General features: G+C 36.5%; 1 protein-coding gene across 1 annotated transcript; it reads right to left on the bottom strand.

The window, feature by feature from the left end:
- Positions 1 to 26,268: 26,268 nt before the first annotated feature.
- Positions 26,269 to 103,568, bottom strand: RSPO3 (R-spondin 3). The gene is made up of 5 exons (XM_010385229.2): positions 102,954 to 103,568; positions 73,694 to 73,885; positions 71,908 to 72,054; positions 66,992 to 67,189; positions 26,269 to 27,490 (listed from the first exon to the last, which is right to left on the bottom strand). Exons 1-5 carry the CDS (start codon positions 103,048 to 103,050, stop codon positions 27,303 to 27,305), a joined length of 822 nt encoding a protein of 273 aa, XP_010383531.1. The 5' UTR covers positions 103,051 to 103,568; the 3' UTR covers positions 26,269 to 27,302.
- Between the last annotated feature and the right edge of the window lie 40,611 nt (positions 103,569 to 144,179).

Here is a 144,179-nt window from a genome sequence, read left to right on the forward strand (position 1 = left end):
GACATACTGGAGTCCGGGTAATTTATAAAGGAAAGGGGTTTAATTGACTCACAGATCATGATGGCTGGGGAGGTCTCAGCAAAGTCACCATTATGGCAGAAGGGGAACTAAGCATGTTCTTCCTCATGTGATGGCAAGAAGGAGAAGTATCGATCGAAAGGGGAAAAGCCCCTTATAAAACCATCAGATCTCGTAAGAACTCGCTATTATGAGAACAGCGTGGAAGTAACAACTCCCATGATTCAATTACCTCCCACCAAGTCCTTCCCATGACATGTGGGGATTATGAGAACTACAATTCAAGATGATATGGTTTGGACACAGCCAAACCATATCAGGGTCTTGTGCGATTTCTGACAGAACATCTCTAAGTTTTTCATTTCTCTTCTATTCAAGACAATATATTGCCTTAGGTAAATTTTCTTAGAAGCATATGAACCCTGAGACAAGAATGTGTGTGTGTACAAGTAATTTGTAAAGAAAGTACTTGCAGGAGATTCCAGGAAGAAAATAGTGTCAGCAGGACAATAATACAGGAGAAGTCAGGTAAGAGCCTCAACCTGATTTTGTGGAAACATGAAATTCTCTGAAATGTAAAATTCACCATAGCATTTACCTGATTGAAGAAGGAAAATACCAAGCTTTCATATTTTTGCATCAGTAAGTAATCAGCCAAGGACTGGGGATGTGGGAGGTACATAAGCTCCCAGGAACTTTCAGCTCCTTTGCTCTTAGTCTGTAGTCGAAATAGCTTTAGCTGTCTTCAGGCAGTTTTTGTAAGAGTCTGAGGTATAGGCCAGAAACTGGAGGAGGGCTGCTCAGAAATAGTAAGGGCAATCCAAAGAGATCTAGACAGAACACTGAGACTGTCCTGGCCCTACATATGTCAAAATGCAAGAATGGGAGTAATAACAATTTAAGAATAAAATGTGAATCTGTTCGAGTTTACTTTCTAAAAACAAGTCACTCACAAGTGTTGGTACTTTAACATCTAGCAGGTGGCATCCTCCCTATCTGGTGGCTACCTTTTGTGTCACAACATGGTTATATCTAACTAGCTAGAACTTAATTTCTCTTTCTTTTTAGATTAGTAACATATTTGTGCCTTAATTCAAATTCAGTTTTTCTGTGATTGTATTTGCAGGTTGGCACAAGTACCAATGACATAAGAGAATAAGAGTCATTTCAAAGTGAATACAATCACAGTTTAATTAACCTTTTCAGGTCAACACAACTTCTAAATTAGGTGTGAAGAGCTGACTTCTTCTGATACTATTGGGCTATTCGAGGTGACCCAGGCCATCCTGAAAAAAATCAAGAGAGAGACAATTTCTTATGGATTTCCTGATTTCATAGGTGCCAAATGGACCCTTAAGTCCTCTCCTAAGCCCTGCAAAGCCTATCCCTGAAGGGTGTCTAAAGCACAGAAAAGGCCAACTGAGGGCAAGGCATGAGGCACAGAAGTAGGAAAGCTTGTATTTGGCAGCCACGGTCTCTCTTTTGTCTGAGTCTCTTTTTGCCCCCTCTGGGTGTCTTGTAAATGTTTGCCTCACCTCTGTGCTTATTCTCTACCAAAAGAAAAGAAAACTAATACGGAGTTTTAACTACGTCCACCATAAACTCTACGGTGCTATGTGTAAAATGGTTAAATAGATACACACTCAACTGCTGTAGTCAGTGTTGGCATAGGATGTGTCATACATGATATTCATACTTTAGTCAATGTAAAAGTTGTTATTACCCTATCCAGAGACAACTGCTCTTGCCCAAATTTGTGCAACATAATACCAATGCTCTCTTGAGAAGTTTCTTCTCTTCCTCCCTGCTTCCTTCCCTTCCTTCCTTTCTTCCACCAGTCCATCCATCTTAGAAAGAAACAGATAAACAGGGGAAGGGAGGTGGGAGAGAGAGAGAGAGGGAGAGAGAGAGAGAGAGAGAGAGAGAGAGAGAGAGAGAGAGAGAGATCATGCACACACAAGCACACACGAACATTTCAAGGTTAAGAAATAAGGCAGGCTGAAATTATTTTGTGGCACAAATTAGAAGAGTCAACTCTCTATAGAAATCGGATGATTAGTGAAATTTAAGCATTTGTAGATACAAAAATGAAAGCTAGTCTGAAAATAGTAATGAGGGCTTTTAAATAAGAAAGACACAAATCCCAGGGTAGGTGGCCTGATAAAAACTATCAGGGCAATAAAAGTGAATATAAGAGGATTCCAGACAGGAGCAGTACAGATACCAGCTATCCTCATTTAAACTGGCTAAGGAAGTCTCATAAGCTCCTTAGTAAAATATAGCTAAAAGTCTATTTTAGAGCCCTGCTGTATTAGTTCATCAACTTCCATATGTATATATTTGTATTTAGTTATGACAAAATAGATGAATGTCCGATTATGTGTACATATATACATGTAAACTGCAGGTGATTTTATGGAAAGAGATATGGCTATGACTAGCCAGGATAGGGCACCTCAATCACCTTAATTTGATTCTTAACAGGTACAATACCCACAAATCCAGGAAAAAAATATATATAGAAAACAAAACCAAATAAAATAATATTTTATTACTATCTGGGGTTGGCTCCACACTCCCATGGAGATCTCGGGTGGGATGAGCTTAGATTAACCATTCACTGATTATTTTGGCTTGGTTGATTGGACCTCTGTAGTGTAGGATAAAAGTTGAGTGGAAGACCTACTTGCTTTCTTTGCTTCTACTTCAAAGTTTAAATCTGAATTCTCAATGGCAACACTCATCGAGTCAAGGAAAGCACACCTCTAACAACAAGCAGTGGAGGAAAGCACTGAAGACTAAGATAGTATTTGGCTCAAAGAGTAGGGCAGAGCTGGTTGGATTCCCATCCCCTGTGTTTTTTGGGTTGGCTGTGAGGGGACCTCAAGGGAGCTTCTTTGGCTCTTCTTATGCAGCTGGGTGGAAAAACTAGCCAGGGTTCTACAACATGCACCAGACACAGCTTAGCTCAGTTATATAAGGTCAGAGATATAAAGTACATAAAGTTGTTTTTTTTCTCTAAAACTGAACAAAATGAACCCCTCCTTTTAATCAAGAACATCCTCTGTTCCCACAAAAGAAGTCCCTTAAATGGATTTTACCCTCAAATTATTCCTGACTAAATATTAAAATTCTATAATAGTATAGGAACATAGATTTTCTTTTTGCCTCTTTTCCTGCTGTTGGAACTGTTGTTCAGGACTTCCAAAGTGTTAGTATGTCAGCTCCAGATTTAGAAGAGCTCTGATGAATTTATTTGTTCAGTAGCTTTCCCCCTTCTTCATGTGCAGCTCCCATTCATTTGTATTTTCATCCACCTGGTTCGGATGGGAGCTGACAGTCATTTGCCCATGGATGGGAATATTCCCCAAACTGAGCAAACCAGAGTTTCTTTCCAGGAAGTGAATCTCTTTCTATTTCTTCTCTAATCAGGAACCATGGAATGTTCCCCTTGATTAGTTAGTTAGGAGGCATTCCACATATTTACTGTATTGCAAAATTTAGGAAAATAAAGCTGTCACCAACCAGTTCCCCAAAGTAATAGAAATGATGAGAGGTAGGGGGAATGTCCCAAGAATATTACCATATTTAGAAGATCCTTTCAATATCTGTTTTATCCCTGAGGCTAGTTCAATACTTGTTCTCCCAGAGTTTTAGTTGTTTGGTAATTTTCTAAGTTCTGAAAATGAGACAAACATCTTCGAAAAAAAAAAAATCTTCCTTTTTTCTTAAGCTAGTTCAAGGTGGGTTTCTGTCACATATACCAGATACCAAGACTTTCATTTGTTTTATTTTATCCCATGAATACATTGCTACACCATTTCTAACTGGGGCTTCAGCTGCAAACCTTATATTGGGAATTCTAGTGGATGAGACTGGGCCTTTAGATTGGGTTAGAATGAGTGACCTATTTACAAAACTTGCCAAAAGTTGTGGACTTTTCTTACTCCACCAAAATCTACCTCGGGGTTTTTATTTCACGGCAGGGACTGCTAGTGGTTTGCCATAGTTTGCATTCTAATTTTCTTTCTTGTAATTAAAACCCTGGATTTTAGCTGGACATTTGGTTCCTTGGAAATAAGGCTTTCTTTTCTAATATTCCTTGTGGCTAGGTATGGCCATATGACTAAGTTCTGGTCAATAAGACATATGCATAAGTTTTGGATTTTTGTTTATAGCTTCACAAAACCCTCTGTAATGGTCATCTGACATATGCCTTTTGCTTCCTTGCTTTTTCAGCTGGCTGTAATGCAGTCCGGATGGAACTTGACCAGTTTTCTTAGGTCATAAGGTGGAAGTCATGAGCTAAGGTTGATGTAGCTGGGTCTACTCTTCTTTGCCTCATCAATCAAAATGCTGTATGCATACTATCAACTCCTAAATATATATCTCTAGCCCAGACCTCTCTCGACGGATGGACTTTAATATCTGAATGTCATCAACATCTCCACTTGAATGTCTAAAATGTCTCAAGCTGAACTCCTGATTCTTGCCCCAAATCTCTCTGTACTCATAGTTTTCTCCATCTTAGTGGATGACTACTCCCATTTTCTGGCTAGTTAGACCAAACACCTTAGAGTCACATTTCCACATTCACTCTATCAGGAAATCTTGTTGTCCCTACCCTTCAAAATAAACCTCAGTCTAACCACTTCTCACTGATCCTGCAGCCACCATTTTAGTCTTAGCTGCAATGTCTCTTGCCTCAGTTACATGGTAGCCTTTTGAAATCTACATCAGGGCATGCCATGGCTCTATTCAAAACCCTCCAATGGTAGCCCATTGTCCTCAAAGGGAGAGCCTCACATAAGCTGGCTCCACTGTGACCTCTATGACCTCATTATCCTATTCCTCTACCCCAGCTCAGTCCTGAAGCATAGCTCAGTCCCATACAGGCCCTGTAGTGCATATCTTTAGGTTTTTTTTTTTTTTTTTTACAAAAATCATGAGACAGAAATAAACTTCATTCTAGTTTAAGTCACTGTTACTTTGTTTGTAGCCAAACTAACCATAAGTGATAAAATATTCTGGTTGGAAAAAATTCCACTTGAGGTCACATCCAATAGCAAGAAGACCCAGAGAATAATTTAAGGGTCTTCAGTGACTAGAAAGCCCTACAATGACTGAAAGCTCTTAGCACAATTAGCAAATATTGTGCCTATTTGTTTCTTTAGTTGTTTGGGGTTTTTTGTTTAGTCATTTTATTCTTCCTACTGAATTATATGCTCTGCAAAGGCTAAGACCATGACTATCTTGTCATCAGTGTCTACCACTGTGCCTGGCACAGAGTAGAGAGTCAACACATATTTGTTAAGTGAATGAGAAGGAGATGAGTGAATTTAGGAAAAAAAATCAAGAATTTGAGAAATCCTTGAGGTAATACTATTTCATAATGGTTCCTAGACTGAATTGATTATTATAGTCAAGATTCTGGTGGTCAAAAAAAGATTACACCAAGTAGTACTTCTTATAAAATCTTGTTTTAATTGTTCTATTTATAGAGCGTGGGTGGCATGGTATGCTACACACAATGAGCAGAATTCTAGGATGACTCTCAAAGATCTATTTCTTTGTATTACTCCCAACCATTGAGTGTGGGTAAAACTGTGAATATGATATCACTTGCATGATTAGATCACTAATTTGTTGACTGATTAATCTCATAATGGAAGTTATCCTCAATGAGCTTGACCTAATTAGATAAGCTCTTAAATAAGAAGTATCAGCAGCTACATTCCTGCTGGCCTGGAAGAAAGCAAAGAGCTAGATTGTGCACTGTCTGTGGAAGACACACGATAAGGAACTGCGGGTGGTCTCTAGAAACTCAGAATGGTCACTAGCCAATAGTTGGAAAGAAAATTGGGGCCCCAGTTTTACAACTGCAAGGGACCAAACTCTTTCCAGCACCTCAGTAATCCTGGAAGAGAACACCAAGCTTTGAAGAAGAACGACAGTATGGCCAACACCTTGATTGCAGGTTTGTGAGACCCTGAACAGAGGATCCAGCTAAGCCGTGACCAGACTGCTGACCCACAGAGATGATTTAGCCTCTAAGTTTATGGTAGTATTGTTAAGTAACAATAGAAAATGAATATGAACACTTTCACATACACTATATTATTTATTCTTATTATAATATAAGACTTACATTTGAGTTTAGGAAGGTTAAACAACTTGCTAAAATTTATCCACCTAGTAAGTTACATAGAAGACTAGGGAGGCCAGGCATGGTCACTCATGTCTGTAACCCCATAAATTTGGAAGGCCAAGGTGGGAGGATCACTGGAGCACAGAAGTTTAAGACAAGCCTGGGTAACACAGTGAGACACTCACCTCTAAAAAAAAAAATAAATATTAGCCAAGGTGGCATGTGCCTGTAGTCTCAGCTGCTCAGGAGGCTGAAGCAGGAGGAATTGCTTGAGCCTAGGAATTTGAGGCTGCAGTAAGTTGTGATTGTGCCACTGCACTGCAGCAGCCTGGGAGACAGAACAAGATCTTTCTACTAAAAATATTTAAAAAAATGAAAGAAAAAGGAGAGTAGAGAGACTTTTATGAAGACCATATTACAGGTGGTATAACTGTGTTCTCATGTGGTCAAAGGATGGAATAGACCAAGAAGTGAGGCTGCAAACACTTCCATAATGTGGTGCCATTGCTTTCTATTCAGCTAACAGTGGTGATTGGATACTTTAATTCTAACAAAAATATGATAACCTAGGCTGAAATTTTCAACTTTTAATTGCCTAGAAATCTCCGTAGGTGCTTTTAAGCCTATGTCTTTCTACTCTTGGCTTTCTACATCTACTTTTCAGGTTCTTATTATTTTATTGGATATATTCTTATTGAACTCTCTCTCAAATACTATGTGGCATAAGGTATAATGGAAGGAAGGGAGGAAGAAAAGAAGAAAAGGAGAGGGAAGAGGAGATGGAGGGAGGGAAAGTAGGAGAGAATGAAAGTAAGATGAAAGGAAAGAAAATAAGATAAACAGGAAGAAAAGAAAGGCAAACACTACACAATGATGCCTTAGAAGTGAGGGAGCTATGATTCAGAGAGGTTATGTGACTTGCCCGAAATCACTCAGTTTGCAAGCTATAAAGCATAGTTTTCAAGTCTTCTGACTTTAAAATTTATGCAGTTTTTCAGGCTGACATAAATTTTTGATTATCTTTATCCTGAGGCTTTCTATTTTTAAAGCAATGTGTGTATTTCGTTCAGGCAAATCACGAGGCAAGCACCTACTCCACCTACGCACAATGAGAGATGCACCAGTGCCCTTCTGTTACCAATTAGGCTTCATAGTAGATTTGGGTCTTTTTGCAATGCTAATAGGAAGAGGCTGATTGAAATAAAACATGATGGATTTAGATGAGCTCTACTCCACACATGCTCCAGAAATCACACTTTAACTTCAGGAAAAAACTGATGTCTTAAAAATTTAATGGCCCACGGAGCAACTAAGAAAAAAAAATGCATTTTAGAAAGAAGAAAAAAAGAACAAGCAGAAGGTAATAGAAAAAGAAGGAGGAGGAAAAGGAAAAGGAGGGTTATAAAACAAAAACTAAAGAAAAATAGAGTTTTCAAAAATAAACCTTAAAATCCACTCTGTTATTTTTATTGTATTTTTTCAAGTCTTAAACAGTCCATGTTTGGGACTCATTTATTATGGATGCAGTCTGAATTGTACTATTCTTTAGACCATATGGAATATCAGAGTATCTAGAATACACTGATCCATCCAACTTGTCATCACTATATTTCATAGTACAATTTGATTGTTGGATTCAGATTACTCTTTTCTCCAGGAATCATTTTTTTTTTTGAAGTGTTGATGTACACTAACAATTTCTGTTCATTGAGGAGAAAGGTTAAGCTTAAACAAAAATAATAAACTCTAAGACCTCACCAAAAGCCTTTCTATCACAGTTAATGGCCACTCCACCCTTTTAGTTGTTCAGACCAAAAAACATTGAAGTCATCCCTCATCCTTCTCTTTTGTTCACATCCTACTCACAACCTATGAGCAAATCTGGTAGCTTTATTTTCAAAATAGTTCCAGAATCTGACCTTCTATTATCAGTTCTACTGCATCCACTCTATTCTGTAATACCACCTTTCTTCAACTGCTTCCTTTGCTCTTTGTCCCCTAAAGTTGGTTTTCAACCTGGAGGCTAGAGTGATTCGGTTAAATATTAGTCCGATCATAGAATTCCTCTGCTCAAATTCTCTAATGGCTCCCCATCTACCTCAGAGCAAAATCTCAAACTCACTCAAGTGGCACCTCCCTAAAGTCTTCTCTGTCCACTCTATTTAAAATTGCCACAACATTTTGGGGTCTTACAACCACAAGCCTCTATCTTATTAATGACCAGCAGATGTAGGATGAGGTTTCAAACAGTGTGCAAAGTAAGAGGGCGCTAAGTGGCTAAAAATCTGGGTGTTTGGGCTATTCAAAAATAATTGGATATATACACATTTGAGTTTGTTGCTGGTGGACTTTTGATTTAATGGGTTTCAGCCTGCAGTGATGAAATAAACAACTTAGAAACCAAGATACAGAGGCTGTCTTTGGCTCAGTTATATAATAGCCATTATGAGCATACTTTTGCCAGTCAGAAAGTCTCTTGGTCAAATTCTGGGTTTGCTACTTCTATTCGTTATTTAGTCTTGGGTATCAAATTATTCTGACCCCATTTATTTTTACTTTAAGGATTATTTTTAGGATTAATGTAAATGGCATATAAAAAGTTACTATACAGGGTAAGTACTGGACAATTTTGTTTAAAGTAATGGCAAACAATGGGGAAAATTTTTGATTGGGTGGATACCTGGCAGCAGTGGGGATGATGAGTATTGCTCCAGCGGCTTTTAGCAGATACAAGGAGGAGGCTTTTGTAGAAAACTACACAGAGAGCCAAGCTTGAAACAGTAATCATAGAATAATAATAACAAAAGAATGGATTTAAGGATTATTGAGGGAAAAACATAATAGGACTTAGTCAATAGATTGAATGCAATTTTTGGCTTGAGAAAATGGCTGGGAAGTAGTACTGTTTGCCAACATAGGAAAAACAGGAGATGAGCAAATTTCAAGGTACGAAAGAGTAGGTGAGTTCAATTTAGGATATAATATGTTTGAAATGTGATACGACATTCAAGTCAAGAAGTAAGTTAGATGTTGGACTATTAAGGTTACTGGTAGTTAAAATCCTATAAATGAATGAGATTTTCTCTATGAAAGACAGAAGAGGCCTGACACAGTGGTTCATGCCTGTAATCCCAGCACTTTGGGAGGCTGAGGTGGGCAGATCACCTGAGGCTAGGAGTTCAAGACCAGCCTGGCCAACATGGCAAAACCCATCTCTACTAAAAATACAAAAAATTAGCTGGGTATAGTGGCGGGCACCTGTAGTCCCAGCTACTCAGGAGGTTGAGGCAAGAGAATTGCTTGAACCCAGAAGGCAGAGGCTGCAGTGAGCTGAGATCATGTCATTGCACTCCAGCTTGGCCAACAAGAGGGAAATTCCATCCTCCACGCTCCCTTGCCCCCCCAGAAAAAGAAAGAAGAGGAAAATCAAGAGTAGATGATGGCTTAACAGTCATAGGAGGAAAGAATTTCAATAAAGATGACAAGCAACATCATGAAGAGAAGAAAGCTCATGTAAGGTAAGGACTGAAACATGCTTGTTGTTTTTAGTAATTACAAAGACAATTGCAAGATTGAATTTACTGTAGTAGAGATAGAAAAACACAGATATGGTGGTTTACACAGTCCAAGGAAATGGAGTCATGGAGGTAAGTATATTCTGCTCTTTGGAGAAACATGGTTCTAAGGTGAATGAAAAGCTAAGGTGTTCACTAGAAGGAAACAGAGCGACAAAATAGGATATGCTGAAAGAAAAAGAGAAGTTGAAATACAGAAGAGAAGAGATACACGCAATGTAAGGTTCCCAAAGAAATAAGAAGATGTGATTCAAAGAACAGATGGTAGATGTAACATTTGAAATGTAGGACAACAATTTAGCTAAAATAGAAAGGGAAGAGGTAAGGCTGACTCTGACTATATTTACACTTGTTTGTGTTGTGGGGAGAGAAAAGAAGTGGAGAACGTTCTTGCAAGATGATCTGTATTTTCTCTCTAAAGCAGAGTTCGTTTGCTGAGAATGACGGAGAAAATCAGGTTAGCGAAAGTTTGAAAATATTATTGTGGTGAATGGGAGAGGAAGTGGATTAGGGCTAGTTAGAAGTTTTACTGTGTAGTGTTAATAGCCCAGCTGATGTGGGAGACCATAAATTTGTAGCGGCATCAATCCATGTGGTTGTGGAATTTGTTTTCAGCAGTGCTTGGCAGCCGGATATGTGACTGGAAAGGGAGTGACTGGTTGATCCAGGGTTTGAGTTTTGCTAATTAGGTGCAGAAGAAGGACAAAAGGCAAGGGAACTGATGGTAATGGCAAGAGAGATTTCTAAGTAAAATGTCATGAGCTTTATGGGGATTAAGGTTGGTAGCCATCACTTAATGCCTACTTTTAGCATGGAACAACGTTATGTTTTACAGAATTTATCTCTAATTCTCACATCAAATATGTAACGTGGGTATTGCTACTCCCATTTACAAGTGAGGAAAATGAAGCCCAGCTGAAAAATTTAGTGAAGCCAGGTGGAGGATGAGAGATTAAGTAAAATGGAAGGGCCAAGACGTCCTTAAACAGATTGAAGGATATTATCAGTATTATCAGTGGACCAAAAAGTTGAGGAAGCAGAAAACACATGAGATTGTGGACAGAGTGTGGTAATCAAGAAGTTAGAAATCTGGAGCTAGATGAATTGGGATATGATATGGACTAGGGTGTCCAGGCAGTGATATATAAACAGTAAGGTTGGAGTGTTGGATATACTGTCCACACAGAAGTGGCAGTTGTCCAAGATTAGTAGAAATAGGAGTGAAAGTGGATTGATCTGTTCAACTAATTGATGAGTCTATCAGGAGTGGTAGAAGTAAAAAAGTGGTAATGGTACAGTAAGTGTAAGGCATGATTTTGCCAGATGTTCTGACCTTTAAGAGAAGTTGAGGTTTAGAAACAGTAACATGAAGTCCCATTCTTTTTTTTTTTTTTTTTTTGTCACGGAGTCTCACTCTGCAGCCAGGCTGGAGTGCAGTGCCACGATCTCAGCTCACTACAATCTCTGCCTCCTGGGTTCAAGCGATTCCCCTGCCTCAGCGTCCCAAGTAGCTGAGAATACAGGTGTGCATCACCATGTCTGGCTAATTTTTTTGTGTGTTTTAGTAGAGACGAGGTTTTCCCATGTTGGCCAGGAAGGTCTCAATCTCCTGACCTAGTGATCCGCCTGCCTCGGCCTCCCAAACCGTTGGGATTACAGGCATGAGCAGCTGCGCCCGGCCAAAGTCCCATTCTTTTGGCTCTTCTTCCTTCATGTACATCTCTCTCATTCTTGGTCATCCTCCCCACCCCAAATTCTATGCTTTTCCTATTTATTTTGTGCTGCCTCAAGTCTGATTTAGTCATTTCTTACATCCATTTCTCTATCCATACCTAGAATCCAACATATAACTCTTCTAAATTGAGTTGTCCATTTTTTTCATTTAGTGGACATTTGAATAATTCCCTTAAAAACAGGAGTGACTTTGAAAAATCCCACCTCATGTGTTGGAATTCCCTGGACCTACACTTCCTGATAGAGCTCATGGGTAAATTTGAACAGGCTGTGGTTTGAGGACATGAATGAACGTCCATTTTCAAGGCCCCAGTGGAGATTTTATTATGGTGCCTTTGAAGAAATTCTAGCCCAAGAATGCAGACACTTAGATTAGCTTGTTCCCAGGACCTGACTTTGGGGGGTGGGGGCCGGAGTAGCAGCAGTTCCTGGGAATGGCGGATTGTCCACAGCACCATTGCTTGCTTAGCTCCTTTGGGCACCATTATCAGCTTCTTAGCTCTTGGTAAGCTTGTGGTCCAATAAAACCTCTGGGGGTTGACTTTTTCCATGCCAACTGCCATTAATTTCCTTGTACCATGTTTTTTGTTGTATTATAATGTAGGCCTATTCTTTCTTTTCTTACTGATTTTATCATTTTAGCCCAGACTATCATCACACCTGCTATTTTACAGTTTTGAATTTCTCCTCCAAAGTATCAGTTATTTCCGACAGCATTGTCCTATTTTTTTTTTTTTTCCAAATTCAAGTAGGAATGATTTCTTTAGCTTAATCTAAGCTATTGAGATGAGGCTAACAGGGCAAGATGAAGGACAAAGAGATTGACATGATAACTTTATCAATGCTTCTTACATAGGGTTGTTCAATCAGATATGGAGCCATCTAATTGTAGCTGCTTCTCTAAATCTTATATATAAATATATACAGAGAAGTTCCATCAAATCTCTTATTTAATTAAATGCATATTTTGTAAAACTTCCATAATCTATTACTTTAAAAACTCTAAAAACAAACAAACTAAACCACAATAGAAAAATGGGATTAGTAAGGCAGAGAGCATGATGGAGAGGGGTTGTGATTCCATGTGTCCTGTCATTTTCTCTGACGGTAAAGGCTGGTATTCTAGCTTCTTATCAATAGTTTAACATTATTTTTAGAATTTTATCAGATATCAACACACAACTTTAATGTAGTCTTCAAAATCCACAATTGTTTCTCAGGGCAAGCCCTGTTATTTAGGCAAAAAGGAAATATGTTTTAAAAATAAACAAATTTTTAAAAATGAGCAGTTTTGGAGGGGTGCTGAAACATAATTGATTTTTTCCAAAAGGATTTGCAATAGACGTAAGATAATTTCCTTTATTTTCTGGTCTTATATAATAAATTTTATGATTTAGACTCTAACTTGAAAGCAAACATTTCTCTTTTATTGGCTTGGGAGAAGTTGTGAAGATGTGTGATTTTTTTTACAGATCATCTGAGTTTCTATAGGGCAGAAACTAGAATTCTATATTTAGTATTGGATCTATGCTATAACCATTACGTTAGGTTTCTATTTTTAAGGATTAAATAATAAGTTAATGGAAACAATATAGCTCTATTTTTGCTGAATATGCTAGGCACAAGATGTGTTATATCAGCAACTGAATACATTAATAAAACAATCTCATTTTTAATTGAATAACTGAAATGATGTCAATATGTGAAAGAGTTATAAACTGTTACAAAAAATAACTGGTTGCATTAAACAGGATTGCATATAGTAGACTGCTGCTGCATGTATTTGAAAAAGGAAATGCAAATATGCATTTAATACATATATATGTATTTAATTAAACAAAATATAAGTAACAGGTTTAAATTTTTTAAGGGAAATTTTTCTACTAGGCAGTGATGTCAACCTGAGCTATTTTTTTCTTGTCGATGATTTATATTCATGATTCAAATATTGGCTTACAACTTCATCAAGGGGGAGATAAGGCATCCTTAAATTGATATTAATATTATCAGACTTCATATTTTACAGCATTTTACATTTTAAAAATATTCTGACATCTAGTTGTATTTGTAATTTATTTACAAAATAATGTACAAAAAGTAAAAAGTAATATAGTATACATGAGTTTGGGACACACAGTTGAATAGGCAATATTGCCTAAAAGTTGAGAAATTTGACTTAGGTGTTAAGGAGGGCAGCAACCAAGATTGATTTTACATGAAAAAAAATCAGTTAAGATGAAGTAGCATTACCAAATGCATTTATATAGAAAAGGAGAAAGAAATAAAGGAGAAGGCAAAAAAATTATCTTACTAAGAATTATGAAGTGACAGGGGAATCAAAAGAGAAAGTTGGAAAGATGTATTGGAGAAAACAAGTGTGAATGGAAATGCTTTTAAAATTGACATTTATCCCTCATACTTAATATTTATAGTTGGACTTTTAGTTTTATCACAGGTTTGGATAATTCTACTCTTTGTTAAGCTAGAACATTTACTTCTTTTTCTCCTTTGCCTCAATAAGTTAATGGCTGTAGTCTAATTTCTTCATAAAGCAGACCCAAATAAAATATATGTTGACTCTCTGTAGACTCTACCTTGAGTTTCCTTCTTACCCACAGATAGAAGAGCTTCTCTATTGAGTTGCCTACATTCCGCATCTTCAGTTCCCTACCTCTCATTCTTTCGTGACACACTGAGACCTGGATTCTGTCCTCAGAACTTTGTTGAAATAAGTTCTAAAAGAACACCATATTGGCAAGTCCTGGGGACACCTGCAAGTCTTCAGATTGATTGATTTTGTTGCAATATTTGATGTGATCATGCCCCATAATGTTTCTGTAACACTGCTTTCTTTATTCTTGACCTGTTTACCTCTGAGTCCATCTTTCTCAGTTTCCTTCATAACTCCCTGTTCCTCTACTCATGCTTTAAATATTGCTAATTGTATTCAATCTTTTATTCTTCTCTTTCACTGAATTCTCCTTAGGCTCACTCACATATGCCCTCTGATTTATTTATTAGACAATTACTTCTAAATCAATATCTCTACCTTTCATACAGTTTAGCCCAGGGACAGACCTATAATATTCCAGACTCCTAGGAGATTATCTCCATTGAATGTCTGTCACACACCTCAATCTCAACAAAGCAAATAAGCAATCCCACTCTCAGCTGTGGATGATTCTCTGATTAATGACACTGCTTGCTGAGGGAGACATGGGACTCACTTTGCTCCCTGCTTCTTGCTATTGGTTACATGTTTCATGGCTTCTACCTTCAAATGATCTCTGATGTCTATTCCCTCCTCCCCTTCATCTTTTTCTGCATTAATTCAGGCTCTTTTTATTTTGAAGTTGACTATGCAATTTTATACTCCTATACTTAAAACTGTTACTCATCTGAGTGTTCTTCATTCTTAAAAATCCATCTTTTCATTGCCACCAAAGGCAACTTTTAAGGCAAATAGAATTATCTCATTGTTCCTCATAAAACCCTTAATAGACTCATCACTGTTTTCCAGATAAAGTATAGACTGTTTCCCATAACATATAAGGCCATTTATCATCTGTCTCCTACTCACACCTCCCAAATCTCTTGCCAGACAACACAGAACTACTTGTAATTCCTGAAACTGCATATTCTCATTTATGCCAGGCTTTTCTCATGGCCTATGATAACCAACCTGACATGCATTTCCTATTTTGTTTCACTGCCAAAGAAGTACTCATGATTGAGGAATTAGCTCACGTTACTAAACACTCATCCTCTCCTGCTCCTGCATCCAAGCCTGAGTTAGGGCTCATTCCTCTTGACCTCCACACCAGGAGGCACAGACTTAGGTAAAATAGACTCATAGCATTTGGGTATCTTATGTGTTTCTTCTAGTAGGAAGGTTCAAAGACAAGAATTTTGTTTTGTGGATTTGTATTAGCAGTATCCAGCATGTTACCTGGTAAACAGTAGATATACTGTAAATACCTATTGATTAAATTAAATATTATAGAAAGATGGGTTACTGAAGGAAATATATGTGTGTTTTCATGAGTGTATTTATATATATTTACAGATAACAGAAATATCTATATTTCTGTTTCAGAGTGACTCGGAAATTCTATTTTAAGTTAAGCACATACATTTTAGTTAGTAGCAGTTTACTGGGAACCCACTATGTACTTGGCATGCCACAGTTTCCTTTAATCTTCACAACTCCATACAGTCCGTAAAAAATATTATATTTGTTTTATATATGAATATATGGAGAATCAAATAACTTAAATTATTTTTCTAAGAGTGCACAGTCAATAATAAAGAGATTTAAATGCGAGTCTTTCTATCTGCAAAGCCTAAAATAGACAGAACTTTTAAAATTTTTCTTTGTTGAATTATTGTTGAAAGAGAGGACATACTAATCATGGAAGCCAAAGATGATTCTTTCATATTTATTACAACTTGTAGGTTGGGTAAATTTGATCTTACTTTCAACCTTTGCAGTATCTGATGAAAGAGGGTCTGGAATTTAGAATATCCTTTATGCAGCCTGCCTACAACTGGCATTTTGGCTAATCAAAATGAGAAAAAAAGGAATGTTTAGTAAAATGCCTGTTCTTTTCAAAAGGACATTTTTTTAAAAGGAAAGCTGAATTCCTCATTTTGCTGGTATAGTTTAGGCCATGAGAGAAACACAATAAATATGTGCTATCAGGAGCAGACTGTGAGCAGATGAAACTATCTCAGACGTAGCTCAGCAGTTTTCCTCTGCCAGACATTACTTCCTATGGAAAGAGAGATAAGTATACTTTTAGAAAACACTTATATGAGATTAAATATTCTTACATATTTATTTGACTAAATGGAAGGCATTTACTATTCCACTGATAGTTAACAGGCTTATTTCATCTTATAAAAAATAAAGATTTACACATGAGGAACAAGAAATAAGTTAGGGTATACATATTTGGAATAATTTATTTTGCTATTATTAGTAGTAGTTATTGTAAATTAGGTATAATGATTTTTAGGAATTATTATAATTTACTCATAAGTTACATATATTTCTTTCCTTTTATTGTTTTGAGATGGAGTTTCGCTCTTGTTGCCCAGGCTGGAGAGCAATGGTGCGATCTCGACTCACTTCAACCTCCACCTCCTCGGTTCAAGCGATTCTCCTGCCTCGGCCTCCCGAGTAGCTGGGGTTACAGGCATGAGCCACCACGCTCAGCTAATTTTTTGTATTTTTGGTAGAGACGGGGTTTCAACACATTGGCCAGGCTGGTCTGGAACTCCTGTCCTCAGGTGATCCACTCACCTCAGCCTCCCAAAGTGCTGGGATTACAGGCATGAGCCACGGCACCTGGCTGTAAGCTACATATATTTCTAAGGGTTTTTTTTTTCTTGGCATTGGAATACAATGCTTACTATGTCATCTCCAAAAATCTTATCAGAGCATTACACAAGATAAGAGAAGTAATTGCTAGCGCAATTATCTACATAATAACATTACAGTAAAATTTACTAGGAGCAACTAAAGCATTTGAGGTAATGATTGTGTACAGGTAGAGAGCTGCACCAGTTGCTGTTGGCCTATGGTAAATGTTAATTGAATGGGATAACTACACATAAGTTGGATGCCGATAGAAAGTGCATGAAACATGGTCTCTACCGTTGCAATGAGAAACAGTGGTTGAATGCCATAATCATTATAATACACTCTTACAATGGAAGCATTATGTTTTTCTGGTATATTATATTGGAGAAATTGGTTTCCCAAGACAGAAAGAAAGAAGATTTTTATCTAACAGGACAATAATAATTAGACCTAAATATAAACCATTTTCATATCTAAATTAACTGCTTGGCTAGTTTCATATAATAGAAAACAAGGGAATTAAAATATAAGAAGATTAGCCCAACTTGCAAAAAGACATTATGGACAGGCAGTATTACATTCTTTGGATTTTAAAGTAAAATCAGCAAGTCTTTGATTTGTTTTTGGTTAATAATGGAAAGTATTTTCCAAACTAAAAGAAAATAAAATTAATACTTTATTAATGGTGCTAAGAAAAGCTAGCACTCCCTCTCATCCCACTCCAAGCAAATCTTTGCCTCCAGATGTTATTTTGTATTTATTTTGCAATGTTTATTATGGCAGTCCAAGATGTTTATGTCTTAAAGATACATTGGTCAGTTTATTTACAGAGAGACAGCTTCTTGAAGTGAAGGCAGTTTACTCTGGGTTTGGGTTAAGCTACATAGCACTAGAGAGAATGAGTGTGGCTGGTTTCCTCTTGTGTGCTCTCTTATTATTTCTTTTCATTACAAGCACTTTCTCTCTCTCTCTCTTTTTTAATCCTGTAAGGTTTCATATGATTTGTCCTGTGAGAAATAGTTGAGGTTTTCTGAGCAGTTACCCTCTACAGGAAATGAAAGAAGCAAAAGGCAGAATGGGTGGCAGGGCCTTGGCCCCTTGCTTACCACCTTTGCCTCCTGTCAAAGGTGACACCGAAATAGCTGGAGAACTTCTCAAGGCACTCAGGATAGCGAGCAGTCTGTTGTATTTGACAGAATCACTGATACTTCTCAAAGAAGGCTTAGGATTGACTAACGAGAGAGAAGGGAGGCAGTAGTTGCTTGTGTTTGTGCAGTAGGGCTGGACCAAGGATTTTGAAAGATTCTGTCGTTCCTTTTTTTAAATGTATTGCAAACTAACACAGAATTAAACTGTAAAACCAGCATAAGAAAGTTCAACCAAGTTCTCACTTTTCTCATTATGACTATTTCAATGCCATTTCAGTAATATTGAATAACATTTATTTGAAATATTGCTTCATAATATAAAAACAACATTTTTAAAGTTGTTTTTTCTTACCTCTGCTTTGTTGAGTTCATCAGAGTGTACTAATACTCTGATGGGAAATCCAGTTTGCGGAAGTGCAAGAACATGACAAAAGAGAAGCTGGCAATGTAATATCTGGTGAAGGCTGGAGAATGGCTGAGGAGATGTTTTGGTTAGGACTGGTGTGGCGTCTTCATATTCGCAATGTAGTATTTTGCAGAAAGAGTGAAGCTTCATCTTGCAAATTAGAATGTATAGGGCATTCCACTTTTAATTATTTTCCTCCACTTTAGTATTATTTTTCTTCCCATGCTTTAAGGAGTGATTTGGGCATAGATTTGTTTTCTGAAGTATTCTCAATACGCTTTTAACTTAATATTCAAGTCTTGTATGTTTCAAGTGATACAAGGGAAAACCAGGACCATCTGCCGCTTTTTCTTTGTGGCTCTGAAATAATCTTACACCTCTTAAAGAGACTTTTTGTAAACACTGCCTGTGGCTAGCCCTTGTAATTGGCTACTTCTCCAGTTAAAATGATCCTCAAAGGTACAGTTTAATTTATTCAATTTGAGTCATTTGAAAATAATGACTAAATACTACTTGAGTGGCAGACCAAGACATTAATTTTGCTAGCCAGTTCAGTAGTTCAGTTATGATTGTTATTACAGATAAAGAGGTTTTCTTTCAAATTGATAATTAAATCACTCAATCTCTGTGAAGCTATACTTAGAAAACCATCTGTATTTCACATTTTCTGGAACATTTTTGGTATCAAAATATACAAAGTTACATAACCATAAAAGCACTACTATGTTTTCATATCATTTTTACAGAATGGAAAACATCAACATTTATTGTGGATGCCAGGCTTGGTATATCAGTTATTACAAAATAACACAAGGCCTTTAACCTCCATCTAGAAACCTGATAGAAAATTTTAGGAGAATGTTTTGTTACCTATACTTATGAAGGTTCTCTAATCTGGTAGCTCTAGTGGTATAGCAAAACACTGTTGCTGATTTCCTAATGGCAGAATCTATAGGTTGATTGATTATTTATTTATTTAAAAGATACTTTATTAATGGATGGAAAGGGCATCTGCTATTTTCATGTTCCATGTTTTATATTCCTGTCCCAAAGTGACTACATTAAACCTGAAACAAGTGATTTTTTTTACACAGTCATTTCTCTTTAAGCTTATTAATTTCTAATTATACTTTGCTTGTCAATATAGTGTTAATTTATCCATTATCTAATTGACTGGTTTCTTCTGGGGGTGAAAGGGGTAGAGGCAAGTAAACTGATATAGGCTCTGAATTTCAAATTGCTTAGGCCTGCAAGGATGTTTATGGCCAAACAATCTATTTTGACAATTGTGGAAAGGATAATTCTCATAATAAATTTGAGAATTCTAGAGATACTAGAACAGCACATTCTAATGATCTCTTCTGTTCTATAAATAATACCATTTTGGATTTAATTGGATCATCTGGATATTCAAATAAAACTCTATTCTCTTGACCCTTTCACATGTACATATTAAACTATCCTTTAAATATTCCACAGTTAACAAGTGGAAATACTGGTTTACCACAATAATTCATTTCCCCCGCCCCCCTCCTACCCTGAAACTCCAACATTAAAAGGAGACTGGTAATCAGGAAAGCTAGAACTTATTTGCATGAAACTGACTCACTTTCCTAAATTGACTCTGCATGTCTATGTCTTTTTTGGAATCATAAATTATTCTCACTGCTGGTTTGGATAAAACTAAAATCTATTTTCCTGTAACATTTGGTGTGTTCATAATGTGAGTCATAATCATTTTTTTTACTATGGGAAAAAGATCAGTAAGGGTGAACTTAGAGATAAATAGGACCTTTTTCTAAATAGTTACCACATGAGGAAAATCCTTTGTATGTGAAACACAAAGTGTTTTTATTTTTGTTTTCTAGTCTAGTTTATTTTTATTTTTATTAAACTTCTTTTAAGAAGTATAAATGGGGCCGGGCGCGGTGGCTCACGCCTGTAATTCCAGCACTTTGGGAGGCCGAGGTGGGTGGATCACGAGGTCAGGAGATTGAGACCATCCTGCATAACACGGTGATACCCTGTCTCTACTAAAAATACAAAAAACTAGCCGGGCGTGGTGGCGGGCACCTGTAGTCCCAGCTACTCGGAGGCTGAGGCAGGAGAATGGCGTGAACCCGGGAGGCGGAGCTTGCAGTGAGCCAGGATCGCGCCACTGCACTCCAGCCTGGGCGACAGAGCGAGATTCCATCTCAAAAAAAAAAAAAAAAAAAAAAAAATTAAAAAAAGAAGTATAAATAATAATATTTCCATAGCTCTATATTTAGAGGAATTTATTAAATTATGTCTTTTCCAGTTTATTCCTAGGTTAAATTTTACATAATTAGGTAGGGTTTATTTTCCTTCCCAAACTAGTCAATCAAAAAACATAAATAAGCAAAGCGTAGAACGGAAGTAGGGAAGAAAGTCAAAAGGATGGAACCACTGCTGTCAGGGACAGCACAGTGCCTCGGGACATGGCACTCATTTTTGGCATGTGGAGGGGCAGTATATGTCACGAGTAGCTGTAAAGATGAAAATAAGGGTCCCTTTCTTTTCGGGATCAGAATTCTTTTTACTTTTTTTCAAATCTTGAGATCATCATAGCCAGATAGTTGACTGAGTTTTCACTAAATTTTCTACCTTTTGGGAGATTGGGACCAACCTGGAATGTGCATGTTCTGGGGAGACTGTATGTGGTAGCATTAACTGACTCAGAAATGTCTCCAGTTCAAGATTCAACATTTAGTGATAGTTTATTTTATTGTATTTGGGTATCACACAGTGTACAAAGTAAAGTTGCACCTCTAGTTCTGTGTTTGATGTAGCTCCATTGCCAGCAGCTACAGAAAAAAAAAAAAAAATGCAGATATACTAGAAGGAAGTAAAGTATATCCTCACTCCCTTCTAGTAAGGAAGGGCTACATTGTTACATTCTCAAATATGTCGTCTCATCACATACTTCTATTGACTCCTTTTGGGGAAGAATATAGATAATTTCCTCTAAGACCGAAATCTCCAGTGTGGGCAGCAGTGTGAGCCATGGGGAAAGGAATGTCAAACTGTTGGTGTAGCTAGGGACTGGCTAGCAACAGTCATAGCTTATATATTTATTGTGCTTTACAATTTCAAAGCACTTAAAATGCATTTGATTATTTTAGGTTTTAGTATAAAGGTAGATTCCTCTTTAAAATGTTTAAGAAGTTGTTACATTTGTTGAAAAAATCTGGCTCTTGCTTGAAATTCATTTGTGATAGAAATTCAGAGCAGCAGCTAAAATAGTAACTGATGCTAATGGTACAAAAGTGAATACTTCAATTAAACCTCAGTTAGCCAGAACGCTTTGGTAAAGTTATTATTTAACCTTGTTTAAAAACTTTTCTAATATGTATCTGCCAGTTTTCTTTTTAAAAATGAAACTTAATCTTTTGTAGGTGATTCAATATATTGGATTGCTTTGACATCATACTGAACAACAATTTTAATTGCACATAGCTATAGATATAGAAGTGTAACTGTAACAGTTTGCAAACTTTTTATATGTCAGATTATTTTGTGGTCATGTAATTTTGTCTTTTGAAATTATTATGCAGCCAATTTTCCAATTAATGAAATATTTCCACTAGTTGGAGTTGTGTTACCACTGTATTTTAAGGACTATGAATAAAAATAACTATTTTTGCTTTCTTGCCTCCCCCCTCCCTCCGTCTCTCCTATGTTTCTTCCTCCCTTTCTTTGTTTCTTCTTTCATTTTCTGTGCCTGTGTATATCATGGATATGTTAGCCTCAGAATTACTTGAGAGCCAGTATGGGCAAGAAAAGGTGTGTGACAATTAAAATCCTGATGTTGAATGTCTGAAAGTAGCTGGGAGAAAATGAAGTATCCTCTGAAGAAAGTTGTTTTGGTAGTTCCAACAGTGAAGATCTGTTGATGTTTCTTCCTGGATCATTGCAATTCTGAACAAGGACTGAGGGGAAAGATGATCGTGCTGGTAAATACCCTGCTTATACCAGAAAAGAACTGAATTGAGGGCTGCTCCACGCACATAAAGGGCTGTAACGATCAAAGGCTTTCCCAGGAGCCAGACTTGCTGTTCTGTTTCTGAACTTTGGTCCTTTTCTTATAGTACGTATTTCCCATTTCTCCTTTTTATTCCTCTTGCCTACCAATGCTCTTACCTCCCCCAATACACTGTTCCCCGCAAACACCACATCCAGCCAGCCCATAGGCTTCTTGCAGCTCTCTCTCTCTCTCTCTCACCATCGCACCCCGCCCACTACCCCGCGACCGCCCACCACACACACACACAGTCACATTTCGAGTTCAGATTCAGAGTTAAGTCTTATCCCGGGTTGAGGCCTCTAGAACTTGACTTCTCAGGCTTCTTAATGGGGGATAATAGTTTTAGATCATGAGGAAATACTTCACTATTGCACATGGGCAATCTTGGAACTAATAATACATATGACATTAGAGGTTATGATGAAGGAGAAGGAAAGTGGGTTTTGGAGTCAGCCAGAGCTGAGTGTCACTTCCAAACTCACATGTTGCTAGCTGTGTGACTTTAGACACTTCTCTGTGCCTCAATTTCCTCTTTTGTAAAACAAGGACATCAGTGACTCCCTCACAGGGCTTTTGGGATAATTACATAATATAATATAGTCAAAGGGTAAGTGGCTAACATAAAGGAGGTACAGTCATTTGTTTTGTTTTGCTTTTCTTTTTCTAAGAACATTTAAAATAAAGTTACAATAATCTACTATGTTAGTAAGATGAAATGTTATTGCTTAAATTTGGAAAAAATCTCAATTGATTTGACCACGATACTTGTTTAATCTTATTTTTTCAGTGGAGGATGAATTCCAGACAAATTGTCTTTGCATACAAGAAGTTACACCCTGTTTGTAACAGATCAACCACAAAACAGGCCTTTTCCCCATAATTTGACCAGAAATAGTTGCAGTTGTATTGAGAAAGAATCTAGTTAGTTCCTCTGCTATGAAAATATATCCATGGAAAATATGTACTGTCTTTATTTATGTCCATTTATAAAAAATGTACTTTAAGTAGTTTCCTAATTTTAAGAAAACTCAAGACAAAATTACATTTTAATTACTAGTTAATAGTACTCATTTCATTTCTATGATTCTCACATATATACTTATTCCTTGAAATTATCATGCACGTACATTTTTATGGAGATTATCACATATCATGAATGAAGAAATAAAATTTATTTATGTGTCTGACTTGTAGAATTAGTCAAAAACTTTTAACTGATATTTATTAATATACAAAATATTTATTATTATATTGAGTGAAGAACATTTTAATTCTCATAACTACCTTGCAAAAGAGATGATGCCACTTCTATTTTGCAGATGTGGGATGGAGGCTCTGAGAGATCAAACAATGTGCCCGAGGTCACACAAGCTGCAACTAGTTAGTAGGGGAATTGAGACATTAACACAAGCTGTCTAATGCTAGCACCAGCGCACTTTCCATTTTCTTTACTGTCTCTTTTTGTGAGGATGAATATCATATCCTTGTTATTAGCTGTATATATATATATATTCTTTTTCTTCCCAGTGTTATTTATTTCAATATTTTAATAACCACTAATGTGAACAGCTTTTAATTCAATAACATTAGAGAGGCAGAGTTAAATCTGTCTCCTCTGAGAGCTTATACATTTTCACTTTTGAGAAAAACAGGGTTGGGATAACTTCCAAAGGACACGGTCACTAATGAGGACTCAGGGACATCACCCTGCAGTAAACAAAGTGTGAAATCTTCCCTTGTCTGGAACTACGATGATCATCTCTAGTCCTCCTCTTTCTTGTTGCACATGAGAAATGGGGACCCAGAGAAGTTAAGTGACTCACCAGTGGTTACACAACCGCTACTAGAACCTAAATCTGAGGATAGAAATGAGGCCTTCACTTAATTATGAAGCCGAACTTGGAGAATAAGGCAGGAGCTTGGATCAGACATTAACAGATTTATGTTGCTGCACTCTCTCGATTCTTCAAATCAATAATTTACCGACCATCTGTTGATGAGGTAAACTATCAACAGTTTACCCATTACGGAGACAGAATCAGAGTAGAAAGTTAACACCTTCTGTGACTAGTGTAGGAACTTTACCATAGGTTGATAAAGACTTTTTGCTCAAATTTGAGAAGGCTGCTGGTTTGAATACTATATGATTCTGTAGTCTTAAGGCTCTGTTACCGGTGGGTGGAGAATTACAGTTAAAATTGATGTTATTTTTCTTCATTTATATTTCATCCAATGTATGAAGATGAATGTTAGTTTTTATTTCTTTTTCCTTTGTAATATTTCTACTTTTATTTAAGTTTTGCATCAAGGATTTAGACCTTCTGCCATTGTTGGAAGGACCACAGGGTAATAACTTTGAGTCAAACACATGGGAAGACCAGATAGTAATTTGCCACTATTGTCATGTCCTGGTTTACTTAACCCTTTTTCCAGCATTGCCTATGCAGGTGTAGACCTTCCCAGTAAGTGCTTGTTGAATAAATGAAAACATGAGAAACATAGAAAGATGTGCAAAAATAATTTGGCTACTTATACTTGACGGGTAACACTCAGAAGAAAGATGGTATATGAAATCATCCGAAAGGTCTCAAACCTGGGGACATATTTCTACCTAACATCATTCTGTAGGATAAAGTTTGTTTCTTCTTGGTAATATATGTTTTAGCTGAAAATGGAATTAGAATTATTTTATACATTGGGAATAGATCTAGTGAGTTGAAACACTTATCTCATAGGGACAAGAAAGAAACACCAGAATAAGAAACAGGAATAAATCATTTAAAAGGTTTATATCTTGGAAGAGAAAGAGAGAAGTGAAAAATCAATTAAGCCAAGCAGACTACATGAACAGTACAATTGGTAGAGAAAGGGTGCCCGGAAATAGGCAGCCAGCAGCCAGAGCCATTGCAAATTCTTCAGAAAGCAGTGATCTTGAGAGGGCTAGGAATCACAGTGGGCAGAGCAGCCGTGCATCCTTCCATGAAAACAGGAAGGTTAAGGTGGGTCATGAGATTCTGTGCTGCACGCTCAGAGGTACCTCCTCCTGCAAGGGGTGGGCTGTATCCTCTGTGAAACACTGGTGAGGCCTTCAGCTAGGGTGACTTCAATCCCCTAAAGAGATCCACAGACAGAAAATATAGACAAGAAAAGACTAAATGTTGAAGATTCAGGGGGATCTGACATACAAGAAATGATGCTCATTTCTTTCTTTCTTTTTTTTTTTTTTTTTTTTTTTGAGACGGAGTCTCGCTCTGTCGCCCAGGCTGGAGTGCAGTGGCCGGATCTCAGCTCACTGCAAGCTCCGCCTCCTGGGTTCATGCCATTCTCCTGCCTCAGCCTCCCACATAGCTGGGACTACAGGCGCCCGCCACATTGCCCGGCTAGTTTTTTGTATTTTTTAGTAGAGACGGGGGTTTCACCGTGTTAGCCAGGATGGACTCGATCTCCTGACCTCGTGATCCGCCCGTCTCGGCCTCCCAAAGTGCTGGGATTACAGGCTTGAGCCACCGCACCCGGCCATGATGCTCATTTCTAAGCAATGAAGGGGGAGCAGTGAAATCAGTTAGTGAGGCCCATGTGTCTATAATTAGAATGTTGATTAAAATAAGAAAGCAGAATAAATATCTCCTAGTACCCTATAAGTAAATCTCCATAGGCTCAGATAAAGGTGGATTCAAAAAACAAATATTACTGAGAAATGTAATATATTCTGAATTGAATAGGAACCAGGTTCTCTGAGTTAGCAGAATTCTCTTTCTTAATTCATGAGTCTCTAAGAATAAGAATTTCTCAATAAAACAAACAATAAAACAAAGTGAACAAAACTTTTAAAACTATTAACAAATATATTTATTGTTGTGGTTTTCTCCCCTACTAGATATACCTTATTAGAAAGTAGTATCCCTTTTAGTTCCAGGTGGACAATTAAGCAGGTAATAAAATTGTTTTTCCCTCATTCAGAAAGAAAACACATGACTTTGCAAACATGTTATTTCTCCTTGCTCTATTTTTTGTTCTCTATAAAATCAGAATTTTCTTCTAATAAGCATGATTTTGTTTTTGGAAGTAAGTTACAGGCACATGTTTACAGGTTGATATTATATAATCCAAGGGGTAACAGAGGCTGAACCACATAGTGCTAACACAGATTGGAGACCTGTTCCAGGTGACCACAATCCTTCACAGTTTTGTAAAGCACAAAAGTAGTCTCCAGCTCTATGATTTCTTCCACATTTTGTCTTTCTCCAATCTCATATGGTATATTCAATTCTGGTATGCACTCTTGTGTTTCTCACAAAAATACATGATGAGGGTGATGGAACTAATCTTAAAACAGTTGTTTCTGTGATGATAAATCCTATGATTCCAAATGCCAGGCCCTAATTCTGAGCATTCTCTAGATCTCCTGGTCAAAACAACACTGTCCTTTGAAGGATGTTTCTCTTCCCTGATCTCCTATTTGTTTTGAAGGGATAGTGTATCTTTGAATTTGCAGAATTATCTTTTGCTTCTTAAAACAACAGCTTGAAAACACATTTTTATAAGGAAAAGATGTTTCTTCTCCAGATGTCATCATTACGCTGTTACATCTTATAGCCTATTGATAATATGTACAAAAATTTCTTATTTTCTAAAAATGCAGAGAAGCACATAAGACAACCATCTGAAAGTATCCCTTCTTTGAACTTTTGGCTCTTTGTTGTTAGCTATGCTTGTATGAAGAATATAGCAACTACTGGGAATGTTGTTTAGACAGAGCAATAACTGACATGTCCATTTGTGGTCCTAATGGCTAGAGCACCTGTCCTGGGCATCTGGTTGAGATAGCAGCATCATGAGTCTACAATAATCTCATGGAACCCTCTAGTGTACAGTGCTGACTGATACCGATTTCTGTTGTTTATCTTGGACTTTTCGCTTCTTCTGCTGCTGTTTGTTTTCTCGTTGCTCTGGGGTTTCTTTGCTGGATTCCAGACCTTTGCTGTCAGGTATTGCTTCTTTACTTTCTCCTTTATTAGGTTTTTTTCTTTTCCTCTCCCTTCCTTTTTTTCCTGAAATAAAAGGATACTCTTTCAAAAATTACATTCAATTGTGTTCTATTTTTTAAAAAATTAAATTAAAAAAGACTTAAATTTCTCTTAGATTATATATCATAATGATAGATGTTAAATATCTACTATTTAAATAATTCATTCAACCATTATTAAGTCCGTGGTGTATTCCAAACAATGTAAATGTGAAGCACATATATGATATAACAAGGCAACTAACATATGACAGTTTGAAATCCAAATAGTTTTGTTCTTCTAAGTTTGGAACTTATTTTACATGATAGTTATTTATGCATGTTTCATGGAAAGTTTTAGGTAGATTTCTTGCTGTTGAAAACATTTACTAAAATGTATATTTTGGTCGGGCATGGTGGCTTACCCCTGTAATCCCAGGTCTTTGGGAGACTGAGGTGGGAGGATTGCTTGAGCCCAAGAGTTCAAGACCAGTCTGGGAAACATGGTGAGACCTTGTCTTTACAAAAAATTTAAAAAATCAATGAGGCATGGTGGTGCATGCCCCTGTCCCAGCTATGGAGAAGGCTGAGGTAGGAGAATCGCTTGAGCCTGGGAAGTCAAGGCCACAGTGAGCCCTGATAGTGCCACTGCACTCCAGCCTGAGCAAGAGAGGGAGATTCTATCTCAAAAAAAAAAAAAAAAAAAGAGTTTTTTTATCTGACTCCTTTTTTTTTTTTTTTTTTTTTTTGGAGACGGAGTTTCGCTCTGTCGCCCAGGCTGGAGTACAGTGGCCGGATCTCAGCTCACTGCAAGCTCCGCCTCCCGGGTTTATGCCATTCTCCTGCCTCAGCCTCCCGAGTAGCTGGGACTACAGGCGCCCGCCACCTCGCCCGGCTAGTTTTTTGTATTTTTTAGTAGAGACGGGGTTTCACCATGTTAGCCAGGATGGTCTCGATCTCCTGACCTCGTGATCCGCCCGTCTCGGCCTCCCAAAGTGCTGGGATTACAGACTTGAGCCACTGCGCCCGGCCTGGCTTCTATTTTTAAGGCACCATTTTGTATTTAATTTTTTTCCAAGTAGCAGTTACATAATTATAATTTGTCAAGATATTTGCCTGCTATCTAAGAGAAGAGAACTTATTTGCATAAAAAATGCAGAAATAATAATTCAGGATGAATAACAAGATAATTGTATTTTAACACAAATATTTGTATGTTGAAATTAATTTGGATTGTAATTTCTCTACTTGCAGGGTGATGATGATTATAACTGATCAATAACCCTCTTGTACAAGCTACCAGGGCAGGTTGAGTCTCTATCCAGCAAATGAGTAGATATTTATCGCATGTATACTGGATTTCATGCAGGCCCCTGACCTGGAGCTGGGTTTGAAGCATAGATTTAACTGAGACTCATATTATGAGAGGAGAAATTTTTAAAAGTGGAATCAACATGACTTTAAAGGTTTGGATGTGAAAAGGTATTATTGTAGCCAACAGGGAGCCACTTGAAGAACTGGATTTTATTCTGTCGGCATTGGAGAACTGCTGGGAGTTTTAAAAGAAGAGAATAATTTGATCAAAGTAGATAAACCTGGCACCAAATTGGATGATTATTTTTATTTATTTCTAAATAGTGAATTAATTGGATGTTTTGTTATCATGTACACCTTTTACATATGCAGTCTACAGTGTAGTCTGAGGGCGTGGTTTTAGTAACATCCATGAACAAATATATCCCAATGAGAAGTTACTTAGATTCAAATCAATATTATAGTAAACAAAAACTAGGAATCAACCATTCCCTGAGGTATGACAAATTCTGAATATGGATCCCACATACTGGGCCATTTAAAATTTGAAATTAGACTTTCTAAAATAAGTCACTTTTGACAAAAATATTTTGAAGAAATTGTTTGCAAGAGAGAACCAAAATATTTTCATGTCCCAAAGCAGGCTGCAAATATTGAATTCAGTGGTTTGGCTTTCCTTTTCTTGGGCTCTGGTTACAGAATCCTAGGGAGTGGTATTATTAATACTGCATAGGTATACAACGCCAATACGGTCTCCTTGGATTAATGATTTTATGCCACATCTAGCTTTGTCATGAGATTGTATTTATAAAACCTTCCAGTTACATTATGAAAGCTTTCCTTGTTGGGTTTAGCACAATATACCTTCAAATTCTGGAATCTAAAAGGACAATTAACAAAAATCAGAATTCATCCAAGGGTGAAGCAAATTGTTTCAGACATACAGAGAGGAACAAACATTAGAGTCAACTATTATGCCTAAGCTGAACTACTTATATTCTGATTACTCGATTCCATTATTCTTTTCACTTAAAATAATTTTGCTGGGTTGATAAGATTTCTACAGAAGGGATCAGGGCCTTCTTTCCATGCTGGATTTAATGAGTACACATTTGATGTGCTGACTTGAATATAATAACCAAACAGGGAAAACTGAAGAGTAAGTTTACCTTTCTGAACATGTAGCATAATTTAAATTTTATAAAACTGTACAAATAGAAAGGGAAAAATACTAGTTTTCATGCTATGTGCTTAGTTTTCAGAAGGAGATGGCTGCAAAGGTTGGATTACATAATATTTCCATATTGAGGAGCATTTTGGAGGTGTTTGAGTTCAACTTGAAAAAATTGTCAGCGAAAACCATTCCAAAGTTCCATAAAAACTACTGACCCCAAGCAAAATGTTATTTTTATGGAAATCATCCAGAAGTTCAGTGTTTGACATTATTCTCTTGATGACGGTCCAACATCTTACAGCTGTGATCCCAACCATAATGTTTTGGACACATAAGAAATGTATTGTTTCTTCCTTGGTCACAGATTGATTTATATGTTTTTTAGTCACTTGTGACAACATCCTCAACTGGCAGTGCATTTCTGCTTATTAGCAAACTGCTATGATTATTTCTTAAGACAGGCCTAAACATTTTTGGAAGTAGATTGAAACTCGGTATTATAACTTTATATCCAAGGAATAACTAGTCTGGGCAGTGAGTGAAAGGGAAGGCTCTAGTAAAGTAACAGGAAACTAACACATTGTACATTATTGCTGCTCAACAGAGGGCTGTTGCGCAACAGAAAAATGGTTTTTTTTTTTTACAGGCCATGTGTTAGTGGTTGGAAACGCTAACTACCCTTTGCATAAATATATTTTCTTCTTGTCTAAGAAATAAAATAGAAATACAGAAGAGTGGCTGTAGTCCATTAAAAATCACGTGTAATTTGGGATAATTTTGTAAGGTTTTCATTAAAGGGGACGTCCTTTTTTATTCTGGTGACTTTTCATTGATGTGGTTAATATTTTTTTCAACCTTTTTTTGGCAATTTTGCAAACTAAGCATTCCAGTTATGACAATCTGACATATATATACGTATGTGTGTATATATACACACAAACATATATATGTGTGCATATATGTGTATATATACATGCATACATATATGTATATATACATATAAATGTATATATATACACACATGTGTATGTGTATATATACACATGTATACATGTATATATATACGTGTGTGTATATATACACATATACACATGTGCTTTGCCATTCATTCAATATTCATGTATGTGTGCACGTGTACATGCACATACATGCCTGAACTGGGTTTTGGAACATTCTAGTGATTAAAACAGCATTCATCTCCCCTTGATGTTCTAGCTATGTGGGTGTTTGGGTAGAAAACATCAAAGAGAATTTGCTATTAGCAGTCAATTACAATCTGAGCCCTTGCAGAGAGGCACTATGGTGTCACATTTAAGAACACTGTCCTTAGGGTCAGAAAAATGCTGTTTTCAAATTCTAGGTCTGCCACCAACTAGTTGTGTGACCTCTGGCAAGTTGTTAATATTTCTTAGGATTAACTCTCTGATATATCTAAAATGGTTACTTCTTACTAAACTTCATAAGGATTAAATGAGGTGCTGGTAGAACACTTAGCATGGTGTCTGGCATATGTTACACATGGGACAAATGACAACTAATATTATTAACCCCTTAATTATTTATAATTAATTTTTATTATAATAATTAATAACAATTAATATTATTAAATGTGTGATAAAACCTGGGCATGTAAGTGAGATGTGGAGACTGCCAATAATCATAGTCACATGCCAATGCTAAAATAGAGGTGTGTACAAGGTCCTGTTGGGGGTACAGTGGGAAAGCATTGAACTCCATGAAGAGAGACTGAAAATGATTTCAGAGACTGAAAATAACTCCCCTGATGTAATGATGTTTGAGGTGAGCCTAAAAGAATGACTGAGAGTTTACTAGGCTGATGAGGGAAGAAGTGCATGCCAGGCAGTGAACATGCACTAGGCATGCAAGGACATGGTAAATCTGGGGCATTGAAAGTCGACTTCCTTGGTTTGATCAGAGTCTATATATAGACTATTACCCACAGAAGCTGGAAAGATATACGGGCTTCAATTGCCATGTTGGGAGTTTGTCCTGAGGACCAGCGTACTGAAAACTAGAGAAGGGCAAGTATCAAATTCAGATAGCAGGCCAGAGTTTGGATGTTTTTGTGATGAGTTTAGAAAAGGCCAATAGGCTATTCTGACATGTGACCTTATTTCCTATTTCAGAAAATTGCTGTAAGTAATAAGATGCCATAGAGGGAATGTAGTCAGTGGTTGGTATTTGTTTTTGAGTCTTAATTTTTGAAAGAGTAGCTAAAATCTCCATGTAGACCAAAAAATCATATTTATTTAAGATTTTGTTGCATACTAGTATCACATAATTGAATATATAATTGATATTTTTAAGATTCTGAAATTATTTTCTGTTAGTATAAACACATACAGTCTTTTACATAAACATTTCCTATGGCCTTCTCCAGACAATGTTTCCAAACATATTTTTTTAAAATACAGATTCCTAGATCCCACCCCTGGAGATTATGATTCAGTGGTTCTTATGAGGGGCTCAAGAACCTGTAATCAATAACAAGTTCACCTCCCCCTGCCAGTTTATTTTGATGTGCAACCACATATAAAGGCCAAAGCTGCAGAGCAATAGAAGACCCAATTTCTTTTAATATATACTCTCAAAACTTACTTCAAATCACATGGTTGCTCCTTTGTTTCTTTCATTTTTCCTAATGAATATCAAATAAGGTTTTGACTTGCTGTAGCTACTAATTTTAAGGCAAGTTTTCTTACTAGATACATTTGGAATAGGCACCCAGATATAAATTAAATTAGTTGCAGGTTATCGTTTTAAAATCTGTTCAAGTGCATATATGAACTAGAAAAAATAAACATGTAAAAAATGACAAAGAGAATGATCCTGAATTATTCTTGCTAACTTATATAGTATATATTTAAATTCCAAGTGAAAATGCAAACCATAGAGCACGTTCAATATCCTTTAAACATAATGAGGTTATGAATAAAAGAGTTTCTCTCCCTAGAATCACAACTGTAATTCATTTATTGAGAACCACTTAAAGTGTGAATATAAGCTATTTTCTTGATGTTTGGATAAAATCTGTCTATAGGTCTTCATAAAAGCTGCTGCTTTGTGAATTTCTTGCAAAGTGTCACTAAGGGGAGCCATTGAGCTGTAAGTACTTCACTTCCCAAGACAAACTAGGTTATAATTTTTACCCAAATGCTAAAAATTTATTCCACATTACAGACTGAGGACTAAATATCATGAATTCTATGACTGAAACCAATTAAGTAAGTATTCCATTTTTCTTTTTATTTGGTGTGGAATGAAATTCAACCGGAAACCCATGGCTTTATGCCTTCCATAAAGCACTCACAGTGTTAAAGGGTTGATCTTATTATTTTTGAATCTAGAGTTGGACCTGATTTTGATGTATGGAGAATGAAAATTCCAGCTTGTGTTTTTTGTTTTTTTTTTTCTTTTGAGACAGAGTTTTGCTCTTCTTGCCCAGGCTGGAGTGCAATGGCACAGTCTTGGCTCACTGCAATCTCCACCTCCCCGGTTCAAGTAATTCTCCTGCCTCAGTCTCCCAAGTAGCTGGGATTACAGGCGCGTGCCACCATGCCTGGCTAATTTTGTATGTTTAGTAGAGATGGGGTTTGGTTTTACCATATTGGTCAGGCTGGTCTTGAACTCCTGACATCAGGTGATCCACTCGCCTCGGCCTCCCAAAGTGCTGGGATTACAGGAGTGAGTCACTGCGCCTGGTCTGTTATTTTAAATTAAGATATCACTGGGAAAATTTGCAAGGAAGAGGAATTGCTATAGTATGGCTTTTTTCTTTTTTGGGGGCAATTATAATGTATTGTGTAGATACATATTTATAGGCCTATATTATTACCAAGTAAATTGAGAAATTCATCGAAACTTTTTGTCTTTTGTTTGTTTTAATAAAATAGAAAACTTATTCTTCTTGCTATAAATTTAACCTAGGAATTTACAACAAATATAGTAAAAATATCAAAGAATGAATGTCTTTTGCTTTTTGATAAATAGGCAGACACTTAATTTCTCCAAATTGAAATTTAAAGCTACCTGATTTACCTATGCTGTAGGTTACACATGAGTTCTATTGCCTTTTCTATTTAATTTTCAAGATGCTTCTGATTAATTATTCAAAGAAAAATAATTTGATACATCATTACATACTTTACTAAATGCTATTAATTTGGGTATTACCTTGAGCCCACTGTTACAAAGATAGCTCTGATCATTAAAATATATTGAGATTGGAATAACATGTTATCATCAATTTCAAAGGACCAGTTTAAGAGATGCAATCTATTTGTATCATGTTGTTTTGGGAATTCAGAAACAAGAACATAATGATTGGAAGGCATTGAATATAAACTTTAGGAGGTGAAAGGAGATAAACCCAAGCTTCTTAACATGACCCTCAGGGTCCTCGTCTGCTGTGATATCTACTTATTTATCTACTTTTATCTGCTTATTTATCTACTTTGCTGGCCTCACACTTGTCTTTTTAGTCACCCCTGCACTTGTCCCACCATAATGTTTCCTGATCCCATATATTGGATACATTTATCTAAAATGCAGTTTCTAGATCCCTTGCCCTAACTCAGACTTACTGTTGAATTCTCTGGCCTTCAGGGAAACCTTCCTCACTCTCCTAACCTCTTCCTAGGCTAGACTATTTACATTTCTCCTCTCTGTGTTCTCAGCTCCCAATTAGGACCCTGCTGCAGATCAAGATGAAGATGACCTGGATAGTTTGTTTTTTAAAATAGTAAAAATAATTATAACTAAAATTCAACATACACTTTTATTAGGTTGGTGCAAAATAATTGTGGTTTGTGCCATTACTTTTAATATGTACCAGACCAACTTCTAAGTAAGAGTACGGTGCCTAGAAGCTCTATTCAACCCCTGTTCTACAGATTAGGACAAGGAGGGTTCCTAACCACAGCACCCTTCTGCCTCCACATTATTTCTCAGTCCAGCACAATGTGACATGCCATCCTAACTTATGTCGCTTCAGCTACTGAGGCAAGGAAAGAATGCAGCTGTGGACTAACTTTTTAAAAGAGAGGAGTTTTATAAAAATCAAGATTTGGAGTGTACTTTCTTAATCTCTTGAAATTTGAATTTGCTAGGCAAGAAAGAGCTACTTATCAGAAATTAACTCAGAACTTAACAGCATTTGGAATAAACTTTTTGAGTCAGCACCATTCAGTACCATCTCATTCTCTATTCTCTTTTTATTTTTGCTATAAGCCTATATTTTAGTATTTCCACTCCCCCAACATATAGAGGTATAATATGTATATGTAACTTGAAAATTATATATCATTTATATCTAATTTGGAAAAAATTTTCCATTAGACTACTACCATTAGATTTTTGAAACTTTAATGAAATTATCACATATTTTCATATTTTGTTATGCTTAATACTAAAAGAGAGAAAGAAAAACTATATAGCTTTAAAATTTTAAAATCCTACTGAGGTTTGAATACAGTCCTATTATAAATCATTTCACCTTATAACAAACATCATAAATATCAATAATCACAATTTTTTAGAATACGTATTTTCATAGTCTGCTTTTAAGCATAATAAACTGTCTTTTGCCAAATTAAATACCTTCCTTACAAATGGATCATTGCCAATAGGCCTTTACAGATTTTTTTCTCCATTGTTTAAATAATTTTATTATCCACTAAAGATTCAGAATCTGAAATTTTGAATTTTGACTCAATGTCCTGATAGAAGTTTCCATGACCCTTTCATTCAGGCTAACTCCATTCCACCTCATTGCTTCTGCTGCCTGGAACCCCAGCCTGGAATCCTTGCTTCCATTTAAAAGGCCCATTAGCTGGAGTCCAAAAGAAACTATTAAACGTATTGGATACTGCATACTAGGATGTCTTCCTGCTCTATATTAAAAGAAAAGTTAAAAGTGATCAGGGGAGAAAGTACCCAAAGATTTTTTAAAATATTGGCAATGTTTACAAATTTTACTCATTATAAAAGTAAAGGATATTCTGCATTTTATTGTATAGTATTTTAAAAGCTAGCAGACTATTATAATTTATATTAAGTATTTTAAATTTTGCATTCTTTTATATGCATTTTTTTCTCTTGAATCAACTACTTTTTGGTTAAAAGTTCATTTGCAATAAGTAATTTTTTTCTTCAGTGCAGAAGTTCTTAACTTAACTTTGAAATCCTATCTATCATCTTAGGTTAGATCTTACGTATTCCTTTCATGACTGAGCATAGTGAAAGTTAGTTTTTATGTAGAGTTTAAAATAAAACTTGTATTTGAATTTTCCCTATTTTTCTTTAGTTAAATGTGTAGGCTCACAGCTCATTCATTTGTGCTTAAGATACATGTTCTGGAATCAGTTTATGATAAATATTCACCAAATGCCTTTTATTTTTTCTAAGAATCACTAAGCCAAAAGCATTGTCTTCATCTTTGATGGAATATAACTTTCCAATTAACAGAAAAGTCCTTCATTTCAAAAGGCTGAGCAGAATGCTACTTGAAAATTTATTCCAGCTGGTTAAATTAACGAATTGAAAGAATTCCAAAGAAAGAATATTCTCTGGGCATTTATCATTTGATTTTCATTTGGATAAATTTCTATTTATTCTAAGAGTTTGTCTTAGAATTTTGTTCTTTTGAGACAGAAAAAGAAGAAGTGTTGATAGCCATGTTTGGCACTGCTATACTCACTCCCTTACTCAAATTGTCTACTGGGTTGTATGGACAGGAGCGGATGGCCTCATACTTGCTGACATGTTTGCTGTGATTGATTACACAAGAAATCTTGATATTATTCTGCTTTTTCATCATGTTATGCACTAGTTGACTATGCTATCTAATTCTCATTCTAACACAGCCCACTATGTCTTTCTCTGAAGCTTTTTATTGGTCTATAGGGAAAAATGTACCTTTAATCTGGAATTGCATCATGTGGGGAAAAATGACTACCCGGTTTCTTATTTGTACTACTCCATGTATCATGTGTCCCACTCCATGCAATTATAGCCACAGATAATACACATGTTTATAGTGATGGTTTAATATTTTCAGCTATTTATTAATTACATATGTAAAGATGATTTTCATGCATCTTCAAACATGTTCTTGAATAGTTTCACTATGCTTCAGGATTTTACTCATTCTTCTTTTGTTGCAGATTTTGCTTCAAACTAATGGTTTCTTAACTAGTTTGAAAAACATAGAAAACCCCACTCAACCTCTACTACATTAAAATCTGTGATAAATTTTACCCACAATATATGATAAGAGAAGTATTTCACCTATAGCAGGTAATGCAGATTGTTCTAAGTACTTTTTCTCCCATTCTATTTGTTGAAGCAAATGTCTGTTAATCAGAAATACTTTCAACATCCATTTCCACAATCATCAAGGTAGCTCCTTATAATTACTTCATCAATAGTGGTTACATATGGTACTTGGAGGGGAATACAACTGATTTAATCATCTTTAACATTTGTTTGGAGGTTAAGTGTTAACTAATCTAGAAATATCCACCCTGTAATTTAGCAAGGTTAGTAAGATTTTACTGTATCTATTTTACAGCTTTTCTCTGTGCTTTCTCTATCATGATTGATGAGGGTAGGTTTGGAAGTATAGACATGGGCAACAAAAGTGTATGTATGTTTGTGTGTGTATATATTTTCATATATAAATGTATATGCACATATTTATCTATAGGTCCCTTTCCACCACTGACAGAAAAGTTCTATTTTTTTTGGGTGAATTTTAAGTATCGATTCCAAGACAGCCTGTTTTCCAAAGTAATTTTTAATGATTCTGAAAAGAGTGTCATCCTTTTACAAGAGCTCTTTAGAAGTTTGAATCTTTCAATTTAGTGATTTCTGTAAGTTATATGACTTTTAACTTTTCCTTTTCAACCATATTTTCCATGTAGCATATTAAGACTTGTACCCTATCTACTTTTTCTCTTCACAAACTCTCAGAATGTCCTGAGGAAAATAGAATATGGTTTTCTAATAAGCATCTGATTAATACATAAAAGATAAAAGGATTACTTTCATTCTTTGGATAGTCAACCTCCTATGCCTAGACTTTCCCTCCCAACATTAACATTATCATTAGTAGATTTCACTCCTCTTTCTTTGCTACTAACTAGTGTGTTTCCTTCTCTTGTTTGATTGGGTCCCTATGTGCAACCCAATATATTATCTAATAATTTTAATTGATATTTCTAGGCCCTTTTGCAATTTGTCAAGGTGATATTGAATTTTGTTTCCAGTTTTCATAGTATTAGGAAGAACAATTAATGTAGTAACAACTGCAAATATAAAGAACTTTCTCTTTATAGAAATTCAACCTTAATTTTGATTTACCTATTATTGAAAAGGAAATGCAATTCACAGGACTGGTTATTTTGGAGTAGGGTAGTTATATGATTTGGCTGCTTCCCTACCCAAATCTCACCTTGAGTTATAGTTCCTATAATCCCCATGTTTCGTGGGATGCACCCAGTGGGAGGTAATTGAATCCCGGGCGTGGTTACCCTCATGCTGTTCTCATAATAGTTAGTGAATTCTCATGAGATCTGATGGTTTTATAAGGGGCTTTTCCCCCTTTTGCTCGGCACTTCTCTTCCTGCCACCATATGAAGAAGGATGCATTTGCTTCCCTTTCCATCATGATTGTAAGTTTCTTGAGGCCATGCTGAACTGTGAGTCAATTAAACCTGTTTCCTTTATAAATTACCCAGTCTCAGTTATGTCTTTATTAGCAGTGTGAGAATGCACTAATACAGGTGGGATGGATAGTATTGGGAGATTCCAGCAGTGATTCCCTGATCTATTAGCATAATTTTGTGCACAAGGGGAGACATATTAGGCCCATATTCCTGGCACATTAATAAGCACTGCTACTATTGCTCTAAAGACTGTGGTAGCTCCTCCTTTCTCTTTGGCAAGAGCCTGAGAACAGTAGTGAGTCTATAAATATTCGTTGAATGAATTAAAGGAACAAGATAAATATTGTTCCCTTTTCTTGATTTCTTGGCCATGACTTAATTTGAGTTAGAGTTGGAGAAGGACAAGCATAGGCAGAGATGCTTTGGTGTTACTCTGTCATATGCAGGCATGCTGTGATTACCCAGTGTCCCAAACAACCTGTCTTAATAAGTCCCACTTATTGGGGAGTACTCGGCCAGTTAGCTACTTCTGTTCCAATATCAGCTTCAAGAGATTACAGTGAACTCCAGAGAGCTATATCATGTTTTCAGAAATATCATTTTGATTTGTCCTGTTTGGTCCTTTGGGACCAAGTCAATGATGAATAACTAGAGTATCCCTAAAGCTGTTTCAAGAAATGGCATTAGGAAGTCCAGGTTGGAACAGATAAGTTAGGAAGAATTCCTTTCTCTTCTCTTGTTTCCAGGAAGCATTTGAGTTCTAGGACAGTTTTAGTGGTTTGAAGACTTCAAAGTTTCCCTGAGGTTGGGAATGTGGACCAGAGTCCATCTCTTAGACCAAAGCTGGAAACAGTGGCCTACCAAAAAGTTTTTGACATTGTTTGGAGAAAAAGAGGTGGTCAGGAAGAGGAACAAATAAAATAGAAATAGAGGAAGAGAGGAAAGGACTTGGGATGGTTGTCAAAAGTTGAAAGATGACAAAACAGCCTTGTTTTCCTTAATTATCTTCTATAGCAAGCATAAATGATGCTTTATTTGGTGGAGTTGAGAATGTAGTCTTCCTTTAAAGTCATGAAATATGATTCTAGCCCATCTCGCCTGATCTTGGGGCTTTTGTATCCTCTTTTGAAGTGGTACTACACAGTCTCAAAAGCCTGACTTCCCCTTGAGTTTCGAATAACTGTGGCTTTTGTTGTAATCCATTGAATTTTGCTTTCAGTGGAATGCCACCAAAATGAAGGACCATTGGGTAGTATGATGAAACTTTCCATTTAAGAGGGTGTAGCAAGGACAGCAGATGTTATGTGCAATGCAATTAATGGGAAGAGAAAGTCTTAGGAAAGGCTTAAGCAAATGAGCTGAAAATTAAAGGAAATGTGACAATTCCTGAAAGAATGAACATGGTCTTACTCAATCTCTAAGAACACTGTCTTAATCTCTAAAATAAATATTTCTCATTTAATTGAAGTATTTAAGAATCAAATAAAGTGACCCTGGAAATAAGAAGGCCAGACGAAATAGATAGAGAAAAAGTTTTAAAGGGGTAAAGAGCTTGAAATATCCCACAAGTTTGGTTTTTATTTTGTGAGTAAAGTAAACTTCCTATGTACCATAAGACCTAGTTAAGGTAGTGCTATAGTTTAGATATTTGACCCTGCAAACCTTATGTTAAAATTTGATCCCAAATGTTTGGGGTGGGGCCAAATGGGAGGTGTTTGGGAGTCATGGGAGTGGGTCCCTCATGAATGACTTGGTACCATTCTCATGGTAATGAGTGAGTTCTCACTCTATATTAGTTCCTACGAGAGAGTTTCCCAGAGAGCTGCTTCTTAAAAAGAGCCTGGTGCCTTCTCTCTGTCTCTCTCTGTTCTCTCACACACTCTCTCTTTTCTTCTCTAGTCATATGATCTGCACATGCCAGTTCCCTCTTTTCTTCTGTCATGAGTGGAAGCATCCTGAGGCCCTCACCAGAGTCAGATACTAGTGCTATGCTTCTTGTACAGCCTGCAGAACTGTTAGCCAAATAAACCTCTTTTTTTGAATGCATTACTCAGCCTTAGGTATTCTGTTATAGCAACACAAAAATGGACTGAGATAGGTAGAAACGGGGATACGTGATCAATGACTGTATATAAGCCATTCCCTTATCTCCAGAGAATGTTTAAAAGAAAGAGTAGTAGTAAGGGAGTGACTACAAATAATGGGGAGTGAAAATACTGAAGGAAAGCAGAAGTAAGATTGGCTTACTTGTTTATCTGTTATGCCAGAATTTGGGGAGAGGAAGGTGAATCCCTTTTTTATCCATTACATCTTGCCCACCCTTAATCAAGCACGCTTTTGGATCCTACAAACTCTGCTGGAACTTTTAAACTGCAGAGGATTTAAGGAGTTAAGCATAAAATGTCTCTGAGGAAGCCTTCCCTGAGTATGAATGGGTCTGGCTGTGGGTGTGTGAATCAACCCTAACAAACCGAAAACAATACCAGGTGATTTCTAAAAATCAGCAACTCTTTTCAGGCATCACTGAATAACCTCACAAACGATTTGCACTGCTGCTAACAACACCTGGTAAGCAGTTGTATTATCTATGTATGATAATATATTTAACACATTTATATATGGGCTACTATATTTATGTATTTTACTGTAGTAGTTGTTAAGTATCTTGAAGTTCCCCCCTTACCTACATACGTCCTTCAAGATACATTTTAAAGGCTACTTCTCTATTAATTCTTCCCTGATCTTCTCCAGCAGGTGAGGAGGGATGCAGTAATGTATAGCTGCTATGACCTTGGGCTTTGAAGTTAGAAAGATACGAGTTTGATTTTCTGCCAAGCTATTTAGTCATTGTCTATCCTTGGGGGATATTACTTAAACTCTCAGGACCTCATCTTTTAAAATGTGTGCTTAAAAAAAGTGGGGCATTAAATTTTAAATATCTGAAATAGGTATCAGGAAATGTGCATTTTAAACTTGGCTATATTACTCATCAGCAATGTGACCTTAAGTATAGCACTTTCTGTGCTTTGTTTGCCTCATTTATAAAATAGAATCAATAATTCCTACTATTCTCACTATCTGGGGTAGGTATGAGAAACAAATGATATATAAGTAGTTGAAAATGAAAAGAATTCTAAAATTATAATCCCTAAAATAAAAATCGTTAGTAATGATAATAAATGGTCTCTATGAAACTATAAAACAGCTGAGTGAGTCAAGTCACCTTTAAAACTAGAACAGCTTTAATCTGGCTTGGGTAAAATCTGAGGAGCACTTAATTACTTTAAGATGTTTGATGAAAGTCGTTAACCCACTTACGTCTTGCATATCTCTCAAATGTGTCATTCCTTGTTGATCCTCATTCAGTTCAAACCTCTGTCATCTCTACAACCTCTAGAATGATTTTTGCAAAGATCAGGTTTTTGTTTGCTTGTTTGTTTGTTTGTTTTCTTCCAGATATTTTCCATTTTGCTGTTAGGTTACCTTCTTATAATGTAGAGGGCTGGTCTTTTATTCCTGTTTGTTTTTTGTTTGTTTTTAAATCTGCCCGGTGCCTGTACTCCCAAAGTTCTCAGCATGGCTCAGAAGGCCCTTCTGAATCTGACTCTTGGTTATGTTATTGAACAGCACCTCCTTCCCTAATTTGCCTTTGCTCAGTCGCACTACATAGCTCACTATAATTTGATCACATCATGCTCTTTCTTGTTTTTGTGATTTTATTGATGCTATTTCTCAATGGAAAGTTCCTCTCTCTCTCTTTAGCTGGAAAATTCTACTCGGCCTTTAAAAGCCAATAATAATTTATCTCCTCTATTTCCAGAGGACATATCTGTCAATTTTGCATTTATTTGTTTACAACCAACTCTCCTATGAAATTATGAACTTCCAAAGGAGTTTCATACATATTTGCATATCTTTGTAACTAATCTGTTGACCTTGAGATGCAGAGATTATCTGAAATTATCCAGATTGGTCCATTTAATTACATGAGTCCTTAAAAGTGGAAAGTGGAAGAAGAGGTAGAAGAGTGTCAGAGAGATGCTATGTGAAAAGGACTCAACCTGCCACTTGAGGTTTTGAGGCTGGAGAAAGGGGCCATGAACCATTTGTGAGTTGCCTGTAAAACCTGGAAAAGACAAGTAAGTGGATTCTACCCTAGAGTCTCCAAAAAGGAACACAGCCTTGCTGATGCCTTGATTTTAGCATGGTAAAACTTGTGTCAGCCTTCTCACCTACAGAATTGTAAGATAATAAATTTGTGTCATTTAGGACATTAAGTTTTTGGTAATTTGTGATGACAGCAACAGAAAACTAATACAAACCTAACTTTGTAATGGTTTTCTTATATTTCAGATCACATATGTCCAAAACAGTTTTAAAGACCCTCATCCCACTATTCAAATATTCTAGGGTAACCTAAATGCCATCATTTTGGTTATGAGCAGCATCTAATTTGTCTACACAGAATATTAGCACATAAAAGCTTTAATATCCTTTCTGAAAACTTTGTTCCACCAAATTTGGATAAATTGAATTTATTGATAAGATGCAAACTAATAAATCAAAGGAAGCGGAGCAGCAGAAAGAAACCACATTATAATTTTTATTACAAGTTTATACCTCTACTCTCAATCTAATTCTCTACTCTCAATCTAATTCTTACAAGAAGCAAAAATTTCCTTTTCCTAAACATGATCTGATAGATTATTAGCTGAATTATGAGAAAGGTATTATGTTATGCTTGGGTATTCTCCACTTTATTTTTACATATATGGTTGGCATATTTTTCTGTCAATTTGTGAACAAGAATTCCTATTAAGCAGAAATTCATCTGGACTATATCATCTGCAAAATCAACTTAAAGACAAATGAAAGAATGTGAAAACAGGGACATTCTTTAAGAATGAAATTATGTCTTCCTCCATGCACCCACATCACTGTGGTTACAGAACTTTGGGGAATTTATTCCCATGTTTTCTCTCCTCTGGGTGTTCACTGCTTCAGTTCTTCCTATCAGAACCTCCTGAGGTCAGAAAGTTTTGCCCTTTTCAGAGACTTCTTTTGGCGGGGAAAGCCTTCTGAGCTAACCAGAAATCAAAATGGGATGCTGTATTATGTCAGAACTGTATGTTTAGTCTGCTTTCCTAGAAATAATCAAGAAAAGTTATATGTGAGAAGACACAGATGGTCCTTTCTCAGCAATATTTTCATATTTTTGAAGTATAATATAAAAGCATAGTTGATATCTAGAACAATATTTTTTATATACACATATTTTTATTGATTCCATTTATAAAAGTTCACAAAACGTGTGTGTGTGTGTGTGTGTGTGTAATGTAACACAAGGCAATAAATGTTATATCATGTTGGCCCTTAACCCAGCATGTTTTTCTCTGAAAATTCACAGAAGTTGATATTCTACTTCTGATTTATTACTGAGCATATTTATAGCATGGAGAATATTTTTATTTGCCAGATTACAAATCATTTTAGGAAAATCTTTGAAGGGATACCTAAAACCATTTTGCGCCAATATTAATCATTTTTATCCTGTCTTTTATTTTTATAATTATATAAAAAAATAGGAATCATGTTAAAGCTGCTTCAAGACACATATTCTGTTATGAGTTTAGTAATTAAGAAGCTTATGTGTAGAACTTAGAGAATCTCAAGGAGTTGTCTGTGATATCATTAGCTGTTGTCCAGCCAAATAATACAATGTTTCCCCTTGCCAACTGTAATATATAATCTACTATTTAAAAATCTATAGAGTGAAATATAATTAGTTAACATTTCAATATTTAAATTCAAGATGACTAGTAAAGGATTTCTCATATACTGCACAGTCCTAGACATGCAGCTAAATATATCTATTAATATTCAATGAATACCAGGCTCATTCCATGCTCATTTCTATTTCAGGAATGACCCAAAAAAGGACTGTGTTCCATTGATTATGAGACTAATACTAATGTGACAAAAGTTATTTCACCATTCTCTTTTTGCAAAAACAACAAGAAAACTATAATAACACAAACAAAACTCTAAGACCACTATTTGGCTCTCTCTGACTCCCTTCCCTGAAGAGCATTTACAACTGACTTTTGAGGAAAAACAAACACATTCATAAAAAAAAATTGGCTTCTTGCAAGTCCTTTTCTCCTTTGTCTTCCAACTCTTTTACTCAAGCTATAAAAATAAAGTAAACAAATATTTTCAATTTACCTATTTTAAAACTTCTGTTCTTGTTTTGCCATTTCAGTTTTTCACTCTGCTCTTATTCATTCCTATAGTTTGGGACATACTATGCTCATACCTTATCATTAATTCTAATAGCATATGAAATTAAGTCTTATGATCAGTGCTTATTACTGGCATGGAGCATCTGGTGCTAATCTCAAATTGATTCCAGATTACACTGCATCCCTGTTGTCTTCCTGACAGGGCAATACCCTCTGCTGTCTCAGGGTCAAACATGTTACTCCTGCCTGCTTGTATGGCCAGCTGGGTTCAAGAAGGAAGGAACCTCATTGTTGACAGTTACCAGATGAATGTGCCCCTTCTGTGCAACTAAGAAATGGAATAGACGTTGGTGAGTGTTGGATACAGTTTACAAGCTTGAAATGCTGGGAATTCACATTTGTGATACTTAAGCAGATTTTAGTCTCATTGGCTTATGCCCAAGAATTGGGTAACATGTTATAGTTTTTGATGATTTGTTGGTTATTTGTTATTCTTTGAAATTCCCAAGGAATGAGCAAAATATCCAGCGGGAATATTGATGTGAGCAATAGACTTAGCAGTCTCTTTCATGGGCCATCAGCTGTGGCACTTCACATCATAAACTCCAAAGGCAGGCTAATCATGGGTCAAAATTCACCCTCGTTGGAGGAAGTCCTCGCAGTAAGCAACGATCAAGTTCAAAATTATTCTTGGTTTAAAATACAAGGTATAGGAATCTCAATAAGGTGAAGGAAAAAACAAGTTGTGTTTACTAGAAATAAAAATTTGCTGCCACAGGGAATTGTAGAGATTATCAAGCAAGGGTCCAAAGATTCAGCTTCACGGAATGACAGCCAAACATTTTCCTCAATATTTTGCAGCAGGTGTCACCTGAGTTAAATGAAGATAACTTTGACTTTTATTTGAATTTAAATAATTATAAAACTCTGGAGTATCATATGTCTTCCTTAAAGTGTATCTTGAGCTTTTTCATTGTCCAAACACTGGATTATTATACATTCATCCTAAATTACCTTCTGTTGGCAATAAAATGAAGTGTCATGTTTCCCTAGACATGAAAACTCATTGTAGTGTTTTTAAAACTTATTCTTTGTATTTGTTTGACCGTATCAAAAATAGTCATGGAAAATAGCTGACTCAACCAAGCAGAATTTTAGGACCCAAAGAAACCAGTAGTAAGGAGTGAGTGTTTTAAGTCTATTCAAAAATAAATAAATAAATAAAATAAAAAGGAAATAACAAGTTCCTTGATGTTGGAGCCCCAGCTCCTTTTGTTACAAACTTGTATTCGGCTTCCTTTTCTGCTTAGTCATTGCTCTAACTCCCACTCTGAGATTAATTGCGTGACCTCTGGAGATGAATGATCTTTCACTTAATCTTAGTCAATGCAATCTGGACAACCTCAGGTTTGGTGAGGTTCCTCTTGGGTGGTTTTCATTTGTTTTAGAACATTAAAGTATCTCATAAATCTATATTTATTATATTGGTGAGTAATCTACTGTAATTAAATATGAAATGCTGAAGACAATGTTACGGTAACATTAGGGTCAAAAACCCCTTTTTATAGTGATTCCACAGCTACAAAAATACTCTGGAATTTACTTTTGTCTTTATGTCTGGGTCTGTTTAACATTACAGAGCATCCAAAGACATATCATTTTCAGATAGTCACTTTCTAAGTGTTTTAAAATAATAGTGATTTTTAAAATGATAAATACACAATTCTTATAAGAAAACAATTTGAGATGAATCTTAGAGAGAATTTGGCTAACAATACCCTTATTCAACATAATGTGTCCACATTTACTGGTATTAGAAAATTTGGTGAACCAGTCCTAAAGAATCCAGGCTTTAAGAATATCCAAGTTTGATATTAGATCTCTTCTTACTAGTTTTCAGACTGAGACCAGTCTTAAGACGCAGAAATGAGACTGAGTAATAACAAAATCAGTTTAAGCCCATCAATTTGTAATTTATGAGTTGGAAGGAACTGCCACAACTGTGCTAAAATTGGCCATTGCAATATTGACAGGGAGAAAAAGGATTTCTTAAGCAAATTAATATTGAAACAAACTATGATTTTTAGATGTACTTAAATGATCCAAAAGTATAAAGTTTTCCAGTAATTTATGCTCATATATAAACAAAATCGATATGGCCAGGTAGTATTATTTGATAACTGATGTAGTCACCTATCCAATTTCCACTTGGTGGTGGTAGATTAACCATATGCCACTACTAAAGAAGGTAACACAACTGCATGTTTTTCAAACATGTTATGTAATTGAAACTAGCAAAGCTCTTACTTACTAGTTTTCAATATTCAGCAAGATGCCGAATATTGAAACACAAAAACTAAATAATATGCTTTGGGACTTTGTATTCAATAAGGAAATTCTATTTTCTAAGTTAGACAAATAACCAAAATAAAACAAATGGGCAAACTTAAGACAGACAAAAGAGCAAATATAAGAAAAAATATAAATGAATAAATTACTTTTAATTTGGGAAAATATATACATTAGGAGACACATGAATTATTGAATGTAAAGAGAATAAGCATTGAAAGCTTTTGATAAGCTGGGGAAAATCACCTTTTTGCACTGAAGTAACGTTGAAAACCTATTCACTAAGAAGTCTTAAAATCAAATAGATTTTCATGCATCTATGTTTAAAGTCAGGGATATAAATGAAAGAATTCTAAGAGTTCCTCACTCATATGATTCCATGGTTAGCTTAAAGTTTAAGAGAAAGCTGCCCAAGGGTAGAAAGCTTCTCTATCAACCTAAACACTGTTTCTGTTAGACTTCCCTTTGAACTGCCCTAAGAAAACTTTCTTGGGTACTTCAAATGTAAATCTCTTATATTACTGTAAAGAAACACAAATAGATCATAAAATACTTAAAAAAAAAATGTGTTGGTGACTATGTTCAATTCTATGACTTCATACAATTACTTTCAATTATTTTATTATTGAAGTGATAAATAACTGTGTATCATACACATACTTAAATCTTTGAGGAAACAGAGGAAGACTAGTTCCATTCTAGTGGCTCTAGAGAATACGGTAGCAAGGAGATCAACTCGAAAAGTTATAGTCCTCATCTTCCCATAGGACAATGGTAACAAAAGCTAGCACAGAAACAGTTTCTTAACAGATCTATTATCCTGATTTTTTAAACATGTTTCTTTTGCTCTCTTCATACTTCTTAGTCCTCTGATAAGAACATATCCACCATTTCAAAATTATGCTAAATGAAGTGTTTGTAAAAATACTCAGGCAATGCTAAAATGCAAACACAAATTTGCTCTTTTTCCTATTAGGCCAAACTTGAATTTGCAAAGCTCTAGTTCTGTTGCAAGTGCCTTAGAAGGCTTAATAGACTGCTAGTAGGTTTTACCACATCTTAATTCTGAAAATCTGTATACAATTTAAACGAAACATATCCATGTGTTCCTGACTAATTTGCCATCGAGCTTATTTTGTGAGCTCAATTTCATGCCTAAAATGTATTTAAAAGCCTCTTTGAATTTTTAAGCTTTTGCCACCAGCAAGGTATCACAAATACACATCCTATTAGAAGTGGATTGATGTTTGACAACCCAACTAAACTGTAAATAGATATCAAACAATACTGCTAAAGGAAATCAATGCTCCCATGCTTTTATAAAGAAATAGCTTAACGCCCACTGTGTGTCCACATGAATGAGCATGCTGTGCAATTTTCATGTCATAATGAAACTCTCATTCTGTTAACAGCCAGTTCCCCTTGCTTCCAAAGTTAAACTACAATACTCTAGGAGAAATTCTGCACCATTCCCTAGTCTCAATCTCACGTGCCATCAGCAGATGTCTACAGCAATTGGGAGCAGCATGTATTTTTCCATATAGTTGTGTGTTCCCAAAGAACAAACCCAAAGTCATGCTGCATCTGCTTTCCTCGCACATGCATGTTGTATTCCCTCTTGGAACTCTACTCGCTTACAGCTTGCTTCGGGCTGAGAAGCCTCCTGGGGTGGGGAGTTTGCTTCGTGTCTGACATGTCCAATGATTCACACAGCATTTAGGAGACCATATATGCTTCATAAATTGAGTAGAAAATGCAAACCTTTGAAATACATTTTTTAGTAAATTTTATTTTGTGTCTTCAATATTATTTTATAGAAATTGGATTAGGTATTAATTTTCACAACCTTTTAAAAGGCTAAATGAGATTCTTTATTAGGATTTATATTTAAACATAATCCTGTGAAAATTGCACAAACCACTTAACAACCTGAAGGTCACTGACTCTACTGACTGATAGCGCCTTTGTTTAGACAACATGATAGCACTAACATAACCATTTAGTGCATTTGAATACGATGTTGGCAGTTTGGGAAAACTATTTGGCTTTAAAACATCTGTATGATTTGAAGCAAAAGGGGAAATCACTGGCCAATTTGCTAGTTAAGTTTGTTCTTTGAATAACAAAATGGTTGTAAACAAAAAGATGAAGCAGATTTGGTGGCAAAAAGAGGTTCTCAATTTTTTCAACAATGATAGTATCATTAACAAGAAATAATGGTTGATGCAAAGCCTCATGTGTGATAAGTATAGTTAGAAAAGAGCAGACGATTAGAAATAAATGACCATCTTGAACATGGGGCAAAAGTGTTGAAAAAGACAGAATGGAAAGATCAGATTGACAAAAGATTTAGGTTCTAGTACTGACTAACTTACTTATTAACTGGCATTCTTCAGGTAGTTATATACTCTTTTCATCAGCCTCAAATACTTGAAATATCAGTGGACTCAGAATTAGGTCTGAGTGTGAGTCCTGGTTTTTGAGTGTGAAATTCACTACTCACACTCAAAGTCTCAATTTCCTCATCTTTAAAATGCAGTCGATAGCAATAATGCATACATGCCTGGAATATTTAAAGAATTAAGCAAGATAATTATGTAAAATTGCCAACAATTAAACAAATAATATTATTAAATCACAGTCCAATCAGAAAGAATTTATGTTAATATGGTTATGGTAATGGATATGGTTGAATAAGGACATATAACCCAAGTGAATGAATTTTTCTGTCTTTTGGCTGCTTGTAAGGTGATTTTGAGTCCAAGTGTAATTCCCCTGGAAAACCATTTTACCTTCATTGCAATAACTGGAGGTCTCATTTCCATTTTAATCATCATATGGGTTCCCAGAATTATATAACCAGGTAACTGAACTATTGTGCCCTAACTCCTTAGTGTCTAGAGATGAATAAATCCCTGCCAGCTGTTATATTATTTAGTGGGGCTCTATGGAACAATAGGATTTAAAGCAACTCAGCATTTGGATATTATTTTTTTCTTTCTGATTATAAAAACCATATATATTAAACAATTTGGTTTTAGACTAGGAGATTAACAGTTAGGTCTGTGTATGTGTGAATGTGTGTGTGCATATATATATTTATATCTGTATGTCTATAATCATTCATTATCGTATTGTCCAGATTAATATAGGCTTGTGAAACAGGCATTTTAGTGTAAAGGTATAGAGGTTCATGGCAATACAATGTTTAATATGATGAATTAAAAATACTTCTGTTTCCTCTGGAATTTTAGGTGCTTGTAGTTAGAAGATACTAGATCACATGTTGATAGTTTTGTTCTTTTCATTATTCCGATACATATATTCAAGTCCTTAAGATCTTAACTAACTTTTTAAAAATTTGCTATTACACACACATTTTTAGTTAAGCAATATACATGTGTCATCTGCCATTTATTAATATGAAGTATAAATGACCAGTGGTTAATGGGATCCAAGTCCAGCAGCTGAGATTTTTCTAAATTTGACTTCCTTAGAGTTTATATAAAAAGTTTTCAGAGTAGTTCTCCCAAGCTTCTAGCCAATTTGAGGCTAGTTTGCAATCTAATGTTTTAGATTATGTATTTAGCAATCAAAAAAAGGAAGGATAAGTGACAGAAATCATGAAAAAAAAATTATGAGAGAGGATTAGATGGGACAAATAAGAGGAAGAGATATTGTTTAAAGTGATACAGTGTCATATGTTAAACATTACAAGTTAAAGGTTATGTGTACAGTATATGTTTTAGGAATGTTACAGTTTTATCTTTGTTTTCCATAGTTTTACTATAGTCATAATGACAAATGTGGAAGGGATGTTTCTATAAGTTGGTATAAATGAATATGAACTTGAGGAGAAAACCTAGAAAGAAAGAAATACAAAGTCCAGCATGTTAGTATATCATTAGAGAGCAACTTCTCAAAGCTACTTATTTCATGCTACCCTACAACATCCTACAGCTACAGCATAATGGACTCCAAGACATCTGACATAACCTCTGCACAATGCCTTGGGGAGCACACTGATATATTTTTCCTTCTGAGAGTCAAGCAATTTTCCTAAGAAAAATGTATTGTGCTTTTCTGTAGCAAAAAGTCCACAGGAATGTCAAATACAGATTTTACTATGATTATAACTGAAAAATGTAAAAGAGGTTTTAGAAAACATCTTGTTCAACAGTTTTAAAATACAGTACTTTGGTACAGAGTTACTGGTTGGCTAGACCTTACTTCAATAGAAGCACTTAGTTTATTTTTATTTTATTTTAAATTGGGGTAAAAAACACATAACCCTCTTAACCCTTTTTAAGTGTACAGTTCAACGGCATTAAGTACATTCACACTGTTGTATATCCATCACCATCATTCATCTTCAGAACTCTTTTCATCTTGCAAAATTTGAAAAGTCTGTATTCATTAAATAATCACTCGCCATTTAACCTTCCCTACCTCCTGGCAACTATCATTCTACTTTTTATTCTATTAACTTGCTACTTTAGGTACTTCATATAAGTAAAATCATATAGTATTTGCCATTTTGTAACTGGTTTAAGTTACTTAGTATAATGTCTTTAAGGTTTATCTATGCTGTGGCATGAGTTAGAATTTTCTTCCTTCTCAAAGACAATAGTATCTCATTGTCTGTCTATATTACAGTTTGTTTAATCTGTTCATCCATCAATGAACACTTTAGTTGCTGCCATCCCAACTTTTAGCTATTGCAAATAATGCTGCTATGAACATGGGTGTAAAACTATCTCTTTGAGATTCTATTTTCAATTCATTTGGGTGTATACTCAAATGAAATTGCTGAATTATATGGTAATTATATATATAAGTATAATTATATGTGTGTGTGTGTGTGTGTGTAACCAACATGCTGTTTTCATAGAGGCTGACTGTACTATTTTACATTCCCATCAATAGTGCAAGATAGTTCCAACTTTTCCCACATCTTTGCAAACAATAAGGCACATCTATTTTTTATCCATTGTATAAATTGGGCTCTACATACAATTTTAACAGAGCAGAGGGTTCTGTTGTTAAAATCCATTTTTAAACAATTTTTTTCTACTTCAATTTTCTCATCTTGTAAGCATCTGTAGATAGCCAAGCAATCTATTACCAGGAGGAAAGCAAGACCCAGTCAAATGCCCGCTAAAAGTTGCCCGCTAAAAGTCTCCTCTTACTACTCCTACTTACATTTTTTTTAAGCCTCAACTTTTTTGGCAGCCCTTCTCAGAACACCTTTCCGAGGATAACTCTCTTAGTCTAATGCTCAGATCTGCTTTACAGAATACCTGGCCCCAAGCCACATCATTCAGCGAGAACAAACTGCTAGAACAGCCATTTTATTGAAGGGAGACTGTTTTCCATTGCAGCAGGGGAGAGTGGCTCAAGTAAGTGGCTCCCCTTGGTGCTTAAAAATAAGGCTCTAAGAAGTGATTAAAAAAACAAAAGAAGCAAGTAAGCACAGTTAGTATGGTGATACATTATTAAATATCTGGATAGCTCCACAAATTGAATTAACAACGTCAACACAGTTCATGGTAAACAATACTGCACAAAACATTGTGTCCATAAAGCCTTATGATACAGTGGAAACCATAATGCACTAGGATTCACATTTGTTTTCTGTCATTACCAGCCCTGTGATAAGGTCACTTGGGCAAAATCACTTTAACTCTTTGGTGTTGCTTATTGCAAAAAAGAATGATGAAGTATGCATCTCCAAGGTACCTTTTGACTTATTCTGATGTTTTATGTTTTGTTATTCCTACACAAGAGGAGGAAATCTAGAATTAGTTCTAACATAAGTCTTCTCAATTACATCAGCAGAGGCAGAAGAGTTTATGAGGGATACAGGACAAGATAGCTTACATATACCTACGATCAAAAGTACATGCAAATATATTTACACTAGTGTGCCTAGCACTATGTCTGGCACACAACTGTCACCTGTAATGTTTGTGAATTAATACCCACACATGTAAGATTGCAGTATCTAACAAGTTTTATTAAAATCAGCATCTGAGAATAAGTTGTAATTACAAAAACCAAACAAAGTAAAACAAAAAACAAAACAAAAAACAGAAAACAGAAAAAAAAAAAAAAGATGCTGGTGAGATTGTGGAGAAATAGAAACACTTTTACATGGTTGATGGGAGTGTAAATTAGTTCAACCATTGTGGAAGTAAGTGTGGTGATTCGTCAAATATCTGAAGGCAGAAATACCATTTGACCCAGTAATCCCATTACTGGGTATATACCCAAAGGAATATAAATCATTCTACTGTAAAGATACATGCATTCATATGTTTACTGCAGCACTATTCACAATAGCAAAGACATGGAATCAACCCAAATGGTGATCAATGATAGACTGGATAAAGAAAATGTGGCACATATACACCATGGAATATTATGCAGCCATAAAACGGAATCAGATCATGCCCTTTATGAATGGAGCTGGAAGCTGTTATCCTCAGCAAACTAACACAGGACCAGAAAACAAAACACTGCATGCTCTCACTTACAAATAGGAGCTGAACAATGAGAACGCATGGACACACGAGGGAAAACAACATACACTGGTGCCTGTTGTGGCCAAGGGGAGGGAGAGCATCAGGAAGAATAATTAATGGATGCTGGGCTTAATACCTAGGTGATGGGACGATCTGTGCAGCAAACCACCATGGCACACGTTTGCCTATGTAACAAACCTGCACATCCTGCACATGTACCCCGGAACTTAAAATGAAAGTTGAGGGAAAAAAATAAACTAACTCAAGTATATCAGTAATATTAAAAAAGATAAGCAAAACTCATTATAGTCGAATAAATACTAGAATAAGAAAAATATTTGCTATGCACATGACAAAAAGTTAATCTCTAATATACAAACAATTCCTATTAAGTGGTGTTTTGCGTAATAGAAAAATTAGAAAATTGCACAAAACATATAAATAAGCATCCTGTGGAAATTCAAATAGCCTCTAAACATGAGATTAGCCTTATTAATAGGAAAATGTCAATAAAAAAATAGAATAGCATTTGTCAATCTATCATATTTGCAAGAGTTTAAAGGACTAAAAACATACAGTTAGAGTCAGGATATGAGGAAACAGGTATTTTTGATGTATTCCACATGTGAACTGAAACACCTTTTTGAAAAATAATCTGGCAGAATATATTCATATTTAAAATGTTCACATCCTTTGGTTTATCCATCCAATGTTTGGGACTACATTTAATATTAGATCTTAGGATTATTGAGTGCTTACTCTGCGCCAGGCACAAGTGTGAGAGTTTTATGCATACTCATAACTTCTCCCTACAATTTTGTAACATAGTTACTGTTATCATCCCATTGTACAGATGGGGAAAAATGGGATATATAAAGGCTAAAGAATTTGCTTAAAGTCATAGAGCTAGTTAAAAGCGCAAATGAAATTTGAAATCACATGATTCCAAAGCCTGTGTTCTAAATTCCATGATGCATCACCTCCTTTTCCTCTGATAGAAAGTGAATGCATCAGTTCATTAACATAATAGAGATTTTTGTTATAGTAAGAAGAGCAAGAAAATGGGAAACAATTTTACTATCCATCAATGGCAGAATGGTTGAACACATTATGTGATATTCATAGAATGTAACATTCTACAGCTATTAAAAAGATGAATTAGAAAGATGTCCATGATATACAAATTTTAAAATGACACAGTAAACACACACATTATTGAGCTACCAAGGTGCACAATTTACTCTTTTTCTGTAGACACAGAAAGAAAAGTCAAAAGCTTTTTATAAAGAAAATAATATATTCATTCTCTGTGGAATTTTTATATGTCTATTTCTATAAACAGAAGATTAATATGGAAGAATATACAACCCACTTTCACATTGCTTTTCTCAGGGGAAGGACTAGACTGAGGGAGAGTGAGATTATTAATTTTTTATTTATGTATCTTTTAGGTTTTTGTGTTTTCACAAGAGCATGCACATTGTTATTGATATTAAAAATATAGCTTTTGTGTAAACCAAACAAAGAAATGAATAAAACAAATAACAAACCCGTAGCTTAACTGAGATGGTTCTGGTTTTTAAATTATTTCAGTACTTTTTTGTTCACTAGGTTGACATTGCAAATATTAAACACTAGCTTTTGAAGATCATGAACATGAGAAGAAACAGTTATTCTATAAGCAGATAATTTTAATTAAAATTGAAGAAATCTGCCGAGATGGAAGGAAAGAGTGACAAGGTAGAAGGAAGGGTATAAAACATGGTAGAAAGCCAAGGGGCTGATGGAGAGAAATTAAATTTAAAAACTCCCTTGTCTTATACATTTCAAGACCTTGACAAACTAGACAAATGTGAAGCCACTACAGGTTTGCCAATGAAATACTTTAGTAACTGTATCTTAGCTGTTGAAACAGACCAAATTTGAAATAAAACAAAATCCCTTCATGATTTTGCTGTTGGCTGGAAAACAGATAAGCAGCATAGCAGATGTTTACAATTGTATTTATTACTGTGAGAAATACTTTACTATCATATTTATATGTTCCATAAGAAATAATTAGCCATCCAATTAGTATTCTACTAATTACATTATGAAAACTTAGGTTCTTATTTCTGTCAATTAAGACAATAATTTTTGTTCATGAGTTTTAATTAATTAGATATTAACTCATGATCCTAAGTATGCACATATTTTCTATATCTTTTATTTTTGGAATTAGCAACTATTTATCTTTTCTGCATGTGAATTTAGTATATTGATATTACCTAAAATGTGCTTTACTCAAAAAAGTGAATAGTAAGTGGCATTATGCTTTCAGATATTACATTTTATGTAATGCAAAAGTAAAAGGAATATCTCATTTGCAGATGTACATGTTTTGCGTTGAGATTTAAAATGTAATTAAACTTTACTCAGAAACTCTTCCCTACATCTGATTCTTTGCAAAAATGGGAAAAGCAAGCTCTTCCAGCAGAAACAACAAGTAAACAAAACAACGATTTGCAAGACATATTTCTCAATTATGGCAGCTGGGGCTCACAGAGGCTAGAGCTATGACCTGGTGGTGTATACACAGCATAAACACCGGAGCTCAGTAATTAGGTTAGAGTTAATTTTAACGTTTCAGTGGCCTTGTGCATAATCAAGTAAAAGGTCATTGCCCACACTGGTGCATTTCACAAAGAACCCTCAGCAGCTAGAAATGGACATGGACATGTCTTTACTTAAGCCTGCAAAATTCAAATCCAGAAACCATTCATATGCATAGTAGATTATTTTTTCTATTCATTTAAAGCAGTTTACTCCCATTAAAAAGTTTCTAGCAAATGCAGAGAAACTAGAAAAAAATCGTTAAACTATTCTTAACATTATCCTGAACGTGTGTTTGGTCTGAAATAGACGGAAAAAAACTTTGGTTACTCTTCCTCACTTAAAATTATTTTCAAAACCAGTATTGAAAAGGGATTATCTTGTAGAAGAACATACGTTTCTAGATTTGGTAAATTTTGTTTCTTGTTTGGTGGGGAGAGATGGGGGATGATTTACATCTGTTGTGTTTTTGTCAGTACCCTTGTTTCTAAACAGAGGCAGCAATCAAAATGGTTCACTTGACCCTGGCTTCAACTGCTGGCATTTTACTTAGACAGACCAATCTCAGGACCCTAATTCCTCTGCCACAGTGATTCAAAGTAGGGTCCACTGGAATCCTTTCATGAGAATGGATGCAGGGATACTGAAAGAGAGAGCAAGAGCACTATCCTTTTTTATTTGGAGCAATGTGGATATATAGACTTGGAGCTGCCGGGAGCCAGTTTTCCTCCTAAAAGGAGAAAGACTCTGTAGCAGAGGAGAATAAGGCCAACAAACAATGAGGACTGAAGGCAGTGTGAGCTGAAATGGTGAGAAAGGGTGAGAGCAGAAGGCGATGGACCCAGTGATATTGTTTGAGCACTTAGTGCAGTCTGTGGTTAAGCCAATAATTTTCTTCTTGCCTAAGATAATTTGAGATCTGTCATTTTCAACTAAAATGTCCTGCAGAATGGCAGAACAGTGAGCTTGGTGAAAAAGGACTATCATTGAGAGATACATGCTAATATATTGTTTTGCTATTAAAGCAATAAGTATGTCATGTAAATATTTTTTTTACAGAAACTGAAAAACAGAAACATTTTAGAAAGGTATTTCTGATTTGGGACCTGAGAAATGGTATGCTTTCAATGAAAGGTAAGGAACTGAGTAGGACATTACACAGAAAGAGAAGGGCATGTAGAAGAGAGTGAGAAAAAGTGGATTAAGAGGTTTTGAAGAATTTTCCGTTTCTATCCATTTTGTCATGCTAATAATAGCCTACTTAGTCACACCTCTTGAGAGACCCAAGGATAAGGCATCTACTCCTTTCTGCAGACTATGACATCTACAAAGTTAGTCTGTAATGCTTCTATGAAGAAGTTGCTGGAGGAGATAAAAAGCAAGATAATGATCTATGGAAAGAATAATTCTTTGTGCCTTCAAATGTGGGGTGTCTCCTATGCCAAAGAGGTTTCGGCAACACTAGCAGTTTTAAGGAGAGACTCTATTAGGGAGATGGGAAGGAGAACAGGAGCATGAAAGGAGGGAGTGTCTTTTTGCTGGAGAAATGTTTACTTTGCAATTAGCAAAGGACAAGAAGCTTCTTTTGGAAACTATATTTGGGGGTCCAGAATTTAAATTTATGCTGATGCTCTCCGAGTCTCTCTCTAGGGAACCCTCCTAATTGGCAGGGATCTCAGTTGGCTAGAACAGGCTGTAAAGGAAGCCAAGGTCTTGGGGTCATTTCTCCAAAGGGCCGGTTAACTCAGCCTTGTTCCACAACCACAAGCTGTACCTTTAACCCTACTTAGCCATCTTACAAAAACATATTAGCACATCAACATGGTGGTCACAGAAAAAATAGATGTATTCACATTGAGACCAAAATGAAATGTAAGCAGAGAAATTTCATTTTTTCCAGCATTAACAAATGTCTTTGTAATGTGTTAGGAAAATCTAATGAAGACAGTAGCTACTGGTGGTACAAATCACAAAGGTGAAAACTGTTAACAAAGGTATATGCTTATGAAAGGGCTGATCCTCTATGGTCATTACCTTGTGGACTGATATAAACCATTTAGAATATAAGATCTATGATGAAAAGAATTTTGTCTTTTTTTATGTACTGCTTTATCCTCAGCATCTACGAGTGCCCAGCACGTGGTGGAAGTTTAATAAATATTTGTTGAGCATATGAAGGTATCTTGGCCTCACACTTTATTTATTCTTCCTGTTCTGCCCTTTACAAATTAGAAAATACAATAGAAATAATATCCAACGCAACATGTCCTGCATCAACAGTTGACTGTTTTTTTTTTTTTTTTTTTTTTTTTTGAGACGGAGTCTTGCTCTGTCGCCCGGGCTGGAGTGCAGTGGCCGGATCTCAGTTCACTGCAAGCTCCGCCTCCCGGGTTTACGCCATTCTCCTGCCTCAGCCTCCAAAGTAGCTGGGACTACAGGCGCCTGCCATCTCGCCCGGCTAGTTTTTTGTATTTTTAGTAGAGACGGGGTTTCACAGTGTTAGCCAGGATGGTCTCGATCTACTAACCTTGTGATCCGCCCGTCTCGGCCTCCCAAAGTGCTGGGATTACAGGCTGGAGCCACCGCGGCCAAAGGAAGGAAGGAAATTTACAAAGGAAATACAAATCTCTTACTGTATTTCAGACAGTAAGAGATTGTTAAATGAATGAGCAATCACAATCACACTAATCTAACTACAAACAAGAGAAAGACCTCTAGGGTAGATTGCAAAAAAGGCTATAATTCTCCTGTCCCACCCTATGTATGTATGCCACCTTGCAAAGTAAGTTTCACTTTCTCCTGCCAAGAGATAAAATCTGTTTCTTCAACTCTTGAATCAGGAATAGGCTTATAACTAGTACAGGCTGACAGAATGTGGTGGAAGTAAAAACTATGCCAGGTTCTGTGCCTAGCCTCAAGAGGAATGACTTCACTTTTTTTTTTACTTTGGAAGGCTGTAGGACCTCCTGCCATCTTGATTATAATAGAAACATGGCAATTTCCTCATTCTCCAGCCATCCAACAATGTGACGGAGCCCAGCCAAGATCAAAATTGCCCAGTAGGTTTCAGCCTTAATTGCCCAGCTACAATTTGTTAAGTGGTTGTTGTTTTAAGCCTCTATGTTTTGAGGTTATTTGTTATGCAGCAAAAGCTAGCTGAAACAGTCCTCATGCAGCTGATCTAAACAATGGCAAGATCATTGTTTGCTTAGGAGCTGAAGAATGCTACCACTCTATTCAATAATCTGACCACTGTGTGTTATGTCACACTCACCAATGGGTCACAAAGCACTAGATATTTATAAATATCACTAAGTGAAATCTCAGAGAATATAGACATTTTCAAGGATCGTTTATTAAAAAGTCTGTTTTAGAATAGGAATACTGAGGTACACACCAATCAGCAGAAGAGCCTACAAATAATTTTTATACTATCATAGGAATGAAGGAATTACATAGATAGTAATAACAATAAGTATTTCCCACCACGAATAATGTCCACCATGATTTTTGACCACTGTTAATAAAATCCCCAAAACCTCAGGGAGCCTACAAAAATGATATGGAGCAAACTTGGTCTGAATTATAACTGCTGGTTGAGTTCTAAAAACTGATATACCAAGGATTGCAAGTAATGAAGTAAAGGTTTTTTATTTTCTGCAGAGCTTTTTCTTTAACGTTGAGAAGTTTAAGAACATATAATAGGATGTAAAATGTGTTAGAGGCAAGAAACTTAATAACTGTTATTTCATTTTTTTTTCTACATTGATCCAGGTGTTGGCTGTGATTCTTCTGCTTCATTATGACACAGGGGAATCAACTGTGCATATAAAGCCTCTCAGTTCAGTCTTAAACCCAAAAACCTAGGCAACAAAGAATCCTCACAAAGATCCTGCTATTATAATGTCAATGCCAGAGGAAACAATAAGAGATTGGGGCCTGTCACTGAGGTTATCAAATGTTTTCACCTATATGGATAATACATTCTGATACTTGTCCACTGAATTTCCAAGGTGATTTGATGTTTCAGTGATTAAATTGGAGGTGGTGGGAAAGAAAAAAAAAGGAATAAAGATTGAGTAATATAGCTAAGGAGAAAAAAAATCAAATAAAACAGAGAATAGGTCATATGTGACCACAGTTAAAGAGCATCTGAAGACCAAACATGTTTTTATGAGAGACTTTAAAGATTAGTAGTGAGGTAGGAGGTAGGGCTTGACTCATGAGGTGAGACTTGACTCTGGAGGTGGGGTTCAGACACCAGACCAAACTGAGGACTAATTAAAACAGGCATGGGGTGGAAGCACCTTTCTAAAAGACATACCCACCAATGTGCCATGTCAGTTTGCCATTGCCATGGCAACACCCAGAAATTACCACCCCTTTCCATAGCAACAACCCAACGACCTAGAAGTTACCACCCTTTTCCTAGAAATTTCTGCATAATGTGCTGCTTAATTTGCATCTAATTAAAAGAGAGTATAAATGTGCCTGCAGAACTGCCTCTGAGATGGTACTCAGGGCACACTGCCTATGGGGTAGCCCTGCTCCACAGGGAGCAGTACCTCTGCTGCTGCGGTACACTGTTGCTTCAATAAAAGTTGCTGTTGAACACTACTGGCTTGCCCTTGAATTCTTCTCTGGGCTAAGCCAAGAACCCTCCCAGGCTAAGCCCCACTTTTCAGGCTCCTCTGCCCTGCATTGGTAGTGCCTACATTCTTTCAAGGACAGTTGTACAGTTTACTATTATTAAAAGCTTAATATTTAAAATAGGTTGTAGTATATAAAAACTGTAAACTGTCAATCCTTAACAAACATACTCTAGGTCTGGTTCTAATACTTGATCAGTTTAGAAAGATGAAATTTTAAAGTATCAGGTTGAACCATATGAAACTTCTAACATTTGACCATTTATGACCTACAAAAAAGACAGTTGCATGCAGTTCAACTGAATAGATAGGAGAGTATTATGAAACAAGAAATTATTATAGCCATATAATTAATTTTGGTGGAGGGAAAGCTAAATAGTGATTCAGCAACTGGAAGGCCTGTCCACTGAGGACATTAAATTGAAAACGTGGCTTAGCCTTTAAGAGAGAATACATTCAGCCAGGCACGGTGTCTTATGCCTGTAATCCCAGCACTTTGGGAGGCTGAGGCAAGTGGATTGCCTGAGTTCAGGGGTTCGAGACCAGCCTGACCAACACAGTGAAACCCCGGGTTTACTAAAATACAAAAAATTAGCCAGGCATGGCAGCATGTGCCTGTAATCCCAGCTTCTCAGGAGGCTGAGACAGGAGAATCACTTGAGCTGAGGAGGCGGAGGTTGCAGTGAGTCGAGATCGCGCCACTGCACTCCAGCCTGGGCGACAGAGTGAGACTCCATCTCAAAAAAAAAAAAAAAAAAAAAAAAAAAAAAATCCATTCATTTACATTAAGGAATATCTCTCTGAAAACAAGAGTTGTTATTTATTACAATAGTCTACCTTTCTTGGAGGTTTTAAACATAGTAGAATATTTTTGTGTGGCTCTGGAATATTTTAAATTAAAAGAATATTAACTTTGAGTAAAATTGATTTTTGCCTTTATAGCGGGGAGCAAAATATACCAACGGTGTTCATTGGTAGCAATTGATCCTCCCCAGAATCTGAACAAGCAACCCATTTAGGTAGGGAATGGTTAGGCCCCAAGAAGGATAAAAAGAGAGACAAGAGAGACCGTTGCGTTTACACCAAGATTTCTCATCCTTGGTCCTCTTAGCAAATAATAATGTGTCTTGGGGAGCAAAGTTGTCCACAGTTGAGAACCACATTCTCGAATGTCATTATTATCTCAGCTCTGTACTTTGTTAATTTTTTTCTCTGAACCATGTCAAGAGACTCGTGCACTAACAGGTGTAGGGAAAGAGTAGAACGATCCTACTCCCCAGTGCTTAACCAGGATGACTGTCTTCAGGTCAGCTGGTCTTCATGAGGTTAAAGTAGGGAGAGGACATGATACAAATACTCAAAGCCAGTTGGCATCCACAATTTTGAGCGAATACATCCATCTATATGGATTTGATGAATTGTACTGGGAATCTTAGCTAAATATCTTGTTTTAAATCTGAATTAATATTTAATATAATAAATCCTTTCCATAGAACTCAATGATACAGCAGTGGAGTAGTTATTTTTAAGGCATAAACTAAAGGACAGAGGAGGAAACATAACAGACTCACTGCCATTTTGGCTTAGATTTTTAAAAACTGATCTTATTGTAATTTAAATATAGTACTCACAATAAACATAATATGTATTTATAATATTGGTATTACAGGACATGATTCATAACACTTTATAAGTTAACATGTAAGACATTTCCTTTATGTAATGCCTGGTAGACTTACTATACTTAATTTTGAGAAAGTACGTAAGGCAACCTAGAGTATACTCAAATAGTACAATAATACAATGATTCCCACATTTGTTTCTTCCCTGGAATGTCCCTAAACATTTTATTTCTTTCTATTTTAAAGGGTTCCTTTTCTGTTTTTCTGGTGGAATGAATGCTAGCTTGTCTTTATACCAGGAAGGTAGATCTCCACCTCACTTCCTCCAGCAATGTGCTCTTCTCTCTCCTTCCTATCCCAAGATCTTACACTAACGTGACTAATAAGAATCTTTTTCATAAAATTAACCAAAGAACAGAATTTCTTTTATTCTTTGTGAGTTGCCTTAAAAACCATCCATAGGAAATTCTCTTTAGTTAATTAGTGGAAGGTGCAAATGAATGAAAAATGTGTTTGTTGACTCTGCTTCCACCACCACATACCCAAAACTACCTTTTTACATCAAATGCAGGTGCACACACGTCTTCCTGAGCTGTTTCAGTTTTCCTTATCTGAGATTGTTACACACTGTATGTCCAAAAAGTCAATAAATAAAATCTGACAATCACTGGAAATGTATTTTCTCCTTGTTTACTTCTACTTAAATATGATATTTCAATACACATGTGTTAATAGTTTATATACTAGTCTGTATAATCTCTTAAAATCTATATTTTTGATATTTCAAATATATAATTCAATTAAGTTCAAGCTAGAAAGAATTGTATTGGTAATAACCTCTTACTAAAGTTAGTAATTGATGGAGAAATTCAGGCTGATTAAAAGGTAGCATGTCAAGTAAAGGGGAATAATCTGAAATACTGTAAACAAATACATGAGATAATTTAAATGTAAGGATACAACAATTAAATTTATCTCCTCGGGTTAACTTATTCTAAGCATGAGAAAATGGTAGTGAAGAAAAATGTGTGCAAGATTTTGCAACACATACATATTTAAAAAGCATCTCCCAACTAGATGAATCCACTCTGTTCCTACAAACTATTTTCTTCTATTCAACTTCTTATTTGTGCACATTTTGAAAAGTCATTTCTGGATCTTATCATTCTTCCCTGGAGATCTTGCCTTTGGCAATTTCAACGGAGCAGAAAAAATCCTGAACACATGCTCCCTATGAGTTATCTACCTCTGTCTATTGTTAACCTCTTAGGCAGGGATCACAGACCTAACTTTAAATTCAAGCTTTAATTTTATAAGAAAAGTCTTATCTTTTAGTATGCTCATCTAGAAATGCTCAAGCTATGAACATAAAAGAATTTTCTGATTTTTTTAATCTGTAAGCATCTGGGAGCAACTCAAATAATAGCTATCCTAAGTGTGAGGGGAAGTCATGTCTGTACCATACCACTTTATGGTGTTTATCTTTAAAGTTGATTAAATGTTTCTAATGCTTACTCTACTTAAAATAAGAAATGTCAACTTGTATAGAAAAATATAAAGATAAAGTCCTCTATTAAATTTGCTCTAATTATATGCTTCTATGTATATGTGGGGTTCTTATCATTTAGGTTATAAATTCAAGACGAGTAATTGTCAAGATATTTTTATTATATATTATACATAATATATAAATATATAGTAGAGCCTAAATGAAGACTCTGGATAATGTTATTATTTTGATATGATGCTTGATAGAGAAGATAGGGTGGGATGTCCAGAGGTCATTATTACTTTTCTATCCGGTTTGTGTTCAAATAGGATACTGTAGGATACTGGCTAACTAAACCTTAAGAGAAGTTAAGAAAACTGGAGGATTAGAGAGATAAACAACAAAGAGAGAAGTGATTTTCTTCCTACCTTAAGTTTCTAGGCTACTTAAAAAAAGTTTTTGACAAACACCTTGAAAAATAAATGAAGAAAAATAAAAGTAGGACTAAATCTGGAAAGAAAATTGTAAATATGATTCGTATTTGCCACTTGTTAGTCTATATTTTATAAAATTTGAAAAAACAAAACACCTAAATTTTTCTAGTTGTATAAACTTCTCTTTTTAAATGTAAAATGTCACTGTATCCTCAGAGGGGAAGAAAACAAACCAGAAAGACACTTTTGAGCAAAATCTTATGTCACAGGGTACTATTTCAAACTTCTTCTGGTATTACTTATTTTATCTTTTTCTAAATGAGATAAATGCCAGTTTTAACAGCTGACATTTTCAATGTTAATATTTAAGTCAAGTGCTACCAAAATATACTCTATTGAAAGATCACATTCTCAAGTAAAAGTAATAAAATGTAATTAGAATAGTGATTTAATTCTGCTATTGGATAACTTTTCTTTACTTATATTTTAAAAGGAATGCATACTGAATACTGATTAATAACATACAATCTTTGTGAAAAGAATGATATGAGCAAGGACCACCTGTAAGTCATTAAATTTTAAAGAAATTTAGTAAACATAAGTAAATGTATGGCAATGGGAGCATACCAACAAGTAGAATGATGAAATATTTGACTTCCAAATCCAACTTTTAAAATCTAAGATATTTTAAATTAATTGGTAACAAATGCCAGAAAGCTTTTTCACTAGCCAGCTTTCATTCCTTAAACTAAATTTTAATCAAAACCTCCTACAAATTTACAAAAGTTTGAAGTTCTCTTTAAATAACCCATGTCTTCAAGAATTTTTTCACATTAACTACTTGATTAGAATGGCAGAAGCAGGTTTTATAGCTTTTGGTGATGGCCAATTCTTTTGGCATAATGGATGTTTCTTTGCAAAGTACAGGTGACCCAAATTCTCTCTTGTATAAGCAATGTTCAAGTTTGCAGTGTCCTCTTCTGTGTTCCGTTTAAACCAGTTCACACGTCTATAATCTCCCTTACTCTGTGATGTTGTGATTATCTGTTTAAACATCTCAACCTTTCAAGGTGTACCTTCACAATAGAGAGACAGTATGCCATTCAGTTGTGAATCCTTAGGCCCTAGTACTGTGCATAGCCATAAAGTAAGAATATAATAAAACTAGGTTGAATGAATAAATGAATGAAATAAGCTAGTAAATGAATGAAATAGCCTAATAAACGTCAACTATGGAGAAATAAGCTAAGAAAGGTCAACTACAGAGGCAATCAAACCCCTTTGGAATTAATTGAGAAGATCATTTATAGACTTACCAGATAACTGCCATTAGTTACATAAAACTATACAACGTATTTGTAGGAAGTGGTGCTAATGATATTAATGAGAAAGATAGAAAAATGATATTTTAAAGATCGGCAACTGAGGGTCTTCTAGCTGGAAGTTTATTCACCCTAATGGATCATATTATTAAACGGTATATTTCTCCTTGTTGATTTCATAGCAAATTCTAATAGTTAATACTGATGGAATAGGTTCTGTAATCTGGTCTATAAAGTTTGTGCACTATGAAAAGAAATCTGGAGACAAATGTCTTTAATGATTTTGCTATATTCATAAAATGTGGCCTTGTTCATTTTATTCAAAATAAAGTCAGTATTAACTGTACTGGCCAGGTATGGTGGCTCACGCTTATAATCCCAGCATTTTGGGAAGCTGAGGTGGGATAATTGCTTGAGCTTGGGAGTTTGAGGTTGCAGTGAACTACGATGGCACCACTGTAATACAGCCTGGATGACAGAATGATATTCTGTCTTTAATTATATATATATATAAGCTTTTGTAGCTAAGCATATATTATATATTATATACATTATATGCTTATACATAATACATAATATATTATATATATTATATAATATTAATATAAAATATAAATATTAATATATAATTACATATTATATAATATAAAACAATATATAATATATAATTATATATAATATATCATATATTTTATATTATATATATGCTTAGCTACAAAAGCTTACCACTAAATTTCACTACTTTGGTTTGCAGGCAGTGAGGAAAGGAATGTTTGATGGCAGTGTTTCTTTGTCTTGTTCTTATATCAAAAGTCATTAGACTTTGTATTTATGAGACTTCCCAAAGGTTTTGTAAGTACTAGGAAAGCAGATTATATTAAAGATAATGCCCTAAATGCTTACAATACAACCCAGTTCATCAAAGTTCAATTACCACACTTCCATAGTAGTTTCAAGTTCTGACATCAGGCTCCATATTTTGGAATTACCACATCTATATTCTGTAATTTATAAGCAACATTCTTGTTTGGTACACATTTTAGGATATTAGGCATGAGAGATAATGCCAAATGTTTCCTAAGAAATAAAATGAAAAGTGCAACAGATTATGAGGATTCAAACAAGCACATTTTGTTATTATGATTGTACCTCGTTCTCCCTTCTGACACTTCTTCCTTTGCACTGTACACTTTCTTGTCTCATTTGTGGGGGGACACAGGTTACCCTTTGCTGAAGGATGCTGCATTATTTCTCGGACCCGTGTTTCAGTCCCTCTTTTGAAGCCACATGTTTTTCCCTTCTTCGTGCATGGACTCCAAGGATTCCATTCACTGACCTCACAGTGCACTGAAACAGAACAGAAGAAACAGACTCAGTTGGCTCACAACTACTTTCACTATTGTTGAGTTAAAAAAAAATTTGCTTCAATCAAAGCTTGCTCAAATTTGAGCAGAAATCTTGCAGATCAAAGTTGGGCAAGATGACCTAAATATAAAAACAAGAGAATGGGAAAGGCAGAAATTGAATGTTTTCAGTTTGGTACTCATTATCAGGTAAACTCATTTTTGCATTGGATTTCCTTTTTCTCTAGATTGATTAGCACAGGCACTAACCTTAATATAATCACTAAAATTGATCAATTCTTTATACTTTCCAGAGCACTGCTGCAATTGTTGATTGATCCTGACCTGAATTTGAAGAACACTTGTTATACTATGTGTTAGAGAATTGATTCTCAAACTTTAGCATGCATCAGAATCACTTGGAGGGCTTGCTAAAACAAAAAATGCTGGAGCTTTCCCCACCAGCCCCCACCAGAGTTTCTGATTCAGTTATCTGGGGTAGGGCTGTGAATTTGCCTAACAATACAGGTAATGTTGATTTGCAGGTACTGGGAACACCGTTTGAGAAACTCTGTGTTAAAGAATGCTTGAGCAGAAAATGAATCCAGGTCTTTGGTCTACTATTTACTGCCTTTTCTTACTTCATGTGCTGTTGTATGCTTGAATATTGATATCTGTTACTGAGTATGGTTCAGACATAGCGGTGTCTATTGTATGTGAATTGTGGGTCAATTTCAGCTGATAACCGGCTTCTAAAATTAACCCAACCAAGTGATTCCTAAGATGACCTGATGTACTTTTTCTGAAGCTTCTTTTGGAGATTTGGTTCCTTTTTCTGTATTAGTTTCTTTTTTTCAATAATGGCTTTCTCAGGTTGTAACAGATTTTTGCACTTCTAAAGAAAAGAAACATCTACAAGGTGCTATCTATGTCCCTAAAACTTTCTAATGTATAACAACAGCTAGCAACAGTAACTCTTTCAGATGATTTAAGACTGTCTTTCCACAAAAAGAAGTTTCCAGTAACCTCCCTTATTGCCTTCTGATTTAATGATTCCTTACTTTAGAGCAGAATACTATCTCTCATAATAGCCTCAAGAAAGATAACTTAAATGTTTTAGAAATTTAAATCCATTTATGATACATTTTTCACAGGCCTTTTCAGACAGTTTTAGGTCCCTGAGTGCAACACGGAATTAAATGGAATTGATTAAATACATGACTTTAAGTTTCTGTTAAGTGAAATGAACTCTGTTGAACCATTTTAAAGTAGTCCTCATGCTCAGTTATACCATTACAATTTTCATTCAAGAGTAGAGTAACTAAGTCAATTAATAGTATTATAATCTCTTTTTGGTTATGGATATTATCTTGCAGCATCCCATTCTGATATTAACCATTAAAAACTAGTGTGTCCTTAGCATTACAAAAAAAAAGCACCTCCAAAAAAGCAAATGAGAAGAGGAAAGTCAATGTTTGTGAGCTGTCACTTTGTCCAGTATTCATTTAATTCCAGAATTAAGAGGACTGAATTAGAAAAACTTATCTGATGTGCAAGTGACCAGAACTTCGGTGCTCTTTTATAATAGCAAAAGTGGTCTAAGCAAATGTATACTTGGACTTCAGAAAAACATATTTAAAAAAATACAGCTTAGGTAATTGTTAGTTTATAGTCAGAAGATGAATGGTTTTAAAAATTAAATTCTAAGGACAACCTTAGATAGTTTCATTGGAGGAGGGAACATATTCAAAACTAATGAGTTTAGGTAGTAAAAAGCTCTAATGAGACCAGAGAGCTAAAACACCATGAGATGAGGCAAATTTATCTTAGAGAAATACTGTAGAATAAACGTACAATGTTAGCATCCAAATAATATTTCCAGAAAAAAAATGAAAACTGAAAAAAAGTGCTAAAGACAACACAAAAGGTGATTTAAGTTCTATTCAGATCCTTTAATGAACAATGTAGAATCGAGGCACTCCTTGGTTAAGAGGTAGTTAAGAAAAAACAGAATATTCACCTTCTGTGTTCCTTCTAGCTTCTGTATTAAGAACAATCTGAAAACTGGAAATCTTTAGCTATTCCCTAATGAAGCAAATGAAGCACATGTCTCATAAAGGCAATGAGCTTGGGTTCCTGGGAATGATTGTGCTGTGGTTGATCATCAGTGCGAGATGCTGTAAAAGCGATTCCCGAATTGGCAAGAAAGCTGAATAGGATGTCCTACTAGTAACGTCCTACTAGTAATGACTTTACTTGTCATTTTGCTCTAATTCTTGTTGACCAGTTGCATGGTTACATATAGAACACAGCAAGGGAATGTCCCTTGCTACTCAGTGCTTGGAGTGAGACATATTCTCTCTGTGATTTCTTGAACAAATCCAACTCTCTAAGAGAAGCAATGAGGGTGACAAAATGACAGTGCAGAAAGGAAGCAAATATCTGGAGCACAAAGTGAAAAGAATATGTTCTCTTATAAAATTTGGTTCAGTGGATGTTTCTGTTCCATTTGACCTGCAAACCATGGAAAGCGGATATATTGTGGCATACCTCTTTCATCCCAGCCCTGTATCAGGGTAGCATTTCCTCTGTTTATGACTTTTCCTCTCAATTTAAAATCTCGATAGGAAACTAGAAATACGGAATGGATTTTAGCAATGAGAAAGACACATTCTTTTTGTTGGGTGAGTATTGGGAAGCTGAAGTCAAGTTACTAATTACAGCACTGAAAATAACTTAAAATGTTTCTTTGGGGTCATCATTTTGGCTCTCCAGATCCTAGTTTTCACATCTGTAAAAGGAACAGGCTTTAATATTCCTTCATGATATAGAAGCAGGTCATCATCATCTTCCCTGAAATTCTGGACTGGACTAAAGGCATGGCAGGTGTAGTACCTGTAGGCTAGGCACCATATGACGGGAGACATATCTTATCGAGCAAACAACAGGAGCCAGCCCTGAACGAAAGTTGGTGATTTTTATCACTACAGTGTCCTAGGTCATTTGCATCTGTTAAATAAACCAAATTCAGTAACTGGCCTTTGGACTGCTAAACTCTCTTCCAAAATATATAAACTTAAATGTAGTTGTGTTAAGAAATAAGTAGTCTTAGTCTTACTAGTAGTATGAATTATCAGTAAGCTTTAAAGACAAATCCAATAGTGCCAAGTGTGAAATGATCTCCCTGACAGAAAAGCATTAATACATTTCAGGTAAACAGCCTTTCCAGAACTGAATGTTACACCTTCAGCAACTGAAAAAATCTAACCATGTGCCTTTTTTTTCTGGGTAGAGAAATGTTGCAAACATTCTGCTACTCATCCTGAATTTCTGCTCTTGAATATTCCACAGATGTGCTTTCTATTTTTTCCAGTGTTTGGAACTTATTACCTCTAATCATCAGCCCTCAGGACCTATAAGAAAAATAACTTGTAGTGCTTTTATTTTGTACTTTTTACCCTATTCCTAGGTTGCTTTTTTTCCATGTGTTTTTACAACTAGAGAAGAAAAAAAACGTAACAAAAATGAGCCACAAACTATTTCAAGACTGTTGTTTTCCAGATGCTTCTAAAATTATCTTTAAAATATCTATTTATTTTATTCTATCAAAAACATTGTTTAGAAATAAAAGTGCTGTGGTGGACTTGAAATGGTTAACCCACCACTTTAGAGTTATTACTCCAGCACTTTAGATTCTAAGGGACTCCTAAGATGGGGACCCCAGGGGAGTCCTGGAGACTATCTTGTACTGAATCAGGAGGGCAGTTGTGTGGATATGCCAACATCACCGCAGCATCAAAGGTTCTTATAATTCTTGCCCAGGGGATTTTGAGATTTCCTAGGCTATTTTCCCATTTGGTTTAGCATCTGCTTCCCAAGTGTTCATCAAAGTTGTAGCTGTAGTAGCTGCACAACGTTTAAAAGAGGGAAAATATAGCCTGACAGTGATCTGTTATTTAGACAAACAACTTGTCTGAGGGACCTCCCCTTCAGGAAATTCAGCCTGCAATTAATCAGACCCAGGGACTGTCTCAATCTGTCAGTTTGAGTAAGTCCACAATCCTCTTTATTATATATCAATACCCGTGGAAGCAGAATACTTCAGCATAGCAGTGTGAGAGAAAAAGAGTGAGATTTCAACTAAATCAATTCCAGTTCCTAGGTCTTTGATCCATTTACTGAGCATTAATGGGCTGTGTCAAGAGAATATTTGTTCCCTCCTTGGAAAATAACTTTGGTCATTAGTTGAGATTAGACCTAGGTGTTTTATGAAACTGTTGCTTTAAGGTAAAAGTTAAGTTCAAGACATATATGTATGTCACATAACAGATCACTGTCAGATATATGTGTGTGTGTGTGTGTGTGTGTGTGTGTGTGTCTTGACTGAATTTTTACTTAAATAAAATTCATTAAATAATAATTTAAATAAAAAGTCATTAAATAATAATAAAAATAAATCTATCATAAATGGAAAAGTTGAAACAATTATTGACAGTCCTTAAGAAATAAGGAAGCACCCACTATATTAAATTGTACTATAATACATACTAGATAAGGTTATAAAAAACACCTTTAAGAGAGTATCTTTGTAAAGAAGGATAGGGACAGTCTTAAGAGATCTCAGCCCAAGAACTTTCAAGTTCTTTTGACAAAGGACTTTGAAAAGCACTTCCATGGAGGCTGACATTATCACTTCTTCAAATTATTCCAGGTTCTCCTTACCAATATTGACACACTCCATAGTATGGTTGTTGGCTTCCAACCCTTCTGGGCAATTGTCAAGGCACTTTCCAAGGTGTAAGTAAAATCCACTTTTACATTTTGTGCAGAAATTTTTGTTGAAACAGGTATCACAGTCAGCTTTGCATTCTGAAAGAGAAAAAACAAAGAGAAATATGCCTGCATTATGTTCTCTTAACATAAAGCTATCTTTAAAACATAAAGTTTTATGTTCTGCATGTGTCAAACACAGGCACACACAACTTTAGTATCAAATAAACACCTGAAGTCCAAAATTATTTTGCCAGACTGAATTCAGGATTCCTTCACAGTGATTTAGTTGGTGTACATTGGTTATTGATTTTAAAATCATTATACTGATTGCCTTATGAAAAAATCTTTGTTTTGTATATATATATAGCCAACAATATTTATAAGATGAAATATCTGTTTATATTAAGTGATAGTGAAAATGTTTCATCAGAACCTTAAGAAAATATACAAAGGATATTGCCTTCACGTTGTTCTTGAGGGCTATTGATTCTTACAACAAATATTTGATTGCTTACTATGTGCCAGGCATTGTTTTTTATATTGGTTGACAGCAATGCACAAGAGAGGTAAGAGTCAGGCTTCAGAAAGTTTACATCCTGGGAGAGGACATGTGGTAAACAGTAACAATAGTTCACCCTTATATGGTGCTTACTGTAAGCCAGGATTGCTATAATGTTTTACAATATTATTAAGTCATTTAAAGTTTATAACAATCCAATGAGGTAGTCATTGGTATAATTTCATTTTACACATAAGGAAACTCAGGCTAACAAAGGTTATGAAACTAACCCAGGACAACAGATCAGACTGCTTTTTGAAACCAGACAGTCTAGTTCCAAAGTGATAAGTGCTCTGGAAAACAAACAAACAACAACAACAACAACAACAACAACAACAACAACAAAAGCAACAGCAAATGGTGGGAAAAAGAGATGGAGAACGGTTGACAGGGGGAACAGGCTGATTATTTTGGATAAAATGATCATGGAGTGTCTCTCTGAGAAGGTGACATATGAGCAAAATCATCAATGAAATAAGACAGCCAGCCATGCAAAGATGTGGGCAAAAAGCTTTCCAGCTGCTAGAACAGTCAGTGTAGAACATAACTGCAAAGGCTTGAGGTGGGAAGATCTTACGAGAAGGCAAGTGAGGCTGGTGCAAAATGGCTGAGGGGGAGTTGTAGGAGATGAGTTTGGAGAGATGGATGGAACTACATATGATATTTGAATAGAGTGGTATTTCCTAATTTACATTTTTGAGAAAGCACACTTGGTCTGCAGTGTGAAAACCAGGTTTTCAGGGTCCAGATGACAGTACTCCCAACATTTATTTCCAATTGATAAATAAATGTTTCAGTTGCTCTGGAATCTCTCTTGAAGTCAAAATAGCTGAAATGATTCGGCAAGTTAGTTAATACTTGGATTTTGTGTTGATAATGGAAACTCAGATGGAATTGAGACTTGCAATACTTTTCTATAGGTTCAATGAGCAATAATCATACTCCCAGCCTTTGCTTTCAGAATTAAAAAGAAACCCAAAACATGAGTGCTTTTTTGTAAGTTAGTGATACAAATTTTCTTGTTCTGATGGTTAAGTCCAAGTACGGTTTAGCCTAATCATCAGATAAACACTATAGTTTACTTAACATTGAATATTACAAATATATTAGAGGCCATTTCAATCTGGAAAAGTCACCAAGGATGAGATAAAAATACAATTTTGTGTAGGCACTTACTTGTACACTTATTTATATCTGGATATCGAGTTCCATAATATCCACTTGGACATGAAGAGAGACACACTCCAATCTGCTTCATGCCAATTCTTTCCAGAACAAAAAATAGTCTGGGCTTACATGACAAACATCCATTGTAATCTGAACATGTTGCACAGCCTCCTTGGCAGCCTTGACTGACGTTAGGATGCACTGCGGAGACAAATGTAGAAAGACATTACAAAGGTTAAATCACAGATATAAAAGTTAAATGACATTTTCTGGGCAGGATATAAATTTTCTTTCATTAGGTTTCAATTCGTTGGTAATAGGTAAATGAGGTGGGATTTTTTTCCTATCATTTTTTATGATATTTTATTTCCCTTTAGCACATGTATTATTTTTAATTTCAAAGTTCTTAAAATTGAGCATTTGAAAAATAAGACTATACTGCCTCAAAGGACTTATCTATGTATGTGTGTGTATACATATTCTCTTTATATGTAATATATAGTATAATTATGTCTAACTAATTATATATATATTCTCTTTATATATATAATATCCTCACTGAACTAGCACCTTGGGAGATTGGGGACTGGTAATTTTGTGCTCATTTACACAGTGAAATTAATACACATTTGCTTTGCTTTTCATTTACGTAATGGAGGATAAGCATATATTTCTAATTTCTTCAGTAAGTAAAATAATGTACACTAGGGCTTAACTTGAGTAAGGACACTAAGTTTTATAATATGTTTTGAACTGTGGTGTATTAGAGAACACAATATTACTTTTTGATCCAATGCAAACTGATGCTGAAACTATGTTAGCTGTTGAGCACCCCACAATTCCTTCATGAAATATTTCTTCTCACACGAGCTTAATCATTGCCAGTTCAAACAGATATAATGGTGAAAATGTGATACTTGTCTCACCAGTGTTTCCATGTGGATCTGTGACTACTTATGGTGATTTATGTTCAATATTTTCTCTTTCGGGACTGGAGTCTTACAGTTTCTGTGCCCTCATCTTCTACTTACTCGAGTGAAATGTATATTTGGTGAGAATGGACCAGTCTACCTTAAGAATCACTGTTACACACATTCCAGGGTTTCCAAGAGTTACCAATGTGTGAGTTAAGAGTGTTTGTTAGCAAGTCTGCACAAACAGAAACAAATATTTGGGAGACTTATGTTTACTTAAGATCATCACAACTTTAAATCTTCTTTTGACTATTAACTAGTCATCATCACCTCTGCATGAACTGGTAAAAACTGCTGACTAAGGGGGCGTTTCTCGTGTAGCTGGTGTTTAGGATTATTTCTTTTCCTATTGTGTTCTTCACTCAAGTATATTGCTAATAGCTTTATCGTCCTTTGAAGATGCCAGAGGAAAAAAAAATCATAATCCTTAGAGAAAGAAAGATTGATGCACAGGAATCTAAAGGCATCCCAGTGTATTTCTGGCTTCTTTTGTTGGTAGTAGAAGGAGTAGACTCTGATGGACCTTAGCATAGTTAAGTCTGTCTTTACAGTGACGTTTGGTTATTGCTAAGTTCTTTACCACAAAAACAAATCCCTCCAGGCTTAGTTAGAAGAGGTACCCATAAGACCAAACAGCCTTACCACAGGAGTGCACGAGTTAGTTACAGAGAGGTCATTCGGTTGACCAGCATCCTCTGCCTGTAGGAAACCATCCCCGAATCAGCCACAGGAACCACAAGCAGCTCATTCTCATTCCAAGACGTTTTGTAAATAAACTAAGGAAATGTGTGGGGGAAGGGAAGTCTGCTTTTCCTGTGCATGCTCCTCTGTGGGGGTGGGGCAGTCACATAAAGTGGCACAGGAGGTTTAGACATTACAGGGCCTGGGGGACTTGTAAGTGAAACTACTTTCCAAGTAACAGGGTCATTTTTCATGCCAGTAACTCAGCATTGGTGACTTACAGAAAACGTGTACATATTGTAAGCTTGCAAAGATCCTAGAAGGGAAAAGGGGCAAGAGATTTCCATGTGTTCAGACATGTGTTCAGAATCTATCATTATCCATTTCAAGAAGCAAGAGGTGTAGATAAAAACTTGTAAGACCTTTTCATAGACTTGTCTATGGAAGAGTGACCCTCAACTTGAAAGAAAAGTGCTTCACACTCAGGGCACTAAGAGACTCTGGGTTTAAGGAAGATGAACCATATTGGTCCATGCCAATCCATACCTATCTCTGAAATGTGGCTGCTGAAAGAATACACACAGTTCTAATTTTATGTATTCTGAAACTTTTGCCAATTATGATATAATTTTAAATATATCAATTATTAATGTAACCATGATTTACATATTCAGAGCTTCAAAAAGTGACGTTCCTTAAGATAAATTTTATTTTAAAAACTAGGTTTTGAATGTTTGGAATGTTCTTCAGGAGAGAGCTTTGAATAAGTCTCATGATTGTAACCGTATCCACTGAAATTACGAGATGTGCCAAATACCTTGCTTGATTCCCTCTGTCTCTAAAACTTTTACTGATGAAATGCAGCACAGTCAACATTGTGCTACAATAATTCTTTTTGCTTTTTTTTCATATTTTGATTTCCTAGGCAAAGGTTTTTTAAAATTTTGATTTTTGGAAAAGCAAGAAAGACCTAATTGTCCCAACTTGCAATAAAATTTTGTGTCTTAATCAATGAATTTTGAATATGGCAATAAATTTTGAATATCAAATGATGGCAAACCTTATTTCTTCAGGGAGGTTTAAATGCTGGCTGTGGGAAGAGAGAGAAATGGAGACTATGAAGCTCAGATTCAATGAGTCTAGACTTTTTTATGGTTATGTAGCGTAGTGACAGCTTTCTTGAATGCCGTATAAGGATCACACAAATTACACAGTCAGTATTACACAACTAGGTACAAATTTCCCAAACTTCATTTTAAGGCAAGAGATTTTACTTTTTATATGGAAACCACAAAAACTTTGGTCTATATTGACTGTAACAACACTTTCAGCCATAAAATCTTGTGATTCTGAGACAGAAAATAGAATTTGACTTTCTCATGTGTCTTTCTTTTTATTACCCATTCAATATTAACTTCATTTTGCATTTCTAAATCACCTTTTTCAGACAACATTTTCCTACTATTATTTGAAGTTGTTGGTGGAGAGGTAGGGAATGTTTCACAGAATCTCAGTGTTTGAACTTAATCTTAGACAACGAGTTGGAGTTTATCAGTACCTAAGTGGCCATGTGTGGCTAGAGAAGGAAACACTACAAGGAAGGAAATGACCCGAGCTGGGAAGGAGACTGGCATGAGTTTGATGCAACTGGTGCATAAGTAGTGGGGAATGAAGATATGAGGAATAACAAGAAGACTGGAAGCATAAAATAGATCTATATTACAGAAACTTTTTTGAGATAGGCCAGTGAAATTCTTCTAAATATAGGGTGTTTCAATCACACCAGTGATTGAAATATAAGATTTGAATTGGAAAGGAAATATCCCTGGCAGTGTGGCAGGCATGCAAACTAGGAAAAGAATAATGCAGTGGTCAAGGTAAGAGGCTGATGATAACTTAAAACACGGCAGAGGCAATATAATGTAGTCAGGAAGGGATGTATGTTTCAAGGATATTTAGGAAGTGGTATCAATCAAATATAGTGGCCAATGGCATGTAGGCTGAACAAGAAAGAGGATTTGAAAAGGTGTGTTTCTAGGTCCAGTCAGTGAATAGAGAGGGGAGGGGCTACCAGGGGAGTAAAAGCCTGCAGCTGGAGAGTAGAGCATGGTGCATAGAATACCAATGTTTAAAAAGATAAACCTGGCTTGGAATCATTAATTTTGCAGATTTTGTGAAATATCCGGAGAGTGATGCTTAATAGATGGAGCTTACTTTGGAGTGGCTGTTGGAGATGTACACATGAGTCTCTGACAGTGGTTACTTAATTAGAAAAGGCATGGGAGCTACTGGGCCTGGTACGGTGGCTCACACCTCTAATCCCAGGAGGGCTGATCACATGAGACCAGGAGTTTGAGACCAGCCTGGCTAACATGGAGAAACTCCATCTTTACTAACAATACGAAAATTAGCCCAGTGTGGTGGTGCACGTCTGTAATCCCAGCGACTGTAACTGCTTGAGCCTAGGAGTTGGAGATTGAAGTGAGCGCAGATCACGCCATTGCACTCCAGCCTGGGAGACAGAGTGAGACTCTGTCTAAAAAAAAAAAAAAGGGGAGGGGGGAACTAATGAAAACTCACAGAAAAAGAGGAGATCATGCAAAATAGGGGACATTTGGTAAGAGAACAAAATGTATTATCAGCAGCTTTAAACAATACTTTGAATTTCTAGGTGACTCACTGTTGCTTTCAAAGCATACTCAAATGCTAAATTAACTGTGGTAATTGCCTTATGATATAAGTAAGTAGACGCTATCATAATCATTTATTCTGAACTTCAAACTTGGACTCAAATGAATGCTGTAACTTGCTAGAAAAATAGTGTGTTTAGATAAGAGGTGAAAATAGAGATCTTTGATATCTGGTAACTATATCTTCATATATAAGTAAACTTTAGATGTGTAATGGGGTAGATATGAATGGGAAAATGGGCAGAATTCATGGATACTTTAAATTGAGACTTTCTACTAAAAATGTGTCACATACACAGTGAAATTAATATGTCTATCCTTAAAATTAAGAAAGAGGGAAGTATTATTTCTTGTTTATTATGGTTAGTTGTATGAAAAGGGTGTACACTGATACATAACTTAAACCTACTTTCAGTGTCTGAACTGTCAACACTCCCTGAGTAAGAAACTTCAATTTCACTATCTGTTAAAGAAGGCTTCCTACTATTTGATAACCTTTAACTTGTGATACATAACTAATGCAACCATTTCTAAGAGACTTGCTATTATCATAAGAGTTAATTCAACTTTGATAAAACATCCAGAATATAGAATTTTAAATAGAACCAGAACATTTGGTCAATATACAACCTTTCGCTACCTATTTTCAATGTTTATGATGAATCAACTAATACATTATTGGGAACTAAATTCTGTTTCTGTGACAATTTAAGTGCAAGCTTCAAGCATTTGCTTTACTTTAATTTACTTCTAAAACTCAGTTACAAATGTACTAACAGCTACTATAAGTTGTTATGTGAAAAAAATCCACTATTGCATGCTGCCAATTACTGCTGATGATCATTTATTTGTAGCTAATTTCCAGAAATGTAAATTTTAGTAGACTTTAGACTAATAAAACAGGCTTGACTGAGTTGAAAAGAAGTCCCAGATAATAAAAGTAACATTGATTTTATAATCTAATTAAAATTAATAAACTCACAAATTTGATCTAAGTTATTTTTAACAACAACAAAAACATCATATACAAAGTCTCTCCAAAGCATACTTGTCTGCACAACATTCGCTGCCTGTTTTTCTGTATGCAGTGGCCTTAAGAGACAGGGTAGAGAGAAGAGACCAACTGAATTCTACAATCAAAGGTTTTTTTTACATCTGTCCTTTCCTCCATGCCTTCTCTTTTTAGAAGTGTGCTCACATTGACTGTATACTTCCTAAGGGAAGAGGTCTCATGGTTCGATAATTTCTTCTTCTTTTTTCCTCTATAGTTTCAGGAATTTGAGATAATTCCCACCTTCCATTCAAGGCAGTTATTTATTGAATATGTTCTCAATAAAGTGTTTTTGATTATTGAAGGAATGAACACAATACATATAAAAAAAGCTACATTTAAAAAAATAATAATAAACATGTTGTTAGGTGCAGTGGCTCACACCTGTAATCCCAGCACTTTCCTTGAGCCAAGGAGTTTGAGACCAGCCTGGGCAACATAGCAAAATCCTGTTTCTACCAAAAAAAAAAAAAAAAAAAAAAATTAGCTGAGCACGGTGACACACACCTATGGTCCCAGCTACTCAGGAGGCTGAGGTGGGAGGATCCTTTGAGCACAGAAGGCCCAGGCTCCAGTGAGCCAAGATTGCACCACTGCACTTCAGCCTGGATGACAGAGTGAGACCTTGTCTACAAAAAAAAAAAAAAAAAAAAAAAAAAAAAAAATTTAAAGTAGTAAATATTTAACAGAAAGTATCTATAATAATTTCAGTGGGCTGTGCCTATGAATATCTGGCGAAGAAATCAAGTTCCAATTACATAAAGTTTGAATGCTTAATTATGAAATCAATCATTCAAAGTAAAGCCACATAACAGCTTTTTATGTGTCCTTTACTTCAGTAATTCATTCCCTTAGAGAAAATGTGGCGCTTTTTCTCGCCTAAGTTAGGACAACGCATTTCTACCATATCTTGGGACTTGATTATTACAGAGTCACATTTAACTTTGGAGTAATATTACACTTATTGAAAATTAAGAGATGTTTCCCGATTCCTCTGGAATGTTTGGCAATGTTCGCTTTAAGTCTAATGTTAAAAATTTGAATTATTTGGCTGTCTCTCTAAACTTCTGCCCAGTCAACCCAAGAAAATATTCAGAGTCAATGTTTCTTATTTATTCATGTGTTAAAGCTTCTAAAGTAGAGCTGACAATGGCGGGGTCTCTACAACCATTTAGGCAACTTGAGAAAGTTAGGTATAGATAGCAAAATACGTACAAAAGATTTTTTGAATAAATATAATTATTTATTGGGATACAACATTCCTTTTGGATCATGAAACTGCGATATTTGGGTGAATACAGGTTTATTCATTATTATATTTTATTGATAACTTATTGAAAGAACCACATGTTTATATATCCAAATATATACAGACCCTGCCATTTTTGAAATACTGTTTATCATCTGATGGTTTAGGGTTTTAATATACCAACGTTTTAACCATTAAGTCAATTAAAATTCACCTATGCTATTTAAATATGTGCACATATGTGTTTATATGTATGTGTGTGCATGTGTATATGGATACACACACATATATGTGTGTATATACATATACATATGCATGCATACAGGCCCATGCATGCACACACACACCAACATACAAATTCTATTGGTCTTTCATCAAACTCAAAAGTACAGACATTAATTGAACTGTAACAGCTAGGATAATAGAGTCTGCTGTATATTTTGCCCTACTAAATCAACATTTAATCTGAAAGTTTGTGCCTACACCAAAGGTTGAAAGAATTCCTAAGAGTCTCAGAGAGGAATGTCTTCACCAGCTGCTGAATATAGCCCAGTTGGTGCGCCACCATTATTATGTGGGGAAACGTACTGTTTTTAATGGAAATGGTTTCTTTGAGAACTTGGAAAATCTTTCTTTTTCTCTTACTGAATAATAATTTCCTGAAGGGAGTCTAATATTTATATTCTATAAATACTTTAAAATAAAACCACAGCAATAAGACAAACCTAACATTAAACAGCAAATAGCTGGGCTTTCCACTAAAATCAAGTCAGCCCAAAATATTAAGAAAATGGCTAGCAAATGATGGTAGCTGTAGAATTCATGAAATCTAAGATATGATGAATATTTGGGAGCTCAGTGCCAACCTGCTAACTGAAGGCTATGCTTTGCCTAACCACATCTAGTACAGAATCAGGACTAGAAATGAAAGATAGATGCAAGTAGGCTTCACTGTATATGGATACACTGTGGAAACTATGATTAAGGTTTTCAACAAAAATTTCACCCACAGTGTGCTCAACATTTCATGTGATGCAGGAAAGGCAGGAATGAATAAGAAATCTAGTTCCTGAAGACGTGATATTCATCAGGTAATAAGTAAGTAAACAAGGAATCAAATAGTTAAAGATCGTAATGAGTGTTGTTAAGGCAACAAACAGGTGGGTAAGGCAGAGAATAACTCTGGGAAGCTTCCTTAAATACATGTCAGGGAAGACCCTTTAAGGCTACTCTTAGCCAAGGCCTATAGAATAAGAAGGAGTCATCACATAAACCCAGGAAGAGTATTTCAGGTAGAGCACCAGCAATGCAAACAGTATAAAGCCGTGGGAGAAGCTGGGCACAAGGCTTAACATGACAGGAACCAATGAGGCTGCAGTGTGGTGAGTGCTAGAAAATGAGTTACAAAGGGTGGCTGGAGCCAGATCCTCCCATCCCTTGAGGGCCAAAGTAAAGAACCTAAGTACATGTAGCTTCTGCATTTCTAAGTAAATATTAGAAGGAAAGGAAAGAACACATTTTGCCTGATATAGTTACTTTAATTTGTGTTAATTTTATGGATCTTGGAACAGAACCAGCATCTTGTATTCCATGAAAATATGTTCTCTTATTAACTTTTATATTAGAGGTGAATGTTCTAACTAGCAACAAACTTGGGAATTTACATCCAGATTCCAATCTTTGAAGACGCTGTGCATCAATCTACATGTGTTTTGCTCTTGGGACTATCTCGTTTCTCCTCTGTTCCTCCCATCTTTCTCTAGTAGTAATTTTAGTTTGCTTTGGGGTTTTAATTTTCATTCTGTGTATGTGTGTGTGTGTGAATAAGTGGGGAGAAGTAAAAGAGTTATCAAATACATAAAAGGTCATAAGAACAAAGAAAGAATAAAAGGCAAAAAGATTACAGTCTTGCATATACTCTTCCCTTGTATTTTTCTAAATTCTTACCATTAGCAATGTGTATTGAAACAGTCTAAATAATTTAGAGTAACAATACTGTGCTTTTTACTTCTAATTTAATATTTCTCTTAGTCTCTTAATATTATGATATTTAATTCCTTAAATTAATTCAAAATCTATGGACTAATTTCAAATTTGATACTTCAAAAGTAGTAAAAATCATATGAACTTTCCTGTAACCAACTGACTAGCTACAGTTGATGCTGCTGTTGAAACTGTTACAAACTACTCACAGAACCAAAATAAAGAGGTGTTTGTTTTGTTTTTTTTCCCCCTAACCGCCAGTAGAAAAATCCATTGTGAAGTGAAAGCACTCTGCTATGAGTGTAAAATGTAAGGTACTGAATCAACATCCCCAGCTGTTGCTAAGAGAGGGAAAGCTTCCCCTTCTCCAAGTGGCCATGTTCCCAAGTGGAGGTGAATAGAGGACAAGAGGGGGTGGATGGGGGTGATGAGACCCAGATTCTGTAGAGAGCCAGGACCTGTTGATGAGTTAGTGGGTGGTAATAACAGCGTTCTTCATGAGACAGATCCAACAGTGTTCATCCAACAGTGGGAATCATTATGTGCTGTGGTCTGGCTGAGAGAGGCATTCCTTTTTTTTTTTTTTTTTTTTAAGGGAAGAAATAATTAGAAATCAACATAAACAGAAAATGTGATAGTTTAATGGTAATGAATCTGCATGAGTGAGTCCATAACTACTAACTTCACATTCTTGAAAGAAACAAACTTCAGTTTGTGCTAAAAACAAACTCCACTTTGTTATATTATGAATAAACTTGGATATTCGTGCTACATAGCATGCTAAAGTAGCATATCTGATGGCTGAGGCCTTAGCATAAGCAAACAGCAAGTGAGAGACTTTCGGTATTTCAACAGGCACTAGAGGATGTACAAATAGTGAGTATACCATTTTTTAAAAATCCAGCTTTATGTATCACATATAAAATTCTGAGCAAAGGAAATAAGTGCATTTTTTTCCCTAGATTCGCAAAATTGCTAACAGAATTGAAGAGGAATATACATGCACCTTTGTAAGTATGATGTATCTTTATACTTACATGCATGGCTCCCTGCATTGAGACCTCATTCAGAAATGTGTCCCACACACTTCCTAGAAGAGCATGGGGACAGGGTGAAGAGGTACTGGCTCTGCACTCATCTAGAGTCTGGTTTTGAACCCTAGTTCTCATGTTTTCTAGCTTAGTTACCAATATTTTTTTTATCCAGTTATTCATTTAAAAAATTAAATTATTTGACATCCACACAGTGTTCTAGTAGGTGAGCATACAAAGATGAATATAACCAATTATCTGTCAATGAATTTCCAGTCTGATTATATATTTAGACAAAAGTTGTTTAATTTCTTTGAGCCTAGGCTTCCTCATCTGTAACATTGGAATATCTGCTTGATATATATTTGAGAGGATTAAGTGAGATGCTGTGTAAAGTGCCTAGCACTCTCATAGGCAATCATCAAAATCATAGGTATAAGACACTTTAACTCAAGAGGCACTAAACCCATCCTGTGTTATCATCATCCATATTTGAAGCAGCTGGCAGCTTTATCCAATAATAACTCTTAGAAACCTCTAAGAAAGGAGGCTGAAAAGAGGACACATTCTGAGGCTTCTAATACAGGAGGTGTGAGAAGCTTGGGGAACCAGAAACTTACTAACAGTCATAGAGAGTGGCTACTTTTTAAGGACCATAGACACAGGCTTTAATAGGAGTCACAAACAACTTGGGCAAGAAGACCTCTGAGGCACTAGCTGCTCACTGAAGACAAACACCTACTTAAACAGACTGAAAAAGGTAAGATATGGCATAGAAATGATATCAATATGGTACCAAGAAACCGAAGGTCTATATGGTACAGAGAAACCAAAGGTCTAAAGATTCTAAAACTTATACTGTGTGTAAAAATGGCCTGGATTACTTGTTTACAATGAAGAGGTACAGATGCCACTCCTAAATATTTTGATTTGGAAGTGAATCCAGTGGATTTAGGTAAGTGCATTGATAAGAAGCATCCCAGGTGAATCTGATGAAGGTGATATAAATACCGCACTTTCAGTATTACATCATCATTATCTTCACAAATAATTGTTTATTCAATGATTGCTGGAAGCAGTCTTCTAGGTACTGATCATACTGAGAGACAAAACATAGTCTCTGACTCAAGAAGCCTACAATACAATTAATAAAATAATATTTTTATATTCTAAAAACCATAAATGTATAGACTAGAAATTTACTGCAACAAATTAAAAGGCAGTAGCAATTACTGATAATTGAGATATTTAAAGACTACAGAGAGCAATTAGGAATGGTTATGGAACTTGAAGAAAAAGAAAAACTGAGTCAAATGGAAAGAGGGAAAATGTTATGAACAAAATGCTTTATGTAGGAATACATACACAATATCTGAGAGGATGGTGAATTTACCTATGGAAATTAAAGGGCTCTTGAAGCTCTTCCTTCTGCCTTAAATTTGCAGATGAGAATATTGAGATCCATATAGTCAGCTTCCAGCCAATAGAATCATAAACTTTGGTAACTTTAGAGGTATCTAGTTCAAACTACTTCCCTGTAACAGTCTACTTGATTATGTCTAGTAAAACAAATATCATGATACTTTGGGAAAGCCCATACAAATTTCTTATAATGGCATTTATTTATTTATTTATTGAGACGGAGTCTCTCTCTGTCACCCAGGTTGGAGTGCAGTGGCACCAACTCCACTCACTGCAACCTCTGCCTCCCGGGTTCAAGTGATTCTCCTGCCTCAGCCTCCCAAGTAGCTGAGACTACAGGTTCACACCAACACGCCTGTCTAATTTTTATATTTTTAGGAAAGACGGGGTTTCACCATTTGGCCAGTCTGGTCTTGAACTCCCGACCTCGAGTGATCCGCCCGCCTCATCCTCCCAAAATGCTGGATTACAGGCATGAGTCACCGTGCCCGGCCTGTAACATTTATTAATAAACATCCCATCACATCAAAATTCAACCATTTCTCTCAGAAAGTTCTACTACCTATAGAGAACACCCAGCAAGTTTTCTGCTTTTTCCTGAAGACAGTTTGCGAAACAATGCTTGATGCTCTTGCTTCGTATCTCCTTCTCCCCACAATAAGCTCATTCATGGATATTCAAATGGGACAGGACGTTAAAGATCTGCCAGTTCACTTTGTCATCTAGTAAAAATCTCATCTATGATAAAGATTTCCTCTAATCTACATGCATTTCTTGTCAAATCCAAAGGAATCATACTAACAATAGGAAATTCAGGGTAGATATAAGAGAACTGTGGTAGTGCGGGAAAAGTCATAGAACTGTGAAAAAACAAAACAGCTATCCCCCTACAAGAACTTTGAGGCTAAGTTTTGCAACTTCCTAGTCTTGTTATACCATATAAATCACTTACCATCTTTGAGCTTTGTGAAATGAGTATGACAAAACCTGTTCTGCCCATTCCAAAAGGATGTTGAGAAAAAAAATAAAATAAGATGATGAGAAAGTGTCTATATGCTCTACAAAATCATATTAATATAAGTTATTCCTAATAATGGGCAAAATGATACTTTTCCAGTGGATCAGATTTGAACTTTCCTCCTTCCCAGGAATAGAATATGTTTGATGAGAAAATGGATAACTGTGTTTGATGAGAGTATGGTATGTGTAATTGGTTTGTTTTTTTAAATTTTGCCTCGTCATGAGTCATCTTAGTTTAGGGCAACAGGTTATTGTGACTTTTTAAAGTTTGGCATATCTTGGTGTAAGGAAATAAAGAGACTGTGAAGCAACTCTTCAGTCAATGAACAGATAATTCTCTCCAAAAAGGCCATTATTAAACACATAAGAAATCAGATTGGCAGAGGATCCACAGAGCCCTTCTCTGGAATGTCAACCCTTGGAACCATCTGCTGTGTAGCATTTGGTATTACAGAATGGCCACAGGAGATATTTCTACACTTGGCTCCACTGCAAAGTGACTTCAGTGAAGTCACTTACTTCTCTGGTCTCTCTTTATCTTCTTCAGTAACACGAGTGGTTTATGCTGCATATAGAATTCACAAAAATCTTCCTAGCTATTACAACTCTTGTACACTTAATTGATATGTCTATTTATTTATTTATTTATTTATTTTGAGGTAGGGTCTCAGTTTGTTGCTTGGGCTGGAGTGCAGAGGCATGATTACTGCTTACTCCAGCCTCAAACTCCAGGGTTCAAGTGATACTCTCATTTCAGCCCCACAGTAGCTGAGACTACAGATGTGAGCCACCATGCCTGGCTAATTTTGGCATTTTTTGTACAGATAGGGCTTAGCCATGTTGCCCAAGCTGGTCTTGAACTCCTGGGCTCAGGAGATTTGCCCTTTCTTGGCCTCCCAAAATGTTGGGATTACCTGTGAGGGCCACCACATCTAGTCAACGTGTGCTTTTCTGTTGCAGTAAATGGCTGCATGAAGATGCTACATTACCAATCAGAAGGATCTTTTAAGAACAATAGTGGTGAATTTTTTTTTTTTTTTTTTTTTTTTTTTTTTTTTTTTTTTGATGGAGTCTCACTCTGTCTCCAGGCTGGAGTGCAATGGCACGATCTTGGCTCACTGCAACCTCTGCCTCCCAGGTTCAAGCAATTCTCCTGCCTCAGCCTCCTGAGTAACTGGGACTACAGGCATGCGCCACCATGCCTGGCTAATTTTTTGTACTTTTAGTAGAGATGGGGTTTCACCATGTTGTCTAAGATGGTCTTGATCTCTTGACCTGGTAATCTACCTGCCTCAGCCTCCCAGAGTGCTGGGATTACAGGAGTGAGCCACCATGCCCAGCCAAAAGTTGTGATCTTATTGGGCCTCTGATTTAAAAACAGTTTAAGAGCTTGACCTGGCACTTCCTAAGTAACCACTCTGTTAAGTAGTCTGGTTTATTTTCTCACACCCTTATGTTTTGTGAGGTATTATTAGTTCCATCTCAGTTGCAAAGATAACTATTTCTCATTTAAACCTCCTCTGGCATTCTCTTTTACGGGCTTAATGCAAAGCAGAGTGTATTGGGGAAAGCTATTCATTAGGTCAGAAGATCTAGATGTACATTTTAGGTTTACCATCTCTGGCTATGTCATTTTGACCTGTTCCTTAGTTGTTTTCAGCCTCAATTTCTTTACTTATAAAATGAAATAATATCTCATGAAATTGTTGTGAAGGTTGCATAAGATAAACATGTGGAAGTAGCTGGTAGTAGCCTTTCTTTACTCAAAGACATTTACAAGTCAGTGATCACATACAGAAAAGAATTGAATCAAATTATTTTCAAGACTCTGAATTTTGGTAACTGATATATTTAAAGCTATTAACTGAGGTTAGGAAAGGTCATCAACAAAGTTATATAAGAATCCAAATAACTTGTTGACATGTGTTTGCCAAACTGGTGCTTTAAGTAGATTGACTTGTATGTTTTATGTGGTGGTCATGGGGTTACCATAAAAGGTTTGAAAATGCTTCAGAAAGATGGACAAAAAATGCACTATTTTTAAACATACAATATGTTAGTGTTTGGTAAAAGTAATTCCAGTTAATGAACTAGTGTGAAAGTTCAGCTATAGAATTAGTCAATGTGCCGAAAACGGAAATTCACTCAGCCAAGCTATGCCACTCCATTACAAGGCTTACTTAAAAATGCGAACTACATTTAAAGTGGACAATAGCATACTTCCTATGATTGTCACAAACAGCATGCTAAGTAATGACTCCTATTCATTGCTCATAAATTTTAAGACAAGAAAATACCAGAAGGCCTAATAAATTCTCATGTTTTCAGTTAATCTTCCTTCCACCTTCCTGCTTCATCCCCATATGCTGTTTTGCTCAGCTTTGTCTCTATTTCCCAGAGAAAAATCTGGGTAGGCATTAGGTTTATTGTAAACTAATGAATTTCCAATGCTATTTAAACAAATAAAAAAAGAGGTACTATATGGCTTAGAAATGATATCCAAAGTGGTCAAATTCATCTTTAGCCAAATATTGTTTTTTAATTCTGAATTAATATTTTCTTTCCTTAACCACTGTGAAATACTACAAGGGCAAGTTCCAGGTGTGTTTTGCTCATTTTCATAATTTTGGCACATAATAACTGTTTAATAAATAAATAAATGTATGATATTGTAGTTAGTGTTAAGTTCAATTTTGATTTTTCCGTATTTTTCCCCTAACAAGATTCCTTTTTTGGCTTGTTAGCTTTTTAAAAATATGGTCTAAAACTTCCATGAACATGCAAAAATAAACTTAAACTTTTGAATTCTAGCCCTAACTCAGCATTCTAGACATTTGGATGGACAACTCTCTAAGGTTAGAGCATGCTACAAAAATGAAAAGGGAAAGCTCATTGATCTTACTGTTGGAGGGATGACCTTTAAGATCAGTTTTCTGTTTTCAGATAAATGAAAGACTATGAATTCATTTATACAGTAGATGCAATCAAATCACAGACTAAATGATTTGTCTAAATTATATAGCAGTATATAAACTAAAATCAATGTCCCTGCCTCCTAAGGTGGGATTTTTCTCACTAGAGTCAAATCAAGAACATCTAGACTCTAAGAAGGTAATTAGAAAGGTAATTAGAAAGACACGATTATCTTCCAATTAAATTTATAAAGTTTCTATTTCATATTCCGTAGATCCATTTTGATTATTTTCCTTGCTCATTTATAGCAAATACAGTATTTAAATAAGATTCAATTGGAAACTTAGCAGTGAATGACTGCCATTATGCTTGAAGCAAAACAAAAAGGAGTAAAATTCCATTGCATATGTTTTAACATTATTTACATTGAACTTTTACTGAAATGTTTTTTCACAAAAAAATCTTAAAATTTAAAAAACCCTATATCTGCAATGAGGAAAAAAAATCTAGATATTAAGAAGAAATCTCACATTGTGACTTATCAACAAAGAAATGAAATTAAGATTAATGGGTTCTTAAATTTTAATGTAGGCCTTAAATCATCAAGGGAAGGAGGAAACATTAGTTAGTCTAAATGACATATGCCTTTCCTAGTCAAGTATCACAGGAATCATTAATGCTGTAGCATTAATTTGAAATTCAGTCAGTGAAGTTTCTGAGGTTTTAAATTGCTTAGCTGTGTAATCCCCTAGTATATAATAAACACTTGAAAATGCTGTGCAAACAAGAAAGCACAGAAAGGGAACACTGGTTTGCTTTCACCTCTTGAGGTCTAGGGTACTACCCTGTTTTAATAAATAATATTCAATATAAGGCTTAGAGCTCAGCAGTTATCCCTTTTAGTAGTTTTTGAATAATAATAATATGGATATCAGAGCTTACATCAGATCAGATCTCAGATATGTTACTTCATTTTGGTGAGAATTTGGAGAACTAGCCAAAAATTGCATTTGAACTGGCATGATGATAAGATTTGTAATTGCCTCCACTTTTTTTTTTAAGCCATTAAAGCACCAGTAGTCAGTTTTTACTATTTTTCAATTTAAATGAACTCATTTCCCTTATATCCTATGCACATTAAAAAAAAAACTCATCTGTATAGTGATAACTTAAAATAATATTTTGCAGTTCGATTACATACAGTTCATACTAACTCCTCTTTTGATTCTTTTTCCTTTAGCCTTTTCTCCATTATATAGTATCAGAATCTTTGCGTCAGATAGCATCAGACCTGCTGTTGCAAACACCACTAAGATCTATCATTTAGGAACAGTTACTTAAACTTTGTTTAATCTCTAATGGAAAGGATTTCTATAAACATTTACACCAGAACAGTTTGTCAGAATGAATCCTGCAAAATTGCTGGCGTACTCCCAGGATCAGGGGTCTGGTGTTGGGGGAGAGGGAAGATTCCTGGTTATATAATTTTAAGCAACCCTAGAATTTCAGGGGTCTTCCTGCTAGAATATGAAGGGTTTGTATTAACAAAAAGGTATTTCAGTGCCCAGAGCAATTCAATTAAAGTATTTGAACAGCCACTTTAGTTTATTGCTCTTGTAAAAATGACTCTCCATTTGCTTCAAGTTTAAAGTAAAGGGATTATTTAGGTTTCAGAGACCCAGTAAATAAATTGTCTATGAGGAAAGAAATTTGTACAAGAAGTGTGAAGAAACACACCAAATTTATTCTGTGCAATGGTTCTTAAGGTGCTTAATATGTAGAAATGGCTTAATCTTCCCATGAGTTGCTAAGAAGTCAGCATGAAAGAGTTAGTGGGGGGAAAACTGAAATCTGCCAAGATAAATGCAGCACTGTTTATAAATTAACTTGGCTGCCTGTGTCTTTATTTTTTCTTTGGAAGATTATAAAATTAAGACTGTTCAACTCGTCTTAGTAGGGGTTTAGAATTTGGGGAGTGGATGAGGAAGTGAGTTTGAGCTAGGAAGGGTGACGAAAATATCCTGCACTGGAAAACCTTGGCAATTTTCATTTGAATGTGTTCTTATCTGATGACCTACAGCACTTCAGCCCAACAGCTTGTGAATTAAGTAGTATGGGTAAAAAGTATTACATAAAGTTTTCTTGGATTGTAGGCTCTCCTCAGAGTACATACTAAGTTCAGAGGCAAACAGTTTAAAATGAATTCCTGGAATGTCAATGGGATGCCCACATGGATACTGAAGATGGTAGTGATAGCATGAAATGGTTCGGAGCTTCTCTTGCTGCAACTCTCCCTTATTCTGTTAGAAACGAAACTTTGGGGTATGGTCACATAATGCCCACAAGTTTAAAAACACAGGCTGGGTATGATAGCAAATGTTATTGATTGTACTAGGGCCAAGTAAGCATCTATGTGATACTGCAAGTCTAATTGGCCTCCAAGGAAATCCTACTGATCTGTGTTAAAAGCTTGCATCTACATCAAGCTCTGGACAGAACTGGAAGGTTGGCTGGATGTCTTAGAAATGTGCTATATGAAACAGAGACTGGCCTTTAAAAATTATATTCAGTCTTTGCAGAGGGGGCTGAGAGTTACCATCTTGAGGATGGCATGAAATGAGAGTGTGTAAATTAAAGTCAGAGGGGCTAAGGGTACCACGTTTGGACCTTGTTCCTTGTTACCAAACAAGTAATGAGGGTCCTTTTGGACTCCAAATGAAAAAAAAAAACTCATCATAAATTGAAAAACAAAACTAAATTCTATAAGAAACAAATATGTTGCTTCTCAGTATGTCCTCAGTTTGTGGCCAAGCAGCATTTGTCTGTACCATTTGTATTTTATGGCAGAAACTACATGACCAGTGGTACAAGTAAACACAGCAAAAAAATTTTGCTAAGTTTTTAAAAAATTAGGATTCTTCTATTCTTTGGTTATCTTATTGTCAATCTAAAACTAAAGAAAATCAAATACATTGTTCCACAATATTGGCCATAGTGACAATCAGGTAATTATAACTATTAGATGTGTGCAGTGCACAAGGATAGGATTTATTTGCCTACCAAATGATACCTGGAGATTTCTAGTTGCCAGAAAAAGCTGGCCAGAAAAAGAGTTTGACTTCCTGTCTTTAGATTTAAAATAAGCAATATCACTCATCCATATATTTAAACAGAGAACTGGTAGTCTAACCTCAAAAGAATATTGAAATATACTGAAGTCATTCTGAACTATAAAGGAATTTGAAACTTACCACTGTAAGAACGGTGTCTTTGTTCAATTAAAGATCCATCACATGAAGTGATGGAGTATGTTTTCTGGGTATCCAAGCCAATGGTTTCAAAGGCAAACTTTTACTTTGGCTATTGAGCAAGAATACTTTTGTGCTACTTCAGTATTTTCCTAGGGAAAGGTTTAACCATCTTTTAATTTCTCAAATATTGAAAGCTTGGAATTATAGCACCACTTACTTGTTGATCATTTCTACTTAGATACTTACATCAGCATGTTTCTAAAGTGAATTGTTTTCAGTACAAGAAATCATAAGTTTGTTCTAGCTCCAGATATTTTAAAATTGCTTGCCTGATATAATGCATTACCATTTTCTTGTTGCCAAATGTGACTTCAATAATATGATATTTAAGTTGACCTAAGGATGTTTACAAGAATTCCTTCCCTTCCATTTCCATGCTAGTCAGACACCTTCTTTTATGAACTTAGATTAAATTCTTTGAGTTCTTTATCTACCCAGGAAGGGAGGAGGAGAACTTGCAGTGATGAATCAGGAGTTCTCTTTGTGGGCATGTACATTCACACAGGCAAACAAGGTGGTTTATGAGGATAGTGACATAAACTGCACATACTGATGACGTATTTCCATCTCTTGCATGCTTAGGGTAAATAACCTATTGAGAAAAAAATTAGTGAAAAAAGCATTGTTTTCTGGTATATTTCCTACTATCTGGAACTCATGATTGCTCCCCATCCTTAGGGACAAGTAACTAGGTCTGACGTTGGAGCAATGGCTAAAGCTTGCTGTGATGACCTTCCTCCCAAGGAGCCTGGCTTTCTTCAGTCTAATTACTTTTGGCAATTGCGGTTATTGGGATTTGGCCTAGTGACTCATTGGAACCCATATTATCCCAAAGAGCCCCCTTAACTAGCAGGATTAAGTCTGTCAGGAAGCCCAGACTTCCACCCCACTTTTACATGGAGCTTTCCCCAGTTTATGGCAAGATTTGAAAATCCTTCATGGACTAAAAAAGACTCATAAACAAGATTTAATGGAGATAACTACCCAAAGAAAAGCACATTAGGAGTGAAGTAGAAATGATAAGTTCATGAATAAATGACCTACTGCAAAACGGAACCCATTAAGGTAGAGTTAAAACTATGCTATTTATAATCGTTTTACTGATCACCAGTAGTCAATCTAAAGTGAGTCAGAAACTGTAGAAACTATAAAAGAAAAGGACATTTATTTGTCGTTAGGCATTTCCTAACCATTAAGTTTTCCCTAAAAACAAGGAGGACTCTAGGGCACATTAGCAGTCATCTGGTGAGACATAAAAACAGTTGTTTATTATTAAGTAGCTTTGAAAAAAAAGTTGAGTATGGCTGATACCCATTTTCTACAACTGTCCTATTTATACCCCCTCCACACAGTATAGCTTAGCAGCAAGCACACTCCCCCATGGTTTGTACCTCTCCTAGTAGCTGTGTTTTTATTTTATGAAGCCAGCATCTGTTACATTCACTAATGTGTCCTACTGTGTGCATTTTGCTCTGTTCTTTTGACTGAGATAATTCTCTATCAGACAGTCTTGTCAGTACCAATCAGGGCTACAAGTTTAATAACACTCTTGATCAACAATACAGATCAATAAAGTATTGATCAATAATATCAGAACACTTTATATTTTACACTACTATTTGTTCAAATGACATCTATCTCATTTGTAATCACACTCCACATACGTCTATTTTGTCCCTCTAGCCTTCCTAAAACTGGCATGGTTTTCAATGGTTGCTTAGCTGCAATAGTGATTCCTGAATTAAGGCTCTTACAATATTTCTCCATCTTGGCTGCACATTAGAATCACCAGAACTACTTTAATAAATACAGATATTCAGGTCCCATCCCCAAAGATTGTTTCATTTGTTCGAGGGTGGAGTCTGGGCATTAGTATCTTTTTAAAGATCCCCAGGAGATTCTAATGTGAACTCAGGGCTGAAAATCATTGTATGAAGACCCATAAAGCAAGAATTCAGAGTGGAGGTTACTGTTAATGCTCATGGTAAAAGTAATATAAATAACAGACTTTATGAAGTGCCATAAAGATAACTTTTTTTGGATAACAATAACTAGCCAGTAAAATATCTATTGTGGTTGTAAATTACATAGAAGGATTCTGATTTTTAACTGCAAAATTATAGACTTTTCCCACATCCTCATGCCTACATTAATCTTTTCTTGGTTACGCACACCATAGATGGAAATAATAATCATAGAGTCTTTCATATAAACTGTGCAATCCCATTGTTTTTAATGAAAAAAATCAGCAAATTTTTATGTTTAAAAGCCATCAATAAGACAGGTTTAAAGAAAGAGGACAAAGGGTAAAGGAAAGAAAGCGAGGTAGAGGAGGGTACTTGAATATCAGAAGCAACCCTTATAGTAAATGTTTGAAAAAAGACTTATGATTTGTTAAATGATGATAAAGAGAGAAGTAGGAAAGAAGAGAGTAAGAGAAATAAAAAGTGAGGTGGAATTGAGAAAATGCACCATGAATGCCTCAAGTACCGACCCTAATAGTTAAGGTGGAGTAAAGAGTCAAAGAGGGACCTTGGCTTTGGAGTCAAGCCTAGATTGGAATCTGAGGTCCACCTCACTTCCTTGAGTGATCAACAAAAGTGGGACTATTGGCACATTCCTTACAGGTGGATATGAAGATCAAATGAGATAATTTTTGCAAAAGCATCAAGCAAAGGGTCTGGCACTTACTGGTGATTACAACATGGGAGCTATTGAGTAATAACTATTAGCATAATATTCACTTTAGTAAGTATACATGCATATTAAGATAAGATGTATATAAATATAACAGTGGCTCTGAGAGCTAAAAAGCTGTTGTTTGCCATGTAACATTTACGCATACTTTGGCATATTATGCATTCTTGGCAAAATGTGATTGATATTTCCCTGGTGTATATGACAGTCTTTGTTGAGATGACAGTGTTCTTACCTTTGATTTATCTTTGTAGAACAGGGGAACAAAACAATGAGAAAGGACTGCTCTTTTTCTTACCAACTTATTGAGCATATGTTAAGAAAACAGTGTTCTAAAATAAGCAGCTCACAAATTCTGTTATTTTATATTGTGTGGTAGTGGTTTGTATTATGTGGTTATAAAATGGGGGCTGCTTTACCACTTACTCTCAGGAATGTGCTTTGTATTGGGGTATAATTATAAATATGCTTACCAGCTAGTTTTCTAAGGACAATTTTTGGGAGTGAATATAGCACATTGCATTACTGTGTGTTCATTTTAGAAAGGTGTTTTAAGGTAACTAGATCTAATCCTATGCCCATGCCAAGTGCTCAGAAGAGGACTAGTAGAATAAACTGCTTCTTATACAGAAGCCCTAAAAATAGGAGGAAAAGGCGGGAGAGCTTAGGGGGCTGACTGTTACTGAGGCTAGACAATTACTCGGTGGGAATGTTGTAGAAGTGATCCCACACTGTTTAGATGGACTGGATTCTTTCAAGTTTTATCCCTTCCAGAGATTCTCTTATATTAAGAGAGCACACTTTGTAGAGAAATCTACTTAAAAGTAGAACGCTACTGTGATGAACAGATACCGGACCCAAATTCAATGGTTCAAAATTTTACTTTTATACCTTATGTAAACTTGCCTTTCATTATCATAGTTTTCCAGGTCTCCTTATGATCTGTGGCAAAGTTCCACAGGTAAGAAGACTTCTCAGTACAATTTTCAGCTGCAAGATTTGGCAACAACAACTACAGCTCATGATACCAGTGACCATCCTCTTATGTAACACAGAGAATATTATTTAAAAAACCATTAAAAACCACAGTTGAAAATGATATATTAAACTACTTAAACAAGGTACCTAAATGTAATTAATCTTATTTTGACATTACCAAGAAGAGTGAGTCTCAATATCAGCACAGCACACATTTTTTACACACTTTTGATAATAATAAACATCATTTTTATGTGAGAGACTCTAAAGTACTTGTGTTCAGCCCTACTACTCTAATCCCAGGTGTTTTGAGTTTTGAGTTCCTAAACGTCCTCCTGGCTCCTCAGAAGAGAAAGAGATTTCCAACAAGACCGGCCTCTCCTATTTTTCTTTTTGTTGATCGTCATTATTTTTCCATTCACCCAGACCTGAGTCCTTACACTCCAAAGTTTATTGCCAGATATGAGCCTACATCTCTTTCCCTTTCATATCCAATTAATTGCCAAGAACTACTGATTTGGTTAAAAGAAATTATCTGCTATATATGCTCTCCTGTGCAATCATTCACTGTTGTAGCATAGGGCCTTATTTTCTTAAACCTGGACTATTGTAATCATCTCTTCCTCATCATTACAGGCCACCTCTGAAAGCCTGCCATGCTAGGGAAGCTCTGAAGTGACCCTTGAGTCAGTACTCCATTCCAGCTCCCTAATCCTGAGCCTAAGGACAAGATGGACCTGCTATGGACAGAGTATGCTGATTGTTGCTGTAACTATGGTTTTCAGACAATAAAAAATGTGAATGATGAGGTATATTATAATTAATTCATTATCCACATTGATCACTTACTCATTAACCTTTATGTGATGAATTTACTTATACCAAATGAATGTTTATCTTTGTACTCAATCTTTATCTGTTAAATTTAGTTGATTAAGATAAGTTATTATTTAACTCCCTAGTTGTGACTTATATTCTCTTACCAAAAGATTAAATGTTGCGAAGACCATAGGGATCACCAGATCTAAGTTTTTGATCCACCTCCTTATTTTGCAGATGAAAAGCTTCAGCTTGGTATAGTAAAAGGACTTTCTTGAGTTATTCAGGCATCAGCAGTAATGCTGGATCTAGAACCCAGGTCTTCAACTTCTCAGTCTACCTTTTCTCAACGTACACTAAGAAGCCTTCCTTCTCAGATTCTACCACAAACTTATGATATTTGCAATGGATTAAATTCTAAAGGTCAGATGAAGCGTTAATAAGGCAGTGTTTTGAAGAGTAGATTAGATGTTTGCATAAAACATAAGGACAGTTAAAAGCCATTCAATATTTATTTAATTGGACAATCATATTCTTTAGTACCAATGAATTTTCTCTAAAAAAATTCAAGAAAAATTTTAGCGACAGCAGATAGCACCTAGGTCCCTTGCTGAGATGACAAATGAAGCAGAAATGCTCTTGTTGGAGGCACCTGCAATCTTGTTTTTTAAAAATAAAATTTAAAAATTATTCAAAGAGTTCAAATGTGAAAAGAATTCAGGTATTTTGCTTAAAAGATCCATGTTATTGAAACTTTAGAGCAGAAAATGGGATTCTTAGCAATCGATGACATTTAGATATTTAGCATTCCCAGCACCCCCACAGTCTTTGAGAATGGAACACCCCATTCTTTTCAGTATTGCTGGATGACTACTTTAATCAGAATGTCAGTAATATTCCTAAATGGAAAGATCTGATGGGCAGAATTGGAGAAAGAGAAAAGATGGCTAACACCTTTTACATATGTATATGGTATACTTCATGTGTTTAGTTATAGTTGCAAAGCATTTCAAATTTACTAGGTTATCAAACAGATATCAAATTTTAAGATAATTCAACCATGTGAAACCCTGAGAAAAATCTCTAATTAAGAAGCAATCTACATTTTCCCTTAAAATCAAAGGCCAAGCAAAAAACAAAACATAAAAAACAACAAACAAACAAAAACAACCTATGTCATTTATGATGCAACATTTTTTCAAATTATTATTCTAAAAAAAAAATGCCAGCACAGAATGCACTGTTAGAAGAAATAGTCCTAACCAAGTTAAACACATAATTTCAACACACTGTCTTGCACGATCCTTACCGTGCTCTTAAAACTGAATGATGTTTTCCTAATGGTTACCAAAGTTTTTTCTTACATTTCATGAAACACAATATCCACTCTGATGGCATTTCAAGAATTCACTACTTGGAAAAGAATTTTTTGGGGTGGGGATGGGATATGGGAATGAATAGTGAAGAAGTAGGAAGAGAGAGATCAAGACATGTCCAAAATGAAACATTTGGATGGAGACAAAGGGGAAAAGTTAATTTGGTAAATCAGTATATCGAGAATAGTTTTATTGTTTGCTATCTCATTCTTAGAGTTGCGGAGGTGTTTTTTGGCCTTAACTCTACATAGGGCTCTGACAACTCTACATAGTACTCTGCCAAAGTTACATAGGATTCAAAAGAAGTATTACAACTAAAAAAAGATTAACCATTTAACTAGAAAATATTTTAGACATTTAGTAGCAATCTGGAGACTTCTGTCCAGATTCAAATCAACTAAAATAATCAGATGTCTAATAAATTCATTTTGCAGCAAGGGTTTCCCCAAATAACTTGAAAATAAAATTTTACTACACGTTGTAATTTCCATTCATTGCTTTCTGGGGACCTAATTTGTACTATATTAAATGCCAGGGAATTATTTAATGGAGAAATGACTTAGCAAAGCTTATCTACTTACAAGTTCAAATACTCTTCACATTTCATGTTTAAAGGAATATTGAAATAACATTAAATCAATTTCATACTCATTCTTGTATTCTCATTACTTGAATAACTTGGGGCTAAAAAGATAATGTTTTAAAATGATCATTTCTAACATTCTTGTTAAAATACTTCTATTCAAGTAATAAACAGAGAATTAAAATAGTATCACCATGGGATATTTTGAGAAACAGCCCTCACAATGTAATGATAATTAAATTTGAATTCACAAAGACGTTTTTCCTTGCATTTAGATGTTACCATTACTGCACATGAGTTTGCATTTGTCTTGATTTATACAGCTATTACATGATGTATCAAAGAATACACTTTCTTTAGCAAATTCTACTCATATCTCTATCTTTAAAACACTGTTACTCTCAAAAATAAGGTAGACTGATGACAAATGTAGACAAGTGTGAAAAATACATTGTAGTCAATATCCAAACCAAACTTTCATTTGAAATTAATATTACAAAATGTATAGTAGAATTAAAGGTTTTTTCTATTTTATCAGTTAACTTGTTATTTTCCAGGATTCACAACATAATCACAAAGAGTGTGTCGTAATTTCAAAGACTGGCTCAACATCTGAAACAATGTCATGGGCAATGACCAGTACATTCCAATAGTCTGTTTTTATTTTATTACCATGAAAATTATTTCCTTTGTATTCTTTCTTTCTTTCTTCAGACTTCTTTATGAAAGACTTGTGAAGTTTTATAGATTGTGCAATGAATGCTTTTAAGTTATTATGCATATAATAGCTTTTCAAAACTTGCATTTATCTAAAGTCTGAACAATTAAAACCCAGCTACTAGATGGCATCAAATAAAAAGGATGCTAAATGCCATCTGATGTTTCTAACAATAACCTTCTGGCATAATATAATCCTACAGTATCTTCTAGATGATCAAATAATATATACCATTTAGGAAGCTTTACTATTAGGTATTTAATTATTTGACATTGATCACCATTGTATAATAAATAATAATATCAGTCCAAAAATTTCCACTCAAGGAGAGCAGTTTATTTTCTAAACCTATTGAATAAATCATGGCCTTGAGACCATCTAATTTATTTTTTAATAAACCTAATATCTTCTCTGTGACTAGAATATAGAATACATGTGTACATAACTGTGAGATTCATGGCAGGAGACAAGTTCCACTTGTTAGATATATGGCATTATGTAGGTTGCTGAGCCTCTAGTTCTCAGGCCTTTTCTTTGTAAGATGGGAAGATAAATCGTACCTGCCTCTACACTTCAGTGTCTTTTTCAGGGCCCAAATAACTAATCCAAGTGAAAATGTGAGGCCTCACTAAGATATTGCGGCTATCATTGTGGCAAAAACAACTGCTTCTTAATGTTATTAGCACACAATCTGGAATTCAAAGGTTGAGTCCTTTTTAAGAGCTGTATACCAATTCAAATAGATAAAAATTTATTGTGTATTTATTCACCCATAACTAAATAGACATTTCAAAGTACAAGAGTCTTGTTTTAAAACATTGTTTATTTTATGAGAAGAAACAATAGTTTGTAATAACTAGGATCAGTATTTATATCAAAGTAGAGACAAATGGGATTACAGTTGTTTTAGGGAAACAGGAGAATACTGATACGGCTTTATTTGCTATTTCCGAGGATAATGCATGGTTCTTTGGACATGACAATATTTAACACTTCAAATGAATGTTCTTGTTTACAAAAAACTTTCCTATTAAAACAATCAAGAGAGACCACTAAAAATTTTTTTAAAACAGTTTTTAACACCTTAATTTTCTACCTGTCATATCTTTACTGATGATTTTAAGCTTAGGAAATTGAAACTATTTAACTACAAGCCAAGAGATTCCTTAAATATTCACTTAATTGTCTCTTGAAGAAACAGTTAGGATAGCCAGCCTCTTTTGAAAACACGTTTGACCACATGTTTTCCTTTTAGAAACGTTTCCTAGTCCTTACCTGAGAAACAGGAACTGTGCATTGAGTCTTTTTATTCGTTTATTTTCCCCCAGAGATTTCAAAACAAACGATATATCTAAGTTTGTGCATATGCAGTTTGACCTTGAGTCTCTGGGCATTTAAAGAGGACGTCTCTACCCTCCACTCCTTCCTCATTTAAGTCATGCTGCACCTGCCGAGAGTCTAGTCGGTCTCCTCCGAGGACGCAAGGGGTCGCCCCTCTACCAGGATTGCACCAGCAAACCAAGCCGCAAACGCAGACTCAAGTGCGAAGGAGCAAGAGCATCGCTGCGGGAGCTGTCTGCCAGTCCCACTTCCACAGAATAACTGGAATTGCAACCCAGTTCCACCCATTCTCTCTTTCATTCCCGCAACACAAACAGAGGTCGCCTTTGACTTGGCCTTGAGATGATTAAGGCAGGTCAAAAAGCTGTTTGCCTTTGACTCCTCTCTGCCCAACCTAGAGGTGCATCATCCCACAGCTCCCTGAGACAGCGCCCCGGGAAAGCTGCCTGCGCCGTGGTCCTCGCTGGGGGAGGTGGGCACAAATGGACTACAAGCTTTCTTTCCTGTTTCTTCCTTCGGAATCAGGGGCCCCAAAACTGCAAAGCGAGACGCCTCTGACACTCAGTACCCTGTCCCTCCTTGGCAAGCGTGTGGCTCCCAGCCCGGGGGTCCTCGGTGGAGCTAAAGGAGGGAGCGTGCTCTGGAACGCCCAATGGGCACGGGCTGGAAGAGCGGATGGAAAACAGAGTGGGCTGCGTTTCAGCTCGGGCTCTCTACGCTCACTGACCCCGAGACTCAATTCCCCAGGTCAGACCCTGGGAGGAGAGGAGGCGGGGACCGCCAGGCGCGTGGACACCGCTGAGCCCCAGGCAGCCCCTTCCGCGTCCGGGACGGAATGAAAGAGTGGGTGGGGAGTTACCAGAGTACACACCATTTGGAGGCCAAGAATAATAAATCAGATGCCCTGACATATTTAGTTTGGGTTCTCCTGCCCCCTGCTAGGCGATCCTAAAGGCGGTGAGGCCTGGCCAGGGCCCCTGTAGCTCTGGCCCTGCCACCTTTTTTAAAGGCAATTTTCAGGTGAATCAAACCTTGTCTGGCTGAGGCCAGCAATACAAAGGGAGCTTTCAGGGGACCCTCATGCCCAGGGGCAGGGCAGGGACAAACAGCGGCCGAGAACTGATTACTAAATTTCCATCTCACACAAGCCCGTGTTGTGTCCTCCGCGCTGCCCCGACGCCTGCCCAGAAAGACTTCCCGGGCGGGACGCTGGGAGAGGGATCTCCTTGCGGAACCAGGTGGGGCCGCTGGGCATGGGCTGCACGCCGCGGAGGTGCGAGGGGCCACAGCAGCAGCATCGCTTCCTGCCCTTCGCGAGCTCCAGGAGACGTTTCCTCCTCCCTCTCCCCACCAGCGCCCCCAGCCATAGAGCCTGCGTCACCCCTGCTTTGCGATCTGAGAAAGGACTCCCCATGGAAACACAGACACTAGAGCAGCGAGGGCGCCAGTATGCCCTGGAGCGAGGAGAGGTGACACCTTCGCATCTGTCCCTTCATGTCGGGAAGATTCCACCTTTCAGACAGACCAACCCGAGCTGAGGCTGCCCTGGTGGTGTCCGCTTAATTTCAGCTACCGCACTGTCTTAAGAAGCCACCACAATCCAACCTTCCAAATAACAGCATTAAGGGCAGCGAGGAGGAGAATCTTTAGGGGGACCCCACTCTCTGTACGTGTGTGTCTCAGGGGACACACTTGAAAGGGCCAGAGATGGTACAGATGCTCACATGTGACAGTCAACTCCGCACCTCCGGCTCCCCACAGCTGGGTTTCTGCTGTCTTCAACCCTCGGGCGTGGGACGTCCGGCAGCTCTGCAAACGCGCAGACACGCGAACCCCAGCGCCTCGCGCGCCCTTTGGCTCCGCTGGTGCGTGTTGGGGATGCGGCCGCTCAGGCGCTCGCTCCCTGGCTTCCTGGCCGGGTAGCGGGCGCTCGGCTACCGGAGTCCAGCCTAAGGGCCCAGCCGAGGTCTCCCTGAACCAGGAGGTTGCGCGAGGTGAGCGAGTGCCGCGGCTGCGCCTCCCTCGGCATTTACTCAGCGGTCAGGGGCATCCTGCGTCTGGGCGTCCCAATTGCCTAGGGCTGGGTGCCCCTGTCCGATCCTCAAAAGGAAAGCACAAATCCCGGGTGCGAGTCTAACCCAGGACCGAACTTTCCCGCGAACCTGAAGTTACCAGGGGGCGGGAGCCACCTTAGCGCCGCGTCCGCCCGCCCCTCGCACGGGCTAGGATGCTGCGGGAGGCAGTGGCGCCGAGAGGCAGGGGTGAAAGACGCCGTCCATACCCCCAGAGCCCAAACCCGCATCTCCTCTGGGAGGCGCAGGGCGCAGGGCGGGGGGACCGCTGCCGTTGGGAACCGACTCCGGACAGGCAAAGCGACCCGACAGGTGAACGCGGCGGGAGGGAGCAAACGCGTAAAAAAACCCTGCACTTACTTCTTCGCTGGCGCCTTCCCCGGGAGGCGTTTTGGCTGCCGATGTATTCCATAAAGTTCAAAATGATAAAAAACCAAGAAATCAGTCGCAAGTGCATAGTAACCCGGTAATGCTTCCCTTCCTTTTCTCCTTTTTCTTTTGATTGTTAATTATATTTAATGTTTTTAAAATATATGTAGGTGTTAGGCGTATATAGAGAGTGCCCGAGCAGCGGGACTTCTCCTCTCACATCCGATAGGCGTGCTGTGATGGCAAGCGAAGCGGGGCGGGTGGACAGGGAAACCAACTATTGTACTTTCAAATTATCCAAGCACTGAACTGCGGCGGCTTCGCTGGGGTGGCTGGCATCGCCGCGAACCCGGGTTCCAGGAGCCGCCGGGGCGGCCGCAGGTAGCATGTTGTGCGGCAACTGCCGCAGGCGGGATCCGGGCGGGCGAGCGGCGGCGGCGGCTGCAGCGGCGGCCCCTTGGGCTCAGAAGCTGCGGCGGCAGCGGCTGCAGTGGCGGGGGCCCCTGGAGCGCAGTGGAGCGGGCGCAGTCGGCACAGCGGCCATGGCCAAGGGGCGGCGGAGAGACCCCGAGCTGCTTCTGGCGAGCGCGAGCAGGAGACGCTCCAGTGTTGGGCTGGGCTCCCGGGAGCACCACATAGGGGAGGAGGAGGGGGGGTGGAAGGGAGAGGAGGGCAGGGAGGGGGAGAAGAGGGGGAATGGCTGTGGGGGGCGGGGGGAGCTCGGGGGCGGGGAAGGAAACTGCTGGAGCAACAACCCTGAGCGACCTCAATAACTTTCAATTTCAAGAGGGAAAGAGGGAGCTGGAAAAGTACAGGCGTTGCGATTTGGCAGAGGGACTGGAAGAGGCGCCTAAGGGGTCCCGGGTCTACAGCGCAGCATCTCTGGACACTGCAGTGACGGCGGGAGAACTCGAGCCAGGAGAATGGGAAAAGCAGTGCGTGCGAAGAGCCCCTCAGAAGGGCAACTCCGGTGGGGAGACTTGGGTGCACTGGGGCTGGCAGGCAGTGTTGAGGTTGAAGACCCCCCCACCCGTTCAAGTTCGGCTTCTCTCCGCGGCCTCAAGCTAGGCGCACCCGGCTGTCGGTGGCCGTGCGCCCCTGCGCCCCTGTGTCCCAGCGCCCCCACCCCACTCCCAGCGCCGGCGCGCAACTACCCCCTTTGGCAGATCGCTGGAGAGTTTCTGGCTGCTGACTTGTTCCCGGCTTTCCTGACCTTCTCCTCTGTTCCCTTTCTCCCTTTCTCCCTTTCTCTCTCTCTCTCTCTCTCTCTCTCTCTCTCTCTCTCTCTCTCTCTCTCTCTCTCTCTCTTTCAATAAAAGTGGCTGCAGTTGGTCGCCAGGCGGGTGGTCGGGAGGAAACTCTGTGGGTGCTGCCGGTCAGCTACTCTGAGGTTTACCTGCTCTGAGCGGGGAGGACCCAGAAGTGTGTGTGCTCAAGATCTTCCCATTGGAAATGTAGTTGTGCTGCGGCTTTTTTTTTTTTTTTTTTTTTTTGTGACAAACCAAGCCTTTTCTGTGGCTTTGGAAGATTCCTTTCCCTCTCAGCAATTCCCTCTATAGTCAGCTCGCCCCCCTTGGAGCTTTCTCTCCCACCCTCCGTCTCCCAGTGTTCTTGAGAGGATCTGCTGTACATTTTGATATCTCATCTGGAAGAGTGGGAATAAGATTTGGAAGATTTTCCCAGTCTTGGAGAAGGAAGGAGGGGAAGGTCCACTACTTTCTTATCTTCCCAGCCCAAGTGGAGGCCCAAGGCAGCAGAGAATAAGATGCCCTGGCCCACCCAGGGATGGGAGAACAGAGGGCTGGCACCCCTGAATGGGGCACACCCTGGCTGTCGGTAGTAAATGGTGAGCTTTCCACGTCTTTTCTCCGGTAGCACTAGCCAGTGAACTTTTCAGTAATTACTGAAGAAGTATTTAGTCGAAAGTCACATGCCTCAAGTGATTTTAACATAAGCCTGACTTATGTATTATATTTAACAGAATATCTGGAGGACTGCACTAGCACTACAGGTTAACACAGCAGCAAACTTCTGGGAGGTCACTTTGAAAGAGTCCCTGATTCATAGGTGCCTTGCTAATTTTTGTGCTCAGCTCAAATAATTCAATCTAAGTAAATTGAGAAAGCCTTGCAGAGAAACAGTGACACTTGTACTTCTATCTCCTTCCTCCACTTGTAATCCCTATTACTGGATTTCCTTCCATTTATGTAAATTAGGTAAATTTACATGAATTAGAGCATTTTGTAAGTTTGCAATGCTACGAATTGTATGACTCTGGAGTCCTTTACTGATATATTTGTTATACATCCCAAAAGTAGGATAGGGGCGATAAAGTGGCCTCGATGCAAAAGGAAGGGAACTTGAAATATGCATTATTTTCAAGATGCTAAAAATTAGAATCTGAGAGATGGTCTTTTGATGTTAATTCTTTAATTAAATATCACTTATTATACTGCATGCTTGTGTTGGAATTTTGAAAGTAGGCATAGCTTCCTTTAGGTTTGATATTATGAGGAAGGCAACACCCCAACAAGATTATGATTTTTGCCTTCTTTTTAAGAGTTCCCATTTATAACACCCCTCTTTCAGTGGTGGAACTTTTTCTGTACATTGTATGCACATGTGTGTGCACACCCCCACACGCAGCCTTTCCACCCTTTATCTGTTGCAAAATGTCTAGTTATAAATGACTGAGTTTATCACTTTGAACCAGCAAAGTTACAGATAACAGGACAATTCCAATAATGATTATCCAAAAAAGAAGCCACTCTATTTTACTATGCCTGTCCCCATCTGCTTTGCTTTCCTTCTTGCTTAATACCTCAAGTCCTGAATATCTGCACCATAAAACATGGGGGATTTAAAGACTATGGGAGGCTCCCTTTGAAAAGGACTCCAGAGACAGCCTTTCTAATCTGGGATACTTGAGCCGGATGGGATGAGATTGCAAAAGGGATGTGAAAAAGCAATTTGATGAACAACTTCAGGGAAATAAACATGAAGAAAGTCATTTACTTTTCACTGTGCGGTTGTGCAGACATATGTTAGTTTGGAAGAGAACAGGAATGGCAGTGTAAGTAAATAAACAAACCCGATGAGAAGCTACGGTTCTTGAGCCATCCCAGAAAAGAAGTGCTAGATGCAGTGGGAAGGAAAAACTTGTCAAGGAATAAGCTCTGCTCAGAGGAAACATAAGGAAAACATTAAATAAAAGAGGAGAGTATTCTTTCTCTCTTGATGCTGTGCTTTAGAATAACTTTTTCCTGATCCGTGTTACCGTCGTATTAAATGTGTGTCTACTTGCCTGGCTGAGTTTTACGTTCCCTCAACTGTCTTAGAAGCTTATGGAAAGCATGCCATGGCATATTTTCTGCAATATAGTACCTTTTTTTTTTTTTCTTCAAACAAGAAAGCAACACTCACAGAAGCCTGTCGCTGCCAGTGGATTTCAGAACTCAAGTCTAAAGAAAGTTAAAAACCATAGGCTCAGCATAGAGGTCAACGTTTGCTTATTTTTCTCCAAAACACATTAGTTCCAGGGAGTTTTGGATAACCAGGAGACTGGGAGACTTGGGCCAGGAGAATAGAATAGCTTTGAACAAAGGTAGGAGGCTAAGCATATCCACACTAGTTACTGCAACTTCTCATCTCTCCTTCCACTTATTCCAACCAGGCAGTGACAACAGTAACAAGTTATTTTTATCCATTGCAGCAGTGGCACTCTAAGGAAAGAAAATGATTGTCATATTGTTGAATCCATACTGCGAATATGTGAAAGGGGGTGTGCTCCAGAAAGAGAGAGCAAGCCCAATAGGCTGGAAAGGGATATAACTAGTAGTGATGAGAGATGTTTGGCAAAGTTGGGGCTGACATCAGTCATTATACCACAGAGCGAATATGCAGATTCTGAAAATGCGCAGCTCTCCAGTTACTCAGATCGTGAGGCATCTGAGTCAGTAAGTCAAACAGGGTACTGCTGGCGGGGTGTGTGTAACTGATGCAGCTAGAAGTCATCCCTGCAATACAGAGTGGAGAGCAGCATTTAAACACCATTGAAATTAGTAGATGAAGGAAAACTACTATTTTTAGAGAGAGAAAGAAAGGAGACAGAATTATTGTAGCGATTTAGAAAGTGATTATATGGTTATATAGAATTAAGAAAATGAGAAAATCAAGACCCATGATGGATTACTTTCTGTCAACAAGAAAGAATGTTCTTCCTCCCAGATGAAGTTATGGGACATTTATGTAATTGTGGCAAGCACCATCTGGTATGCCTATGTTTAAAACTTCTTTCACAAATCAGTTGATTGCTGGGCTCACTTAAAATGTGAATATCCAATAGTACTCAATATGAAGAATTTAACAGCTCAGAAAACATTGCATGATCATGGAGGTTTAATAGAAAGAGGCTGTATGCTGTAGTAAGAGGGCACTAAGTTGTGGATCTGGGGATCAAGATGAGTCCTTGTTTTGTACTTATATTGTTGTGTATCAGATTTCTTTACCTGAAAAATGAGGAAATTGAACTAAACTATTTCCAAAGTCCCTTCAGCTCTGACAATAATGGAACTATTTCTAAGAAAGAAAGACAGACTTGTAATTGCAAATGTCAGAGCTATTTCTAGTTGTGTGACATCACAGCTTTTACTTACAGAATTGTGTTTAATTGAATAGGTCCAGATTTAGAAATCTGCTTTCAAACTTGTTGATTTTCTGGAAATGCCTAACCCATTACAAGAATCCTAGATGACTCTAGCCCAGCAAAGATAAATTCAGGACAAGTTCAATCTGTCTAGATGTCTGTAGACTTTGGGACAACAAGAAAGAACAAATTATAAACTCGAGTTTCTAGGCAGAGTCCTACAGAGAGTAAGGAAAAGGACTTCTGCATCTCATAAAGAGAGCACTCATTTAGACCTGTTTGTAGGAATCACAGATGAGGGAGGAATGTGGATCTCACTAAGAGCCATTCTTTTTACGTTTGTGTTACTACTTTCTTTTTTGGAATAAAAAGTTGGAAATAAAAGTCACATTTTATTTTTCCTATTCTTATTTTGGATGAGGATTTATATCCATGTACCCTTCATCCCAGGAACCTCTTCTGAAGGGCAGCAGTGAAGCTTGAGTGGTTGTGGTCATAGATTTAGGTTGAAGGGTTACTATCAAAGACATGAAAGTATAAGAGGCAGGCCGGGCACGGTGGCTCACGCCTGTAATTCCAGCACTTTGGGAGGCTGAGGTGGGCGGATCATGAGGTCAGGAGATTGAGACCATCCTGGCGAACACGGTGAAACCCCATCTCTAGTAAAAATACAAAAAATTAGCCGGGTGTGGTGGCACGTGCCTGTCGTCACAGCTACTTAGGAGGCTGAGGCAGGAGAATCGCTTGAACCCGGGAGGTAGAGGTTGCAGTGAGCCAAGATTGCGCCACTGCACTCCAGCCTGGGCAACAGAGCGAGATTCCATCTCCAAAAAAAAAAAAAAATGTATAAGATGTAGAGTGCCAGATGAGGGATAATACCAATGAGTACTTTTTGTAGCTTGTTTTACATGTATTATCTCAAAACTTCCTCAAAACATGGTCTCATAGATGAGACAACTGAATCCAGAAAGATAAAGTTACTTGCTTAAGCTTATAAGATTCTGGCTATTTCATATTACCCCCAAATCTGTTTTCTCTGCCCTCCCTGTCCCCCAAGAAATTGACTTCCATAAACTAAATCACCAGAACTCCTTTCCCCTGCTTTCCAGCTGAGTTCAGGCCTAGGCGGGGGTACCTACGGGTGATCAGATCATGTGAAGGAAAAGTGATGCCACTCCTTCCCTGCTTTGGCATCATTTGCCACATCCTTCAGGAGGCTACAGCCCTGTCATGCAGTCCTTTTTCTGTGGCTCTAGCACTCAAGTAGGTTTCAGAATCACCATTTACCTTCCCTGACTCCTCGGGCTTAGGGATAGAAATGGCTTCCCCCTCTTCTTAGTTCCTTGGTGCCTCAACATCTCCTCTTGGTTTCTTCAACCCTGTCTGCACTATAGAAAATGGCCATTTTATAAAAGTATCTTTCAAAAATTCTTGTTGGGTCCCTAAGTGACACAGAAGTGTTAGTGCTTGGACTTGTGACCAGGTTATCTGATTTAATGCCAGTGCCCTTCCTACTATCTGGTCCTGCCTTTCCAGAGGAATACATTCTGATTAAAACTAAGTTGCATGAAGGGAGAGGGTCAGGGTATGTTACAAGCCAGGAAGGCTTATAAAGTATGGAAGTGGGCACACAACAAACATCAGAGCAAGGTCATGGGCTAAATCGCCATGAATAACTAGAATCAGAATGGCAGAGAGTAAAGCAAACTTCATGTTCAAACTTATAGCCAGGCAATCAGAAACAAGAAGTCACAGGAAAAGAAAGAGCAAGGGAGTCAAGAAACAGCAGCAACAAAAGCTGGCATTGATTTTAAAGCATGGTTTGACTAAGTCACTTTTTACTTATTTTTTCCTGGTGGGTCCAAAATGAGCCTTGCACAATCCACGGTAAGGGTAGTTTATTGGAAAGCATAGTGAAAGATGGAGCTAACCTCAATGTGCCATCCATTCATCCCGTGAATATTTGTTGATGGTGCCTACTATGGGTAACTCCAGGCTACACACTGAAGCAGAGTTTTATGCATGGCCTTTTAGTCACGAACAGTGAAGGAATTACATGAGGGGTTGTATTGGTGTTCAGATGAAAAGCAATGCTATAGTTTATGACAGAAATGAACTGGACACACCCAGCAACAAGCTTTAGGAAGTACCTCTTCAAAGCTGCCATATTCATAAACAAAACAGAATAAAAACCTCCTCCACCTCCATTTGTACTACCATTTATGGTTTATGTTTGTTACTGCTGGTGCCACTTTGGGTAGCTACTTTTGATCATCTGGCTACTTTTATTTCAGCACTCACTGAACATGTGGCAACCTCCATGCTAGGTCCAAGAGATACAAAACTAGGGACACTAGGCCCCAGCCCTCAAGGTGAATACCCTCAGTGAAGGAAGCAGGCACACAAACCATATGGTAACTGCTGTGTCATAAGGGCTCTGCGATGTGTTGTGGGGAAAGGAAGAGGAACAATACTTGAGGGGCAGTGATGGTGGTGAGGAAAGAGATAAATTCTGCATCTAAGATAATGCAGCTTTTAAAGAACTAATGGTGAATCTTAATGGGGATAAGGAAGGATCCCACCTTTTGCTTTAGACTGGCCCTGATTCAGAGGTAGGGGGGCAAGCTCCTTTTCTGCCTTGCTTTGAGGAGGTCAGTGGTCATGGTTGGCTACATGTTTGCTAGGGAGGCAGCCAGACTCCAAGAGCTGCATCAGGCTTCCTCCTTCTCCAGCAATTCCTGTGGCTCAGTGGTGATCCTGTGGGAGTGTAGTTCATGGCTGATACCTGTGTGGGGGTTTGTGTGGGTTAATGATTTGACCGGTTTACTGTAGTGAGAATGTGGGCAGATTCCTCTCATGTGAGAAAGATGACATTTCATTTCCCCTATTCCTACAAGTGTTTGTGAATGTTTAGGGTAACTACCAAAGAAATGTGGGATGGCCTTTGTAAGTGTCTGGCTGTTCCCATTCTCTTCCCCCAACTCCATGCCAAGCACTCTCCATACATTCTGGTATTCTTTTGGAACATGTTCTCCCTACACAGTGTTTTGTGCACCCATCCTTATCAAAAATCCCCTGCTGAGGCTCATCCCTTCTTCTTTCCAGCTCTCCCCACCCTAGAATTTCCGTACTTTGAACTCTAATCCTTGCTCACTAATGATAAAGGGCTGGTTTAGCTCTGCCCCTCTCTCCTTCTCTTCCCCCATATAATCTTTTCTTCCCAAAAACATATTTTGATTTCACTTTGGCCTATAGGGTATGTCACAGGTGTGGGGGGTTTCAAGTCATTATGAAAAAGCTTTGGGTGGCTCGTGGTCATATTTTTCCAATTTGGTAGGTGGTATTCTGTATTTGTAGATAACATTGTCTCACCGAGAAGTATTCTGCAGGAAGATAGAGGAGAACAAAGGACTTTCTTTCCAGGGAGCTTGTATCAGTTATGTATTGCTGTATAACGAATCACTTCTAAACTTAGTGGTTTAAACTATCAACTGTTTATGGCTTCTCACAATTTTATGTGTTAACTGACACTCCTGCTGGTCTCTCCTGGGTGCTCTCATATGCTACATCTGGCTGTCAGGTCAGCTGACATGACAGAGATAGCAGGCCTCTCTTCCCAGGTAGTATTACATCCCAACAACATGGAGCTCTCTGGGTTCCAGAAATGTGAGAGAGGAAGCTGCAAGGCCCCTTGGAAGTCCTACAAATGTCACTTCTACTGCATTTTATTGATCAAAGCAAGTCAAAAGACCAACCTAGATTCTAGAATTTACCCAATAGACTTTATCTTTTGATAGGAGGAGCTGTAAAGAATTGTAGGCTATTTTAAATCCACCCCAGAGCTAATGGGCAGGTTATTAACCTCTGTATAAAGTCAAGCGTGGAGCTCTTTGGTCAGTCAGAAAGTTGATACCTAATGGAAGCAAGAAAGCAAAACTGAGGTTTACCATATACCCTATCTGACACCTATACAGAGTGTCTGGTTCTAGATCAGTTCTTTCTCTGAATTGGGTTTTAATTCTAGACTTGAAGCCTCACAATATCAAAGCAGTACAAAGGTCCAGGCCATTGCCGGGACAAATTTTCAGCTTTGGGTACATAAATAAGAAGCAATTATGGTTTGGAACTCATAGAGAACAATTTTTACAATGTTCTCATCTTGGGGGAAGTCACAAGTGTTTTTCTTCAGCCTGTTATTTCCTTCCCTTTTCTCTTGTCTTAAGAGCTAGGATAGTATTCCTTAAGGTTTGTGAATATAATATAGCTATCTTCTCATTGAAAAGAATCCCTGTGAAAATGCCTCCTTGCCAGGAGGCCTTCCTTTTGTCTACTAAAATTTTGCAGCAGAACTTATCATTTTAGTGCATAGAAACATGAAGCACTATCTCATTAAATTCCATAATTCTAAGATTTAACGACATGAGGTACAATCATTTTGCCCTACAACATAGATTTACCTTAAGTGTTTAGGAAAGGAGGCAATTTAACTAATGGATTTACTTCCTCACTGTGACTTGATTCTCTGATTTAGTTAGGAATGATATATTGGGTTTTCATGAGTTTTTGGTGAATTTTCACCATTATGATCATAAGAATCAATACTTTTTTAAAGTAACATTGTAAATTATATACAATATGGCATCTTTTGTCTTTTTAAAAAAATACAAGGTACTATGGTTTGAATGTGCCCTCTGCCAAATTTATATATTGAAACTTAATCTCTAATGTGACTGTATTCAGAGGTAGGGCCTTTGGTGAGGTGATTAAGTAATGAAGGCTCCACTCTCATAAACTGGATTCATGCCCTTATAAAAGTGGCTCCAGGAAGTTCCCTTTGCCCGTTGCTCCATGTGAAGACACAGCAAGGAGGTGCCATCTTTGAAGCAGAGAGCAAGCTCTCAGCAGACAATGACTCTGCTGACACCTTGATCTTGGACTTCCCAGCGTCCAGAACTCTAACTAATAAACTTATGTTGTTTTATAAATTACTCAATCTAAAGTATTTTGTTGTGGCAGCCCAAATGAACTAGTATACTAGATATTCAAGGACAGCCTGGTTTCCAAAAGTCAACTAATGCCTTGAGGATTTCTCCCCCGAATAATTATATTTGTATGTATAGCTTACTTTCTCTCTGTTCATGTATATTTGTATTTTTCCTCTACTTGTTTTTTAGCATTGTTAAAATTATTCACATCATTATGTATACTACTTGAAATCATCACAATTAGAAGTTTATTTTAAATGCAAATATTCCCAAGAAAGTTAAGAATGGGTGAATTATTTTAGTTAGATTGTTTCCTTCTGAACACACCTCTGAAATGTGACAAGGAGAGAGGGTCTGACCTGTTTAGGGGCATTATGAACTGTGGCTATGAGGGAGACCTGTGTCTGTAAGGACACCGAGTAACTAAGGGAGGTGGAAAAGTGAACGTGGAAGCAGAAGTTGCAAGAAAAAGCAGCAGCAAAAGGAGTGGTGTGAGTGTGCTAAGGATGAACTTAGTAAAAGGATACACTTAGTTTTCTAGAGATAGTTTTATGATGTATTAAGAAAAATCTAAATTTGACACATGTGGCAACCTCCTAAACATAGGAGGAGACTGCATAAAATATTATACATAAATTGTTCTCAAAACAATGACATAAATTCACCTGATGTTTGAAATGAGATAGTAAAGAAGAAAAATTACCCGGAACCTGCACTAAAGATGGAAAGTGGGTGAGTACGTATTATGGAATGCAAGGACGTGGGGCAAAATGCATATAGTTTCTTTTTACTCATTTTCTTTTAAAATTTAACTGTTTTCAAAATTGCTGCTATTACTCATACCTATTAGTGAGGACTGTATGAAAGTATTTTCTGTGCATGACCAACTTCTAAATGCCTCTTTGAGAGAAACTTCAGTGACAACATAGACATGTTTGATTGGATACTAGCACTTATGCTACCTTCTTTTTTAAAGAATGTCCACATAATAAAAATGTTTTGTTTAATATATAGCCCTGAAGTTTAATATTCTAGATTGATTAATTTGCGGGTATTAGTTTTTAAAATGTTAAGTGGACATATTTTTCATTCACTGAAAATTGTGTTGCCTTACAGTTATTCTCTACCTATCGAACCAAGGTCAGTCATTGTTTGGTGGTAACGGGAAATAACTCCTAGACCACAATTTCACTATTTTGCTTTGAGTCTCAGAGCTGCCTTCCTTGAATCCCTAGTAGTTAGTCTTGTCATGGATTTGTTGAGAGAAAGAGATTTCTAAACTCCAAGTTTCCTTTATATATACTAGCAAAGTTTTGGTTCCAAATATGCAGTTTCACGGAAAGCCACAGCGTAGTGAGGAATCAGGACTGCAAAAAGTGCCCTTGTCGGAAGGAAGAGGAAGTGAAGAACCTTTCTGGAACTGGAGGAAAGAGTGGGAGTGTCAGAAAGAAATCAGACTCTAGTCTCCTCTTGACAGTTGATTATTCATATCTCTTTTTATATCGAAGGAGTAGAATTATTATGCACCTTTAGGGCCTTGTGTAAAGTGTTCATAGAGAACTAATAATCAACGGTAGAAGATGAACTAAAATCACCCCTGTACTTGTAGAAAGGAATATAATTGTTCAAAGGCAGATCTGCCAGGGGCCAGAGATATCTTGCACAACTCTCAAGCATGGGTGAAAAGTGCTCAAAAAACTTTTCCCTGCAGTGTTGGCCCTGGCATGGCATTGTGTGGAAGACATGGGGCTGCTCAGCAAATCGTTCTGTCTCTCCTCAATCTGTTTTCTGTAGACATGCAGAGATTGCATTTCCATGCCTCTCCCTGTCACTTTTTTTTTTTTTTTTGAGATGGAGTCTTGCTCTGTTAACCAGGCTGGAGTGCAGTGGTGCAATCTCGGCTCACTGAAACCTCTGCCTCCCAGGTTCCAGTGATTCTCCTGCCTCAACCTCCGGAGTAGCTGGGATTACAGGTACGTACCACTGCACCCAGCTAATTTTTCTATTTTTAGTAGAGACAGGGTTTCACCACGTTCCTCAGGCTGGTCTTGAACTCCTGACCTCAGGTGATCCACCTGCCCCATCCTCTCAAAGTGCCTGTTACTTTTAAAGTTAGGCATGGGATGTATAAATTGAAAGAAATGAGACAGAAGTGACATTAGTCACTTGAAGATAAAAGTTTGAAGAACCAGGGTTGAGTTTACCACATTCTCTTTCTAGTGCTGTCGTGATCATAGAAGCATAAGACAGAATGAAGTCTTTGTCAGACAAGGTCCTTAAGTGACTCTGAACAGCCCCCTCGCTCCCTGCCCATTGCTGACCTATGCTAGACACAGCATGAATGAGAAACGCAATTTTGTAGTTATCGGGCCACTGAGATTTCTCTTAAGTCAGCTTCCATGTATTTCAGTCAGAATAGTTCCTTGTCTATATAAATCAGGACATGTGTGCAGAAGGGGAATAAAGAAGAGACAAATAAACAATTTCCACTGAAATACCAAAGCAGGAAATAATGGATAATTTACAGAGTAAGTTCAATAGATTCTTACTGATAGTGGGCAAGAGTGAACGAAAAATGGAGCAGCTGAGTCTGCTGGAATAAGATGTATTTGCTGTTGCTGAATTCATAGATATTTAAAAGTTAAATACAGAATGAATTATTTTATGTCCATTGTTGAAGAATGATTATCTTTAATACCAAGAAACATATAGAACTTGAAGGGTCCTTGACAAATCAGTTAATCTTTCACACTTGGCAAATATTTCAGTCTGAGGCCACAACTCCTTTCTTCCAAAGTGCACTTTATTGATATGATCTTGGCACTCTGGACCACTGGCTCTAAGGAGTTTCAGAATTCTTTATGTAAAGGGCTGCATGCAGTCACTGTCAATGGATGGGAGCTGGAATACGGTAGAGAAACCTGTTTGAAACCTGAACCTGAGTTAGGAGAACATTTAAAGCATCCTTGAGAGACAAAGATGTATACTGTTTGTAAAGACTTTTTAGGGAAAGAATTTTCCCTCTTCTTTAGAAGCTTTAAAAAAGGTAGAACAAATTTTGTTTCAAAAAATATTTTATTTCCCTCTAATGGCAGGTTATGGCAGCATAAGTTTTCTGTATCGAAGTAAAGTTTCAAAAGCAAATTGGAATCTTTGTCTAGAAACTAGAAAAACTTTTGATTTTTAAGAAAAATAATCTAGTTTAATTTGACTTATGAAATTCATAGAATTCTAGAGCTGGAAGTACTCTCAGAGATCGTTAGAATACATTATTTTATTTTGACTGAGACCTGAAAGATTAAGTGACATGCCCAAGGCCCTACTGGCAATGCTGAGACTAAAAGCCACTCCTCCTCATTACTAGGATATATTTTATTGCACCACCATTCTGAATGCTGTTTCATTCAGCATTCAGTGTTTAATCAGTCATTCTACTTTAGAAATCCATATCCTTGTTTTGTGTCAATTGAATCTGAGAACAACTCATTTATTCACCAATTCATTCATTCATTCATTCATTCACTCACATTAATTGAACATTCCCTTGGTGCCTACCTTCTTTGGACATTCTCCTTAATCCTCATTATCATTTCAGACTAAGAACACTTGATAAAGTTTAAAACAATTGTGAATTTATCCATTTCTTGGGGTAAAACACTTTAATTCTGCTTCTTTTAATAATTCTTCATTGACTTTCATATACTTCTTATTGCAAAGTTTAGGGTTAAGTAAGTTCTGAATGTAATAGAAGACCTAATATTTCTGCATTTATTTTGATTAAAAAATATTTATTATTGTAACTAGAGAACTCCTTATGGATTTGTTATGCAAACTGACCCTAGGTTGTTTTTTTTCAGTCACAATTAAGGAAAAAAATAACCTGCTTAAAGTAGTAAGGCAATACATTTATATATTATCCTATATTGGCAGCAATGAAATTTATTCATTTCTTTCTAGATTGATGCAATGTATAAAAATCCCTTGGATTCTACTCTAACACTGCCCTCAGTGAGCATGCTGAGTACCTACTATGTGGGCAATAAACATAAATGTGTTAAATGTAGTGAGAATAACACCAAAAAAATGAAGGGCCCAGGTCTCCAGGAGTGCATAACTAAGTCATGAAGAAGACCTAAAGAAATATATTAGTAATAAAAATGCTATTCTATTTATGCCTTTATTACCAAAAAAGAATCACTCTTAAACTACCAAGAAAAGAGAAGAACTAAGTCAGTTTAGTTAAAATACCAGTCTTTAAAGACTTGAGTCCGGTAAGCCAGATTTTGAAGCAAGCCTAAATCTGATAGAGATATAGGGAAATAGCAATTAATATAGGGAGGCATTACTATTTAAGGGAAGGCTTGGGTAAGAAGTCTTCCTCTCTCTTTTGAGTGACCTCTCTCAATTGAATGACCCACTCTCTGCTTAAGTTCCTTCAGAAGGTTCAGCTTCACATTTAGCAGCATTTCCTGAGACCTCGTGTTCCAGGCCCTGTGCAAGGCACTATGATGTGCCATCACATTTGTTTAACTAGTAGTTCTTCGCTCTAGATAGGTTGGCAGGTTATTCTCAACCTTTTCTTCCATACTGTGCATCTTATTCACCCCTGGAATCTAAAATATATAAATAATGTGTGTGTGTGTGTGTGTGTGTGTGTGTGTGTGTGTGTGTTTGTGTGGTGGGGAGAGAGGGTGCATGAGTGATCGGTAGCTTTAGCTCTGTCTCCATTCCCCAAAATATTCAGTTTAATAGGCCTTGCTACTTATAGGCAGTACAGAGAGCAGAAGCACAGAGATCATCTGGGGGCTCGTTAGAAATGCAGAACATCAGGCCGGGTGCGGTGGCTCACACCTGTAATCCAAGCACTTTGCGAGGCTGAGGTGAGTGGATCACCTGAGGTTGGGAGTTCAAGACCAGCCTGACCAACATGGAGAAACCCCGTCTCTACTAAAAAATACAAAACTTAGGCGGGCGTGGTGGTGCATGCCTGTAATCCCAGCTAGTTGGGAGGCTGAGGCAGGAGAATCGCTTGAAACTGGGAGGCAGAGGTTGCAGTGAGCTGAGATTCTGAGATTGTGCCGTGGCACCCCAGCCTGGGCAACAAGAGTGAAACTCCGTCTCAAAAAAAAAAAAAAAAAAAAAAAAAAAAGAGGAAAGAAAGAAATGTAGAACATTAGGCCCCACCTCGGACCTGCTAATCACAATCTACTCAATCATTTATCCAGGTGACTGAATGCACATTGAAGTTTGAGAACCCTTCATAATATAATCATCTGGAAGAGTTTTTAACAGGACTATTGAGTAGGCTCAATTTCAGCACAGTTAAGTTGGAAAGTCTGGTGACTGGGGTATCTGTGCAGTTTAAACACTCTCCAGGAGATTATAGTGTGCACCCAAGGTTGGGACACACTGCTCTGCTCTTTCCCAAAATGATAGATAGATAAAAATTCCACAAATTCCTTGTAAACAAAGTAGACTTCAGAGTCTAGATTCAGGACCTACAAATCAGAAATCCTAATTTCCAGAAAATAAAGCTGTTCATCTGTATATTAAACGAGCAACTCAGGCTCTATTTCTTTCATCTGGTGACCTTGTGGGAGCTCATTTATTCCTGTGTCCTTACATCCTTCACCAAAGGACAAGAGACAGTGGAGTCACAAAGTAGGGAGACAAACATGGAAAGGAAAGAATGTGGGATGAGAAATAGATTCCAAAATATCCAATAGGGTGAGGGCAGAGGTGGATGTGGGACTCAAATCAGCCAGAATCCCTTTGTCACTATCAAGAGCCACTGCTGCACTTAGATCAGTGAATGATTCTCAACAACTCTAAATCTCTTTGTTTGAGAAAGGACTAGTGTTGAAAGGGCACATTTCAGAGAAGATAACCATGGTTTGGGGGAAGAGAGAGATCAAATCAGAATGGTTAACTTGACTGAGGGTCTTCTGATTCATTACGAAGGGAATGAGTCAGTATTCTGTAGCACTGTGGGAAACTGTCCTTTGGATTCTTTCTTTGCTTATGTGATTCTCAGTTTGATGAATACCAATTTCGAGAATGTGTAGTCTCTCTACTGGTAAATGTAACGCAAAGGTCAATAACACATTTCTAATACTGGTATTGATTATAATACATTATAATGCATTGTAATACATACTCATTGCATTTGTTCAATGTATCTGCTGTCTTGATATAGAGTACCAGGTTGGTTTGAGAAATTAGTTTTCATAAAATTATGTAAGTTGTATTTCAAGAATTTTTTGAGACCATGCATTGATTTATAGAATTATTTATAGTTTTATTTATATTTTGCAGTAGGAGAAATACCATGTATTTTAAACATCTATTTAGAAAATATGTGGGGTACTCTGCTAGGTGCTGCAGATAGAAAATAGAGGATACAGCCTCCGCTTCTGAAGTGCTTAAAATTTATTTGGAGTCAGAGGTGTTAGAACTTCTATGCACAAAAAAATAAGTAACAATGGAGCAGTGGATATGTTGACAGACAAATGGGAGATTTGGATGGTAAGTGTTAGAGGAGTTGAGAGTGCTTTTATGCCTGTGGGCATTGTGCTTTGTGCTATCCCTAGAAAACTTGCCAGCGTGAACTAAGAGACTATTTTTTAATTTCATTTCCAATTCTCACTGTAAAACTTTAATGATTACTTAACTTCTCTGAATAACAGCTAAATGCAAATGCAATTAAAAAACAAATTTTTGGGATTTCCTTTGGTGCTAAATTAAAGGAAGTTTAGAGACACAATAAGTTATCCTTTCTAGTTTGAATATCTAGGGGAATTAAAAGACCCTAAGATAATTAGCTTTTGTAATATGGACCCAAACTGGATATTTGGTTGATAACTATTTTCTTGCCTTCTCATTCTAGCAAGGGGTTGTGATTTCCCAACAAAGACAGGGAGTTGCAAAACAGCAGGACTTTGCTAGAGTTAGTAATTAATTAGGTGCTAAAAGTACCAGAGGCTCTGAGACATAGTGTGTGACTCAAAGGGATAAGAAGCACCAAGCATTTCAAACAAGTGTCACTTAAATAAACAGAAAGTCAAGTGAGTCCTGTCTGTGGAATGGGAAATGGTCAACTGACATCAGGAGCCACCACGCAACTGTGTAATACAATATTATAAGGATTAGTCATTGTATTTTGCAACTTGTGCATGACTGGAAGTTTTTTTCTCAGTTCTGTAGAAGGTGAGCAATTATCTGCCTTGCAGAATTCACAGAAATCAAAATGAACTCTTTTTTTTTAAAATTTTTTAATTATACTTTAAGTTCTAGGGTACATGTGCATGAACTCTTAATGTACCATAGTGTTCAAATAAATAACCAGTCCTTCACAGGTTCCCACCAGCATGACTTTCCTCTACCCCTTTAATGTATATTAATCAATCAAGTTAATTATTGATATGAGTAGACAAGCTAAAGTACTTTACTAATCAACTAATAGCTGGGGATCCAGGGCCAAGCAAGAGCTTTCATGACTGGGAGGAGCATTACAGAGAGAAAATGACATAAGTGGTCATTTTGCCTAAAAGGAAATGTGTTTTTCCTATGGAGTAGAAGAATTCCTGCATAAATACAGATAAGTGTTAAGGTGTTATTCAACTTGAGATTTTATGGTTTCTTTCCCATATTATTTCCAAGTTTCTTTATGTAACTATTTAAATTTTGAAGTAGTAAGTACTAAACACTGTAATAGGGTCTATCAACATAAGATAGTGGAAGATCATCAGAGCTCACAAATAGATCTATAGGTAAACATTGTGTGTATGTGTGTGTATGTGTATGTGTGTATGTTTTTTAAAATGTAGGTTCCCTGCAAGAATAGGAAAGAAGAAAAAAGATCTGATGTAACTTGATTATCCTAGAATATTATTCTTATGAGGGATTTCATAAACACTTTTATTATAATTGATATATGGTACAGAATGCTTCAGTGTGACATTGAGAACATTTTTGTTACGTTGAATAAGTCTGCCTGAGGTTGAAAATGCAAAACATGTAAAACAACTCTTAAATGTATTCAAGTTTTAAGAGTTTAGAAGAATTAAGCATCTCTCTGATTTTGTGCTTTTTTTGCAATATGAAATTAATACATGTATGTCTTGCCATAAAGAACATGTAACTTGCATATTTACAAGTGAATATGTGTTCATCAGAGACATGAGAAACCAAATTTCATTGAATTTGGTTAGTAAACTTTAAATTGTAGACATAAATGTTTCATGACAGGTTTATTTGGTTTGATGGCATGTATTAAAGGCTAATTCATTAAAACATTATCTGACGCATACTAAAAAAGCTATTACTGCAAATTTTGAATTTTTTTACTTTATATTACAGAACCAGTAGTTAATTACTTTCCTTTAGAGATCTCTGGTCCTGGCACTAGTGGATGAATGAGTTGGAGTTACAAATCAGTAGTTTACTTAACAGAAACATTTTAGCTGTGTCCATTAATAAAGATTGAATATTGTTTTTGCTTTTTTTTCCTTTTTAAGAAAACTTGTAGATTTTTTTTTTTTTTTGAGGTTGGGACAGATAGTTTTGTAGCATGAATGTTCCATATTTTAAAATGTGTATTGAGAAAGAATTTACTGGATCAAGTCTTTCCCTTCAACATACTCTAGAGGGAGTCAAATCTAAGAAAGTTATGTTTAATGCATTTCAAGTGCTGTTGGTTTTTTAAAAATAAATTCCTCTTCTTGGTGACAATCTGTTTTGGCCCTCTTAGTTAATAAGGATGCAGTCCAGGAATTGGTTAGAACTAGGATCTAACGAGGCCGAGGTAGAGACTGACTCCATGTGTGAACCATTTAGCCACTTACAGAGAAAATACCCCTTCCCTTGGTCACAGACTGCTTGGGTCAGCATGTGAACCAATGCATACTTAGTTAGGCATGAATAGGAAGAGAGTGAAAGGTAGAACGTGGAGTAAAAGAGTATTTATGGGCCAGGAAAAATTACTCCTTCCCGACTGGAATAATAAACTACAATATGGGTCTCAATAATGCCATTAGTTAGCTGTGTGAACTTGGAAGCACCTCTTAACCTCTTTAAAATTCAGTTTTTTTAATTGTGCTAAAATGGAAGTTTGAGCTAGAAGGTCCCAGGTCTAAGTTTTATGATATTATTTCTATAAAGTTTATGGTTTGTATAAAAGTGTATCTTGAAGATCTGGGTATGAGCCAGTAGCTCCTAGAAAAATCTTGGAAGTCTGGGCTGGGTGCGATGGCTCACACCTGTAATCTCAGCACCTTAGGAGGCCTAGGCGGGTAGATCACCTGAGGTTGGGAGTTTGAGACAACCCTGACCAAAATGGAGAAACCCTGTCTCTACTAAAAATACAAAATTAGCTGGCCATACATGCCTGTAATGCCAGCTACTCGGGAAGCTGAGGAAGGAGAATTGCTTGAATCCGGGAGGCAGAGGTTGGGGTGAGCCGAGATCTCGCCATTGCACTCTAGCCTGGGGAACAAGAGCGAAACTCCATCTCAAAAAAAGAAAAAAGAAACAAAAAATCTTGGAAGTGTAGCGTTTTGTTTTTAATATACTTTTGTTCTAAATATTCTTATATCATGCACAACTGGATTATATGTCCTTCTGCCAAATATCTCCTGTGCTTTGTAAAACATTTGTTCCTTTTATTGCACTATTTCTTTCACTTGAAGTTTATTCAGCTTCTATTTACAGTTATAGAAATCTTACATGTTCTTTAGAACCAATTCAGCTGATATGAACGCCATGAAACACTCCTTGTCCCTTCTTAACACTAGAAGGATGATTTCTACTTTCTCTGAACTTCACTCAAATTTTGCTGTTACTTTTCTTCTGGCACTATCACTTTCTGCCTTGCCTTATAGTTGTTTTTGGAACATGTCTTACTCATCAATGAAACTCAAACTCCTTAAGGAGGTGTGGAGATCAAGGGATCTAAACTTTACGTTCTCCATTTTAAGCAACGGGATTTGCTAGTAGTAAATATTCAACACAAATCTCCTGACAAAATCAATAAAAGAATGCTGTTTAAAATAACGACCTAGTTTTTGAAAAATTATTTAAATAGACATGTAGTTCATTTTAGTGAGACCATCGATTGCAGTTCCTCAGACTTTGTAGCTTTTACGTTCGTGAGCAGACACTTTCAGCAAATTCTCTTTTTAGGAAGGGAGGGAGGAAAAATGCTTGGTATTATTTCTTTCTGACTTGTACATGCATACTAATTTTAAGAACCATACAGCTTCGGTTTTTTTCTTCGGCAACTTGTAGGTTGATTTCTACCCGAAACAGAGTTTGAGTGAATGTTTTTTTAAAGATTTTCATACAGTTTTTACACACTTAATCTTCTATAGCCCTTGATGATGAGGAGCAGCCAGCATTTTTCTCATCAGGTATCAATTTCTTTGTATATCTCAAAAGGACCAAATCTCCAAATAGAGTTGGATGTGCAATTAGAAATTCTCACATTTAGTGCAAGTATGTGTTAGGATTTTCTTCAATAGCCTCTTAGGTATTGTGTAGCTTTTATTTCTATTATGCCTTCTCCTTATCTTTCTACTTTCATTTCGACTTTTTGTTTCTTCCTTTCAGCCCACAGTCATACAAGGCATTTGTACAGTAGGTGCACAGTGCATAATTTATTTGGTTTAATTCTCTCTGCTCTTTTTCCTTAATCAACACATGAAATTTTATCCAGGGAAAAGAGTCACATGTGGAGTTCATCATTTTCATCTTCTATTTTAGCTTTTCTGTATTTCTTTCTTCAAGCAGCTGCCATTTCATTTCTTTTGAGTGTTAGCTTGCACTGTGGAATCCCCTCACTTGGTAATTTCAAAAGCTTAAATCTCTGATGATAAATGTCAAGTGGTGGGGTTGAAACTTTTGGAAAGGAGGGCCTTGTGCATCATCATTTCCTTCCTTTTTTCCTTCCTTCTTCCTTCTCTTTCTTTTTCTTTTAAAGTCTGGAACTGATGAGTTGATATTTCAAGACTAATATCTTGAAATAAAGAGACATTCATGCCTAAAGTTATTTTCACAACCAAAACTGAACATATCATAGCTATTATGTTTATCTATCATATAAGGCCAGTGTCAAGATCATTCTTTGGGAAAAAAATTAATGCCATTAAGAATATTCTCCATGTTATCTGTGGGATACTGATAGCCATGGAAAAGTTTCTGGTGGTCTTTGCTGTTTTTATCCTGGGTGTATGTTTTTTATTCCTCATATTTTATGTTTTTGGGTGAAGTTCACACCAAAGAGAGAAATAAAGGAACAGAAAACTATTAAATAACTATCTTTCATTGTAACTGAACATTTTTCTAAGGATGAATGATATGGACTTTGAAGGAAGATGTATATTTCTAAACTGCAATGATTATCTCAAACATGTAGATAGTGACTTTGGAAAATTTGCTAAAGATTCTTGACATAAGAGAATAATAAGATAAATTTTATTTATAGTAATCTAGAAAAAATAAAAAAAATTGAAGGAAAAAAGCTATGTTGGTGCAGATGCAGAGACAGTAGGTTATATTTACACCTACTATGTACCCACAAAAATAAAAAAAAGTAAAAAAATAAGGAACTTAATCATAGTAAATTCTCTTAAAAGTCTTATTTGAATTATTACTGGTGAATTAGTCTTGTTGTTTTTATACTTATGTCGAGTCCTGTATCAAGATTTTTAAAAATGAAAAATACAGAAAAGCAAAGCTCGCAGTGGATCTTCTTCATCGACACAAGGATTCACAATCTTCCTCTATTCTTCCTCTCTCCACGACACTGAACAATCCCAGTGTTACCGTGGTTTCTGAGATTCTGAAAATGATAATTTTTGCATCTCCCCAATACTAAAAACCAAGGAAGTAGACTAGAATTTTTACTGCTATAGATAGCTTGGATGTTGTTACAAATTACTTACTTACTTATTTATTTATTTTTTAATTTTTGAGACAGAGTTTCACTCTTGTTGCCCAGGCTGGAGTGCAGTGGCCCAATCTCAGCTCACTGCACCCTCCGCCTCCTGGGTTCAAGCAATTCTCCTGCCTCAGCCTCCCGAGTAGCTGGGATTACAGGCATCCTCTACCAGGCCTGACTAATTTTTTTTTTTTTTTTTTTTTTTTTTTGTATTTTTGGTAGAGATAGGATTTCATCATGTTGGTCAGGCTGATCTCAAACTCCTGACCTCAGATGATCCTCAGCCTCCCAAAGTGCTGGGATTACAGGCATGAGCCACCACGCCCAGCCACAAATAATTTAATGAAACATTTAGAGTCAGACTTTCAGATTGCTCAGCCCTATGCAGAATTTTTTGCATAGACTCTAAGAATATTCATTTATATTTAATCTATGCATATTTGGGCTCTCTTTCTATTGACAGCTAGCAATATTTTGCATTACTAGATGAAAGTAATGTTTTAGTTTGTGCATTGAGAGGTCTAAGAACTGATGAGTGTTTTGCTGATAAATACTTGGATGTTGGTTTATTTATTTGCTTTAGTATTATCTATGTCTCCTTGCCTCCTGATGGTGTATTAACGATGTAGCATAATTGAAATGTATGATCTTTCTTTTTGGTATTTGTTTAATGCCTCATAATTTTGTGCTTCCTTGCAGTCTCTTTTATTTCTGTTATGAACTATATTTTAGTTTTTACTTATTTAGAAATTTGGAAAGTAAGTATTCCATTTTTAATTCTACTAGTGATAAACTTTCATTTAAAAAAATTTAGTTTTATTGTTTTCCTTATTAGTGAAGGTAAAAATATATTAGTAAATTTGTTTAGTTATTCAATTTTAATTCTGAACTTAGCATATTTACATAATTTAATAAACACATTATAGAATTAAACATTTATGCACCTTCCTAGATTCACTTGGCCCCACCTGCTTCCCAGGGTCTTAGCCACCTTCTCAGTAGAGATCTTTGGCTATGTCACTGAGGAGTCACTTCACCCCAAATATCACTTGCTGTCTCAGGTTACCCTGGCAAGAAGTCAAGATTTGTTCGTTGCCCCTGAAGAAGTGGGACCTGCAGCAGCATCTAAACTGGGCTCAGCTTATCTAAATACCTGACAATTCTGTCTCTCTCCACTGGTCTTGCATTCACAGGAGCACTGAGCATTGGGCATGACATCTGACTATTCAAAGGGGGTGACTAATACAAGCCAGAAACTCAGGGACTTGTGAGGAAGAGTTGACCAATGAAGAATAGGAGATGTGAAGGCTGGTTTTCTAGTCCACTTCCCATCCAGCTCCCAACTGTTCCAAAATGGAGGTGCTCCATATGGCCTGCTATGCTTCCTGTGAGGCTATGCCAGCTTCACACTGACCCACCTTGTTTTTGCTTTTCTGGCTTCCCTGCCTCCGTTTCCTATTTCTCTCACTCTTGCTGCCCTGGGATTGCATACCCTCCACTGAGCCTGCCCATTCTCCCTAACAAAGCAGTAAGAGCCAAGTTTTACCTTTTTTGCTGTTACAAATAATATTGCCCCCAAAATATTTTTACAAATGCTTCTCTATGCTCATGTTCAAATATTTCTTGGGATAATGAAGTACTATGAGTGAGCTTGCTGGGGGTGAATGTTGCACACATTGCAAATTTTATTAGATATTCCTAAACCCTGCATCTGTCATTATGTACAGAGTTTTACTGTGACTCATTTTACCTATACTTCCAACAGCACTGGATGTTATAAATTTATACTTTATGCCAAGTTCACATGTGAAAAATAACATTTTACTGTTTTTTAAATTTGTGTTTTCTTAATTCAGGAGGACAAATAGCTTTTTGTTTTTTTACTGGCCACTAAAATGTCTTCTTCTAAAAGATCTCGTTTTTATTATTTTCTTTTGGTAACATATGTGCCACACATATGATGAAATATATGGGATTATTTTACTCTCTTTGGCCCTTTGCTACTGAGGTACTATTTTTAAAAAAACATTGATTTTATAATTGATTATTATTAGCACATGATTATTTTTCTTGTGTTTTCCTAGTTTTACTATCAAGTGGACATTTCAACTTGATTCTATGTTTAATACAACTCAGCACTTACCATCATTTTTCAATATTATCATTGTTCGTTCCTAAGTTCCTAATTTTAGTTAATTCCTTGGTTGCCAAAAAACCCAATAAAAAAACAAGAAAACAAAAATGACCTAAAACAAATAAACAAAAACCAAAACTTTTAAAATATATTTACATTTGGATATATAACTTTGAAGATTTTTTTACACATATTACATATTTGTAAAGATATGTAAATATATTTTAAAAGGTTTAAATTGTATGTAGTATTTTATTTTTTGTAAAATTCCTAATTGACAATGATTGTATGTATTTATGGGTCATAATATGATATTTTAACAGCTATTGTTTTACAACCTCTGTTTCTACTTAAACGTGTAATGCAAACATTTTTTGAGTATGTCTTTTTTTAAATAGATGTTATAAGGGTGGTATATTTCTGAACCTTTGAGTATCTAAGAATGTGCTTCAGTTGGCTTCACAGATGAATAATAACTTGGCTGAGTATTGAATTATTGGCTCAAAAAGTTTTCTCCCAACTGCTTTTGCCAATTTTTATTGCAGAAAAAAGCTATGTAAGCTGTTCTGTTTCTTTATTTTCATAATGTAAAATTTTTGTGTAGTTTGTATTTATTTTTATGGACTTATTCTGATGTTCGATGTAACTTTTCAAGTTGTTTATAAGCTAAATTCTCTTTTTTCCTTTGGCTTTTTCCCCCCTAGATGATCTTATTGAGGATCATTATATCATAGTAACTAACAACAGACTTTGGGGTCAAATGACCTTGATTATAATTGTTCTCCCCGTACGAACTTTGTGACCTTGGGCTAGTCATTTTAACCTTTTCTAAGTCGGTTTTTAAATCTATACATACAGGAATGAGTTGTTGAGCAAATTAAATGTGTAGCATGTATGTATTTTTTTTTGTAAAATGCTTTGAAAGATGTTCTGATGCTATGAAAGATGTTAACTGTTGTTGCTTATTTAGACATTCATTACCTCTCCTACATATCTACCTGTTAGTTTTCTTGTTTTTCTACAATATTTTGGAAGACTATTTTAACATGTTTACTGCCTCACCAGTTTGAGACCCTGCAGTGCTTATAGTGCCATTTATGCCTTCCAGTGTGGATTTTATCTCTTTTATTGTGTTTTAGCTTAAGAAACAGTCATTCCTCATTTCATCTTTCTTTCTTTCCTGTGATTCTGCTGGTTTTTAATCTCACCCTTATGGCCTTCTTTTCTATTTTATAAATGTTCTGACTTCTTGTGTTCTAATTAAGATAACAAATATATATAGTTTAAGGCCGGCCCATGCCTGTAATCCCTGCACTTTGGTAGACTGAGGTGGGTGGATCACTTGAGGTCAGGAGTTTGAGACCAGTTTGGTCAACATGGTGAAACCCCATCTCCACTAAAAATACAAAAATTAGCCAGGCATGGTGGCATGTGCCAGTAGTCCCAGCTACTGGGGAGGTTGAGGCAGGAGAATCGCTTGAACCAGGTAGGTGGAGGCTTCAGTAAGCTGATATCACATTACTGCACTCTAACCTAGGCGACAGAGCCAGACTTCATCAAGAAAAAAAAAATTATGTATATAAATATATACAGTTTAAATTTATTTTTTAAAGTTCTATTTCTTTACTGGAACTTAAAAGTAATGTAACCTTCTCCAAGCTGTCATTCTTTACTTTTTTTCCCAGAAGTCCAGTTTTTAATTGGACTTATTAGTTTTATTTTTCTATTCACTCACTTTTGGTGTTTGTCAACACACTGGATATGTGCCTCTCCCTTTGGCTTCAGAGTCTGTTTACTTTAGTGATGGTTAATTCTACTTCTCTATGGCTATAATAACTGGTTGGTGTATGGAGTTCTTTCCCAGTTTTTACTATCTGCAGCATTTATCTAGTGCCACTATCTAAGATGTAATTTACTTTTACATTCCACTGCCTGTAGTGTACACATGTACATTAAAAACTACAATCTGCAATATATCCTTCTCCCACAAATCTTGTCTCTACCTATACCTGTAGTGACTTACTTGTATGCTTCTATAATTAAATAAGTACACCTTCTAGAATTAAATGTGCCATTAATACTATGCCTACACTATATTGTCTGCACAGTTCTAAGCTTGGAGGCTTAGACCAGAGTTGAACAGGGAGGTCCTCGTGGTGAGGTTAGGTGGTGGAGGTGGGAAGGAGCCTCTATCGGCTTCTGAAACCTGTGCCTACTGCAAGGGATATCGTGTACTCCCCTCTGCATAGTATAGTTTTGATCCAATGAGTTGTGATTAATTAATTTCCTATCGAAAGTATCTACTAGATTGCTTGACATACAGTAGGTGCTCAATAAACGTATATTGCTTTCTCCTTTCTGGTGGGCAGCCATGCTTAGACTCTGGCAGTGCCCTTGACTTATTTCTAAATGTTTTCTGAATTCTAGTGTAGTTCATTGTCCATCTTAATTAACAGTTTTATTTATCATCTTTTCATGTTTTTATAGATGGTAGTGAGAAGATTTGTCAGAGACTTCCAGCCTTTTTATAATGAATTATTTATTTATTTTTTAAAATTTTGTTTGGATGTCCCTAGGGAAGATGCACCAATGGGGAGTGACTTTGAGGAAGCAAAAATTGTTAGTGGCTATATTCATGATCCTAACCAAAAATGATGAAGGTTTGAGCATTGGTAAGAGAAGATTATAGAGAAAAGGATATGATCTTCAAAAGAGATTTGGAAAGTGCAATAGCAATGCTTAGTAATTATACTTGATGTCTGGAGGAGACTGTTGAGTAAAAGGAAAGAGTTCACCATGACTAACAGATTCTAACATGCACTATTAATTCAATAGCTTAGTGCAAAGAGGGAGTAGGCTGCAGGGCAGGAATTTAAACAATTTAGTTTTTGACATATTAGACATTTGAAGCCTGCAGAATGTCCATTTGGAGATATTCAGGGGTATTTCTAACTATGGATCTGTATTTCAGGAGATCAGTCAGGGCAGGAGGTATGGTTTTGAGAGTTACCAGCATATGGAAGTAGGATTAGAGGGAATGAATATACTGCACAGGAAGGAACAGATGCCAGGAAAACGCAAGACTGTAGGCAGGGAGATAAGTTAGAGAATTGCAATAATCCAGGAAAGAAATGATAACTGACTTTACCAAAACAGTAACAAAGCAAATGAAGGGAAGGATCGATCATATTTCAGGAAGCTTACTGTAAATGCGCAGTTAAGAACAAGGTAGGGAGGTAGGAGGAAATCATCTACTGGGCTGCGGCAAGTGGGACAGAACACAGAGCCTAAGAAAAGTTGTAAAAATTTGGAGGGGCTAACATGAGCAAACAAGAGTGATGGGGCAGACACAAGGGTTAAGCAAAACATCATAGGTCCAGCTGAGGCCAGAAACCATAAAATTGTAGAGGCAACAATTTTCACAATGAATAGTTTTCTCCTTGTTTCCTGAGTGTACAAAGCAAAAAGCTAGATTTCTTACATTGAAACAAATTGGGAGGCTTTTTCAAATGGGCGCTGTAAAAGGACCATGGACTGTGAACTGGTAAAAACATAATAGAAGTGTTATCGGGGTATAGGCTGTGCACAGGAGCAACTAAAACAAGCATGTGAGGTGGTATAGTTAATATTCTGGGAGAGAAAACCTGGGTAAAGGGACCAGAGGTCTTAATTTGATTGAAGATTGGGTATCTTAGCTTTTGTAAAATAAGTTTGGATGAGGTATGAGTTGCAGTAAGTAGGGAAAATTTCATTTACAAATCCTCTTCCGTGCTCAGGCTGCTCCAGATATTAAGCACAGATCATATACGAATGAACACAAAGTGGCTTTACAGTCTGAAGTCGAGGACAATATACTCTAGAACATGAGCTTTCCTTTTTTGTCCATATGTTCTAAGATAATCTGCATAGATCTGATGCACATATGCTAGTTGCCATTTGTCTACGGCCTGATACTTCAATATAATAAATACCTTGTGTGTGACAATGGAAGTGGGTGTCATTTGGAGGGACCCCAAAAATACATCAATAAGATGACTGTCAGTTATTGTCTGAAGGTAGCAGGATGAGTCTTCCATATCTATTGTATTTTTTTATCCTGGCCATGCTGTCTGACGCTTTCTTTAGATTCACTTAAAAAAAAAAAAAGCAAACCAAACACCGCATGTTCTCACTCATAAGTGGGAGTTGAATAATGAGAATATATGGACACAGGGAGAGGAACATCACATATTGGGGCCTGTCTGGGATTGTGGGGAAAGGTGAGGGAGAGCATTAGGACAAATATCTAATGCATGCGGGGCTTAAAACTTAGATGACGGGTTGATAGGTGCAACAAACCACCACGGCACATCTATACCTATGTAACGAACCTGAACTTTCATCACATGTATCCCAGAACTTAAAGTAAAAAAAAAGAAAAATACAAACCTCATGATGGTAGTGAATTTCACAAGGAAATTGCATTGACTTAGCTCCTTGTTGATGCATGACTGGAGAATGGAGATTATAGTGGTTATAGAGAAACCACAAGTTACTATCATTGTTAATTTTCAATTTCAGGCTGATTTTTATATTTCTAGTGCCTTACAATTTAATAAAAATGAATGACAAGAATGAGCCTAGCCACTTGTAATTTTGCTTCACTTTTAACTTTGTAAAAGTATAGTAACACTTGTATATACTGTGCACATGTATGTCTCTATATAATATTTATAAAATGTCTTTTTAAATTTATTCTGATAGGTCAAATCACTTAATAAATGTGGCAAGTTGAACCAACTAACAACCTAAATATTTTTGTTGGAGTGGCAATATGTGTTTGCCTCTGTGATGGTCTGTTTCCAAAGATAACTGCCCATTTTAAGTTCCTTTAGGGTAGGGATTTTGTTTTATTCATCTCTTTCCACCCATGCTGAGCACAATGCTTTAAATATAGTATATGATCAATGACTTTTATTGCATAAATAGCAGAGAGTGAAAAATTATAAACTAAAAGGAAAATTACAGTTTAAAACGTCGTCAACTCCATTGACAGAAATAAGAACTCTGCTTACCCAGGGGCCTATCTCGAAGTCCTGAAAAATACCAAAACCATGAATTCCAATGTGTGGTTATTGAAATAAACAATTCCTCTTTTGTGTGACACCAAGTTGAATAAGCACATAAATCTGGTCTTGTCCAATTAGGTGTGGCCAGAAGGCTAGCATAGATAAGTTTGGGTGGGTGCGCTATTTCCCATTGTCTCTGAAACCTCTGTCTCCTTGTCCCCTCTCGAACAGCCTTTTTCATGATAAAGCCTTTGCTTTTGAGTAGGAGGACTTATTAGACTACAAACTACCAAACTCGATTTTTGTATATCCTGATGAAAATTCTCAAATTTCTCTACTGAATGCAAACATCTATGTGATGTGTTTAAATGGATACTTACTGAGCATTTGCAAAGATTTGCTGAAGGGACTAGGATGCTGCATTTGCATTGATTGGGTTGTTCAGAATGTTAAAGTGATAAAAGACAAGAATCCAAGCCTGGTGTGTATAGGCATGTCTACCTCAGGTCCTCACCTGCAGTGTCACCTCTACCTTTGCCACTTTTGTCTCTTCCTATCATGGACTTCTTTGGAATTTATTGACCACTTTTCCTCTTTGCCTGATATCTGAGTTTCTATGTTTTGTTTCTTCTCTAATACCTACGTATTTTGATCCTTCATTGCCTGTCTGCACCTTTCCAAAGCTATATTCCAGCATGACTGCCCCAATTTAGATACAATTCTGATATCATTTTAAAAGAGAATTTCTCTAAAAATCCCAAGGAACTTCTATGAAGAATATCATATAGACATAATTCATGTTCCCTAGCACTTTTAATAAAAGACGTGCAGTACTGACCTGGACAAATAAATTTAATGTTGTAGATGAGATAACTAAAAACCAATACACCAATGTAATTTAATTTTAAATTTTTAGTAGCATTTGAGGTTTGCAACATCTTGAGGACATAAATAAAAATTAAGTATAAATTGAAGCAGAAATCAAGGATAACTTAACCGAAACTTAGAGTTAAATTCATAGGATTTCTAAAACCAAATTTTACCAACTAAGAGGATATCTGGTTTAGGAGAGAGATAATGTAGTCTCTGTATCGTTAGGTGTGAATGAATTTACTTTTAGTAAGTAGGTGTAGGCTTTTTAAAATGAAGTTATATGAAGCTAATATTTTGGTATCTAAAATATAATAGAAAACTAACACATGAAGCACATATATTGGTTAGTCCACCCTTTTAATTTTCCCAAGCCTACGATAAATGTAAGTATCACTTATCACTTGAAGACAACCAGCAGAAATAAGTCTATTAAGACAGTTTTTACAAGCAAACTATTCTTAATTATTTTTAAAATCTCATTTGATATTTTACACTGCTTGCGAGCTAACAAGTTAGTCTGCCAAGTTTCATGGATGCTGGTGAAAAGCGTAAGGCTCTTGTTTCAGAGCAAAAGACATTATTATTGGCAATAGCAAAAGGCAAATTATCTGCATTTTATTGTGCTGGTTTCTCATGCCTCAGTTTCCAAAAGCAGCACAGAGAAGATTTAGGTAATGCCTGCACATGCTTATTAAAGGCAATGGGTCCTGAAATAGAGAAACTGAATCTTTTATCATGGGCAATAACCATTCGTGTCTTTACTCTGAAGATAGACCTATTTTCTATCATACAAGGCAGTAAGCAAAACTTCCCTTTCCTTTGGTGGGAAACACCATCTCCACTTTCCAAGGCTTTTTGTTTTACAAGCATCCTTCAAAAGATAGTCTGGAAGAGTGACAGAAAGTGCCTCTGCTCACAGATAATGGAAAAATGGAAAAGACCCATGGAAAATCGTCTCCCAGTAATATCCACCTCCTTTTCTGCACCATTTTGATTTCTGTCGAATTTTCCCATGAGTGGGGAATTTGACCAGCCACTCTGATTAATATGACCAACAGAATCTAGGATTAAATCTGTTCAATTTGACTCAGAAAGCATTTTATTAAATGTACTATCTACAGGACTCCAGGTAGCAGAATGCGGCCAATCTGTAGGTTGAGTATGGTTGGGTTTGCCATCTCTACTTTGCTAGGGAAGTTACTACCATCTATTTGCTGTGTGATTTTAGAAAATTTGTGTATGTGTGTGTGTGATTTCAAAAGGAGGAAAGATAAATTCATGTATTCCATCCACCATATATAGTTGGAAGCCACATGTCTTCCATTTTTAGACCATATTAATGGCCTAAAAGACCAAAAAAAGGCCATAAAGAAGTGACTTTACCTTTCAGTAGTGTTTTACTAAGAAATATTTTTAAACTGCTTCACCAAAAACGGAAACATTAAAAAAGAAAAACAAAAACCCCCTGAGTCCAAAAATAAAAAGCCTTGATTTTTGGCATTTGGTATTTTTTATGCTAATACTCCCAACACAGTCAATATCAAGCAACTAATGTGATATCATTGACCAAGAAGTTGGGAAGAGGTGTACACAGTGGATTACCATGAGCCAGTGTGACCTGGCTCTAGCACACCACTGAGTCTATGAGTTCAATATGAGAAAAACACTAAAATAACATCTACAAAAATTCTTCTCCTTTAGATATCTTACCCTTGATTTATTGAGTGATCTCAGAAGGTTATTACATATTCTGCCAGAGCAGTGGTGCTAAGATGGCTTCAAAGGGGTCTGGGACATTTCAAGAGGGTTTGGCATTTTTCTCTTGGTGCAAAATTCTACCTACATGCCTTCTTTACTGGATAGCTGTGGGAGGAAATATCCAGCCTAATATTCCTTTCATCTGACCAGTCTACCCACCATTCAAAAAGATAAAGATTCTGGAAGACTTGCTTCATTCATTCACAGCCAATGTAGCACTATCATAAACATTTCACTGCATGCCACCTCTCACTCTGATTTCAGACCCAGTTGTGTCATAATCTCTTTAGCGCCTGACCTTTTGTCTCATTTCCTGTCTATGTCTTAACATTTGTTTCTTGCATCTTCTATTCAATAATATTCCTCTGATAGTCACTGGTAATCCCTGTGATTATAATAATGCTGGCTCTTTGGCTTACATTTGCTGTCCAGTGCTCTGCAAAACAAATCTGATCCATCCAGGCTGCTGGATTCTATCTCATGTCTGAGAGCTGTCCACAGGGTTGAAGTCCCACCCAGTTTTCCCCAGCTTTTACAAAAGAGGCAAGAGTCTACCCAAAGCATCAATGTCCCCTTTAAAATCCCCACCAGATGACCATCAAATTTTTACCTGATTTGTATCTTCTGGGTTGGCAGTAGAATCACAGGAATCAAAAAGTAATATACACTTGGGAGGTACATTTTGAAAACCATTTCAATAAAGATTCAGACCTTGGATTTGGAATCGACTTCAGTATGAATCAGACATATGCATTAAAAAGTATACGGGTTATATTCTTTTCATAAGGCATGTAGAATTGCCCAATTTCAATATTTCAAATATTATCTGAGTCCATCAAATATTATCTGAGTCCTAGGGAATTTGAAGGTATGTGACAAATCGGACTTTTTCTGGATGAAATAGATATTTTGCAGGAAAAGGTCATAAATATTTGAAAACAGATGATCTTGAAAATAACTTTACTACCCCATATAAGAGTTTGTGATACTTAAGCATGTAGAAAACAGAGTCTGAGTACTCATATGAAGAATGATATTAGCAACTGCGTAAGACCTTTCAACCTAGGCAAGTCTTTGTTCTGTCTTCCTTTATGCTTAATGTTCTTTTCTACTCAACATTCCCTTATTTTACTTTTTTGATTTTTTTTATATTTTATATATTCTTACATGTTGTGAATTAAAGCAGGGTATGAACAAATATGTAAGATCTTCACTGGTTTTGTTTCTGTTTAATTCTTGAAAAAGTTTAAAATAAAACATGGTTTTAGCTAAATTTCCTGTATATTCTAGACTTTTTCATGTCCTATCAGAGTATAAGGAGAATGTGCTCTACTTAGAAATACTACCTCAGTGTTTGGCATCATGGAAATTCCTGTGGATTGTTTGGAAGTCAGAAATTCATAAAATTTTAGAATGTATTAAAGCCTTAGAAATTAAAAATGACTTTTTTTCTTTCTGAACAAAGGAAAAAACTGAGCTCCTTGGGGGTGAAAATAACATGATCAATGTCATACAATTAGTTAATGGCAAAACCAGGATCTCAATGCAAATCTCACTATATCAAATTCATCATTTTATTCGCTATAACGTGAGTTATTATTTTAGCTTGATATTGAAAAATGAATTAGAATTGCATAATTCAAAAATGAAAATGAATGCTACTTAAAAGACAAGATAATACTCTTAGGGAATGTGGAGCTAATTCATAGAGAATTACTTGAGGAAATTGAACTCACAACCAGTATGTAGAGACAGGTCCCCAAGTTAAAAAGTGAGTCTCAGATTTTAAAAACTCGGAGTATTTTGTGAACAATAGCATTTGAAGTTATACAAATCAGATAAAGATAATCAAATCTCATACCACAGCACAGAAATTGATTGCCCCGGGGATCCAACGCCTCCTTCTCTTTCTCCCTCCCTCTCCCTTAGATGAAGTAATTTCTTGGCCCTTAGAACTGTTTTCACAATTTCTTCAAAGTGTTGCTGCCAGAGTCCCATCCCTTTTGGCACAAAGAAGGGAACAAAGCCCCCAACAACTCCGTTGCTTTCTTCAAGGGACTTGACTCCCACTGTCTCTTCATTTCTTGGCTTTGGGAAATGACAGATTGCAGAATCAGATGTTACACAGAAGTCGTGATAACAACTTAGAAAAATGATCGTTCCTTGCTTGCTTGTTCTGTCAAGTTTTCTTTCCTTCGTCTTTTTTTTTTTTTTTACTAGAAAGTTTATAATATGTATTTCCAAAATTGAAAGAAAGATATTTTAGCTCTATCTTCACAGGTATCAAATTCTCCATGGCAAGAGAGCAACTACTGACCCTCCGGAAGGCCAGACTGATTATTTCTGTAGGTCTATTAACTTATTTCACAAGATGTTGGTGCATTTCAATCACCTTAAAATTCACTTAGCAACTCTCCTTCATGGACTTGATAAAATAAGAATCACTTTTTGACTATCTTGTAAACAATTGTTTATGTATGTAAGAAACCAAGCTCAAGGGAATGTGCTTTCTGTAGTAAGAAGAGCACATACATACCGAGAATCAGGATTTAGTGGTTTGAGAGCAGGCCCCGCTACTTACTAGCTAGTGGCTCTGCGAAAATCACATCTTAGCTTCACTGTCCTCACCTACAAAATGAGGATAATAATACCTACTCTGTCTACTGCATAGCAATGTGTGGGAATCAAATGGACAAATGCAAGTGAAGGCTTTTCTGTAAACCATAGAGTGCTGTGCAAATGGAGGTTATCATTATTACTATCTGAGGAATGTGAAAAGATTAAAGAATAGTTACGTCACAAACAGCAAGACTGATGAAAAATATCAACTTCAATTTGTCTCCAAAAGATTGTGTATTTAATTGTTTCAGCTCTATAATATTGCTATCTGTGATGAAGGGTTATAATTCATTTTTATCAGGGCATTTATCCTAATCGACTGTGCTATGGTGAGGTTGTGGAAAGCACATACATAGTGGTGTTTGCTGAAACAGAATTCTGGTGTTGAAAGAGGTATGCAAGAAGAAAGTGTTTTTCAAACTGTGGTCCTGTTCAGAATCATTAACTTGAAATTCTGCAGCATACCTTGAAACTAGAGTGAAAGAATGATGAGATAGGACTCGTGAGGCCTGGGTTCCAGTGTTGCCTTTGACTAGCACTGAATCACAAGGAGGCAAATGATGTGGGTAATGTTGATGATGATGAAGATAGCAGTAATAAAAGTAACTTTTATTGAGTAATTACTTTGGGCCAGGCACTAGGCCAAATGCTTTATAGACATTAAATTATTGAATCCTCTCAACAACTCTGTGCCATAATTATCCCCATGTTACAGATGAGGTGATTGAGAATTAGACCTAGAAATCATTGCTACTAAGAGCCAAGACTTAGTCCCGACAGTCTCATTTCCAAACTCAAGCATTTACTGAATACTCTATCACCTTAATGTTTCTGTGCCTTGGTTATTTCATCTGTAAAATGCAAAAGTTAGCACAGATTCTCATATAGGACTCTTCAAACATGCTATCATTTTGTAGGTATGAATCATTTAAAAAACTTGGTTGAGAAATACAGAATTTCTAAAGCTGCACTTCAGGCATTCTATACCTCTAAAGCAGAAGAGGAAATAGTACCACCTGAATTTCCCAACACATATTTTCTGCTATTTGGTTTATTTCTTATTTAACATCTAAACTCTCCTAATGCTTTTCAGAGAGTAGGCAAAGATTCAGACATGGAATTTTTTTTTCAAAACTAAATATGACATATTTACTAAGTTAAGGATGCTTTTTTAAATTAGAGAAGTATGAGAATGGGGGCACTTAGGAGTTCAAGAAGAAGAGAAAGTTGGAGAAGAGCAGGCATTGTTAGTACTAGTCAAAGAGCTCATTTTGGAACTTTGCTTCATTGGCAGTGAAAGAGTAGGATGACTTGCCCAATAGAGTACTAACACAACAGAGGTAGAAAGAATGTTAGAGTTGGAACGAATCTTAGAGAACATCTAGTCTCACATATTCATTTTACAGATAGGGAAAGAGTATAGCAGGGAAACATCACAAGCTTTGGATTTACCCATATCCACATTTAAATCCCTGTATTGGTACTTGCTGTTCTACCTTTGGCCAATTATTAACTTCTGTGAGGCTCTTCAAAGAATAATAGTGCTGTCTATCTCACTCAAATATATGTAAAGCAGCTAGGATAATTCTGGGTGTCTAATAAGCATTCAATACAAATTAGTCCTCCTCCCACTTAAATATCTTATCTTTTGTAAAAGAGTCACAAATTTGACCTCACCAAGGTCCGTAAGGTCCTCTAACTTCCACAATCAGCACTGCTAAGAATTGCAATGCTTGCTTTTCTTCCTCTATTGCATCCTTCCACCTCAAACTGCCATTGTGAAAAAAAAGGCATTATTTAGTAGGAAAAAGAGAAAGAATAGGAAACTTTTAACCTAAAAAATTGTATCCTAAAAAAAATTATTTGTTCTTTTTCTTTCAGTCAGTTCCTCTTGGAAACTTTTTTCTTCAATTTCCCGTTTTCTCAGATTCCTTCTCTTTGCCTACATACACACTAAACAGTGATATTAAATGTAATGTAATGATATTACAACTTGTAATATCACACTAAACAATGGTATTACAATTGGTAATACCATATGGTAATACCATAAAAACAATGGTATTACAATTTGTTTCATATCTCTGAAGAATCATTCAAAGCCTTTATTTAATTAGTAATTATTATTAAATATTTTAAGGTATTAAAATATTTAATCTGTTTTAATACCTTAAAATATTTAAACTTATTAAAATAATTGAAAAAGTAGCGGTAGTAATTTTAGTTACTGTCCTCTCTTTCTCACCTTTCATTTATTTCTTAAGTATTAAGAAACTCTGTAAAACATAGATAGGCGTATCTTATGTCTCGCTGTCTCTTACAAATGAGTCAAAATTTCTTGACATTTCCATTTTCAACTCTATACTCATGAAGTCAATATTTCTACTTTACCTAAACTTTACATTTATTTTCCAAGTATCTCAATTGATGAAATAAATCTTACTATTTTGCCAGTTCTCCTTGTTCCCTGTCTCTTGGACTCTGATTTCCTTAGCATTTCAAATAATTTTATTTTCCTATATTCAATTTCCGTTCATCTGCATAAAAACAATTGTAATCTTAAGTATCTTTTTGGAACATCTGAATTTATTTATGTATTGATACATAATAGTTGTATACATTTATGGGGTACATGTGATATTTTGATACAAGTATACAATGTGAAACAATCTATTAGGATATCCATCTTCTCAAACATTAATTATTTCCTTGTGTTGAAAACATTTCAAATCTTCTCTTCTAGCAATTTTGAAAAATACAATAAATTATTTTTAACTATACTCACCCTATTGTGGTATCTAACGTTGGAACTTACTCCATCTATATAGTTGTATTGGCATTTACCAATCCCTCTTCATCCTCAAAAATCTGAAAATTCAGCAATTACAATGCTGGGTAGAGATTCAAAAGAAAGAAAATCAGTATATTGAAGGGATAGCTGCACTCTCATGTTTATTGCAGCACCATTCACAACAACCAAGATATAGAATCAATCTAAGGGTCCATCAGTGGATGAGTGGATAATAAATATTGCATATACACAATGAAATAAATACTATTTGACCACAGAAAAGGAAATCTTGTCATTTGCAGCAACATGGATGGAACTGAGGGAATATCAAACTTTAGCAAGTCAGCTACTTGCCAACTTTATTCAGTCTTCACAGAGCATTTCAGACCGATTCTTTAGACAAATTCTAGCACAGATTATTATCAAATAACTTCTGAAATGTCATAGGTATTTATTATTAGATCTGTTCTTCCTCTTTCAATTCATCTGCATGGTTTTGCCAGAACAATATTTGATTTGATATGACCCCTTCTCCCCAACTGCATGAGTTTGAGAGTGCTTTTATATTGCTTACCAAAGTTACTTTGAACATCTTTTTAAGGTTGAAAACAAAATAATTTGACCCTAATTAAATCTATCTAACTGGATTTTGCATCACTCCCAATAAGTCTTCTATTCCAACCCAGTTAGCTTTCTTACTGTCCATCTAACCCCCTTCCGTATACTAGGCTCATGGGGGCCTCTTGGTCTTGATTCACATCATTTCTCCCACTAAAAGCAGCTGGAGCATATTCATGGTGCTTTGTAGTTCCCAAAGCATTTCTGCAGGTATTATTTTATTTGATCCTCCTTGTAATCATAACAGATAGTCAGGATAATTTTTCCCTATTAGTCACAGGAGAAAGTCCAGAAAGGTTAACAGGCTTGCAAAAACAAAACAAAACAAAACAAAAAAACAAAAAAAATTCATATGACTCTCAATGCACCCAGCATCTTGTGATTTTGAAAAAACTGTATTTACCACAGCAGAACACTTCTTAGAATACTTCCTGAGACCTCATTAAGCTTTCTATTTATTATTCAAGCCTAATTAAATTGTTTCTCTTCCTTAAATGGTCTTATGTCTCCAAAAGCCCACAGAGATTTCATCTCATATTAGATATCTAAACAATAGATGTTTAATAAGTATATTTACTTTTATCTCTTAATATTTTGATCATGAATCCAAAGAACTAGAGTGTCATTTTGGCATGGGCAGGGATGGGCTAGTTCTGAGTGCTTACTGTGGTGTTTTGATACTCAAATTATTTTGGTTGAATGAGGGAATTCTGTTTTGTTCGTATAGGTCAGAATTTCCTATGCCTAACATATTCAAAGGAAGGATTTATTCTTGTCTTCAATTATTATTATTTCAAATCACTATTTAGATTAAAAATATTGTTAGAATTCAAAAACAGTCAAATTTAAAAGGACAGGTTTTATTTTTCTTATGACAATTTAGTGGTAGAATTCATGTAATAACTTAAATAAGTTGGCTCAACAATATCCAGTGTTGTTTTTGCCTTTTGTCCAGTGATTTTTTTTTTGTTTGTTTTTATACAGAGTCTCCACTCTGTCACCCAGGCTGGAGTTGGGTGGTGCAATCTCCGCTCACTGCAACCATGCAACCTCCACCTTCCAAGTTCAAGCAATTCTCATGTCTCAACCTCCCGAATAGTAGGAATTACAGACATGCACTGACAAGCCTGGCTAATTTTTGTATTTTTAGTAGAGACTGGTTTTCACCATGCTGGCCAGACTGGTCTCATACTCTTGGTTTCAAGTGATTCGCCCGCCTCTTCCTCCCAAAGTGCTGGGATTACAGGCGTGAGCCGGCCCCAATGCTTTATTTTTATTATGAGAAATATTATTTGACATTTCAACCTCACTTTAGTTCTCAGTTATTAAATATTTTCTGAGAACAAGGTGTGGCTGCTTAGTTTTCTCTGAAAATGGAAGAGATGTGGGTTAGCTAAGTAAAATCAGTGTTATTCCACTGTGATTAACCCCAAGATTGACAAACAAAAATTTCAATTGGTCACCCTATGTGACCTTAAATAATCTTTCTTAGCTGTCATGCTACTTTTACACTGTTAAGTTATCTCTGCTTGGCTTGGACATGTTCATCTGACACAATTACACATGACAAGCCAAGAACAAATAATATCAAATGCATACTAACATTTCCTAGTCTTTTGGTATTCAACAATCTTGGGAAAACATAATAGATTGGAAAATCTTTCATATACCAAAATTGTATTACATGTTACATATACTTATTTTAAGTAAACTAAACCCACATCACATCAAATGATATATTTAAAAAATATTTATCTATAATTATTACTGATCTTTAGATTTGTCAAATTGTACTGCCTGAATCATATTTCTTAAATGTTTATTCAGTGAGAAGATCACAACCAATCAGATATATACATATAGCTCTCACTGAAGATAGAGTATAGAGATTTTATCTACCAGTAAGAAATTGAACCAGTTCTCAACCGTGTTTCCTACAAGAGGGGTTTCTAAAATTGTTTCATCTGAAATATTAAATTATTCAGATGATGGGTTCTACTTCCAGAGTTTATAATTAGTACGTGTGGGATGGAGCTTAGGCATCTTTCTCTCCCTAAGTATACTTATAATACTCTGCAGATGATTCTTATGACTGGTCAAGGTTTTGAATTGCCATTTAAGAGAATTGCCACCACTTTTACTCTGGATTATTTTTCTCTTGCAATACTTTTGTAGGCTGTTTGCCACTTGCTTAGGCATGTCTTGCTTCAAATGAGTTAGATGTAGGAAACTCTGACCTATAAAGACAGAACAGAAATCATTCATTCAATGAAATTATTTGCATATCGAAGCCCTCAGAATTCAAAAAAGTTGCTACTCTAGCCCTTTGTTGAACTCTATATTCTTTACTGACCCAACAGTCTGTTGAGATTCAAATAATCTTAAAGAATATTACACTTGAAGAGATTGTAATTCTTTAATTTTACGATAATTATTAGCATCTACTTAGGAAGAGGGCTATATTAGACTCATCGAATAATGTCACCATGGGTAAGAAGCAGCCATTGCCGTCTAAGGACTTGCCATAATAATAACAACAAACATCTCTATGGGATATAGGAAGAGAGGACAAGAGTGCAAAGGAATGTAATTTAAGACTAAATGTAATAAGAATGGCACAAGGTCTTGGGACAAGAGTTCACAGCCCAATTAGCCGATCAAGATTGCCTGCAAGGAAAGCAGAATTGTTATTAGAGACTAGGAAGAGAAGGGGATGAAAAGGATGGGGAGAGGTTGTTTAACAGATACAAAACTACAATTTGGAAAAATAAGTTCTAGCGTTACATTGAAAAGTAGGTAACAATGGTTTACAACAAGGTATTGTATATTAAAATATGGCTAGAAGAGAGGCTTTTGAGTAACCTCACTACAAATAAATGACAAATGCATAAGATAATGGTCATGTTAAATACTCCAATTTGATTATTATGCAATATATATGTGTATTAAGACATCAATTTGTAGCCCACAAGTATGTACAATTACAATGTGTCAATCAAAAAATAAAAAAGAGATGCTGCATAAGGAAAATCACATTTGTGCAGGCAATACATGATGAGTGAAATTTGCTAGATAGAGATGAAAAAGGACAGATTTCTGTAACAGAAAAAAGAGCTTAAACAAATATTTGAAGGCTGGAAAACACAGATTCTATTTGAAAAAAGTTACCCAGTTCAGCTTGTTTTAAGAGTATGGCACATCAATAGTATAGAATAAGTGAGAAGTCAATGAACCAAGTGACTGGGTGTTGAATGGATATTGATATCACCAAACATATTACAGGGCTAGTGGTAAAAATAAAGATGCTCTCCAAAAAATAAAATATTCAGTGAATGAGAGGGAATGACTTGGAGAATGATAGACAACTGCAACAAGGTGGGGTTATCGCCTAACAGATTCTGAAACTATGCACTTAAAAATATACGGGGTTTTGTGGGGGGACAGAAGTAGCTATAAAGGGCATAAAGAATACATACCTCATCTCATTGACTGGGAGAAAAAGCCATCAACTGAGGGGCATACAAGTTATGCTGTATCTAATATGATGAAGTGTCCAGTGGAGAGGAGGTTGAGAATATTGCACTTGTTGAGATGACAAACTCATGAGTTCCAGGGAGCACTGTGAAAGAGTTGACAAGGCATGGAAGCTTCAGTTAGACCAGTGGATGTGCAGACGCAAGTTGGGGTACAAGTTCAGTTGATGCATGGGGAGTAATTGGGCAGGTCAGAGAGGGCCTATTATGCCACTGTATGGGCTTGGGATATTACTGAGCCATTGGAGCGTTTTGAACAGAAAGCATTTCTCTGGCCT

The sequence above is a fragment of the Rhinopithecus roxellana genome, chromosome 4, assembly GCF_007565055.1.
Source record: "Rhinopithecus roxellana isolate Shanxi Qingling chromosome 4, ASM756505v1, whole genome shotgun sequence".
Taxonomy (NCBI): domain Eukaryota; kingdom Metazoa; phylum Chordata; class Mammalia; order Primates; family Cercopithecidae; genus Rhinopithecus; species Rhinopithecus roxellana.

Bases quoted from the DNA above. Each gene is read 5' to 3' on its own strand.
- RSPO3 (XM_010385229.2), bottom strand. From the start codon at position 103,050: ATGCACTTGCGACTGATTTCTTGGTTTTTTATCATTTTGAACTTTATG. The intron at 73,886-102,953 runs GTAAGTGCAGGG...TTGTCTCCGCAG, and splicing joins GGGAAGGCGCCAGCGAAGAA to TGCATCCTAACGTCAGTCAA. The intron at 67,190-71,907 runs GTAAGGAGAACC...GTTCTGTTTCAG, and splicing joins TATGGAGTGTGTCAATATTG to TGCACTGTGAGGTCAGTGAA.